Here is a 144,179-nt window from a genome sequence, read left to right on the forward strand (position 1 = left end):
AGGAGCAAGTATTGGAGGATGATATGGGAGCAGAGACAGGGGTTTTGGCAGTGCAAGCTCGAGCACAGAAGCATCGAGCCCCACACACACACACCCCATGACCCGACAATCGACACTTGAAGGTCCTTCGTCAAAACAGACGGAGCAAAAATATTTAACTTTTTTTTCTTCAAAAGTCTTGTGTATGCAAGGGTGCACTCCCAGCGGCTACCTTGACAACATTTCCTGACTCCTCTTCCTCAACTCTTACCAAGCCCTTGAGAACCCCCACTAGACAACACCTCGACTTCTTGACCCCACTTACACCAAGCAGCTTGATCTTGAGAGACAGCTGAGAGAGATAGCAAGAGAGTGATAGAAAGAAAGCGATTGAGAGAGAGAGAGAGAGAGAGAGAGAGAGAGAGAGAGAGACCGATCCAGTGAGAGAGTGAGAGAGAGAGTAGGGTTTTGCCACATCTCTTAGGGCATTCATCTTAGTTTTGGAGGCTTCCATCCGGTGGCAAAAGGAGACATCGACATTGTCACCACTCTCAGGCATTGAGTGAAAGAGAGAGAGAGAGCTCCGGCTCTGGCTTTGGCATCGACATCGACGAGAGCGGCCTCGACATCGGTGACTTGCCACTCCGCACCGACACCGATCTCGGTGACCACGACACCGTTCTTGCACAATATGCAGTAGATTTTTGACATCCGACCTCGACGCCAGCGTTCTCGCGGACGACCATCTTCTCACGGACGGCTATGCTTGCCACAAGCACAAGTGAGGTGCCTCTACCATAGAGGAGTGACACCCGGCATTAGCACGAAGCACATCGATCATGCTCAACGGCATGGTTTTTAGCTACAACACCTTTGGTGGCTATTAGACTAGTGCATTTTTGCCCGACGGTGGAAATCTGCACATACCAACACCGACACACAGGTTACATGTTACAGGTTACAGGGGGCTTTTGAGCACGTTCACACGTAGTTTCTCCAGGTTTTCCGACACTTATAGGCACAACACTTTCACATCTATTTTAGCAGTCATTTTGATAGCAGTTTCTCTGTAGATAGCAGATGCATTGACAAATGCATTTTGTGTGAGCACACCTAGTGCTACTGAGCTCTTTTGAGAGCAGATATCCCCGCAGGGATCAATTTTACTACATGCAATAGTTCTTCACGCCTATTTGAGAGCGGTCACTCATGTACGTTGAGTTGCAGACACTGTCTATTGTACTACGTGTGGAGCCATTTTTAGCTATTTTGGCAGTTTTTTCCAGCCGTTTTTAAGACTCGAACCAAAAGAGCCCTTTCTGAGACTGTGGCTAGTCCTATTGTGCTTGCATTAGCCGTTGGAGGGTTGATAGAGTGAGGTTTTCTTTGAGTTGGGATATTCTCAAATATTGAGATACCTTCAATGATACATGTAGATGGAGTTCCCCTTTACGGTACCCTCGTCATAGGATATGTATCTGGATGATTTTTTGTGCTTTTGATGTCAATTTGGCGGTCACACAACAGTGGTTTTGAGTAGCATATGCCCATTGGTTCTTCTGAGTAGTTTATGCATTTTTTGAGTTGAGTTATGACTCCTCATACAAAGGAGTCTTTGTCGGATTTTTTTCGCGAGTCCATTTTATGCATCCTTGGCACTTCTAGCTGTTCTTACACAGTGATTGTACTACATTTTGGTTTGAGTTTTCGCTCCTGTTCTAGGGAAACTCTGTCAAAATTATCCCAAACAATTCGCCACAAAGTTTTTTGGCTACATTTTTCTAATCATGGATGCAAGAAGTGATTCCAAAAAAGAAGAGTACTACATCAAAAAGTTTGATTTGATGGCTCAAACTTTGTTATTTGACGGGATCGTCGTATGCAAGATGTTTTCATCAGCAAAGGCTAGATAGCACCCTTGCGTGCAAGAAGAGAGAATGCGTACATTGATGATGATTGGGATGACTTGAATGAGCGTGCTATGACGACCATTCACCTACACCTTGGTGAATCCATTAACTTTACCATAATGAATAAGACCAATGCCAAATATTTGTGGGATGCTCTATGTCAGGCTTGGAATCGCAACAATGCCTCAAACAAGGTTTTCTTGATGAAGAAATCGATGCGCATGAACATGAAAGAAGGCAATAATGTTAGTTCTCCCTTGAATGAGTTCAACAACGTGTTTTCACAACTTACTTCAAAAGGTATCAATTTTGATGATGAAATGAAGGCCATTTTCTTGCTATGTTCTCTACCAGCATCATGGGATACTTTCAACATAGCCATAAGCAATTTTGAACCCAATGGCAAGCTAGATCCCGGGGCAGTCACTTATCAAAAGACCCCTATATCACGTGCGTTCAATAGGTACTTAATAATACCCCAATATACATACTATACTTACACTATGAGCCTATTTTTAAAAAACCCACCCCCCTCTGTATGTATACATTTTGGTCTTTTAATAATCCTCTCCGGTTAACTCACGTGATATCATACACATTCTAAAAAGTGACCGCCCTGGGAGCTAGATTTCAATAGTCTTTTTGGTGTGTTGCTCACTGAGGAGATTCGATGTCAATCTCTTGATCGAGTGGGCATGGTGATGCATATATGGCTAGTGGCAATCCTGACAAGCAAAGGCAGCGTGGTTGTAGGCGCGGTCATTCACAAGATTGCAGGCAAGGTCGTAGCAAGAGGCGTGGAAAAGACATGTGAAACATAGAGTGTTACCACTACCATTAAAGGGGTCCCTTTGAAGAAATATTTCCGCACAATGCAGCGTGATAAGGGCAAGGAAAAATCCAAGTCTGACAAACCTAAAAGCAGCATGAAAATTGAAGAGCTTAATATGGTTGAGTATCTAGCCATTGAAAAATCTTTTGAAGTGTCAAATGATGTGTTGATTTTCACATCAGATTTGAGTCGTGATGCATTGTTAGCTCATGATGAGTATTATGCGCAAAATTGGATTGTGCACTTTGGTGCTAGATTTCATGTGACTCCTCACAAGGAGTATTTTTCTACATACACTGCCACACATGTGAATCTAGGAAATTCTTATGAGCTTGATATATGTGGTGCAAAACATCATCAAGTTTTCTATGCATAATGGCACTGAGTTTATGCTACACAATGTCAGACATCTACCCAAACAGACAAAGAGTTTGATGTCAGCTGGATATTTGGGTTACACTACCATATTTGCTCATGGTTTGGATTATCAAGAAGAAAATCTGGTCATGCTTAAAGGCCAAAATTTTGGCTCATTGTACTCACTTTATGTCTCTTCTGTGAAAGAGAATTTATTTGTGTAACCGAGATGCCGTCTAGAGAGTTGTGGCATGGCCAGCTAGGACATATGAGTCAAAAGGGAATGAAAGTCTTGCAGCCTTTTGGTTATATCCCTATGTTAGATTACTCTAACTTCTCTTTATGTGAGCATTGCATCTATGGCAAACAAACTATTGCTAGCACCTGTCTGCTCACTAAAGCTTGCCGAAATCGGTCCTACTTTGGCCTCATTCCAGCCTTTGTTTCCACTACAAGCAGTGATGTGCATGCAATTTTGTCTTTTGTGTAATTTTTTGTCAGTTCCATTATTTGCATAGCATGCCCCTTACTATATAGCACGTGTTGGTCCTGCTTCATTTCTCCTCTTTTTTGGTAGTTTTCACATCACGTGCAGACATTCGCTATGGCTGATAATAACACATATGTGTTTAAGATGTTTGTTGTTGAGGATAGATTGGATGGGGACAATTACCCTATGTGGTTTTACATGATACAACATGTCCTTGTACCAAGCCAAAAGCACATAGAAAACAAGAAGAACACACACCCTACATGTGAAAGCATATAGCTCTGCATATGCGCACATACAAACCAACATAACTACACACACAGAGACATTCAATGGGCAAACCAAGGCTGCAAAACAATACAAGCGGGGAGGGGGAGAATCTCCTATAGGCAAAATTAACACCAAAGGAACCTATTAAACACATACTTTAAAGGACATTAGCAAGGGACTTGTAGCTATTTTGTGTCTTTATGTTTGTGCATGCGCACGTGTGTGTGCATGTGTGTGTGTGTGTGTGTGTGTGTGTGTGTGTGTGTGTGTGTGTGTGTGTGTGTGTGTGTGTGTGTGTGTGTGAGAGAGAGAGAGAGAGAGAGAGAGAGAGAGACCTTACGATGCGCGCTCTTGCAGGCAAAGTTGATGCTACAATAACCGAGAAAAAAGTGCACAAATTGTAAACCATGGAGGAGATTATTAAGGGAGACTTTGATTTGCTTGACATATAGCCCAAAACTCGACTCAAATCAGGCCAAGGTAGGATGTGTTGTTTGCTTGTTTAACATAGTACGGTTATGAGTAACCGTGCACCGTGAGCCTATCCACGTGGCAAGTAGCCCACCTGTTGTGTGCAGCCACATGTCGGCCTAAAATAGCACATCTTTCCATAGTGCGGTACTGAGTAATCATGCACCATGAGCATATCCACATGATAGGCAGTCCACCTATCGTATGCAGCCACGTTGTCGGGCTGTGTGCGGTCTAGCTGGGAAGGTGTGAAACCTTTGGTTGTGAGAGTTCGTGATGAGAATCACAAACACTTTGTGAAAAAGTGTTTATGGAGAATCACCAAATCTCTTCCTAAAGATGGTTTGAAGTCTAAGAGACTTTGTGATAGAAACGTCACAAACCCTCTTCCTATTGTGCTTGTAATCTTCTTGTTTTTGTAGTCGAGTTTGTGATGGAAGGATCACCAATTCACATCCAATTTTACTTAAAAAGAGCAATAAAAACACTAAACTTTCAGCCATGAAACCTCTACTCTCATACAAGCACAAATCTCATTCAAAACCCAAACCTCTTTCATGGAATCATGTAGCCTTGCCCCTAATTACATAGTCGTAACTTCAAACAATTGAAAGGAATACATGAGCTTTCACCTTCACGACGACCATTTTCTGATTTGTCAAAGATTTCAGAGCTTCCCTATTGAATCCCACACCATTTTGATGAAGGGAAACCCTAATTCACTTCCTCACAAGCTCAGATACAATATTGCAATGAGGCAGGACTGCCTTACATAGATTGAGCAACCATGAAGGGAATTGAGCAAAAGAGGAACCATGAAGGAAATTGAACTGAAGAGTAAAATTGCAGGTTTTTTCCACTCAAAAGCATCTCTCTCTCTCTCTCTCTTCCTCACGGCAATATGAGCTGATGTGTCAATTTTTGGGCCATTTTGCCACTTTGGACCAAAAGTAGGTCATTTTCAGCTCATTTTATACCCATAAAAAACCACTATTTATGTGAAAAATCCCAAACATAGTAAAAAAAACTCCTAAATTTTTGGGATCACTTGCATAAGCATAAAAAACATAAATATGAATCATTTTTCATCAATATTCCATTTTGAGTCACTTTTCATGTAATTTTGCGACGACGCCTGTTAGCTACTCTTTTCAGCAGTTTTTGCCCGAATCAATCTTTGTAGGTGAGATGAGTGTGTCACCATGAAACACTTGGAATATGTACATCACAAAAACAAATTAGGTATATTATCAAGTAGGAAAACATGCAATGATGCCACATCTAGGGCCACGACTCTCCAGATGGGTATACACATGATAGCGACCGCAGTAGCCACTTCAGCATATATCACAATATGTACATGATTTCTTTTGGTTTCATGCATAAAAATGTGTCAAAAGTGAAGTGAATGTTTTTATTTCACACTGTGCACGTGCCACAGCGCGACATCCACCCCCTCTAAACCTGCACATCCTTCTCTCCGCAATAGTATTTGTTATGCATTAAAACTCATGATCATACACCACATATTCACTTTCATCCTCAATTTTCATATGCTTAGACCAATCATCCTCTTCACTAGGTTGTGCATCAAATGGATCGGCATCCCCTCTTCTTTTGAACAATTTAACTCTTTTTCCTACAATGGGAATTTTCATTTCTGTCCCATCTAGCTCACACAAGGTGTAAGTTGCATTTCCATGCAGATGCTTGACAACATAAGGTCCAAACCATGTCTTTGCAAGATTCCTTATTGTAGAGTGCTAGTTTTCAAGGCTACTATCATACACCAATACCCAATCATCTTCTTCAATAGATTTTGTTCAAAGCCTATGTCTCTTGTCAAATCTGTCTTTGTTTTTCAACCTTGCATCCTTAAGTCAAGATTATGCAAGCTCAATGTCTTCAGGCCTTCTTTCCAATTGTTGTATACACAAAGCAAGAAGGTCTTTTATACTCATTCCATCTTCCCATGGCAACACATTCTATGTAAGGACTACATCTTCAATTTGCATCACATGTCTTCTCTACTCATTCCATCTTCCCATGGAAATACATTCTATGTAAGGACTATATCTTCAATTGGGATCACAAGTTTTTGACCATATATCAATTCAATAGGCATATAGCTAGTGACTGAACTAGGTATTGTACAGTCAGTCCACAATGCAAAAAGTAATAACCTTGGCCACTCTCCAAGCTTATCTTCACAAGCCTTAGCTAAAGCTTAAATTATTGCAGGATGCCCTCCTTCACTCTTCCCATTGCCCTTTGGGTTATAAGCACAAGTTAAAGCTAGTTTCATACCCATTCTAGAGAAGAATTCCCTTGCTTTTTTAGCATTCAATTTTCCTCTATTTGTAGTTATTTTTCCCACACATCCATAACGACATATCACATCTTCAAGAAGGAATTTAAATACAACTTCCGTATCCTTTGTCCGCAATGCACACCTTTCAACTTGATTAGACAAATCTTCTCTTGTGACTACCAATTACCTCATTTGCCAAAGTCCCAAAGGCATTGTGACCAAGTCCACAACCCATTTGTAATGTATGGCCAATGGATAAGTAGGATGTATCCCATCACGATGTCATACATTTGGCATGTCACACAAGACTCCTCAAACTCAGACACATCCTTATACAAACCTTTCCATAAATACCTTTCTTTTACTTCAGGAAATGTTGCCCATACACCTCGATGTCCTGCCCATAAAATTTCATGGAATTTCTTGATAATCTCTTGTTGAGTAGCCTTATTGCATGCTACCCGCAACGGCGTTCCATCTCTTTGTTTAGGATGCTTCCATAAGTATCCATCCTTCAAGAAGTATCCATACGATTTTCTTCTTATCCTCTTATATTCTTGCTCCATCAAATCATCCTATTTTTGTAAGGTACTTAAGTAATGGCCTATCAAGAGCTATTCATCCTCATATAATTCCTCTAAAAAGGATTCGAGTCAAGGTATAAAACATGAATGATTACTCTTTGCATGAGCAATAATTTAAAACTTTGTGCCTACATCATCTCTCTCAACAATCATGTCCTATTCATCTTCCTACCTTGCCCTAGATAGCATATCTTCCATTGGATTATTTTTCCCTGCAATATGCTTGAACTTGGGATTCAAGGACTTTATGTAGTCTATCCATTACAGCATTTCAATATCAAGATTTGAACAATTTGTAATCATTCCAAGAAGAGGCAAACAATCAGTTTCCACAACCATTCATGTCCCTATCAAGTACTCGTTGTCACATCTGAGAATTGACCACTCCCCAAAATTCACTTTTTACTTGTGCATAATCTTGTTAATGAGAGCTCAAAACCTTGGCCCCAAACCTCACCACATACCTTTTTCCTTCATCATCATTTTGCTCTACTACCCATCCTACTCATATAGGACTCGTGTCCACTATCACAATGGCAGGTCTTTCACATGCATAGTCTATCTTTCTCAAGGTTGGTGATGAAAGAAGTAGCTTCTTTAGCTTCCTTCTTTCTTTTGTGTGCTCTTATTCCCATTGAAACTTTTGATTCTTTCTCAATAGCCTATAAACAAGATCTTCTACATGTGCATAATGTGGTATCCAAATAAGATAGAAGACGCAAGCACCAAGAAATATTCGAACTTCAGTTACAATTGTACATGTTTCTTTCATGTTTTTGATTGCATCCATATTTTTTGGACAAGGTATTCTACCATATTTTTTGGACAAGGTCTTCTACCATAACGATCACACATATGCCACAAAATCAACACTTCATTAACTCCAAATACAGACTTTTGTCATGATAGGGTAAAATTAACTTCTTCCAACCTTGACAAAATCTTCTCACAGTCTGGTTTGTGACAAACTTATGGCACCCCCTTGAATCCATAGCTTCATCTTTGTCTTTGTCTTCACATTCTTTGACAAGCACATCATCAAGAAATGGCATTGTGATTTGAGGTATGAAGTTACCTAGAACCTTGTTCATCCCATTCATCATAAGTGCAACTAAATTCATTGCTCCTTGAGGTAAGGTAAACATCGTTACTATCCCCAAAGGTGTTTTTATAGTTGTCAGATCTCTACTCTCAACATCTAGTTGAAATTGATTGTACCCTAAATAGAGAACTTCCATTGATTAAATTGACCTTCCTGCAAACATCTATGTAAATTCATCCACTATTGGTCCTGTACCCACATTCCTGATGGTAACCTTGTTTAAGGTTTCATATCTTGTATGAACCGCAAATCTCCATTCTTCTTGGGCACAGTGAACCACTTGTTTAAATATGGCACACAAGAAGGATCCAAAATACCCATGCTAATCTCTTCATTGAGTAGTTCTATTAACTTTGGCAAATGTGCTTTTGGAACCGGGATTGGACGTAGGTTCCAAGGTACATGAGGGATAGTCAAGATTACCATAGGTGCAACAACACTAGGATCAACACACCCTATCTCATGTGGCTGGATAGCCATAGCCTTATCATGTCTTAAAAGAATTTATTTAAAACACTTTGTCTCTTATTCTGTTAAAAACTCATCACATTCAGCCTTCATCTCTTTTCGGGATTCCATTGTGAACTTATGTCTAGTTCTTTTTGGATCCCTGATATTTGGCTGCAAAGAATCTTGTTCTAGCTTTTTTTTGCAATCTAATGGTCTCACTTTCTTTGCCACCGTTCTGTACTTGGTCTCCACACGCACTTCTAGTCCTTCATTAGCATTGAAATCTTTCTGATCTTCAAAAGCCTCAATCACATCATACATTTTCATAGAGCATACTTTCACAACGTAAGTTTCATCTTTTCATACTAGAATCCATTATAGCCTCAGGCTCAAGCATAGTATCTACATGAGAAACTTGTTCAAAGAAGCCTAAAATGCATTCACTATCCTCTATGAAACCATTTTCCTTCATGTATTTTTGTACATTATATACATATTGTCGTGCACTTCTTTTCATGTCCTCAAGCTTCATAAAACATAATGACCCATGCTCTCTTAATCCCTAAAAACCTATAAGAAAAGCTTCTTCTTGCTTTGGGTCAGGCGAGAACACCTTTTTCTTCTTGTACCATTACAATCCCGCTTTACAATGGTACATAGCCAAAACCCCTTGTCTCCTTGTAGTTTTTGAACTCTTTTTTTGCTTTTGGTAGATGATACTCATGAAGAATTTCGTGGTTCCTCTCATGATTCACATACACAATCACGAATTGCACAGCTTCTTGCTTTCCATCTCTGGTCTTTATCCTAACATAAGCACAACCATCATCCAAGACCTTTGTTTCCATGCGAACAACTATAGCACCCTAGTTACTCAGGAGACGCTTTTGGTTTACACCATTCATGGGAACATGGGTATAACCAATGCATGAGAAATTAGTTCTTCATCTGAAGAAAAATAACATAAATAAAAAGATAAGGATAAGGTGAGTAAGTAACTTGTTGAATAAGTAGCTTGTTGAGGAAGTTTTGAAAAGGGGGATAAGTTATCAAGATAAGTAAAATAACTTATCTATAGAAAAGATAATCTATAAAGATAAGTGAAGGAACTTATCTAATATGTGCATAAGAAAAGGGTTTCTCTTCTCATTTTACACTTCTCTCCTTCATTTCTCAAGCTGCAAACTTGAGAGTAATCTTGAGAAATCCATAGCTAAGCCTCTTTCACTCACACACCTCCTACACACACACACACACCTCTCCAAGCCATGGCCAAAACCCTAATCAAGTTTGTCAAAACTTGAACTTCTTCTTCACATTATATTCTCCCTCTCTTCTCTCCTAACCCTTAAACTTTCCATAGCTTGAATCTCCTTTGTCACTTTTCATTCTCTCATTCCAAGTATCGTAATTGGTGGTTGTCTTCAAGTGAAGTGAAGAGGAAAAGAGACGACTATGCCACCAAGATTCTCCAATAATCCCCAAAGCGAGGATAAGACTCTACCATACATACACTAAGGTAATGTTTTCTTGTTCAATTTATGCTATTGCACTTTTTTGAAAGTGATTTACCGTTCATGCTTACTTATATTTATACTTAAGCTCTCAAGTTTCCATAAGCAAGCATTTCCCTTGCTTGTTGAACAACTTCTTAATTTTGTTGTTTTTTTCTATACTAATTGTAACTAACCACGTTGCTAACAACTAACCACAATGTTATCTCAAATTTTTTTATTTCAAGTTCCTTTAGATTACTAGACTAATATGACATAGAGAGGGTAAAATTCCCTCTCTTTAACCATAGGTGATTGGAGATCATAATTACCTAAATAGTATGCATGATGAATGGTGATTAATATCCTTAATTATCCCTAAATCTCTTGTATAAACCTTTTTATTGATTTTTAAGTTTCTTTTATTCTCTTACCTAAATTACTCTTATAAAGGTAAATGTCATAAATCAAAGGCCACTAAGTAATGGAATTGTTTTTGGAACTAACCTTACTTTTTGGAAGAGGAATTATAATTTCAAAAGAAATGCTCTCATGAAAGGCTCACAACTTTTTTTTTATTTTGCATGAATTATGTGTGTGAAATTTTTTGTGACCTACTTCAGTTAATATCTAATTCTCTCAAGGAGTTGAGTTATTAAGAAAAAATTTATCATAGCTAAAGAAGTTTTCTTTGAAAGAGGATCCCCCTTCCAAGTAGGATCATCCTCTCGCCCCCTCTTATTAATTGGAAAACTCCAAATCCTTAAACCACTCCTAGCTACGAATTAATCCTCTCCACGGTAGCCAAGTATGTCTAAATCCCATCTTAAAGAAAAACTTGTTAATCATGCATACTTCATTGCATGCACATTTCTTACTACACTATCATTCATACAATCAAGCATCAACTCTTGCATAATCACTCAAAAGAAGTTAGGATTGCAAGTTGGTGCACTCTAAAGTTCTATGTTTTTTATTTATGGCCCACACTAAAGAAAAAATCATCATAGAGAGTATATGCATTGTTCTTTTCAAGTTTGTATTCTTTCAAATTTGTTTTGCAATTGCAATATTGGGGGAGTAACGGGATAGCTTCACGGAAGTGATGACCAAGTTTCTTAAATATAAAACGCCCATTGCTTCCATGTAGATGCCCCATGGATGACATATGATGCCAAGAAAACAAATGGGATTCGTCCAAGACGGGGTTAACTTGAGACTTATATCGAAACAAAACTTTAAACTCCCAAGAGACTTGTTGTAATTCTTAAGGTCTTGTTTGAGTAGAAATTAAAAAGAATTAGGAATTAAGGGATTATAATGCAATAAACCTAATTCAAATTTCAACTAGGATATAAAACTTTACCGAGAAGATTTGGCGTGGTTAGCCCTAGCATAACATAGAAGTTTTAAGTGTGAAACTTGTCTTACATGTTTGGAAAAGCGCCAGCACATGTGTTTACCTGTGGGATGCAACAGGGGATGGTCCTTTCTAGCTAGGATTGATAATCATTGGTCTATATTTTGAGCTTTAATTTATTCAAGGCCCTGGAATTGGGATTGGATGAAAGTGTGTCCCAATCGGGTGGTGAGGCGCGCTGATGCATCTGAAAATCAGCCTAGTCTATGTAGGTTTGATGGAGGAAGGAAATGGATCTAGAAAGGGATTGGATGAGCGAGAAAGATGTGATTTAATTAAGAAACTCTTCTAATTGTTTGGTAATAAGGAACCTTGAAAAGACTAGGAACCTAAATGGGCTATCTCATAATTATCCTCATAAGCTAGATCTTTGCTCCGCTTCTCAAAATATTTATCCAAAAATAACTTAAGGTAGATTAATTGTACCACCTCCGCACGTGACGGAGGAGACAAGATACCCGAGTCCTGAGATGAGGATAGGGATATGCCTGGAGAAGTATATGTGATTGCTTGAAAGATAACCAGATAACTTTGATAATACTAAAGGAAAAAGGAAGTAGAACATTCTAAAATGGAAAAAGGTGAGAACGACCTTATAAATGCACACTTGCAAGCGTATGCAATAGTTTGCATGCTGCTTTCAAATGCTTGAAGTGTATTCTTGATTTGATATGTTTGGAATATTGGTTTTTAGTATCATAATACTACCTTGGAAAGGTGCATTTACCAAACGGTTCAATAGGAGGGTGGATTTTAGAGGGTTAATTTGTTGAACCCAATTTTATGATGTCCATTGAGTAATAACAGGGAAAGTGATTTTGATTTACAGAGGTGGATATTAAACTTGGGAGGAAGGGCTTCGTGTAGTTATTAAATACACTTCTCTTAGGGGAACACACAAATAACTATGCTCGGTCATACCCGAGAATAAAGAGTTAGTGACCTTGAACCAAGGGGGAATTAGAGAACTCCCACTAGTTGACCCTGGAAGGTTGAACTCACATTTAAACTGATGACTTCAACTGGAAAGTTTGAATCAATAAGGAAATATATTTTGGGGTTAAGGGTTCCATATGAGAAAAAGTGAATGTTATCACCTCCTTGATTTGGCATCGAAGAGCAGGAGGACTCATGTCTTGGTGTCAGCCTCAAGCGGGAGGGATGTCAAGAAATGTAGTGTATCCATTTGGAGATGGTGCAGACAATGGTCCCTGGCATGGCCCTCACATGCTTCATGTTGTCTCATTTATTTGGTCATGTATGACATCTCTACTATTTTTTTCTACTACTTCTTTGTGAATGACTATGGTTACTAAGGGATAGTTACTCCTATGCCAGAATTTGATACCAAAATCTTTCCATCATGAGTCCTATTTAATGTATCCTAACATGTGGTCATTAACAATCATCTATTTTTATATTGCATCATTAATCTTTGTGGGTTAGCTTCACACTTTGATTATCGATCTTACAAGTCCTTATCAAGTATAAGGTTATGTACCTACATGTTCGTATTTAGAGATGGATTTTTTTCCATTTGTCTAAATGAAACATCATTACTAGTCTTTCATTTTGAGTTATTATTTGAGATTGGTATCACTTTGACACAGGCATGATATCCATTAACTGTCCCAACATGGCAAACCATTTTTCATATTTATAAAGCTCTTTCATTATCCACTCATGTATACTCAATTTTTTCCGCCCCTTAGGGAATATTCTCTGGTCTCACAAGACTCCCATATGAGGTACTTACTTAATCATCTACTTTCATTGGCTACAACTCCAAGAATCTCTAGATTTTCTAGTTTACAATGATTTTAAGTATGTACATCTAGAAAGATCATTACTGGTTTGATCACTAAGTTCAAACAAGCGGGATAATTTGTCACAAGGTTCAAAAATATCATTGTAAGTCCTCTTTCACTATTGGTTTTCCTTTTCACAAAGTCGCTTTGAAAATTGAGGTGATACTACACTAGCAACATTGTATTAGACTCTAGGATAGCTTCATTTCTTGTTGCCTAATCAAATATCTAAACTAACTTATAATTTATTGTATTTAGTTGGTTGAGCATACTAACTCTCTAGTATTAGGCCGTACCAAACTCCTCAAAGAGTCTATTGATACCATTCAAGGAGAACAACAAAGATGCAGAGATTCACCCTAGATGGCTTGCTTATTAGTTTTCGATGAATCTCATGCTATGTAATTTTTTGATGAATTTGAATCATTTACATCATTTGAATTTTCCTTGATGAATCCATTTTTTATATGTAGCTTTAGACCCAATAGCCATATCTAATGCACCATCCTAGAAATTATTTTATTTCCTTATTCATCTTAGAATTTCATCACATCATGAACCATTTTTCACAACATCTGTGTATATTGTAATCGAACATTTTAATAGCGACTGCTCACATTCTTTACTTTCTTGTGAGTTATTCTCTTCACATCTAGACCTAAATGGACAAGTTCACGTGATTTGAGACAAAGGAGAATGTTGCCATTGGAAAAACTTTGAGAGAAGATATCTTTCCCTTCCTTAAATTGTCTTATGAGTTGTGAAACAAAGTATCTCTTAAGTTGTGGATTGTACGTAAATCAATACTTTTGATGAATTGATTCATCATAAAGCTATACAACTAATTACTAGAGCTAAGGTCACTCGAAATAATCAACAGCAATTTATGCGCACTCCTATGTTTCAATCTACTACAATTTGGTGGAAAACAAGTAGTATATATATATTTCTTTATACCTTGCCTAGTCCAATGGTCACCTCCACACAAATTTGCCAATTTTGGTAATGTACAAATGCTCATCCTAGTGTAGATTTCTCGATTTAGGAAACACCAACTAGCATTGCAGATTTGCCGATTTAGGTAGAACAAACACAAACAATGCAATCACCATTTTAAATAGTATAAGTGCAGATCCATCGACTTAGGCAACACAAGTGCATATTTATCAATTTATGCAGCATGCCATATTGGTGTCAATTCACCAATTTAAGCAACACCAGTTATAAAACCATGTTGTAGTGGCTGGCAACCACTGCCCCTAGTATAATCTTGTTGACCTAGGTATATGAGGGAAAATGACTTGGATTATATGGATTTGGATTTGTTTTATGATGATTTGATGTGGATACTCTTTATGGAATTGGACTTCAAATTAATGGGATCTGACCATTGAATGATAGTTGTGACGAACGATATCTCAATACATTAGGATATGGCATATGCTGCTTATTCTCCTGTTATGAAATGTACTAGAATAGCAATGACGCAAGGCATGACCAAATTAGTCTATTTAAAATTTTGAGGTTTTATTTTGATCTAGGATATTTTTGACGTATAATTTTAACCGATTCTTTTTACAAATATGATTTATAGAGGTTTTATTTTGATTTAGGATATTTTTGACATAGTTTTATTTTGATCTAGGATATTTTGGACATATAATTTTAATCATTATTTGTTACAAGTATGATTTAAAGATTATTAACATAGCAATTGAGGCTAGTTGCATTCCTAACAAGGATATATGTAATTTGGGGTTTGACTAATAATTTTTATTACAGCTGACGGGTGGCAAAGGCAGGCTTGGTTTTTGGATTATGAAAAGGATACCAAGGATTATGCAGTAAGAAGTGTGTGGTCTAGCCAGAAAGGCGTTGAGCCTCTAGCTATGAGAGTTTGAGAGGAGACACATGGTCAAAATCAACTCGAAAATGCCTCTATGTGTGATGATTTGGTGTAGTCTCAACCCCAATTGCATAGATATGGTGCTTGTTTGCCTTGTAGGAAGCCAATCTCTCTCTAATTCTTTTTAGAGACCATTTCATGGAAGCTTGTGCACTTCAAAGCACAAGCCCACACACATACTTGAAGAGATAAAGCCATAATTGGTGGCCTTAGATGCTCAAACACGAGATAGAAGCAGCACGGAATTGCACAAGCACACCCACTTTGATCATCCGTGAAAGATATTAGAGGGGGATAAAATTATAGTTTTGCAAACATGAGCAAGAACCTCCCTTGCTTCCCCATGGCCAAAGTTGTTGATGTGTCAATTTTGAGCTTGTGTGTGTGTGTGTGTGTGTGTGTGTGTGTGTGTGTGTGTGTGTGTGTGTGTGTGTGTGTGTGTGTGTGTGTGTGTGTGTGTGTGTGTGTGTGTGTAACCGCTTTCTCATACCAAGCACAAGAAGACTGTTTCAACCTATATAAAGCTTTCTTGCATTTGCACACTTTCTTTTCTGGTCCTTTCTTGACAAAGCCACGAGCTTGTGTTACATATACTTCCTCAAATATATCATCATTCAAGGAAGATGTCTGATTGATGTACATTCCATCCAAATGAGAGCCAATGTGCATAGAGAATGAGCATTAACTATATGACAAGTGGGAGAAACAGTCTCTGTATAGTCAATGTCTTTCTATTGTGCATAACTTTTTGCAACAAGTCTAGCTTTGTAGCAATCAATCTCACCATTCAGATTATGTTTCAATTTGTAAAGCCAGTTCTTACCAATGGCATTGTTTTCAGGAGGCAAATGACATAGATTCCATGTTTCATTTTCTAGAAGTACATCAAAATATCATATTTTGATTGCATTGTAGCAGCCATCCAATTTTTGAACTATGTGCTTCACCAAAAGAAAGATTCCTCTTCATCACATAAACTAGAAATAGCCAAAGCCTAACAATCTGATACATATGATACATGGAAAAAGCCTAAACAAGTGTACAACTAGTCATGGGTGCAACCAATTTAGTGTTGCACAAAGTATATACCAACCATTTTGGCATATCCCTAGCCTCTTTATTCTCAACCCTTTCCACATCATGTACATCCACATCAGTAATAGGTAGACCTGTAATGTTTTTCAAAACCCCCATAGGTTGTATAACTGCCTCATTGGAACTTAGATTCAAGTTTCCACCATTGAAAAGAGTCAAAAAAGTGTCATAAATGTCCAGAGAGCTTAGATTCTCTCTGGTACATGATAACATAGGCTAAATAGAATCTTTCACCTAAGCTCTCTGGTACATGATAACATAGGCTAAATAGAATCTTTCACAAATTTAACATCTCGTGAAACCAAGGTAATTTTTGTTGGATCGTATAACCTGTATCCTTTGCTTTCAGAAGTATAACAAAAAAAAATGCATTTGACAATCTTATCATCCAATTTTTTGCGGTGCGTTTGTAGCACCAAAGCATAACCTAAACAACTAAAAATGTGTGTGTGATCAATAGATGACTTCTCACCATGCCATGCTTTATAAGAAGTTTTAGATGGAAAAGCTTTAGTAGGACACATGTTAAGTACATAGGTAGTACATATGATAGTCTCAACCCAAAACGAATGTATTTAAATCTTGACTCTTGACCATAGATCCTGCCAATTCTATAAGTGATCCGTTTTTCCTCTCAACAAATCCATTTGCTAAGGTGTGTATGATATTGTACATTAGTGTTTTATCTCACGACTAGACAAAAAAGCATTAAACTCATGAGATATCACTCTTCCCCTTCATCTGCATAGAGGCTGTCCGTAATACATTTCGAGACGTTTTCAGCCATAAGCAGAAATTTCTTGAAGCATGTGAACACTTCAAACTTACCCTTAAGCGGACATACCCATCCATGCATGGAGTTATTATCAATGAAATTCACAAAAAATGGTAATTTTCCAAGGATGGAGTTTACATACGCCCACAAACGTCACTATACACAAGTTGTAACTTGTATGTAACCCTTAGTTAACCATCCTTTGGAAAATTTGAATGCATTATCTTACCCAAAATATGTCCTTCATAAACATGCTTCGAAGGTGCTTCAAGAGGGACAAAGAAGCAACCATATCAGATTTCTGCAAATGTAGCAAATTGCCAAAATTCAAATGCCCAAAACATGCATGTCAAAGTTTTGCATCTAAAACATCCTTTGAATCCACAACTGCATTTGCAAAATTCTACCCACACTTGTCATACAAAGTGGGCTTATATAGCCCATAGTAAAAAATGACAGATGCAACAATTTCATCGCCAGAATTGAGATCATGAATTGTACATCTATCATCCACAAATTTGACAACAAGACCAAGTCTTGCAAGTGCACATATAGACAAAAGGTTCTTTTTATCCCTGGTACATAAAGTGCATCAACAAGTGTTAAAGAACTCTCATTCGCAGCAATTAGCATAATTTTTTCAACTCTGTTGACTTGATAAGAGGCATTGTTAGCACAATTGATTGTATTCCCATGAGAGACAGCCTCAAGAGAGTTAAAAAGTCACGATGTGAAGTAATGTGCTTTGTAGCATGACTACAAAGAACTACCATTTGCAAGAATTAACACAATCTTTCCAAGTCTGTTGACCAAACAAGAGGCATTGTTATCACAGGTGATTGTATCTCCATGAGAGACAGTCTTAAGAGACTAAACAAGTCACAATGTGAAGGCAAAAAGAAGTGGTTGCATTACGATTACCACTTCCTCTTTGAGAAGCAACAACCGTTCAATTGCACAACGAAAGAACTAGACACATATGATTTTCTACTCATAGAAGAATCTCGAGAAGTGGTTGCATTATTGTTACCACTTCCTCTTTGAGAAGCAACAAAAGTTTGTTCAATTGCACATTGTTTAGCCACGTTCTTTCTTGAAAGTGACTCCTGTAACATCAATGTGCACAATGCATCAAACTTGAAATTTTGAGGGTTTCCTTGGATCATAAGACTCCAAGTACTAGAAAAGGTCTTGTAAGAGTCTCGAAACGTATCAAGAACAATCTGTATATGTGAACTGTCAGAAATAACTTCACCTACAAAAATGAGTTTCTCATTGATATCCTTGATGACAGAAAGAAAAGTGTCCCTGCCATCTCCCTCTTGCATAATCTTTGACTCCAACTCTTTACGCAACAATGCAATTTTCACCTCATTGTGACTTGCATAAAGACCATCCAAAGTATCCCAAGCCTATTTTACTGGTTTTGTTGAGCGAATGTGAGGAGTAATAGTTCACTTCACGGATAATTCAATCCTCAATGCATGAGCTTGTGCATCTCTTACATCCTAATGATATTTCACAGCCATAGGAAAAACAATTCTAGCAATGATAGATATGCCAGAACCTACAATATCCTCGATAGACCTTGTATCCACAAAAGGTTGATGTATATCAATGCCATGTAGAACATTCCAAATGCCCTTTAACACAAGAACATGTGTCATCATATAAGCCAACATTCAATAGCTATCCAACTTCATGTTCTCGAGTTGCAGAGAACAATCCGAACTGAGGCAATCTTTATGGATTCGCTCCGCCTTACGGCTATGCTTCCTAATTTTTCCTTAGCAACAAACATCTTGAAAACATATGTCTTGTTATCAACCATGGCAAGTGGATGCACCTAATGAAAGCTGCCCCAAAAGAGGAAAAATGAAGTAGGACTAACATGTGCTATATAGCACAACACAAAGAATGTTGTAAGAAGAGACTTGTTCTTCCAAAAATTGCACTCCTCAGTATGGCTTTTTGTAGCATGCGTTCAAAACACAGGTAGGGACGCCTCTTAACGAGCGAGCGTTTTATAATGCATAAGGAAGCCCTTTCAGTTTTTCTTGCCACAAACGAACAAGTTACCATTTCTATTGTTTTAAAACGACATGCAAAAACGAAAGAAGCTCCTTGCTCTTAAAGCGTCGTCCCTAGCCTTGTCGAAGATAGCATTTCAAACATTAGCCCTCCATGACCGCCTACATGATGGAACGCATCAAGAAAGATTGATCCTCTTCCTCTCCTTACGAGAGCCTTGTCTTCATCGTGTGCCGCTCTCTCGGGATCAACGAGCCTTTTGTTATAATACCATGTCAACGTCCATGATGTGGATGCGTACAATGAGAAGGGAGAGAATACACGAGAGAGAGAGAGAGAGAGAGAGAGAGAGAGAGAGAGAGAGAGAGAGAGAGAGAGAGAGAGAGAGAGAGAGCGAGTTGAACCAACCAACTCTATAGTGAATTAGTGATTATACAATCAAGGCCTGGGTGCACCTTATATACTAGCTTTGGGAGACTTAAATACCCCCCTCAATAAATTTCCTTGCCTAAAACTTTGAAAAATAAGTAAAATAAATACCTAAAACCAGAATAAATATTGGGATCACATTGGGCTATTCACTTGAGATGTTATAACTTTAACAATACATGGTTACAATTACTACCTGAGTAGCCAATGGAGCGTAGTGTATGTTTCCATTCTTCAACATTGGCGATTTCTCCTCTCTTTGATTTTAATACATATGTAAGCTGAGTGATCTCACTCACAATATCATTGAATTGAGCCAGAATATATTTTCCCTCAAAGACCCAAAGGTTTCAACATTCCTATTTCTATTACAGATAATAATATATAGTAATTTGGGTGCACACCAGCATGGCTTGGTTCTATGATCTACACCCTCCCAAAGTCACGTTGTTTGGAAAAAAAAAGGAATCTTTCAAGTCGTTCGTACCCATTTGCAACTTTTTGTGGCCAGAGTGTGGAAGGGCAGTTTTTGAACACGTGTATGGGATCCTTTGAAGTTGTTCTCTAGCGAGAATCTTATTCTTGGTAGGGATGGATCCCCATAACACCTTCCAAGTAAATACCTTCATGGAGTTTGGCCAATTAGTATCCCACATCATATTAACATTCTTCAGCCACCGCTCTTCTGACCAATTGACCTTTCGTATTTTGCCGAGCAGAGCGAACCGGTTGGCTTGAGGATCATCTTGTTATAGGTATGAAGACACTTGGGGAGTGCAAAAACTTTGCATTTGTGCCAATGAAAATCTTTCTTGGCTTGGTTACAGGTGTAGGACTATAGCACACAACTTCTAAGACTCTACTGATCAGAAGTCTTTTGTTGATATTCAAATTATGCCAAATTCTAATTCGTCCACTTCCTTCTAGCAAAGGTTGCTATCATCCCAAATATGTCATAGTTTGGATATCCCTTTGTAAGTCACCTTTCTCGCAACTTCCCTCCAAAGGAGTTCAAGGATCCCCCTCTAAGCATGGAGAGTCAAAGGGACCCCAAGCTTAAGGAAAGTCCTGTTAGGAGCGAGAATATTAGCCTGTACTTTGGCCTCGTTCCATGTGCCTCCTTGTGAGACAAGCTCCGCTTTGCTGATCATGTCCCAATCCATGACCACCAATTCTTGCCTTTGATTGGTAAGCAAGACTACTACTTTCGCACAAATGAGTTTTGCGTGCAGCTAAGAGCCGATAATTCCAATGTTGCTTTGGTTCTTGGGTTTTGCCACCCATTCCCATTTCCCCCATTGCCAAGGAGTCGTATCCTTCATGTTGTTCTTCCAAAAAAAACCATTTGATAGGTTCCAAAAATTATTTCCAATGGAATTTTTTAATTTTCAAGATTGGAGACATGAACGATATGTAAGGGGCCATGTTAATTACATTGACTCTATTGTGGAAAGGGAGGAGTGCATACTCCCACCTTCTTTGATCTTACTCAAGACCCAGGCGAATCTTCGCTTATCCAAAATGTCCAACCCAGGTGGAGCACTGAGGTATTTAAACACAGTGCCCTTTGGGTAACTTTTCTCGACCATTCAATGGGGTCAAATGAGTCAATTTCAGGGAGAAATCAATCTTGATTTCTTGATATTGCACTTGGATCCAAAAGAAGGCACAAATAATTCAACGATATCAAGGGTTCTCCTTAGCATTTGTGATTGGCTTTCAGAAAGAGTAGCGAATCATCAGGAAACAATTGTTTTCCCCGTGGTAAAGAGAAACCTTGAATTTCTCCTTTTGCCACGTTTTTCCAAAGTTACAAGAGAATTTGAGTCAATAGCAAAGAGCAATGGGGTAAGGGACAACCTTGCTTGTTAGATCTATCGACTTCAAACATTCCCACAATCCTATTGTTGACGAGTAGCTCAGAGCAACTACCCTCCCCAAGCGTGTAAATTATTGCACACATTCAGGGTTTGACTTGAAGAGCTCTAAAAAATGAGCTTGATTGGCAATCTCAAGCTTGAGGGCAAGCACTCTAAGCAGCGGGTCTTTCTAATCTCTTTGGCTTGCAAATCCACAAACATCACTTTGGCTTCAAGCCATCTTCTGTGCTCCTCCTTTGAAGCTGTCTTTCAGCTTTTTTTTAAAGATCTTGCACTTCTTCTTTCAGTTCATTTTTTTGCCTCTCGATCTTTCTTCACCTTAGGCCATGCTCTTTTTATCACCGATTGGATGCTATGCACTAAGGAAGCTAGGCACGAGGATCCACCGCTTTCACATCATGCTTCAACATGTGCATCGTTATCTTTGCAAGGGACCTAAAGAATGGGTCCTTAAAGAGATGCTCGCCAAACATAAGTTTCTTCTTCTTCCCTTCTAGAAAGCAATCTTCTTCATTAGCCCTTGCAATGTGAAGCTTAAGGGAAAGGTGGTCTGACATACTATGGGAGGTATCCACACTCATATCCACATTGGGAGGAAGTGAGTCTGCATGGTGCAAGAAGTAGCAGTATTGGCATCGTGGAGGCTTGTGTAAGTTAGGTCAGGTGAGCTATTTCACAAACCAACAGTCCATAAGTCGATCAGCCCCCACTTCGCATACAATGCTTTCATTTCGACTGCTCAAATCTTGCCAACATATTAGCGGAGTCTGTCTTGTCATTTCTAGCTTCTACTATATTGAAACCTCCCATGATGCACCAACCTCCTTCCAGAGGTAGATCTGCTTTTCCCTTGGCATCGCAAGGGGGATACATGTTAATGATGGTGAGATAATGGTCTACCTACTTAACCATTAGGCCTAGGTCTCTTCTTGAGGCATGATTAAGCACCATTTGCGATTCCAAATCCCTATCTACAATGGTGAGAACCCCACTAAAACCAAGAGGTCCTTCTTCGTAGAGTGCCAATTTTTTCCCTCACTTGTTTTTTGCAATTGGCTGCATCTAACTGTTTGTTCTTTAATTATCCAACAATTCTATTATACTTTCTTATCTCCTCCCAAAATAAAGCACTTTTTCACATCAAGCAAGAAGAGAGAGCATGCTTGATGTGATTTAGCTTTGGATTACGAAATGCAACTAGGATCTAATGGTAGATTAATAGAAATGTTGGCTTTAAGCTCTAATATGACATGTTGAGTAGATGATTGATCATGGGGGATGGATTAGGCTTGCATTCATGGCTTAATCATGGAGTTAATGAGTGTAATTAAAGAGACTCAATTTGATTGGAATTAGCAAAGGCCATCATATAGGCTTAGGAGGTGAGCTCCTACGAACATCATTGATGATGTAGCTAGTGTGCAAGTAACAACCAAATGTATCAAAGGACCCCTAGCCCAAGTGCAATGTATCTAGTCAAACATGTGCTAGGAGCATCCAAAGGACCCCTAGCCCAAGTGCAATGTATCTAGTCAAACATGTGCTAGGGGTGACGCTCCATGGTGTGAGCTAAGCACAAATTCTAACAATTCGCAAGTTTTCTCCAAAGAAATGTTATCTATGCCTTACAAACATGTATGCATTTTTTGAAAGCATTCTTTATGCGTATTATTCTTTATGGTGGTAAGCTCAAAATTCCATTGACCGAGCGTAGTGCTCTAGCCTACTCAATTATGCAATAATCAACAATCCAATCACAAGCTTGGAACAAGTGTCACAAATAAATTCATATCATCAACTTCAACCTTTTTCAAACCACAGAGTAAGATCTTTAAATAATGCATTACCTTTCCACAACTTCAGCAAAACTTGGATCCACAAGTCCACACTTGCTACTCCCCCTTTTGTGTATGAATTTCTATACATTATAGCTTCTCTCTCTCTCTCTCTCTCTCTCTCTCTCTCTCTCTCTCTCTCTCTTCACATATAATGAGAGAGTGATGTCATGTACTCTCATGAGAGGAAATTTCAGAAATTTTCTTAAGCCCATTTTCTCAAACTCTCCTTAGGCTATGAATTGACGTTTGAAAACACATGGTTCTTGAGTGTACGCATGAAGGACAGATAGAAGTGATTCTTTTTGGTAAAGATTTTGCTATATGCAACTAATGTACTTTTCACTCATTTACAAGATGCTTCAGAAGCTCATGACCATCCTTAGGAACTTTTACTTAAAAGTGATTTGATGGCGAATGCCTTGAGGCAAAGGTTGTGCTTGTGAAAGCTCTCAGCAAGAGAAATCGTGCTTGTGTATCATCAAGAGCCACTACAACTGGCAAAATGCTATGCCTCGGCCTTCAGGTTCCAACCAATCACATGTGAAGTACGCTAGGTTCTCAAAATGTACCTCACTGAGACCGTCATAACAATTGTGCTTCTCTATAGAACTGAATATGGGTTGGTAGTGACTTTACAAAGAGTTTGAGAATGTCCAAATGCATTATCATGCTAAATCTACTCTAAAGACACAAACACCACACATACTCTTGAACCTAGAGACTCGATCACCTTATTGAGATTATGGAGATGGAGAGTGTCGTGGAGTACATGGCTACGATGCAACCAAACCCTTCACATAGACTTCTAACAATTACATGGGAAGTACAAGAATGTAGTGGGCACACAAAAGCAAAATATCAACTTCAAGTTGGATGCAAGACATCAAGAAGCGATTTGGAGAAAGGGACGCATCATACCCCCCCCCCCCCCCCTCCCCTTTGATCCCATCATACACCAAGATTTTTTTATTATTTTGTACCAATTTGGATTGTTTCGTCATGGAAGACATACACATGTATGCTTGATTTGTCTCAAAGGCCGACTTCACCCTCACATAGAGGTTAAAAATCTCTCTCTCTCTCTCTCTCTCTCTCTCTCTCTCACACACACACACACACACACACACACACACAAAAGAATGTTACTTTCTAGTACTTGAAAGACCCCACCAAACACCCAAATGGTGTCGATTCTAATGGCTAGTACATATATTGAATTAGAAGGCAAACTCGAAGGCAAGCACATATGACAAAGCCTTATATCGTTAGTCATATGTGCAAAAAGTAAAAAACTAGAAAGGCCAGGGGGAAAACTGTGCAATGGCCATCTAAGGAAGAGAGGATGCCAACAACCTCCAAAAGGTAGGCAATCCCCGCAACCAACTACAATCGAAACGGCTCTCTCTCTCTCTCTCTCTCTCTCTCTCTCTCTCTCACACACACACACACACACACACACACACACACACACCACAACACACCCCTTTAGAAGTTTAATATGCTATGCAAACATTCTGTCAAATAAAGAAATTGTGACCAATGTTCAAAGTACTGCGCTTGAGATACAGCTCTGATATGCCAGGCAAAATCACAAAATTGTGGCCAATGTAAAGAGAGAGAGAGAGAGAGAGAGAGAGATCTTTTCCGTCTATTAGAAGCCAAGGCCCGCCTGTGAGAGAGAACAAATGCACGTGTGCCCATCTATCAGGAAAGGTCAAAACTATGAACTAACAAAATGGGGTCCTGTGGTAAACGGAGGATGGGAGGCTAGGATGCAAGAAGTTACATCCTATATGAAAGGGGAAGGGAAGACCAGCACAACCATCCCTAAGTAGCACAAGAAGCCTACTTCGTTAAAAGTCCATGTGAAAAACATTGTGATACTCGGCCTTGTCAGTCATCCAAGCCTTTTAGTCCAAAGTTTCCTGCCAAATCAAACATCATTTTACACAGCCACCTGACTTAAGCGTCCTTTGCGCACTGGTTTGACTTCTGCACATCATCGCAACTGTGACTTTTTGCAATCCGGTTGCTTAATTGTTATCCACAAAAACTGTGAGGTGCATTCTAAAATGGATGGCCATTCATTGCATGCAGCATCAATTTGTAGCTGCCCTGTGATTATCATGACGACGGCAAATAAATTTCAATATTTTCAATGGAGCACTGCATTTTATGGCAGGTAGGAGGGCACTAGGGTGTGCAAATTGATTCTCATTGTTGAGGCTTTGCAATTAGCACTGACATTGTCATTGACAAAATGCGGTTATTCATTAGATGTAGCGTCTTGTCGAGTGAATGTTGTTTATAACTCACAACTCTGCGGATCAAGCTACCAAAACTGAGAGAGAGAGAGAGAGAGAGAGAGAGAGAGAGGAGAGAAAATAAGTTTTTAACCTCATACAAATAATCCTGAGAAACCTCAAAAGATCTATCCGTGAACCTAAGACTTGAAACTCACAGAGAGAGAGAGAGAGAGAGAGAGAGAGAGAGAGAGAGAGAGAGAGAGAAGGTCATGGTCCTTATACAACCAGCTTTGATGATCAACATTATCAGAAAGAATATATTGAACAAACTTGGTTGAATCCATTTAGATAACCCAAAGCTTGCATGGCACATATAAACACAAGAATACCGGCCCACACCCATAATGACAACAGTCCCCTTGATTACCTGGGATGAACAGTCACCTGTGGTTGGAATAAACAAAGGCGAGAAGGGGAGGCGATGCTGCCTGGCGGAGATGGCTCTGGACTCTCATTTACTTCGTATTGAGTAGGTAGCATGTTCAGAAAGCTCCCTTGGACTTGTTGATTACTACCGGTGGTCGTTTCTTCACAAAACAGCAAGAAGACATACAAGTTACTATGCATTGCATGCAAAAATGCATTGTGAAAGGCATGCCATAAGCAGTGGATTTAACTTAAAATAAGCCATAATACTTCTGTACACATGCTTTATTTACATTACAGGTGTCTTTTAAACACACTCACTGCTCTCTTATTTATGTATACATTTTGGGGTACATATATAATCCTCTCTGGTTAACCCATGTGATTTGGTACTTGTTTTGAAAAGTGACCGCCCCAGGACACTTTAGTGCAGGTACAGTGTGCTTAAGTGTTCTTATCTTGCTTTACAATTAGGAAACCAACAAATGACGACTTACCAAAAAGAGAAAATATACATGAGCAACTTACCGAATAAACTTTTAATGGAAGGTCTCTTTTGTTTTCCTTTCTTTCGTAATTCCGCTGTCATGTTTAACAACAATTCAATCAGTGAAACAATTCAAAAAAAGACCAGAAAAAACAGAAGGAAAAAAGATACTTACCGACACCAGGAATTTGGGCATCATGGACAATCTCAAAGTTTTTATAGGTATACCCTACAAAATTGACATCTTTGGATGGGAGCATCTAGAAGAGAAGCCAAAAAAGCAATTAGGTCATGCCAAAGAATCAGGTTAACAGAACTGATTTATCAAAATCCCCAGACTCTAAGAAGTTTTCAGACTCATTCATAACAAGTAACAAAACCAGCAAGCAGAGAGAAAAATGACATGAAATGAAATGATATATTGACGTCTTCAAAAGGCCAAAATGACCTATGAGACCAATCCATTACAAACTGATGAATCTGATACCATGTTTGGGTACAAAAGAAGAAGAGATACTTTAATGAAAAGTTATATTAACGTCTTCTAAAAGCCAAAATGAGGTATGAGACCAAAGAGTTACATCATGGTGATTCTGATACAAGGTCTGGATAAAAAGAAAGAAACTAACTAAATAGAAACACTTCTAGAGCTGTAAAAGGTGGGTATCAAAGAGCCTCAGAGTACCTATACAAAAGGTGGGTGTGTATCTCAAAGAAAAGATACAAAAAGGTGGATAAATGGTATCCAACTACACCACTCCGGAGATGGCTCGCATCGGTCGATGCATGATTGTGTCAATGTCCTCCATGGCGAGAGTCTGCACAAGGCGTCTCCTATGTCTTCCAAGAAAGATCTGATCCTCTGCTACAAGTTGTAACCTCCTCCGGCGATGGGAGCATTCCCTCATCATCCTGAGCCTCCTAGATCTGCCCAGCTCTGCTGCTCGATCATTCAATATAACTCTGCCACTCATATGCCCTGTATCCCTCCTCTCTCCCTGCTCTCGTCTCTGCTCAATCTCTGGATGAAAGAACACCGTGATTTGTCTCTAGGTGTGTCTCCCAGTTGCTAAATGGACTATTTTCTTAGTTTTACTTTCCTATTTTCTCGAGCAATTTCTTTTTATTGAAATTAGGATATTTAGATATGTGCACTTAAACGGAACGGTTAGGAACTATGATCTACTGGAATTATTAAAAAACCATCAGGAAAGAACAACTCTGATGTGTCATATGATGGGTGACATTAAGCATCGCGAAGGGGTTGTACCGTTAGTTCAGTAGGAGAGACCGGGAAACGAATATTCCTAATGCGTCTCGTGATGGGGTGATGGGAGCATCGGAAAGCGAATATTTCGTTGGTCTGACAGGAAACCCGAACTAGAAAAAGGAATACATGTAAAGACACCAGCACAAGAATAAAGATGGGTTCTGAGAAGAACAGACGCTTTGTCGCGAGGAATCTATGTCTGCATTGCATTTGTGCATATGGTTGCATCCAAGGACGCTTGGGAAGTGTTGTAAAAGCATTGTTTTTAACTTATAAGGTTTTATTGAGTTTTTGGACAGATTCATACCATTTTTAAAATACGTCGACCGCCCACTTAATAAGTGGACAGCCAGTTGGAAAATAAAGCAGCAAAAACCAACCAGCAATTTTTGTCTCTCTCCTTCTGGCCCAAAAAAAAAAACAAAAAAAAAAATGCCGCGATCTCTACACGGGCAGCCAGCGCTCAGCTATTCCTGTCATGGCCAGGGAACTATAAAAGCATCACACACCCTCTCTCAGAGGAGGGGTTGCCACGCCAGCAAGAGGAAACTCTGCCGCAAGAAGACGCAAGAGATTGCAAGACTACGAAGCACCGAGGTCGCTTTTCTCGCACAAAGAGCGACAGGTATCTATTGTGCATTCGCCATACGAATTGTTGTCCAGTGTTTGTGTGTATTTGCAAGTACTTCATCGCGAAGGAGAAAGCGAGAAGGCCTTGGCCTATGCTTGGGAATTCCGAGAACGGAATTCGAAAATTGTCTACAGAGCCTCGACTCCGAGTACAGACAAAAAAAGGATTGAGAGCTCGTCTCTCGAATTTCCCCCATGGAAAGGAACGACCATCGAGTCTGAAAATTAGAACGGAGGGGTTTTCTCCGGTTCTTGTGCTTGTAAAAAGATTCTCCCTAATAAAGGAATTCTCTTTTGGGAGGGGGGGGGGGGGGGGGGGGGGGGGGGGAGCCCATCTTCTAGCCCCAAATACTGTGTCGAACTTCTCCCTAACTCTGTTTAGTTGAAAGATTATTTATTTTCAGCTTGTTGATTATTCGTGTGCGCTCCCGTTTGTGAGACTCCCCGTCTGTGAGCTTCTCTCTCAATAACCCTGCTCGATGTAGTTGTAGGTAGAGTACAAGACATCTTTGATCCTACTATCTCATAACTCTAGATAGAGGCCCAAAACCCTCTCTAAAGAGGTAGTGAAAGCCGCAATGTATCTCATAGTATGTTGTACAGTGACATATAGTGGAGCTCTATCTCTGGCTGTCTTCGACACAACTGGCACATCTTGGCCTCAGCTGAAATGCCTCAAAATTGGCCAGTCTCAATCCCTAGCTGGTGTGATGTCTGAATCTGTCCAAAAGCACATTGTAAGCCATGGGACAAGTGAGTGTCCATGTAGGCAAGCCTAGATAAGAAACCATAATCTGTGAGTTGGAGAAAATGCTCTCTGTATGTAGTCATCTTTGTGCCCAGCTCCTGTATAGGCTGTATCCATGTCCTCATGGTATCCAACTGAAACACATCCTGTCATATAAGTCTAGTCACTAGTGACCTCCCTCGGTGTCAGAGAGAGAGAAGGTGCATCTAGAGAATACTGAAAGGGGGGAGGCCTGTCCATAGAGAAACCACGTAGCTTAAACCATGCTGCCATCTGGGCATACCAACATGATGTCTCTCTCTGTCAAGTGCCGTGAGGACTCCATAGCCAACCAAGAATAACTATCTCGTGGGAGCTCTCATAAGGTGTGTGTGAATGCCACTGATATCGTAAGCACCTCCACCACCAGAGGAGGGGCAGCCAGCTCTACTCAAATAATCACATGGGGAACCGAGGCCTTGGCCTTGATCATCCTGGAGATCATGGAGATAATTGGCCTCTCCATGTCTCCCCACCCATCTGTATATCCATGCTGACGACTATGATGATCTACTGAGGGTCCCCATATCTGCACTCCATATAGCATGGTTGAGGCAACCAGAGTATCAAAAAGCAATGGTTAGTGTGAGGCCCCTGGAACTGAACCTGTGAATACATCCTCTCCAAACCTCCGAAGGTTGCGTAAGCTCTAGTCAGTCTAGTCTCTGCTGCTCTCCTCATGGAGAAGATCGGGCCACTAAAACCACCCCAAGGTAAGTGTACATATCTGTATACTCCACTTGGTTCCGTCTATAAGTAAAACTAGGTGTTGATCGCCTGACCCATTGCGCTGTAATTTTATTAACGTCTTCTAGAGGCCCAATTTGGGCTATAAGACAACACTTGGGAGAGGAGTATTACACACATTGTTTCTTTTGCACCACTTGCATGGAAACGAGCTCTTATTACTTTATCAAATGTCACGTGCGCAACTACTTTCTTCCAAACGAGATGTTGTTTTGCCAGTATCAATCCTCATTTTGCTTCAATCTTGAGTAACCTCCTCATCATACATAGAGGCAGAGCATCATATAATGCTTGATTTGTCAAATAGATGGGGCCATGAAACATTTAATTTAACTTGGAGCTTGGAAGGCCTTATTTTTTCTGCAATATGATATCAGAGGTTATTTTTTGAGCGGAATTTTTCTTGGGGTTAGAGCATATGCGTTCATAAACTTCAGGTTCAGCTATAGCCCATTTAGGCAACAAGGTTCCTTGCTAGAATTTGGCTTATGTTTTCAGATGACAGCCTCGACTTCAACATATTTTAGTACAGCACAGAAATCCACTTCCCACAAAGAGAAGAAGATATGAAGATTACAGAAGGCCATAAAAACTGGCTTATGAGACAAATCGAAAGACATAAACCTTGTAATAAGGTCCTTTGCGGGGAAAGAAAAGAAGGGGAGGGGGGGGGTTTTTTTCTTTTTTTCTTTTTTTTTTGGGGTGGGGAGAGAGAGAGAGAGAGAGAGAGAGAGAGAGAGAGAGAGAGAGAGAGAGAGAGAGAGAGAGAGAGAGAGAGAGAGAGAGAGAGAGAGAGAGAGAGAGAGAGAGAGAGAGAGAGAGAGAGAGAGAGAGCACCTTTCTCCATGGTCCAGATTTCGAAGCAGGTTCAGACTGTGTTCCAGCCTGTATTTCACATTTCAAAAGCTTCTAGTTCAAAATTGCAAACGGTAAGTTGAATCATGTAAGGCAATTTTGACCTCTTCCTCTTAATTCATGAGCTCAAAGCAGAAAAACCCAGGCTATGACAGAAGGAATATACTGACTCACAGGGAGAAGGTACAAGCACAGCACAAACATAGGACTCTAGGCTTCGAAGGCACTAGATACCCAACTAAGCTACCACTCAAGGTGGATAAATAGCTAGATTCCTTAAGCCTTCCATGTAATTAAAATAGCCATGTACACATACAATCAAACGTAAACAAGGAGAGAGAATCCCAAAAAGTCACATGATTAACCCAACAATGCACGCACGCCGCACGCACACTTCTTTTTTCGGGAAAAATACTTTTTCATTGAATAGAGAATGTAGAAGATATAGCCACCCACGCATGCCGCGCACGCGCACGCACACACACACAGTAGTGGCTCAGTACGTACGAATCGAGTGCGCAGAACAAGGTGGTCAACCATGAAGACATCCAGATTGCCACCTTATTAGTTCAAAAGTAGCAGCAGTTTGTTGTGGAGGGTTTTAAAACCAGGTTATCCCCAGTAGAAAGTCAATTGGCATGCTGCTGGAATAATCTATTGAAATGAGATAGAGGCAAACAGACAGACAGAGATACAGAGGGGATCACGGTAAATGTACTTCATAAAGAGTAAATCACAATCATACTTCAATCGGACTCAGACAAGGCAGGTAGCATGGTTCCCCAGTCAGACGGGTCCGGAAAAAGCTATGCTCCCAGCACATTACCTAAACTAGGTTTCCACGTTGGGCACAAACCCACATGTTGGGTAAGACAAGAAGTCGAGCTAGCCACCTCTTCAATCTCTCCCATATGAGAAGAGTCTTGCAAATCTCGAAAATCCATACACAATGAAATGCCTTAAAAAATACCTCTTCGAATTTTTCAAAATTCTGAGTATCCAATACGTCATTCACCACCGGCTTGAAAGCAGCCTCTATCTCGTAAAGCCGAGTCCAGGGTAGACCTTTAAACCAGGGATGGACCTGGAAAATGCACAAGCAGGTGAACTTTCGCATATATTTTCACCTACACATATCAACATCTGGATTTCTGGGACAATGAAAAACACCTTTATTTCATCAGCACCTTTTGTACCCAGCCTGTGTTCCACATCACAAAGAAGCTTACTGATCAAACCCTTTGCCTCTGCAGATAGCTTTACCTCATCCGGAAACTTGAGATGACTTCTCCAATTGACAATCTACTAGAACAGAATATTGAGAACACACTTAGATTGACATCATGAGAGACCTCCCAATTTAAACAGAAATAATGGGCTACAGCATTTAAGGTGGCAAAGCACCTTTCTACATGTTGTCATTGGTTCATCAGAATAGAAGGGCGGATAACCTACTAGCATTTCATACATAATTGCTCCAAGGGACCACCTGCAACAGAATCCCTAGTAGTTTGCACAAGACTCTGGAATGTGTACTAGTCAAAAAAAGTAGCTTTTCTTAAACACCAAGACGAGCATAAAAGCTTACCAGTCACATTCCATACCATAACCTTTCTTTAAAAGAACCTCTGGAGCAATGTAGTCTGGTGTGCCAACAGTAGAGAATGCCTACAAGCAAGTTGGGCAGACATCTTGCAAAAGTAAGTATTGTCACCTTGGAAACTAAACCCTTCTACTATTCACCACCCTTTTTGCAAATCTAAATGGAAGATCATACCAGCATCCGTCTGTTTCTTTGCCAGTGCAGCAACTGTTCTTGTTGTGTCCGTCTCGGAGCTGAACTGTTCCTTGCTCTTTCCATATTATTGGCTTCCCTAGTCCTATCCTCCACGCTCAAATCATTTTCTTGGAGCTGTGGCAACTTGCTATAGTCAAGAGGCTTGCAGAGCCCAAAATCTGAGAGTTTCATGTGTCCATTTTTATCAAGAAGCAGGTTATCAGGTTTGATGTCTCTGTCAGGAGCAGCAGCAGATTATTTTGAAAATTAGGGCTAATCCAGGCTGCACCCAAACTCAAATGTTCTCTTTCTCTTTAAACTGGATAAATATTTCTATTAACCACCTCAACCGCTCATGAGAGTACAAGAAAGACAGTGATTATTATGTCAAGGGCATGCGAGAGAATATAAACAGTACCATAAGACAAACGGGATCTTTAAATGGGGCATCTGTGTGGATATCAGATGTGGTCCAGTCAAGTGTAAGCCCGTGGGAAAACACCCTTATGGCATGCGGTTAATACCTCCAGTTTAGTGGAGTTCGCATTGCTAATGTGAGCCTCTATATATATATATATTGTAAAGGATTTGAGTAATATAATACAAGCATGTGTTTTTCCTTTATTGCTGCCGATCTCTGCTTCTCTCTCCCTCTCTCTCGTCGTTCCTTCTTCCTCTGCACGCTCCCAAAGCTGCCATGGCATCCACCCGTTGGCATCCACCATCAACACGCTGCTGCAAAGGCGTGGCCTACTTGGTATCGCTACTGTCAGCGACAAGCTTGCAAAGGGGCGGCTTCTCAAAACGCAGTGCTAACAGGTAGTGCCGCTAGGCAATTTCGGCACTCTCTGCAGACGACATCTCAAAACGCCCTTTAGGCTACACAGTCTTGGTGGCGCAGGCAAAGACATCCATCAGCGTTCTAAAACACTATCCAAGCTAGCCAACAAGAAGCATCTCAAAACGCTGCTGTCTACAGCTAGTTGGTGAGCAGTGAAGGTTAACAGTTTTGGCAGCATATCAAAAGGCCCACAAAAATGGTGCAAGCGGCAGTCATCCAACAAACTAGACGCCCTATCAAAACGCCTATCAAAATGCTATCCTATCTAATCAGACTCAAGAAAAAATCTGCAGTATTCGGCGAACATCAAGGAAGCAAGCATCTCAAAATGCTATCACAAAAGGACTCGCACACGGTGGAAGAGTTGCTAGAAGAGGCGTTTGGGTTTGTGGGACTGAGTTGGATAGACCGTATGCAAATTGATCTGAGGTATTTTCTACCAACTGAATATGATAACTTTAAGGACCAAGATGCTTTAGATTACATGGATATTTTGCATGTAAATTTAAATGCAGCATCTCTCTCTCATGTGTATGCCATATAATATCAGTTTAGTGTCCTTTCTTCTCAATCAAATACGATTGGCGGACCCCCGTTCCTAGGGTTTCCCGAGGTCCGAGTCTCTAACTGTCTAGAGTTCTGCTACTAAATATGTGTACTAGGTCACTTTCAGTGAGTTGACATGTTTATTAGCATCTTACCAAGTTTTTGAGATTGTAGGGTTTTTTTTAAGGCAGGTAGGGCAATTTACCAATTGCACTATAAAGCCCCCCCCCCCCCCCCCCCGCCGCCCGGCAGTACTTTTGGCATGTTGTGATCATTGTAGAGTTCCAACATTTGGGCTCTCTCTCTCTCTCTCTCTCTCTCTCTCTCTCTCTCTCTCTCTCTCTCTCTGAAAAGGGGAGTTGTATTCTGTATACATAAGAGACCTCTAGAGATGCACAATGGCCTATCTCCCAAAGGAAGTACATAAGTGGGCTACATCAAGGTGGTTTGTATGATGAGTGTAAAAGGAACCATTGTGGGGGTGCATAATGCCATATGATGTGGCCATGATCACATGGTCCACAATGTAATGCTACATACTGAGGTAAAAATTGTGTCGCGGTTGTAGAAATCCAATGCATGCCCTGCATGTCATATCATTTGTAGGGTGCCTAGTTGTTATGCCCCACTTACAGGAGAGGGAATCTAGCCTAGACGTCGTCGGGATGGGCGTCCAGTGTCCGAGTGGACGTAGTGTAATCTCGGCTAGTGTGGCCGGTCATTATTATAAAAAGGAGGCCAAGGCCTCATTTGCAGTTATCGACCCCCAATGGCAGAGTGCCAGTGGTTAGCCCGCGAAGCTAGGAGTGTGTGAGGTCACCTCGAGACGCTGAGGCCGGATGGTATGGGACGCTCAATCTTACAAGCGCACGCCTACGTCCTCGAACGCTGGCCCCAGCACAGGGGAGCTGCCAGATGGTAGCTATGGTCGGGTGGTTCATCCGACGCGTAGGCGGTCTGTGTAGCCGGCAGATCCACCTACATGTACATTTCATGGTATCAAAACCGGCTTGGCTGCAGGAAGGACCGTGTGCACACCTACGGATCGATTCGAGTCAAGGAACCTTGATTTAGCGTAATTTTTAGTAATTAATTGCCGAAATTGTGCATTTTTCTTCTCATAAGCTTGTGTGCAGGTGATATGTTGCTGATTTTCTGATGAAAATCAGGTTTTCACTTATATATTTGTCAATTTTGCATTGGCAAAACCATTAATTTTGAATACTCTGCAGGCGTTTTGACTAATTTTTGTATTAAAATCAGATTTTACAAAGGAAAAGGGAGAGAGCGTCGGCTTCTGTAAACTCTGAGAGAGAGAGAGAGAGAGAGAGAGAGAGAGAGAGAGAGAGAGAGAGCATTTGCTTCTCTCCATCTTGGTTGTCTCCAGTGTGGAGCCGAGAGAGAGAGAGAGGTACCTCCCTCTTTGTAGCAGGGATTTCCTACGAAACACTTTCTCTGCAAGCATGGAAAGACAGAGCAGTAGCAAGTTTTTTTCCAACGTGGAGGACCGAGTTGGCTCCAGCGTGGGCAAGTGGTCGCGTGCTTTGCACAAGCCCGCACACGCACATAAGCGGGGACAGATTTGCCACGTGTTGTACTTTCTCTCTCTACGCGCATCCCTGCTCGAATTTTTTTCGCTGCTTCTTTCCAACGCTGGGCGTTTTTTTTTTAATGCTACAAAATGGGTTGCCTTTTATTTTATTAAATGACAAGATCATTTTACATGTGGACACCTTGAATTTTTTTTAAAGGTGGTGTGAAACCTGTTGGTTCATAAAAATCACTTACAGAGTGACTTTTTTACAGAGAATTCACTTTCAAGCTCTCTGTTTCTCCCGAGCCCTCCCTCTCTCACCTGCTCGCACTCCCGCGTCCCCGCCATCACCTGCTCGCCTCCGAACGCTCACGCTGACGCGTAGAGCTCCTCGGAGTTCAATTTTTCCGCAACCGAAAAGTGCAGAAAACATCCAGTTTTGCATGAAATTTTTAGATTTTCACGCATTTGTCATGGATTCTTCCAGCTCGGATGCATAGCGTGACGACGCGCCAAGTACCATTCAAATTCTGCGCATGCTCTGTACACATGGATTACAGATACTTTCCAGAGCTTTGACTAGTGTTACCGCTCTGGAAAACGCGAACATTCAAACCTCTCTCGAAGGGGCCGTGCAGGGGTTTAACGCCTATTTCACCGCTTTGGAAAATACGGCTCAGTCGATGACTGCGCGTATTTCCAAGGGCAAAACCCATCTCCAGCAACTACAGACACGGGTTACTACTTTTGGGCGTTCACAAGGTGATCCAACTGCCACGATTACGTACAAAACCACAAATTTCTCAGGAGAAGATAAGGAATATACGGAACTAGCAATAAATAATTGGCTTCATCAATGGACCACGTATTTTGATCTCCATGGGAGCATGACAAACGGAGGATTCAGACGATTCCTCTTTATTTGCGCAACAAGGCGCTTACCTGGTGGCGTGATATGACAGAGAAGCCTACGACGTAGGCTGACTTTTGTGTGAAATTCAAGAACGATTTCGCCAAAATGGATCCTTTGAAAGCTTACGCCAAATTGCAGAGTCTTTCGATGAAAGCTCTGTCTTTTGAAAAGTATACGATAGATTTCAAAGAAGCGCTCACATTCTGCAAGGTGGATTCCACGCACGCTGTGCACATGTACCTGCTAGGATTACATGAGGATTACCGTTGGGCTTTAATCAAGAACAAAACCCCAACAAACGTCGAGGATGCAATGCCAAAGGCCAGGACGTTCCATTTGATAAATGAAGCGAAGTATGAGAAGAAAAGAACTACAGACCACCAATCCGGTGAGGGCGTTTCGAGGAAGCGACCTCGATTCTAGCAAAAGCCCAAATCACTGTCGAGAGCTTCTCAGGAGAAGAAGAAAGCCCAAAATGCTTCAGTTGTTGATGCAGTGAAGAAAGGGGCTTGCTTTGGATGTGGCCAGAGAGGTCACCAAATCAAGGATTGCCCCAAGAAGAAGACCAAGAAGCCGCAAGGTTGTCTTTCGGTTCAGATTCACAAGATCTCAAGTAACTCTGATGTTATTCAAGTTGAAATCCATCACTTAGCGCACAATTCATGCACTAACTGTACTTTTAGTACCAAAGTGTTTAATAAGCATGATCTTCTCCGTTTCCTTGGGAAGATCAATGGTCACGACGTGACCATACTCCTTGATAATGGAAGCTCACACAATCTTGAGGATGCAAAATGGGTGCAGAAATTGAGCCTACGGACGCGGGACAGTGACCATGAGTATCGCGTGAAGATGGCTCGTGGCGAGGATACAGATACATGGAATCAGATGGTTCCAGATTTGTCACTCAAGCTAGCAGATGGTTCTAGATTTGTCACTCAAGCTAGTTGATTACAAAGAGAACTTGGATTTCCACATCATGCGCTTAGATAGAGCAGATGTTATTTTAAAAATTCCATGGTTTTATTATAAACAAGACTCATTGTATATAGACTATGTACATCACTCTCTTGTTTTTGTTAGACAAGACATGCCTTATATATCTGTGTCGCTTTGTAATCAGATTTCTGTAAATGATGGTTTTGTAATACCAGTTGTTACTGTTCTGAAAATGCATAAAGATACAAAGTCTTCTGATGTTGACTTTTATCAATGTGTACCATCTGCTTGGTTTGATTCATTAGTGCTTGGTACTTCAGTCACTGGATTTCGTAAAAATGTTTCATGTTCTTCTGTTGAACTTGGGGATTCCAACGAATTCAACCTTATCCGAGAAATCATGACTGACTTCAGGGATGTTTTTCCTGATGATCTACCTCCTGGCTTGCCGCCTTCGAGAGGAGTAGATCATGGCATTGAGTTGGTGGTTGGTAGTCAGCCCTTCTCAAAGCAACCCTATCGGTTTAGTAAAACCGAGGAGGACGAGATTCAACGGCAGCTGAAAGATTATCTCGACAGAGGTTTTGTTCGGCCAAGTAAATCCCCTTGGGGAGCGTCTGTGTTGCTTTCTCGAAAGAAGATTAACACTATGCGCTTTTGCGTGGATTACAAGGGCTTGAATAAGCTCTTTGTCAAGAATAAGTATCCGCTCCTGTGTATGGACGATCTCATAGATCGGTTCCATGGAGCGTTATATTTTACGAAGATAGACCTACGATCAAGCTATCATCAAATACGGATCAAACTGGATGATGTTCCCAAGACGGGTTCCCATAAGCATTATGGTCACTATGAGTTTTTGGTCTTGCCTTTTGGTTTGACCAATGCTCCAGCTACGTTTCAGCAGATAATGAATGATCTGCTGAGACCGTTTCTAGGCACCTTCGTTGTTGTATTTCTCGATGACATCTTGATCTACAGCCGAAGTTTGCATGAGCATTTAACGAGCTGGTCTCGAAGTACTGATAACTAAGAAGCTTTATGCTAAGGCTTCTAAGAGTGAATTTTTCAAGAAAGAGCTTCTGTATTTGGGTCACATCATTACTCGCGATGGAATTCGCGTCAACCCTGAAAAGTTAAATAAAGTGCGAAATTGACCCATTTTGAAGAATGTGCGCCAAGTAAAGTCCTTTGCAGGCTTTACAGGATTCTTTCGCAAATTTATCAAGGACTACTCCAAAGTTGTTGCTACGCTTACGCAACTTTTAAAAGGAGGGGTGAAAGGACCAAAGACTTCAATTCCTCACCGTAAAGCTCTGTTGCGAGAAATGTGAGAGGCCTTTGTTGAAACGCCGTTTCAGCGTTTCCCAGCCATGCTCGTGAAACGGCTCCAATTTTAGAGACATTTTTTTAGCGACGTGGCTTTAGTTTGGGTGAAATTAAAGGGTGAATTGCGTGCATGGCCTGGGCAACACCACTTACGTGGGGCTGAATCTGCGCGAGTGGCTTGGGTGATACCACATACGCCTGATCAATACCACATACGATTGAGATAGAGAGGCTGAGCGATACCACATACGGCTGAGAGAGAGAGAGAGAGAGAGAGAGAGAGAGAGAGAGAGAGATGTAAAACGTCTTCAAAAGGCCAATTCAATCAAGAAAGTAGTAAGTTATTTAATAAGTCAATAATTTACATTTCATTGAGAACTATGCATTACTAGAAACTTATTGTCACAAAGTGATGACGTGGCGGACAGCAGAAACCCTAATTTCTGCCAGAAACCCTAAAATTCCTACAAACCCTAATTTTTGCCAAAAACCCTAAATTCCGGAAATCGCGCCAGTCTTTGGGGCCAATATCTCTAGGCACGGAACTCCACCGAGCCAGTGCAAATCTATTGTGATCTGTGAATTGTTTTGAAGTGGTTATTTGGTGCTGTCACGGTTGATTCTTGACTTGGAGTGTCCAAGTTTGTTACAGTGGTATCAGAGCACGGCCGATTTCTCTTTTACGGGAAATCTGTTCCTTGAAAATTTTTTTCCGCGGCACCTATGGCTTCAGGCAATGATCAGTCGACTCCCTCTGCATCTGGAGATGCGGGCTGGGATCACAACGAAGATTCAGACAGAGAGTATGGCCCGCCTCGGCCTACTCAGGCGGAGCAAAGAGAGATGGAGCGTCGTCAATTGATTGGTGATGCAACAAAGATGATGCTCAATTTTGCCAAGGATCCGAAGATGGCAAAATATATAAACCAGACCTCTTTGAAAGAGGTACAGATGGAGTGGCAGAGAACCACAACACCACTCCCGAAACCCGCTCTCAAGAAACCTTCTGCCTCCAAGAAATATACGGAGAAGGAACTGGAGAACGTGGTTGATGCAAGGATTGCTCAGCTTTTTGACACGCAAAAGAAAGCCAAAAAGCACGGCAAAAAGCAAAAGAAAGGCACTGACTTCCCGGGATATTTGGGTCGTCGGTTGACATTTGACAAGGCAAAGAAACGGAAGAAGCGTGTTCAAGTTTGAAGACCTACCCAGTTCTTCTTCTTCTTCTTCTGACAGTTCTTCTAGCTCCTCGGATTAGAGCGAAGAAGACAGAAAAAGCAAAAAGCGAAGCAAGACACAAAGCTTCGGAAAGGGCAAGAAAAAGGCAAAGAAGGCTACATCTCGCCCAGAGACTGACAGTTCTACTGAGGACTCGTCTACAAACAGCTCAGATTCCGATGACGGAAAGTTTTATGCGAACAAGAAGAATTTTTACAAAGCCAACCAGTATGACTTTCTCGAAGATAAAAGCAAGAAAGTCCGAGAGTTTAAGGAAGGTGGCCACTCGATCAAGTTTGATACTTTTCAGGATACTCAGATGCTTCGAAGGCTTTGTCTTTTATTCAGCAGTTTGACATCGCTTTCGCGGGAGGACGCTATTCAGAGCACTCCAAGATTCGGAGAGCTGCCTCTTATTTTAAGGGGAATGCTCGCACTTGGTGGTCCACGCTTCTATTAAGCAAGACTGTGCCGCTTACATGGTTGAAATTCAAGAGGCTTTTTATTTCTTCTTGGTTGACTCAAGAGTTTGAGCGAGATATACGAGCTGCTTGGAACCATCTCCGGACGACCAAGAGCGATACAATGAATTCTTACTGTGAAAGATTCTGGAGCTCTTTTCTACCCGCCTCTTCATTCAAGAAGATCTCGTTCAGAGAACAGATTGAGCGGTTTACCTTGGGTCTACCTACAGAGATCCGAGATCACTGCTTGGAACAGAAGTCAGCTTCTATTCAGGAGTTGATGAGTCATGCGAAGCGGGGCTTTGCCATTCACTCTGGCAGTCTGACCTACCCCACAGATAAGGCCATGACACAACGAGCCGAACAGACTTCTGGGAATGAAAGTAGAAAGAAAAAGAGCAAGCCAGAGAAAAAGGATGCACAACCCAAGCTTACTCCTGAGGAGAGAGCTCGCTTCATCAGAGAGGGGAAGTGCTTTGGATGCGGGGAACATGGACATATCTCCACGAAGTGCCCTTAAAAAGGCACAGAAAGAACAGAATGATAAAGACGACGACAGGCCTGAGAATTCGAGAGCAGCTGAGGAATGTGGGAGAAAAGGCAGATAGAAAAGAAGAACTGGTACCACATGGCGGGGGACCTACACCGAATCTAATGAATGAAAGTACAAACTTTGCCGCTTTCGGGGCAAAGTGAAGGATCAGGAAGCTCTTTTGAAGGAGCCAAGGCCAACTTCTTTTCACTTGGAATTGGCGGCTCGATTTGGAACTACGCCCGACAGACTGACGCCACAGGCGGAGGTAGTTCCACTGGCACCCGGATGGGATGTTGCCATTACACCGAGCATTGGCAAACTTTGTTTGCAATGACAGGGGTGTTCAGGGCACGCGAGTGACGTCTACTCAGGATCCCTTGGTACCACAAGAACTACGCCGTGGTTGACTACCGGGCCGAGAAAGCGACTTTGATAAATGAAGGGCTTAGAGATTGTACTTGATGAACTTCAGTTTTTCTTACTCATTCTTTTGGGAGAACTGAACGATGGATAAAGGTTGAATATGTTTTGACCTGAAGAAAAGAACGCCAAGATTTTTTTTTCTCCACGCTCATGCCGATTGCTTTTGAGAGGGCCTGAAGATCATACCATTGATCTGATATCTGGAAGCACGCCACCGAATCGGCCACCTTATCGTGTGAGCCGAGTACAAAATGAAAAGATTATGAACTCAGTGAAAGACCTCTTGGAAAAGGGTCTTGTCCAGCCTAGTACTTCACCGTATTGCTCTCCAATGTTGTTGGTTTTGAAGAAAGACGGATCTTGGAGAATGTGCATCGATTATAGCACTCTCAACGAAATCACCATCAAGAACAGATTTCCGATTCCTAGGATCGATGATATACTCGACAGGTTACAGGGATCCTCGTGCTTTAGCAGGATTGACTTGAAGAGTGGATATCATCAGATCAAGATAGCACCTGGAGATGTCTACAAGACAGCTTTTCGGACGACTTTTGGGTTATTTGAGTTTTTGGTGATGCCTTTTGGCTTGACCAATGCTCCTGCGACATTTAACCGGATGATGGACAGGATTTTTCGAGAGTACAGACTATTTGTTGGCACTTTCTTTGACGACATCATTGTTTTCTCCAAGAATGAGGCAGAACACAGAGATCATCTGCTTCAAGTCTTTCAGGCATTACGAGATCACACATTAGTGATTAATGCTAAGAAAAGTGAATTTTTCCTACCAGAGATACACTTTTTGGGACACATTGTGTCAGCCGCAGGAGTGCAAATGGATCCGGCCAAGATAGAGACTATCCGTGATTGGCCCGATTTGAGGAATGTCCATGAAGCTAGAAGCTTCTTGGGACTGTGTTCGTACTACAGGCGGTTCATACGAAAGTTTGCAGAGGTTGCTTCCTCTTTGCATACCTTGACACAGAAAGGAGTACCTTTTTCGTGGGGACCCACAGAGGTGACTGCCTTTCAGACATTGAAAGAGAAATTGACTACAGGACCATATTTTGACTTTGCTGGACTTGCAGAAGTCATTTGAAGTATATTGTGATGCTTGTGGTCGTAGTCTGGGTACGGTCTTGATGCAAGAAGGCCATGTCATAGCTTACGAGAGCCGTTTGTTCTCTAGGCCGGAGATGACAGCACAGATCTATGGGAAAGAGCTTTTGGCGGTTATCCACGCTCTTACTCAGTGGCGGCATTACCTACTCGGAGCGGATTTTACTGTCTTTACAGACCATCAGAGTTTGCGCTACTTCTTGTCACAGAAGCAGCTTTCGGAAAAGCAGATGCGGTGGGTGAACATCTTGTCACAATTCCACTTCCAGATTGTCCATGTGCAGGGACAGAAGAATGTGGTGGCAGATGCTTTGTCTCGAAAACCGTTGGTTCTGGCTATTTCCGCGATACATCATAGGAGCTTCGAGGATATGGTCGATCAATGTGCCACAGATACAGATTTTGAGGATATTTTCACACGGATACGGGATGGGGAGACAGTAGCTGGATACTTCCTTTGAGAAGGCTACTTGATGAAAAAGACTATGTTGTGCGTTACACAGCCGTTGAGGAAAAAGGTTATGACTGATTGCCACTGTCCACCTTTTACGGGTCACCGCGGCATTGCTACCACCATGAAAGGGGTAGAGAGAGATTTCTTTTGGCGGAGACTGAAGAAGGATGTGGAAGAGTTTGTGCGCAGTTGCTTGGTATGCCAGAAGGTCAAGTTTGACATGCATAAGGCACAGGGATTGTTACAGCCTTTACCCATACCCACCTGCCCCTGGGAAAATATTGAAATGGATTTCATTTTTTTTTATCTCCCGAGAATACAGAATGTCACGATGATTTTCCGATTACATGGCACGCCTGAGACGATTGTCTCCGGCAGAGACCCCAGATTTATGAGTTTGTTTTGGAAGGCAATTTGGGAGAACATTGGCACGCGGTTGCAATTCTCGTCATCGTTCCACTTGCAGACTGACGGGCAATCTGAGATTGCCAATTCAGTGATTTTAGATTTATTGAAGTCTTGTATCTCGCATTAGAAGACTCAATGGGAAAAGAACTTACCTTTGGTGGAATTTGCCTACAATAACACGATACACTCTTCGACGGGGAAGACGCCATGAGAGATTGTTGAAACTGCTGCGAAGGTTCCATCCTTCCTGAGCACGAAAGATTAGAAATTTGAAGCGGATGAATATTCGCGAGATTTGGATACGGCTTTTGCCAAGGTTCGCGAGACTTTACAGAAGTCTCAAGAACGACAGAAAAAGGCAACGGATCACCATCGTCGCGACTTGAAACTGAAGAAGGATGATTGGGTGCTCTTACTTTTGAGAAGGCACGTCTAAGAAAGAAAAAGGGAAAGGAGAGGCTTTTTCCAAAGCTTAGTATGTGATACTACGGACCTTTCCAGATTACTAACAAGATAAATGATGTCTCCTTCCGATTGAAACTGCCAGATACTTGGAGGATTCACAGCGCATTGCATGTGAGTCTCTTGAAACCTGTTAAGGGTGATGTGCCTGATGATGGGGAGCCTGATGAGCAACCCAAAGTGGAAAAAAACGAGGAGATCCTTGTTCCTGAACAGATTTTGGCACATAATGATACGAAGAAGGGTAAAGTCCGAAGGCGGGTTCTTGGTTAAGTTCAAGAACTTTCCTGCATTTGATGCGAAGTGGATTGAGGAGGAGGACCTAGCAGATACTCCTCGGATTGTGAAACTTTACCTCGATGTTTTGGTTTAGCATAGTCTACTCCAAACGGAACCCAGAAACTCAGCTTGGCCGAAGATCTGGTGCAGTGGGATGCACAAGAGGGGAGTTACTCCGCTCCTTTGTCAACAGATGCCTCGATTTTGATACTAAAGTCACTGATGTCTCTTTGAGCTTCAGGGATACTGAGAGCTGACAGTATTCTGCTGGATGACTTTATGAAATGGAATTCCTAATAATGATACTGATTTGTTCTTGACTTCTTGTGAGTGCAGGATCTGATGCCGAAATGACTGCAGCATTTTGGTATGATTGATCTCGAATAGACATGGTTGCAATAGGGGTTAGTCAATCGGACATCGATGAGGTCCCGATTGGACCTAGATGTGATTGCTAGCTACATTGCCGATAAATCATGGTCTAAGATCCGAATGAATGTTGAATGTCATGTGATGTCCTGTGATGTCTGGTGATGTCCTGTGATGTCGTGTGATGTGACTGTCGATTTTGTACATGTGCTAGATGTGCGTTCCTAGTACGTAGGTACTAACAGTCAGTGTCTGCTAAGACGGTTTATGGCTTTTGTCGATTTTGTAGGCGTAATCGCGGTCGATTACAATGCTTTCAAGAGGGGGGTATGTCACAAAGTGATGACGTGGCGGACAGCAAAAACCCTAATTTCTGCCAGAAACCCTAAAATTCCTGCAAACCCTAATTTTTGCCAAAAACCCTAAATTCCGGAAATCGCGGAGGCGGATTTTTTTTTTTTTTGGAAAATGATGAGCGACGCGAATTTTGCTTTTGCTTTTTTTTATTAAAAAAAAGAGAAAAGACTCTCTGAGAGAGAGAGAGAACTGATCTCTGAGAGAGAGAGAGAACTGATGCTTTTGATTTTAAAAGCTTTTGGGGCTCTGCTTTTGGGCATCCCTTGTAACCTTTAAATTAGTGGTGAGGGCCTCACTTCTCAAAGCATCTGGACGCAGAGTCTGAGAGTGAAACCCTAACCGCTCTCTTGTACTTTGATGATTGATTAATATAAAAAGAAATACCGAAAGGGGCGCCAGTCTTTGGGGCCAATATCTCTAGGCACGGAACTCCATCGGGCCAGTGCAAATCTATTGTGATCTGTGAATTGTTTTGAAGTGGTTATTTGGTGCTGTCACGGTTGATTCTTGACTTGGAGTGTCCAAGTTTGTTACACTTATTCTACCCTCGACGGTTCCTTGGATTCGGTGTAGCCGTTTCCTCACGTTTCTACCTATTGACGTTTCCTTGGAGGGAACGTTTCTTGCAACAATGCCGTAAAGGTAACCCCCCTATGGTCTGGAATGAGCTTCTCGACAAGAGCTTTCGAACATTAAAGCACTTGGTGACTACTGCGCCAATATTGCACATTGTGAATCGTAGCAAACCGTTTGTGGTTGAAACGGATGCTAGTGATTATGCCATTGGTGCGGCGTTATACCAAGATGGACGTCCTATTGCATTTGAAAGTAAGAAACTTTATGACGCTGAGATGCATTATCCAACGTATGAGAAGGAGCTTTAGGTCGTCGTCCACGCCTTGAGGAAATGGCAACATTACTTGTATGGCTCTTCGTTTGTTGCATGGACAGATCATCACTCCTTGCGCTATGTTTGTGATCAGGGTGATCTCAGAGGCCCGAAGGCTAGATAGGTTGAACTTATGCAAGAGTTTGACTTTGAGACCTGTTACAGAAAAGGATCCAACAATCGAGTTGCCGATGCACTCGGCCAGATTCCTACAGTTAATACCTTGTCTATGGTTGAAATCTCGACGGATTTCTATCTCTCTCTCCGAGGGCTATGTCGTTTCGATGGCTATTTTGGCAAGATAAGGAACGAGGTCGAAACGGGCATGACTCGTGTACAGGCTTGGGTGGTCCGAAGACCCAAGTGAGTCGTGCTGAAAAGACGAGACAGCGATTAATATTCCATTAGAGGTGGACTATTGTTCAGGAATGGGAAAGTCTGCGTGCCGGAAATCGATGAGGTTCGATAAAGGATTTTGTTCAAATGCCACCATGTTCCTACCGCTGGACACCCAGGCATCCAAAGAACTTTGGCTTTGGCCAAGCGATATTTCTATTGGCCAAGGATGAGCTCTTACATAGAGAGCTATGTGAAGAGATGCACTCAGTGTCAGGTCAATAAGGCAGAGCGCCTTAAGAAAGCTAGCCAGCTACATCCATTGGAAATCCCAGATGCCAAGTGGCACAGTATTTCCATGGACTTCATCGTTGGTTTGCCAAATACTAGTCATGGCAATGACGCCATTTGGGTTGTGGTCGATACACTTACAAAAATGGTGAAGTTTATACCAACGAAGTCGACAATGCTATGAGTTGCCGGTTTTATTTGTCGATCAGCTTATAAGTTGTATGGTCTGCCAGAGGATATCTGTTAGGTGCAACATAATGATTGTTTGCGCTTTGCTCAAGATGAGTGCTCCGAACTGTGCTCAAGGTTCCTTTTCGTCCTTATGGAAGGAAGAGCCTTCCGTTCTTAATAAGAGAATGCTATGATCACAAACAAAGTGAATGGACACTGTGCGTGCAAGTATATGAGACTGAGAGATAGAGAGAGAAGAGAGATACGACACCAGAGACATTGTAAAACCCTCCTCCGAAGGCCCCACCCGTCGGCGAGAGTGGTCTACTTATGATTGCACAAAGTGGTACAATGCGTATGCAATGGACTGATGCAACTTGGGACTATGCCGATGACGACGACGGTGATGACGACGACGACTTTAGGGCTGAAATCTGTGGTCTTCTAACTGCTCAATTTCTGGACTGTTTCGGTGGCCGAAAATGACTGCTTTGGCTGCGTTTTCGAGCGCTGAAAATGGGGTGTGTCTGCAACCAACTAGGGCTGAATTGTCTGCTGTCCTTCACTGCTGAAAACGCTGACTTTCTACTGCCAAAAGGCTGAAACCAAAAACGCTGGCTGTTCTTCTAGCATTAGTGAAAACGCTAGCAAGCTGGGATCATGGCGATGATGGGGAGGTTGAAAACGCTTGGGAATCTGGTACTACTGATGGTATGCAAAAACGCTATGCAATCTGCTCATGATGGCGATGATGAAAACTGGAAAACGCTGGGTATCTGTGGCGAGAATGGAGACCAAAAACGCCAAGGGTGCGGATGGGGGTTCCTGCTGAGAAGTTGCCTGTTGAGCGAGAAGCTCCTGCTACCTCTTCTGCCATCTAGTGCTAACTTGGGTTTGCTTATATATCAACTTAGCAAAATTGCCCTACCTAAAGTCGCTTAAAAATAATAAGTGAAAAATACCAAAAATAGGAAAAATAGGCTAAATGCACTGGAAAATTCCCCTAACTGATTCTAATGGATTATGATGGGAATACTGATAATCATGTTGTGTGCAACCAGAGGATATGCATCTATGCTACGTGACAGGGCATGCACGATCTACGAATAGACTCACAAAAGTGCCAGATCACTTCTAAATCTAGACTGACTTGACTGACTGAACCCTGATCATGCTGTAGCTTGTCCACGGACACATAGGGTTGGATGTGTCACGTGACATCCCCTCCTTTTCAAAGTGAGGTACTGGTACCGAACTGTATGGCGTCGAGGGAGATCGCCAATAGCATCCGGAATTCTGGAAGGGACTATTCGCTGGCCCAATCTGATGGGTGGGTCGTGCGGTACTTGAACTTCATAAAGGTCTGCAACGCTTGTTTCTTTGGGCCACGCCGAAAGCGATACAAAGTCTCTTGTGGCTCCTTCAATGCTTCAACTTCATCAAGAATCATGCTTCTTTCTTCTTCAAGAATCTCCATGACTGAAAATTCCTGAAACCATTTCCAACACAAAAACATGAACATACCTATACCATGTAAAGTGAGTGGAAAAAATCGTGTCTTCCTCAAAGACTGTGCATGCAATGTAGATGAACATAGAGACGGAGTGACAACCCGTTCATCAAACACGTGCAAACAATGAGTTCGAATCTTTCTCTTTTGATCGAGAGCAATCAACTGTGGCAATTCACAACGGAAATGCCCATGCTTGGTGCTCATACTTTCATGTGCTCATTCGGAAACTGTGTCATGCCAAGGAAGAGACGTGGAATGTGACTTCCTTACATACATACTTTTCAGCTGTTCATGAACAATCCGCATACATTCGTGCTCATCCATGAGTGAAACGTGCTCAACATACGATATGTCATGCTTAGGAAAAGGGATCACATAAAGACGCTGACTAAAATACAAGAAACAATCACGAATGAAACATTCGAACCATGCGTGCGTATCAATCATGCGAACACATAATACTCCCTATAAGGGTTCTTTGGACCTGGGCTCGAGAGCCAAGATCGATCCTTCATGATTGATCAAATCTGCAACGAGGTTAGCATCCACTAACACATCATCCTGGTGAACAATCACATCTTCTTCATGCAACTCATCATGCTTGTGAGAAATCACATCTTGATCATGCAAATCATCATACTTGTCATCATCATGCAAATCTTGTGTCATGCTGTGGAGAAAAAGAGACTGAGAGAGTCTCCTTTTCTTGAATCCTTTCAATCTTGTCTTCCATATTAGCAATGAGAGATGAAGAATGAGCAATGTCCTCTCCATGAATGACAATAGGAGAATCACTGTCGGCATTGAGAGTTATAGTGTTAGCCGCAAATTTCATGAGAGCGTCATTATCACCAAACCATTGAATGCCCAAAATCATATCACATCCTGAGAGAGAAGAAACAACAAATCTTCTAGTGAAGGCAGTCTCAAACAACACATCAAGACACTCCTCCGTGATGAGAGCGTCCATACCGGGACGAAAGCAAGAGACCTCCATAGGAGATCTCAAACTAACTTCGAGGCGGGCTCTCTCAACAAGAGAGGAACTGATCACATCATGCATACTACCTGGGTCAAACAATATAACAAATCAGTGCCCCGACGTACGACCATAACATTTAATGAGAGAATCATCAATGGGAGGGTCCTGAGACACTTGGGACACACTCGTGTTATCATTAATTGTATTGACAGAGGAAGTGGGTTCTGTGGATTCTTTAGATTCATTCGATTCAAGCTTAGGACATGTTCTTTTTATGTGACCCTTAATGTGATAATGAAAACAACAACCTTCCTTAGAATAAGTGCTTTGCTCTTCCGACCTGATGTATCCTCCTACAATTCCTTGTGCTACCTTTTCATCTGGAGTAGGCTTAGGTTTAGCAATTGTGTTAGCCTTACCCTTAGATTCATTGGAAGAATTCTTTTCTGAGAGACTGTTGGAAGATTGGTTAGAAGAGTTACCATTCTTACTGTTCTTACCGTTCTGAGAAGTCTGCGACGTACTTGTGGAAGTCTTGTTCTCCTTAGGCTTTCCCTTGTTCTGCTTCATCTCCTGTGCGAGAGCAATCGCTACCGCCTTGTTGAGATCGATTGGATCGAGTACCTCGACATCGTACTTGATATACTCGTCCAATCCAAAGAGAAAAGCCTCTTTGCGCTCATCATCCGATTTCCATAATTGAGTACCTAGCTGCAAAACACGATTAGAAAAAGACATGACTGGCATACCATTTTGCTTAAGAGAGCGCCAATCGTCCTTCAATCGTGCGAGGTACGGAGGTGGCATAAACCGCGCCTTGAGCTTGTCTTGGAAATCAGCCCAATTGAAGGAAAGGGACATGAATCCGTCGGCTTCCTCTAGGTGCACGGCTAGCTATGCCTCTTGCCATGCGTGGTACCAATTGATGGCATCACCGGCAAGGTACATAGCTGCCGTCAAAACTTTGCTATTTCCTGTCTTCTTAGTTGTCGCAAAATAAGCATTAAATTGATGCAACCAAGAATGAATAACCGTAGCATCCATCTTATCGTCATACTTACTGAAAGTCAACTTCTCTCTGATTGGATGGTTGGAATCCGCGTCGTGGCTTGCACCACTTGAGAAACTCCCACGATCTTTGGGTGGTTCGGTTTTCAAGGCTAGCGCTTGTCAAAGCAATTCTTGAGTGCGTAGCTCTCTTTGAACTTGACGCTCGGTCTCCAAAGCCAATCTTTGAGCCGCCTCGTCCGCCTTTCTTTGTTGTTTTCGTTCTTTGCGTGCATCGCGCTCGCGTTCTAAAGCAAGGCGACCCAAATATCTGCAAGTCTTCCCTCTTCAAAGCCAAGTAAAATTCTCTTGAGCACCCCAGTGACAATCTTCATCTACCCTACTAGGAAGCCAAAAGACTTGTGTCAGTTTATGAGAGCACCACTAGCCATGCAGAAGGTAGCAAGAGCATTCTAAGGTGGGTGTGTCATATCGAACAAAGACCATAGGTTCATCAACATATTCCTGATCCAACAAATCTGGCGAATCAGTCAATGGCATAGCAAGACCTTCTAATTGTGGGGTTCTGTGGCGCAAGAAGAGAGACATGACCTCCGGAAAAAACAGAAAGAAATATGCAACCAGGGGACATCCTTGGCGAACTGAACGAGACAAAGGAAAGCGGCGTCCAATGTGCCCTCTGATCGTGACAGCGTTGGAAGCAGTACGGTACAATGTAGATGCACCTTTTATCCACTGCAAGGGAAACCCATCCTCCGAATAGCGCCCTCCAAGAAACCCCAATCTATTCTATCATACACCTCCTCAAAATCAATAAGCATGAAAGCTATTGGCTGATCTGTCTGACGAGCCCACTCAATTGCTTCGTAGAAAGTGAAGATGTTATCCAAGATACAGCGGTACTCCACAAAACCTGTCTGCGAAGCATGGATGAGATCGGGCATTAAGGGTTTCAAGTGCATACCGATCATGCGAGCGAAGATCTTATACACACAACATGAGGGTGATCGGTCTCCACTATCGAAGGGACGATCCATCTCTGCCTTTTGGTATAAGAGAAATAAGTCCAGAACACATAGAGGCAATCAAGAATCCGTGATCCACGTCTGGCATAGAGGATGTTTCAAAAATCAAGTGCAAAGACACTTGGGCATGATCAAATAGCATTGTGCCAGCCAAATCGTAATTGTACCACCATGGGATGCCGCCTATGCGCCCACATAAAATCTGTCTAGTCTCTCTAACAGCCGACCTGACTGCCGTCTAAAACCCCATGAAAACTGCAGTGACTGTGAAGTGCGAGTCACATATGAAATATGCCAGGCATCTCTGCCAGAAACTGCAAAAAGAAATCTGTCTCAAGCATCTCTCTCACATGGTGCTACATATGGTAAGGATGGGGGTTGAATAGCGCACCAATATGGTATCTACATTGTTGAAATCACCTCCAACTACCCACGAACCCACTCGAGGCAACGCATGTACAATCTGCTGCCAAAACTTAGCTCTCTCTTGTGTTGAAGTGGGGGCATAGATGCACATCACACCAACCAAGGTTTCATCAATCTCTAAAGTAACCCACATCGCTCTGCCATGTACTAAAGTACCATGGTTACGAACACAATGGCGCCAACCGGGTCCCACAGAAATGCATACACCATTGCTAGAGTATGTCGAGCCATTTGCAGTTTCCCAAAATGTATGAGAACCCCCTACAACAACTTGCCACATCTACGATAACTATCCATACATAATTTATGCTCCTGCACAAGAAGGATATCCACATCTTGATCTACATGAGAGCACAAATCCCTATGAAGCAAATTCTCTCTCTCTCTCTCTCTCTCTCTCTCTCTCTCTCTCTCTCTCTGCACTTGCAATGGAGAATGGTACTTTAAGAGTTCTCGTTGTGGAGAATGAGCACCTCAAGAAGGTTCTTGAAATGCAAACAACACGCTTGATGCATCTTGAGAATGAAGTTCAAGAATGTAAACGCTCTCTTGTTGACATGAATGTATTGAAAGCGCGCTTGAGCAAAGTTGAGAGTGATCATGTATTGAAAGAGGAAACAATAGATACAATACGACATGATGTATGTGAGATGAGAAATGCATCCAAATCATGGGCTGATATATGTAAGGATAATGTGGTTTCTACATCTCCTATCACGCAAGCCGTTGTCCAAGCAAGGAATGTAGAGAATGTGGACACTCAAGAATTGCACGAACGACAAAAACGCTCAAAGAACATCGTCATTCGTGGAATCAAGGAGGAAAGCATGGAAACACCCCAATCTCTTGCAGTTGCTATTGAAGAGTTTTTTGCTACACACTTTGGCATGTCAGGAATCATGGCTTATGGTGCACATCGAGTTGGAAAACAAGGAGTCCCTCGCTCGGGAGAAAGACCTATTGTATGTACCATGGCTGATGAGGTAAAGAGAAAGATCATCCTTGACAATGGTTGGATCTACCTCAAAGGAACAGGTTGTAATGTATATGAGGATCGCACTATTATGCAACAAAATGTACGTCGCAAAGCATATGAGGAAAGAAGCAAGAAGGTTAAGGTATCACCTCAAGAAGAAAAGCCACTTAAGGAGGATGCAAGTCCACCCAACAAATAGGGACACATGATCTATGAGACCAACTCACGCTTGCGAATAAGCTTTTGGAATTGTAACGGGTATCCATGGAATGCGGGAATTGGCATTGATGAGCTTACCAATGACTCCGATGTGATACTTCTTGTCGAAACATGGGAGCATGATGCGCAACGAATTCTTGGATTTGACAAATACGATGTGCATTCTTTGATGTGGGCCAAAAATGCAAAGCAACGAAGATGCCAAGGAGGCGTAGCATGTATGACCAAAAAGGGTTTGAAAGATATTTCCATTGTCAAAGAAGATAAGTATAAACGCTACTTATGGCTGAAAATCAGCCCACCAAATGGTAAAGTCATGTTTGTGGCCGGTTGCTACATTCCTCACTATGACTCCAACTTTTATGCTTGCTTGAATATGGATAGAGATCAGCCCTTTGTTGAACTAGAGGAAGACATTGCTCATTACAAGGATCAAGGTGAAGTCATTGTTTTTGGAAACATGAATGCTCGCACAAATATGCTACAACACGACACACAACAAGTAGACATGCCGCATGTCTCAAGAAGAATGGATGACTTATACATGTATAATCGAAGTTCTAATGATGCAAAAGAAGTGGATCACTATGGAAAGTCACTTCTACATATGTGCAATAGTACCGGAATGCTCATTGCAAATGGTGTATCTCTATGGCAAGGCACCAATGACTTTACATGTAGAAAGCACAACGGTGCTAGCGTGATTGACTATATGTTGTTCTCGGAAGCCACTCTAGAATGCATACAAAGCTTTACACTTGGTGAATGGAATCCGGAATCGGATCATAGGATGTTATGTATTGACCTCAAGTGTGGTAAACGACCCGAGCATGTAGCCTCCAATCATGATGTGAATCATTTGTACCTACGTCTGGACTTCAAACGAGCACTTATATATGTTGATATGGTGGACCAAATGTTAAGCATGATAGAGCATCAAGAGAGCCCAACATTAGAATGCAAGTGCAAAGTTTTCAAAGAAGTAATTTTCTCTTGTGCGAAGGAATGCTTTTCGGTGAAACACATGTCTTGCAAAAGGTCTAAGAAGGGTAGCACCAAGAAGAAATGGTTTGACATGGAATGTAGTCAAGCCCGAAAACACTTGCTAAGATTGGATGCAATCAAAGACAAGGAAGTTTACTTGGAATGTTCACACACATACAAAGCACTTGTTCAAAAGAAGAGGAGAAGGTGGGAAGTCGAAAAACAACTTCTTTTAGCACAAGAGAAAGCACATGCATGTGGCAAGTTTTGGCAAAATCTAAAAGACAAGCGCGTTGAGAGCTTTGGTGACTTGACTCTTGAGGATATGTATATGCATTGTAAGAATCTCTATGAGCAACCCAATGTTGATAAGATGGAGTGTTGTAGCTCCCTTCCGTTTATGTCTCCCTTCTTTACCATTGAAGATGTATGCCGCGCGCTTGAGAAACTTGCTACTCGTAAGGCAGGTGACCTTCAAGGTGTCAAGGCTGAAATGATTAAATGGACAAGCAAGAAAACACGATATTGGATATGCGATATGTTTAACCTTGCACTTCAGTATGGCATGCCTCATGATTGGAGTGCAAATTGGATCAAACCTTTGCACAAAGGAGGAGATGTAAACAATGTGAACAACTATCGCACTATAATGGTTGGTTCTTCAATGGCAAAGTTATTTGGATGTATCATGGAGATGAAGATAAGTGAATGGGCTGAAAAGAATGGCAAACGTGCACTTGGCCAAGCAGGTTTTCGAAAGCATCATAGCACTATTGATCACCTTGTCACTCTTCGAGTTCTTATGGAAGCGTCTCGATTGAAAGGAAAAAAGTTGTATTGTTGCTTTGTGGATTTCAAGAAAGCATTTGACATGGTACCGCGAGGAAATCTTTGGAGACGTATGGAAAGCCTTCAAGTGCCGAGAGAATTTATGCATGCAGTCTTTCGCATCTACCAAAAAGTGATATGTCGATTACGTATGGGAGATGGAATTTCAGAAATTTTTTGCAAGCACTATTGGTGTCAAACAAGGATGCCCACTTTCCCCAACCCTCTTTGGGCTACTCATTGATGAATTGGAATGCATGGTTCTTGACTTTATGCAGCAAGAAGACATAGAAGAGGTTAAGATTGGAAATGCGGTGATCATGCTTTTGCTTTATGCCAATGATGTAGTGCTCTTGACACATACCTTAGAAGATGCACAAAAGCTTATGAGTGTCTTGGAACGCTTTTGCCTACATAGCGGGCTGATCGTGAATGGATCCAAAACCAAGGTTATGCTTGTAAAGACCCTCAATGATGAAAATCCATGCATTGTATATAACAATGAGAAACTTGAAGTGGTAGATCACTTCAAGTACCTTGGCCTTGAGGTTCCATCCAATCATAAATGGAAGGATTGTGCAATGCGTCGCTTGGAAGCCGGAAAGAGGGCCTATTATGCATTTGAGAACATGTGCAATGCAGGAGAGATCAAGTGTTGGGCTCTCAAAAAGTACCTCTTTGACACATTGGTGACACCGGTGCTTCTTTATGGAGTGGAGGTGTGGGGTGGAAGCATCGGGAAGTCTACTTGGAAAGAGTTTGAGAATGTCTAAAAGCGTTTTCTCACCAACTTTCTCCAAGTCAAGACACAAACACCCTACATGCTCTTACTTCTTGAGTCCGGATTGCTTCCCATTGAGGTCTTGGGCATGCAAAGGGTTGTGGAGTACATGCGTAAGACACAACGTAGCCCTTTGCATCGACTTCCTAGAATCGCATATGAAGCAAGTCAAATGGTTCAAAAGACATGCAAGAGCAAAATACTAAGTTCGGGGTGGATGCTTGATATCAAGAAATGGTTTGGAAGATGGGATGCATGTCACTTGGTCAAGGATGCGTCGATCGACTCCCAAGTTAATGAGGCCTTCTTACAACGTCAATGTATCACGGCTTGGGAGAAATCCGGAGGTTCTCGCTTCAGCCATTACACCACACACGTTGCCCCAAACTACAAATCTCTCTTCTTCTCGGAACGAGGTAACCGAACCCATTCCTACATCCTTGAGCCCATCCCGTTGAGTGCGATCCGCACCATTGCCTCCATTCGTCTTAGCTCCCATTCTCTACGCTGCGAGACAGGACGTTGGGACACTAGCGAGGAGTGTCATCGACTTTGCACCTTATGCCCTCGTCAAGTGCGAGAGAGTGAGTTCCACACACTACTTGAGTGCTCAGCTTTTGACCACATTAGGTCCTCTTTTCCCCATATATTCAGCCATGATCTCTCCCTACATACCTTCCTCTCCCAACCACGATGTGGACTCTCTATTGCGACGCTCATTTCAGCTATCTTTGAGCATCGAGAGTCACTTATGAACTCCACTCACACCACGTGACATGTTCATTTGGTCCCATAGGTCATATTTGACCTCCCAGGACGATAATAGAACTATCTATCTATCTATCTATCTCTCTCTCTCTCTCGTTTTTCATCACCTGCAATCTCTCTCCCTCTCTCTAGCGCTTCCTTTCCTCTCCGTGTTAACCCCTACACGCGTGTTTGTACGCATGCTTGGCTTCTCGTGGCCGTTCAATGGGCGACACACACTAGGAGCTTGTGTACAAGGAGATCTGTCACGATAGACCCGAGATCCATTGGTTGGACGGTCCCGAGAGGAGGTTTGCTCACGGTTGCAGACAAGTTCATCACATGATTCACCCTTTCCACTGCACATTTGACACTACCCTTGTTACTATTGAAGGAATGTTGCCATGATTTATTGGACACGGGCTTGTCCAAAGGGTACATTAGTGTGCTCGCATGCATATCAAACCCTCTTTGGCATGACCCGTAAGTCTTTGAATGGAGTCGGACTTCATTTGCAGGCGAAATCATTGTATCTCTTTGGATAGACCACAACAAAACTGCTCAACTTGTTCCTTGAATGTGATTTTCTTCAAGGAAGAGACTGGTAGAAAAGTATCCCAAAACTTTTCGCAATAGGTGTCCAAGGTGTCTTCATCCTTCGATGATTCCAAGCTGTAATGACATCCTCTTCATATTGTTTAGTAAGCCATGCGGAATTGAACACCGCGTTGTAGGTGCTTCCCTGCGCAATTGTAGGGTAGACCACCATGTCTAGGCATTCCCTTTTAGATAAGACGACACTCTTTGTACTTTGAAAAACGACCTCCCAAAAAGATGATGTCAAATCACTGTATAAATGCAAGGGCTCGATGGATGTCCTTGTAGCCTGACCACATATTAAACTTGAGTGCTTGCCCACCTCCTTGAAATCCTTAGTATTCTTGCCCTTTTTCTCGAGACAATCATATTAGTTCAAACACTACCAGTGTCTTCTCTTCTTCCCATACATTGCCTCATCTGAGTCTGAACAGTCAAATTACGAAATATCCTTGTTCAAAGTGTCAGAATGCTTCCGAAATTTCTTATAGAATCTGCTCTTCTTAGTTTCCTTGTTATTCTTGTCCTTCTTGCTCTTCTTATTCTTTCTCCGCTTCCAATGCTTCCTGTCCTCCTCGTTGGAGTCAAAGGAAGAGGAGCTCTCTGAACTGTTAGATAATGAAGATGGTAAATTGGGATCATCTTCAAAGTGAACACGCAACTTAGATTTCCTTGCTTTCCCTAAAGTAGACTTCCAACCCAAATAGTTGGGATAGTCTACTGATCGGCTCTTCTTCCGAGAAGTCTTCTTAGTCTTCATCAGTTTATTGACCTTATCCTCAAGAGCATCGTCAAATTCTTCTTGCAAGTACAATTTTCGCTTATCTCCACCCGAGGGTCGGCTTCGCTTTCTACTTCAAAGCCGACTTGAGAGGTGAGTTTATGGCAGATGCCATTGTAAAAAAAACTCGTCAAGTGGGTGATTCTTGTCACGTGCATGTGGCTCTGAGTGCCACGTGGACATTATGCATCCACTTCCATAGCCAATTTTGTACTTATCCCTAGATAGAGTGTCTAGAATCCTAGGAGGATTAAAACCGGTAATTTTGGGAGCCTGTTTGCAAGACCTGCATGTTTGCACGAGTCCATTAGATAGGTTTTCCAGTTTCGGAACCCTCTAAATGGATTGTACAAGCGTTTTGACAGATGTTGTTTCACTATGGTGGGCATCAGGCATGACGTGCATGTAGTTTTATGTTACAGGAATCAAACGAGCCATTCCCTACGTCAATCGGATTCCCAGGTGGACACATGTGCGACGGTTCCACCCGAAGCTTGGCAAGTTGGCCTGGACAAGTTTATTAAAAAATCGTTTCAAATGATCTATTTTTTAACTTTGTCTTCCAAATTTTCCCTACCTAAGTCTTAAAAAAGTTCATAAGCAGTTTTTTCCCCTATAAAAGGAGCAACTCAGTTAGCATTTTCCAGTAGATTAGCAAGCGCTAGAAGAAGCCCGGCATTTTTGCAGACATCCGCCTGGCGCTTTGGGCCTTGGCAACCCCATCGCTAGACATTCAGCCTAGTGTTTTTGCAAGAAAATGCGTCGGATCAGCCCTAGCAGCCAGCGTTTCCGGTTTCCAGCCCATTTCCTCGCCGGAAGTGCAGTGAATCCGCCAACACTAATCCCTTGCTGCAGCCGGGACCTCCACAGCCCATTGAGCCTCTTCTCAACCGTTCGCTCGCCGCATCAAGTGCTCCTATTGATGTCCATCATCGGCTCCATCATCATCTATGTTTTCAGCCATTCATTCCTCTCCCATCAGGAGAGTAAATCAGCCCCAGATCTACCCCTCGGTGGCCATCAGCAACCCCTCGTCAAAACGAATCCAAAGGTGCATCAAATCAGCCCTAGAGATGCTTCATTTTGAAGAGTTACCGCGGTGACATTCCCATTCGAGTTAGTAGAATCTGCATTTGAGGTATTGCATGTGTGCACATTCCATTTACGCAATCAAAAGCAAATACCGCATCGGTGTGGGTGGTCCTTGAGAGGGTTGGTTGGGACCCCATCGGGTGTCGTTCTCCTCGTCTCTCTCTCTCCCCCTCTATACATCTCTACCCCTCTCTCTCACACATTCTCTCTACAAGGAAATAAAAGAAGCCATCATTTGTGCTAAGTAGTACACATTCAAGCAAGGAAAGAAGTAAAGATTTGTGGGAGAGTAAAATCTAGATCTACATCATTTCAACTAGATCTACACCATTTCAATTTCATTGCACCTGACAATTCTTCAAGTACTTTGCATAATTTGGATCCTTCAAGTACTTGATCAGCAACTAGTTACCCGGAACCGGAATGGGAACGGGGGCCTCCAAAACGTTTCCAGAACGGCCCCCCTTCCCCAAAAAGCGGAACGGGAACAGGGGCCGGAACGGTAAGCTTAAAATATGCTTAAATTAGGTTGGATTTAACCTATATGTTGGTAGAGGGCCATACACACCCATTAGTCCAAGTAGAATCCTATTTAAGCATGATTTGCAATGATTCTTCAATCTTAAGGCTTACACGCGATAGTTCACTATACACAATACATGAATTGGGATCATCCTTTACAAAAGCATCTTGATTCTTTATAGAAAGAACATTGGCTCAAAGTTGAATAGAGTCTAAAATCCACACAAAAGCTTGGAGCAAAAAGATCATAGATCATAGATTATAAAGATGGCTTACAAGGCTAGCCAAGGCGCTACAAAAAGACATGTAGAGGCTAGAGTGCTAAATAACAACTGTAAGAGTCACTAGGTGACATGTCAAGACTCAATCACTCATGTGGTAGTGCAATTATCAATACAAAAAGGGGGCAAAGCCGGTGGCAACAAAGGAAACAAATATCAAAAACCAATGAGCAATGAGTTATGACTCATGCCTGATATTCACCTCTGGGTAGGGACAGAAGAGTATCCCACCTCCCAATCTGTAGTAGAGTCTTGGACGTCGTGAATATCATCCCAATCCTCCTGCATAGGCTCATCTTCATGCGTAGATCCTCCTGTCTCTCCAAGCACCTCTGCCTCTATCTCCCACTGTAGAAAATGATAAGTCACTTTGGATGCTGACTTGCAAAGCATTCTTAAGTTTGCGCTGACAAAAACAAAGTCATTTCCTTTCTCCACTCCAAGTCGGTTTCTCTTTTTAGATGCAATGTGGCTATATACACTCCACAATTGCTCCAAGCAAGAGGAGCTAACCGCTTGGCTGAGAATGCAGACGGCAAGTAGCTGAAGATCGAGACCATCTGAACCATTTTCTTGCCACCATAAGACGGAGGAAATCTTGTGTGATCAATTTGGGCATGGACCGTCCCAAATGATCCTCACATATCCCTGTAAAATGCAAGTTGATCCTTGATTTTGCGTTGCATGTCACAATCAAGGTGAAGCTTCTTCAAGATGGTGTTCAAATGTGTATTTACCTTCGAATAATGCTCCTGCCCTGCACCCTGGAACTCTGGGTCCAACACAAAAGCTACACCATGAAGAGGTGAACTATAGGCATTCCACCTGCTACTGCAAGGTCTTTGATTTCTTTGAACCTATATGGGTCCTTCTCATGATCTTCAAGCGCCTCGACCATGCGATCCATTGCTTCATGGACCTTACCAATGCAAGGTTGCATACCATCCATCACTCTAAGCAAGTGGATAACTAGTTTCACCATTTTGTCAATAGTCTTTAGAGACTCCCAAAACTCAAGATCCTCTACCTTTCCTGTACAAACGATCCCTACGATTGTACTTGCATAGGAAATCTCAACAAACTCGGCACTTATGAAGGGCTGCCGCACTACACTTTAACACTCTACAAAGCGGCTTACCATTAGATAGTTGTAGGCGAAGCGAGTCTCACGATACTTTAGAAGCACTTTGTCCCCCTACCGCTTCAAGAACTCGGCTCGAAGTATGTTGTGATTGTTGATGAAAGCAACCACCTTGGACATGGATGCAATCAGAGGCTCTATCCAAGGTAGTTTGCCGAAATCCTTCAAGAGGTTGTTAAGGCAATGTGCCATGCAAAAGGACACCGTGATGTGAGGATAAGCGCCTTCCAAAATAGCTCCGCCTGGCCTCCCCATCAGTGACTAGACCTATCACAAGGTTCGACCCAATGGTCTCTACGGCGAAGGCCCACTCACCCACAAGGACATCTGCTGATTTTCCTGTCTCCGTGGCGTCATGGGAGTGGGCAAAATACATCTCCTCTTTGGAATAGGCAACAATGCCATGGATGAACCACCTCCTAGTCTCGTTCCATCCATCCACAATGAGGGTCATGCCATACTGCGTTCATTGCCTCTTCATGTTGAGGGTTGCCATCTCCACAACGGGCTTCTCTCTATCGAGTAGAGTAGTACGGAGGGCCTCGCAAGAGGGTGGCACATAGCGTGCCCCATACTCTCCAATCCTCGTGCACATGGTCTTGAAGTACTCCGACCTAGACATTGCACACATGAGATATTAGTATTTACTATTTAGATGAGAATGAGAATCGAGATGATTGATTGTATGAAAATGTTAGTAAGTCTTACCGAGCCTTTATGAAGGGGATGTGATCATGATAGAAAAAGCGAGCAACACTTGCATCCACATCCTCCTTCCTTTTTTGGATCCCAAGTGGTATAAAGGGTGCGTTGGTGAGATTTGGGAGTGGAGACCGGAGTAGTATAAGGCATTGAAAATGCTTATCGAAATGATGTCGTCGCCGTCTCCGTCGTTGCCGCATTACTCACACCACCGACCGATGAAGAAAGTGTAGAAGAGGAAAAAACCAAGTTGTTGGAGTCGATTGCGGGACGCTTAGGCCTTGCCGCTTCTTTCTCTTCTTTGTTGGCTTTGATAGCGGCATCCTTGGCTTCAAATACCTTCAACAATTGCTCGTTGGACGGCCTTGCATATTGCTACTTGTTGTCCCTCTAGCTTAAGGAGGTGAGCACGGACTTTGGTTGTGCAGGATTGCCATTCGAAGCCGCATAGTTTGCACTTCCATGCGCGTGCACCACCGGACTTTCCGAACACTCGGAAATGCGCTTCATCCCACCATGATGCGTCGTCCTTCTTCTTCTTGGCACCCAAGGGGTCACGTTCACTTGATGCAGAAGCTTGCGCCATAAGTGACGAGACTCAACAGAGAAAGGAAGTTTGAGAGAAAGAGAGAGAGAGAGAGAGAGAGAAGGGGGGAGGATGGAGCGATGGAGAGTGAGGGAGAGATGGAGTCTTGACTCTCAAGTTTGAGCCTTGAGCCCCAAGGGAGAGGAAGAGGGAGAGAGGTGATGAATGATTGAATCATGACTTGAGACTCGAGAGAGATGGAGAGATGGAGAAGTGAAGCTTGAGGGAGAAGTGGAGCGGCAAGCCTCAAGCTTGAGCCTTGAGGCTTAAAGCCTTGAGGCCCAAGGGAGGGAGAGAGAGTGCCTTGGCTTGATGGAGAGGTGGAGACTCGAGAGTGAGCTTGAGGAAAGTTGAAACTTCAAGCTCTTGCCTTGGCCCTCGAGGCTTAAGAAAGATTGAACTTTGAAGATATGCCTTGAGATGTTAGGTGCAGCGGAATGAATGTTTGCGCTTTGCTCAAGATGAGTGCTCCGAACTGTGCTCAAGGTTCCTTTTGTTCTTATGGAAGGTAGAGCCTTCCGTTCTTAATGAGAGAATGCTATGATCATGAACAAAGTGAATGGAAACTGTGCGAGCAAGTGTATGAAACTGAGAGATAGAGAGAGAAGAGAGATACGACACTAGAGACGTTGTAAAACCCTCCTCCGAAGGCCCTACTCTCGTCGACGAGAGTGGTCTACTTATGATTGCACAATCTGGTACAATGGTGATGCATGAAACTGATGCAAGTCTAGGCTATATCAATGATGACGACGGTGATGACAAAGCCGACCTAAGGGCTGAAATCAGCAATCTTTCTACTGCTGTCCAAAAATGCTATGGGTTGAAATCTGCGACTAGTCCAAAAACACTGATTTTGGGGGCTGTTTTTGTGGGTCTTTGACGCTGAAAATCTGCAGGTTTAGGGCTGAAAACAGAGGTTCTAAAGGCTGAAAACTGATGGTCTTTCCGGGCTGACTCTGCTACTTCTTTATGGGCTGAATCTACTACTCTTCTATTGCTGGAAACCGCTGAAATTCTGTATGTGCTGAGATCCAAAAACGCTAGCTTGTCTGCTTTCCGGCGATGGATGATGATGCTGATGCAAGCGCTAGTGGTTGGGAGGTATGGTGGCGACTGCTAATGCAAAAACGCAAGGCTGAGGCTTGCTTTCCAAAAACACTAGCTTGTCTGCTTTCCGGCAATGGATGATGATGCTGATGCAAGCGCTAGTGGCTGGGAGGTATGGCGACAACTGCTGATGCAAAAACACAAGGCTGAGGCTTGCTTTCCAAAAACGCTGGGATGAGGGGGAATCCGCTGCTTGGAGGAAATCCACCAAGGCTTGGTCTTGCTGAGAAGTTGCCTGCTGAGCTTGGCTCTTGTTGCTTCTTCTGCCAAATAGTGCTAGCTCTAGTTTGCTTATATACAAACTTAGCAAAATTGCCTTACCTACTTTTGTTGGAAGTCACTTAAAAATAATAAGTGAAAAATGTCAAAAATAGGAAAAATAGGCTAAATGCACTAGAAAATTCCCCTGATGGAATCTGATGGATTCTGATGGGAATGCTTATGATCATGCTGTGTGCAACCAGAGGATATGCATCTATACTAAGTGACTGGGCATGCACGGTCTACGAATAGACTCACAAAAGTGCCAGAACACTTCCTATTCTAGACTGACTTGACTGAGTGAACCCTTGTCATGCTATAGCTTGCCCACGGACACATAGGGTTGGATGTGTCACGTGCATAGTAACAGGGGACGCCCTTTTTCGGGCTTCCCGTCCCCACTTGCCGTCCCGCTCTCTTTTTTACACTAAAAATCCATTTCAGCCCCGTCCCCCGTTCCCCCGTCCCGGAATGCGTCCCTTGTGACTATGGTCACGTGACATCCCCTCCTTTTCAAAGTGAGGTACTGGTACCGAACTGTATGGCGTCGAGGGAGATCGCCAATAGCATCCGGAATCCTGGAAGGGACTCTTCGTCGGCCCACTCTGATGTGTGGGTCGTACGGTAGTTGAACTTCATAAAGGTCTGCAACGCTTGCTTCTTTGGGCCGCGCCGAAAGCGACACAAAGTCTTCTGTGGCTCCTTCGATGCTTCAACTTCCTCTAGAGTCATGCTTCCTTCTTCAAGAATCTCCATGGCTGAAAATTCTTGAAACCGTTTCCAACACAAAACCATGAACATACCTATTCCATGTAAAGTGACTGGAAAAAATCTTGTCTACCTCAAAGACTGTGCATGCAATGTAGATGAACAAAGAGACAGAATGCCAAACCGTTCACCACACACACACAAACAATGAGATCTAATCTTTCTCTTCTGGTCTAAAGCAATCAACTGTGGCAATTCACAACGGAAATGCCCATGTTTGGTGCTCATACTTTCATGTGCTCTTTCTACAAATGTGTCATGCCAAGGAAGAGACATGGAATGTGACTCCCTTGAATGCATACTTTTCAACTTTTCATGAAAAATCACATACATTCGTGCTCATTCATGAGTGAAACGTGCTCAACATACAATATGTAATGCCTAGGAAAAGGGATCACATAAAGACACTGACTAAAATACAGGAAACGATCACGAATGAAACACTCGATCAATGCATGCGTATCAATCATGCGAACACGTAATACTTCCTGTGAGGGTTCTTTGGACCTAGGCTTGAGAGCCAAGATCGATTCTTCTTGAGTAATCGAATCGTCCTGTGGGGGTTCTTTGGACCTTGACTAGAAAGCCAAGATCGGATCTTCGTGATTGATCGAATCTACAACGAGGTTAGCTTTGCTAGAAAAAGCATCAACTAACTCATCATCCTTGCGAACAATCACATCATCTTCATGCAACTCATCATGCTTGTGAGAAATCACATCTTGATCATGCAAATCATCATGCTCATCATTAACATTCAATTCATCATGCTTCTCATAATCATGCAAATCCTGTGTGTCATGCTTGAGAGAAGAAGAGACTGAGAGTCTCCTTCTCATGAATCCGTTCAATCTTGTCCTTCATATTAGCAATGAGAGATGGAGAATGAACAATGTCCTCTTCATGAATGACAATGGGAGAATCACTTTTGGCAGAGTTTAAGTGTTAGCCTCCCAATCAATAAGAGGGTTAGCATCACGAAACCATCGAATGCCCAAAATCATATCACATCCTGAGAGAGGAGAGACAACAAATCTTCTAGTGAAGGCAGCTTGTTGAATTGCAAACAACACATCAAGGCACTCCTCCGTGATGTCACATGACACATCCCAACCCTATGTGTCCGTGGACAAGCTACACCATAACAGGGTTTCCGTCAAGTCCAGTCAAGTTAGATTAGAAGTGATCTCGCAGTTTTGTGAGTCTATTCGTAGACCATGCATGCCCAGTCACTTAGAGTAGATGCATATCCTCTGCTTGCATAAGCATAAGCATAAGCATTTCCATCAGATTCCATCAGAGTCAGTTTGGGGATTTTTCAAGTGACTTTAGCCTATTTTTTCCTATATTTAACATTTTTCACTTATTTATTAAGTGACTTTTGTTGGGTACTCAGTAGGGCAAATTGGGTAAGTTAATATATAAGCAAACCCAAGTTAACACAAATTGGCCGATGAGCCAAGGAGCACAACAAGCTACCAAGCAACAGGTGTTCCCTCCCTCTCTCAGCAAGACCCTCTCCAAGCAACGTGGTGAGGCCATTCCCCCGCATCATCATCATCATCTTGGGATCGCCCCTCTTCTGGCATCCCCTAGCGTTTTCCCTCTCATGCAGACATCGCCAGCAAAGCTTGAAGGCTAGCGTTTTTATCCTGACCACTTCAACGTTTTTCAGCCACTACTAATGCCAGGAAAACCTCAGCAAGTTCAGCAATTTCATCAGCAATTTTCAGCAAGAAGTCATTTGCTGCCACAGCGTTTTTCAGCCAAGAGTCTCTCTCCAAAAACGCAACATAAAGAGCAGAAAGACCAGCATTTTTCATCATCATTTCAGCCCCGACAAGGACATACTCGTCCAATCCATAAAGGAATGCCTCCTTGCGTTCATCATCCGACTTGCGTAATTGGGTACCTAGCTGCAAAACGACATAACCGGCATACCATTTTGCTTGAGAGCACACCAATCGTCCTTCAATCGTGCGAGGTATTGAGGTGGCATAAACTGCGCCTTGAGCTTGTCTTAAAAATCAGCCTAATTGAAGGAAAGGGACGTGAGTTCGTCGGCTTCGTCTAGGTGCGCGGCTAACTGTGCCTCTTGCCATGCGTGGTACCAATTAATGGCATCACCGGCAAGGTGCATGACTGCCGTCAAAACTTTGTTATTTCCTGTCTTCTTAGTTGTCGCAAATAAGCATTAAATTGATGCAACCAAGAATGAATAACCGCAGCATCCATCTTACCATCACACTTACTGAAAGTCAACTTCTCTATGACTGGATGGTTGGAATCCACATCATGGCTTGCGCCACTTGAGGAACTCCCACGATCTTTGGCTGGTTCGGATTTCGAGGCAAGTACATGTCGAATCAATTCTTGAGTGCGTAGTTCTCTTTGAACCTCACGCTCGATCTTCAAAGCCACTCTTTGAGCTTCACGCTCGGCCTCCAAGGCCGCACGTCGTGCTGCCTCTGTTTCCTTTCTTTGTTCTTTTCTTTCTTTTCGTTCGTCGCGTTCGCATTCCAAAGCAATGCGAGTCTCTTCTTGTTTGGCCATCATGTTCATGCGAGTCTCTTCTTGTTTGGCCATCATGTCCATCATCTACTTGACCATTGCCTCCATAGGGTTTGGTCCACTTGGTGGTGTAGATAGCGAAGAGGAAGAGTCGGAAAAATATCTTGGTAGCATCACCTATATGCAAAGTATCCATTCCGCTTCGGGTGACGACCATGCACTATGATCTTTGGTTCTTAAGTTCACGAGAAACTTGGGTTCTTGAGGGTCTTGGGTTCGTGGGTTCTGGAGGGTCTTGAGGTTCTTGAGGTGCTTGAGGGTCTTGAGGTTTTCTTTCGCTTGCAAACCGTGTTTGAGAAGGATCTTTTCTTCACCCGAGTTCTACTCTTTTCCTCGGGCGCACCCCTTGCCGGCCTTGCGCTCACATCAAGGTTGCTTTTTTCCACCTCACGTCGATTGGCCGGCCGCTAAGTGCACGGTCCGCTCTCAATGAGTGAAAAGAGACACAAGGGGAGGCTGGACAAGCCCTTCTTTCTTGGAATTCCTATCACTCTTCAAAAACACGATTAGGAATCGACACGCCCAAGCGAACTTGGGTTCGTGCGACCGCAATAAGCAAAAAAAAATCTTGTGATTCTTGTGGTTCTTTCCTTGAGTGATACAGAACACTGCCAAAGCTCTGATACCAATGTTAGGTGCAGCGGAATGAATGTTTGCGCTTTGCTCAAGATGAGTGCTCCGAACTGTGCTCAAGGTTCCTTTTGTTCTTATGGAAGGTAGAGCCTTCCGTTCTTAATGAGAGAATGCTATGATCACGAACAAAGTGAATGGACACTGTATGTGCAAGTGTATGAGACTGAGAGATAGAGAGAGAGAGAGAGAAGAGAGTTACGACACCAGAGACGTTGTAAAACCCTCCTCCGAAGGCCCCACTCTCGTCGGTGAGAGTGGTCTACTTATGATTGCACAATCTAGTACAATGGTGATGCATGAAACTGATGAAAGTCTAGGCTATGTCGATGATGACGACGGTGATGACAAAGTCGACCTAAGGGCTGAAATCTGCAATCTTTCTACCGCTGTCCAAAAACGCTATGGGCCAAAATCTGCAACTAGTCCAAAAACGCTGATTTTGGGGGCTGTTTCTGTGGGTCTTTGACGCTGAAAATCTGCACGTTTAGGGCTGAAAACAGAGGTTCTAAAGGCTGAAAATTGTTGGTCTTTCCGGGCTGAATCTGCTACTTCTTTATGGGCTGAATCTGCTACTCTTCTATTGCTGGAAACTGCTGAAATTCTGTATGTGCTGAGATCCAAAAACGCTAGGGAAGCTGGTCCAAAAACGCTAGGGAAGCTTGTTGGGTTAAAGGCCTAAATAACCCCTTTTTGTACATTTTTATACTTTGTCCAGGTTCTTATTGAACCTGGACACATTTTAATATGAACCTGGACACATTTTTTAAAGGTCACTTATAATAAAAGTGGGAAAACCCAAAACTCACTTATTGAGTTTTCCCCAAAAACATGAGCCCTCTCTCTCTCCCTCATCGTTTTGCTAGCGCTTCCTCTCCTGCTGGCTTTCGCCACCCCTCTCTGCACACACACTGCACTTCCTCACATGCTCTTTCACTTGCACACACCACCGCGCGCTCAACAACTGGTATCAAAGCCAAATTAGGGTTTCAGAAGCTTTGCGCAGGTGGTTGGACAGCAAGCAAAAGGCTTCTTTCACGTCAAATTCCGCTTTCATCGCGAAGCCCCTTGCTTCCGGTGTCACCTAGGGTTATTAGGGTTCCCAAAACAGCCTAAAACGGGCTGAAATTAGGTCAAAACAAGTAAAAACCAGAAAATTACAGGTCAAAACAGCAAAACGCAGGTGTTCTAAATCGATTCCCGTGAATGCCCCTTGCTTTTCCCACTCAAAACAGGTCCATTTGATGCAAATTGATGCGCCAAAACAGTAAATTTGCAGAAAATTCAGCATTGGACTATTTTTACGTACACAAATTGAGGTTTATGTACGCCTTTTGTGGGTTTATGCAAGTACGCATTGGGGATATTTGTTAATTGTTGAAATTTTCAGCACATTGTATGCAACGTGCGGTACATTGTGATCACTGAAAATTTTCAGATTTTGTGTAGACACTTTCTACTGCATTTTTATCCGTGCAAATGGCCTCTACTTCCTCGTCGTCTGATGCCAAGAGCTTGATGGAAATCAAGCGATTTGACGGTGCAGGTTTCGACCTATGGCAGGACAGGATGCAGGGGATTTTGTTCCTCAAGGATTGTGAGGATGCCCTTTTGGCTATAAAGCCTGAGGATATGCAGGAAGAGGATTGGGCCAAGCTCAACAAGAGGGCAAAGGCCTATATCAAAATGGTTGTGACCGATGACATTCTGGTGGACATAAAGGGCTTGGACACTGCACATGCAATTTGGCATAAGTTGAAGGCCACTTATGAGAATGCCACCCCTGTGAATCGGGTGCATTTGATGCGCAAACTGGTGAACATGATGCTTGACGAAGCCAAGTCGGCTTCTGAGCACTTAAGTGCTTTCACCAGTGTTATGAGTCAGCTACAAGATACTGAGCTTCAACCTTTTGATGACAAGTTGAAAGCCATATTTTTGTTGATGACTTTGCCAGACTCTTGGGAAACGCTTGTGGTTTCTTTGAGTAATAGCCCCAACCTCACATATGATGGAGTGCGAGGCTCTATCTTAAATGAGAAAATTAGACGCAAGTCTAGTGGTGGGGAAGGTGGCAGTTCTGCTTACAATGCGAGAGGCAGAAGTCAGAAGCAAAATACAGGTACCAAGACTCAAAACAGGAGCAAAAGCAAGTCTAGGGATAAGGATGTGACTTGTTACCAGTGTGGCAGAAAAGGCCATAAGAAGCAAGATTACAAGTATTTCAAGAAAGAGCAGGAAAGAAAGAAGGAATCACAGGAGAAGAAGAAGACAGAGGATAAGAAAGGGGAAAAATCAGCAGGTACCTCCTCCAAGGATTCGAAGACTGTCAATGTATCCTCTAGTGTGGTTATCACATAGTTATCCGACACTGAGGAGATCTTGGTTGCAGCTTCATGCCCCTCAGATTTTGTTGTAGCAAATGCATAAGACATGCTTATCTCACGTAGAGATGTCATTGATGCATTGCTAAGTGCAAATGATGGCCTTACACAGTCTTGGATAGTAGACTCGGGTGCCTCATTTCATGTGACTCCATCTATGGAGTGTTTTGCTTCTTATCATGCAGGCAGGTATGGCAAGGTTTACCTTGGGGATAACCATGCTTGTGACATTGAAGGAATGGGCACTGTGCGCTTGGCATTAAACAATGGCCAAGAGTTTATGCTTAAAGATGTAAGGTATGTACCAAGCATCAAGAAGAGTCTATTGTCTATTGGCCAGATGGATGCATAGGGTTATACAATCATTTTTGCTGGGAGTTCATGGAAGTTTCTTAAGGGATCAATGCTCATTGTCAAGGGATGCAAGAGTGGTACATTGTACTATTTACATGGCAAAGCTTTGCCTGGCAAGTTTCTTGCAGTGGCCGAAGTTTGAGAGTGTTTGGCTGCGAGGCTTTTGTCCATGTTCGTAATGACTTGAGGACAAAGCTAGATGCCAAGTCCATCCAAGGACTCTTCTTAGGTTATGGGGAAGAGGGTGAAATGGGCTACAGGATATGGTTGCCTCAGTTTAAGAGGGTTGTACGCAGCCGAGATGTATTGTTCAATGAGGCTAAATTGCTGAAAAATGCTACGTCTTATGAAATTGACAAGAAATCGGTCAAATTTCAGCCTCTCTTGCCACCTATTGATGTTGAAAAAGAGCCTCAGGATGCATTACCGCAAGCTAAGATTGATAATCAGCCGGTTAACCTTGAGCCAGAAGAGGTAGGACATGATTTAGATGCTCCAAATGAGGATGGACAGCCACCTGTCATAGCTGAAAATGATTTTCAGCAGCATGAGTATGCTGAAAATGAGTTGCCTCCTGATATAGAACCTGTGCCTGAGAATGTAGATCATTGGGTACGCAGGTCTACTCGTGTCAGAAGGTTGATACAGCGCTTTGACCCCTCTTTGCATCATGTTATGTTGACAGATGAGGGTGAGCCTCTTACATATAAAGAGGCAAAATCATGTGAGTTAAGCAGTAAGTGGGAGCTTGCGATGCAAGAGGAAATCAAATCTTTGCATGCAAACAATACTTGGGATCTTGTGCCATTGCCTAAAGGAAGAAAGGCTCTTCCTAACAAATGGGTTTACAAGGTCAAATGTGTTGATGGAAAGCCCAAGTTTAAAGCAAGGTTAGTTGCCAAAGGGTATGCACAGAAAGAGGGGATTGACTTTCAAGAGATCTTTTCTCCTGTTGTAAAGCTTACGACATTGCGTGTCCTTTTTGCTCTCGCTGCAGTGCTTGACTTAGAATTGAATCAAATGGATGTAAAAACAGCTTTTCTTCATGGTGACATTGATGAAGATATCTACATAAAGCAACCTGAGGGTTTTGTAGTTCCTGATAGAAAGGAACTTGTATGCAAACTAAGAAGGGCACTGTATGGTTTGAGGCAGTCATCGCGTCAGTGGTACAAAAAGTTTGATACTTTTATGCTGTCTCAAGGCTTTAAACGCAGCCATTCAGACCATTGTTTGTATACAAAGAAGGATAATGATGGACGTCCTATAATCCTTGTGCTATATGTAGATGATATGTTGATTGCTGGGAAGCATAAGTCTACCATTGATGCTCTTACACGTCAGTTGAATTCAGCTTTTGCAATGAAGGATTTAGGTGATGCTGAGCACATCTTGGGCATGAGAATCAAGAGAGATAGACAGCTGAAATTGCTCTTCTTATTTCAAGAAAAGTACATTGCTAAAGTAGTGCTAAAGTACTTGACAGGTTTAACATGGCTGAAGCTAAGTCACTTGGAGTACCTTTACCTCCACACACAAAACTTAGCAAAGCCGATTGCCCAAAGGATGACGTGGCAGTGAATGCTATGAAGGGAATCCCTTATGCATCAGCTTGTGGTTCTCTTATGTATGCTATGGTTGCCACTCGTCCTGACATTGCCCATGCGGTGGGATACATGTCCAATCCCGGCAAAGCACATTGGGAAGCTGTGAAATGCATTCTGAGATACTTGTCAGGTACACAATCTAGGTGTATATGCTATGGCAAAAGTGACCTGAAGTTGCAGGGCTATTGTGATGCAGATATGGCAGGTGACTTGGAAACCAGGAAGTCCACTAGTGGCTGTGTGTTTGCTATTGTTGGTGGTGCTGTCTCTTGGTGTTCACGACTGCAGAAAATTGTGGCATTGAGTACTACTGAGGCTGGATATATTTCAACCACTGAGGCTTCTAACGAGGCCATATGGTTGGGCAGACTTGTCAAAGAGCTTGGTATGCCTGCTAGTACTCCTGTCTTGGGATGTGATAGCCAAAGTGCTGTCTATTTGGCCAAGAATGCCATGTTTCATGCACGGGCAAAGCACATTGATGTGCGATACCACTTCATACGACAGGTATTGGAGGATGGTCTAGTCACCTTGACTAAGATTCACACACAGGATAACCCTGCAGATGTTCTCACCAATAGTCTTGCTAAGGCTCAACATGAGCATTGCATACAGCTGGTGGGAGTTGGTTAACTTAAAGGCGTCATTTATGCCTTTAAGTGGGAGGTTGTTGGGTTAAAGGCCTAAATAACCCCTTTTTGTACATTTTTATACTTTGTCCAGGTTCATATTGAATGTCACCAGCGTGTGACTACTATCTATCCTTTTTGTTGATTTCTTTCTTATTATCTATTTACTTTCACTTTTTGGAAACACCCCTCGGGAAATCTAACTGCCCCGCATTGCATGGCTAGTGTGGAACTGTCCAGAGGGAGTCCAGGCCTGAGGGCAAGAGAGCACTAAGGTTGGACAAGGACTATGGTTAGCCAAGTGGGGCCATTGACTAGCCAAAGTGGAATCCTTTGCTACAGAGGCTACATTTCAGTTCTGGATGTGGCCGCAGTGTACAAAGAGGGTCGGATGACCTAGAAAGATACAATGGCAGCATCTCCTAAAATTTAGGGAACTGCTATTTTGGGACCTGAAAATGTGTTGGCGTCATTACCTCCGGAATGACAAAGGGAACATTTTCTTACTCTGTCGTGAAGTCAACTGGGCAACCGGTTGGGAGATTTTTAGGCAGCAACCCCGAAACGGGAAAATGCTTGTAAATGTGCCAAGTGGCACATTCTGGTGCAGTTTCTAATGCAAGAGAGAGTTGGCGCTGAATTTTAAGCTGGGAGAGGCTCATTTTCAGATTTGTCACAGGTTAAGAGCTATGGAGTGCTTGCTTTCCCTCTTATGCACAGTGCGGTGCCAGGAGTGATGCCCTGCACGCTACGCACTACCCTCTCTCTCCCCTTTGGCAGTATGTTATGCCCCTCTAGTGGGCTCTTCATTTGACCAATGTACAGTTGTGTGGGTTCATGCGCGATTGCCGAAGCAAGAGCCTCTTGCACAGGTACTGGATTAGCTAGCGGCTAATCCCCCCGCAGGTACAGGTGAATTCGGAGAGGTTTCACGCCAGAAATCTCGTCCGATTCAAAGGGCAAGTAGCCCTACAGGTGCGGGAGCTCGAGGACTTGCTACGGATGCGACCGGCACGCGAAACGGAGCCCGAAACAGCAAATTACAGCCTGCTGTGTATTTTTGCAGGTTTAGGGTTTTGGCCCTAAACGGACCCTAATACCCCCAGGAGGTTCGGGGACGCACGGGGACCGCTGTACCGGTGATCTGGCGCATTTTCAGGGCTGAAAACAGAGAATTCAGCGTGCTGCAGATTCTCGCCAGGTTTTGCAAAGTGCCCGTATGCGTCGGGAAAGTCAGTCGATGCGTGGGAATACTGACTGTGAAGGGTCCTAGTACAGTTATGCTGCCGAAATCACGCCGGAACAGTTGAAATTCAGCCAAGTTTGTGCGGGGCAGCTTGTAGGGATCCACAGCATTTATTCCCTCTTTTAAACAATAAAGAAATACCGAAAGGGGCGCCTAAGTTAGGGGCCAATCTGGTGTCGGTCTTCTCATACAGGTGCATTCTAGCATCTGTATCCCATTCCTCTCTCTTGTGTCACTATAGCGCAGGTATAATAGACGACTAATAATGGGTGAAAGCTAAATCAAGGTTTGAAGTGAAGTCTACCGCCCGTTTTGGATTGTACAGGCCGGTTACATGGTTCCATTGCCGGGAGTAAATCACTTTTTCCCATAGAAGTGAGCCTTGGTCAGTTTTGGGCTTGAAGACACAGGGGATCATAGACCAAACACAGGGAATTGCAATTATGGCTGACAGACCAGATGATGTGACTGAAGAGGTTTCCTCTTCACAGGGTCAACAAACACATGAAGTGGGTGAGTCCTTAAGACCACCACAAACAAATGACGATATATTCAAGACCCAGTTGGCTACTGCTGTGGCTATGTTCACACAAGTAATGCAGAACCCGAGGTTTTTAGCCTTTCTGCAACCTCCTGTTCCGTCTCAGCAAGTTGGGTCACTGGATCATATTCAAAAGCCTGTTAAGGCTCGAGCACAGGTGATTCATACCGCACAGTCAATGGAAACACCTGTACACTTGACAGAACATGCAGTCTCCACAACCTATGCCTAAGGTGCAAGAACAGGTGGCTGAGATGCCAGTCTTTCAAGCTGTACCAGTTCAGCCCGCCACCTTTCAGCAGCCTATAGCTGGTTCTAATGGGCAGGGAAGCAACTTACAGGCTATGCAACAAGTCTTCCCACCACCTTCAGTACACCCTGGCTATTTTGGAGGTGGATCCGTATTCCAGAGCATGGCTGGTCATGCACCTGGAAATCAGTTTTACACGCTAGGAACAGTGTTTGGGGGTGCTCAAACGATGATGCCTAACCCCATGTACAGTGTCATGGGTATGCAACCAGGGTTTCAGAGCACTCAGGGCCAATTTGGGATGCCACAGGCAAATTTTGGTATGGCTGGAATTACAAATCAGCAGCCAAATATGGCATTTCCAAGTCAAGTTAATAGCGGCCAAGGAACACAGATGAACCCTAATAGTGTTCCCATGTTTCAGTCACTTCCATATGACAATTTGACGCCGCTGGAGAGGCCAACTCCGTACAAAGAAGGTGGCAAAGGTGTGACATTCACGACCTTTACAGGGTTTGATGACAGGAAGAAGGCTCTCTCATTCCTCCAGCAGTTTGACAAGGCCTATGCAGGGGGAAACTTTATAGAGGCTTCAAAGGTCCGCAAGGCAGCCACTTTCTTGACAGGGAATGCGGGACAATGGTGGACAACTTTATTGCTTCAAGGGCAAGCTCCGTCCACATGGATTTACTTTAAGCAGATTTTTGCAGCAGCATGGTTATCTGATGATTTCGAAGCAGATGTCATGACAGAATGGCACCAGCTAAATGCTGCCACTTGCAGAAATCTGGATGATTACAATCGGAAGTTTTGGAAAGCTCTACTTCCAGTAACTTCCTATAGGTTTGTGCCATTGACATAACAGATTGAAAAATACTGTTGTGGCCTACCCAAAGGATTGAGAAAATACTGCACGAAGACAAAAGTCACTACTTTGACGCAGTTCATCGAGGTAGCAAACACTGGCAATGGTTTGCTCAAGGGAGAAGATTGTGAATTTAACACTGGCGTCAAGGTAGGATCAGGCAAGAAAAATTCAGCCAAGAAGCACGTTCCCAATGAGGCTCCTAAAGGGACTCAGGAGTCAGCCAACGCAAGGAAAGATAAAGCTACGGCTGAATCAGAAAAAGGACCAGCAAAGAAATGGAAAAGACGTTTTCCTCGCAAGTCAGAAGAGCAAAAGAAGGTCCTGAGGACAGAGAACAAATGCTTTATATGTGAGCAGCCTGGCCACATTGCTTACAACTGTCCTACAAAGAAAAGGCCAGCTGATTCTGATGACAAGGAAGACAAGAAAGGAAAGAAGCCCATGGCTGGTCTAGTGCCAGATATGGTGGGCGACAAGCCAAATTCAGATGCAAGTGAGCTTTGCAGAGCATGGGGAAAGGTCAGGGATCAAACAGTGCTTATCTTCTTTGATCCAGGTGCCAAAGCCAACTTCATTTCCCCAGAATTGGCTTCAAAGTTGGGAATCAGACCTGAAGAGATGGGGTATACAGCAGAGGCAGGTTTAGCATGTCCTAGCCATACAGAGGCTGTGACGCCCATCATTGGAAAGTTGCGTCTACATATCCAGTCCTATGTAGATGCTGAAGAATTTTACATCATGCCATTGGACGGATGTGATGTGTTGTTAGGTATTCCTTGGTTATTTCGTGTACAGGGAATCATGGATGCCTACAACAAAAAGATCACTGTACAGAGCAGGGGAAAGACTCACATTCTGGATGTAAAGCTTAAAGGGGAGTCTATTCCTACTGTATCAGCTTCTGCTATTACTTCTGTAATGAAAAAGCATCTTTCTGCGTACTTGGTTTTTGCACGTGAAGTGTCAGATTGTGATGAATCAAATTTATCATGCTAGATAAAGAAAGGTCAATGTTTTTACAACAGTATAGTGACTGTTTTTCCGATTCATTACCATCTCAATTACCGCCAGAGAGACCCGAGGACCATGCGATAGATTTGGTGCCAGGCAGTAGCCCACCAAATAAGCCTCCGTACAGGGTTAGTGCGGCTCAGCAGAAAGAGATAATGGGCCAAGTACAGGAGCTGTTAGAAAAGGGGTTGATTCAGCCCAGTTCATCTCCATTCTGTTCTCCAATGTTGTTGGTGCAGAAAAAGGATGGCTCATGGCGTATGTGCATCGACTACCGTGCACTGAACAAGAATACCATCAAGAATAGGTTCCCTATACCTAGAATTGATGATATTATGGACAAATTAGAAGGAGCAGCTATGTTTAGCAGGATAGATCTAAAGAGTGGGTACCATCAGATCCGCATTAGATCAGAGGATGTGCACAAGACTGCATTTAGAACGACGTTTGGCCTTTACGAATTTTTAGTGATGCCCTTTGGTCTCACAAATGCTCCTGCTACGTTCAATAGGATGATGGACAGAATTTTCCGTCCACACCAGCAGTTTGTTGGTACATTCTTTGATGACATGATAGTCTACTCAAAGAATGAAGAGGAGCATAGGCATCACTTGGCCATTGTGTTCAAAGAGCTACGCAGTCATAGGTTGCTCATCAATGCAAAGAAAAGTGAGTTTTTTCTGGAAGAGATTCACTTTCTCGGACACATTGTCTCAAAGGATGGTGTCAGAATGGATCCTGCAAAAGTTGAAGCGATCAAGTCATGGCCAAATTTAAAGACGGTGCATGATGTCCGAAGCTTTTTGGGACTATGCTCCTATTACAGAAGGTTTATCCGAAATTTCGCTGAGATTGCTTCACCTTTACATGCTCTTCAAAAGAAAGCAGTCACCTTTAGATGGACACAAAAAGAGATTTCAGCTTTTAATCTCTTAAAGGAAAAGATGACTTCAGATCCAGTCATTGTGTTGCCAGATCTTAGGAAGTCATTTGTGGTCTAGTGTGATGCCTGCGGTAGTAGCATTGGTGCAGTGCTAATGCAAGATGGCAGGGTAGTAGCCTATGAGAGCAGAATTTTGCAAGGGCCAGAGATGACCATGCAGGTCTATGAGAAAGAGTTACTGGCTGTGATTCATGCGCTCTTAAGTTGGAAACACTACCTGCTAGGTGCAGACTTTGTTGTCCAAACGGACCATCAGACCTTGCGATACTTCTTGACACAGACAAAGTTATCTGAGAAGCATATGCGATGGGCAAATATCTTGTCCATGTTCCATTTTCAGATTGTGCATGTGGAAGGCAAGAAGAACGTTGTGGCTGATGCCTTGTCAAGGAAGCCACATATTTCAGCTGTGTCGATTCCTTATCATCATGAACTTGATGATATGAGAGAACAGTATGCAAATGATGAAGATTTTGCAAGGGTCTTCGAGCAGCTAATGGATGGACAACGTCATGAACACTATCTTCTCAAAGATGGATTCATGATGATGCATGGCAGATTGTGTGTCACAAAGCCATTGCGACGCAAAGTTATGGAAGAGAGTCATGTCCCACCGTATGCAGGGCATCGTGGTATCGATGCTACAGTTAAAGCGGTTGAGACATTCTTCTATTGGCCTACATTGAGAAGAGATGTGGATGCCTTTGTGCGAGAATGCCTAATATGCCAAAAGGTCAAGTTTGACAGGCAAAAGGCACCAGGGTTATTGCAACCACTACCTATTCCAGATAAACCATGGGAAAGTATTGATATGGATTTTATCTTTGATCTTCCGAGAACGCAGACAGGAAACGATGGTATTTGGACCATTACTTGCAGATTCAGCAAACAGGCTCATTTTATTCCTGTCAGGAAAAAGATAAGGCCAGATCAGATGGCACGCTTGTTTATGAGCAATATTTTCAAGTATCATGGCATGCCACAGTCGATTGTTAGCGACCGTGATCCACGCATGACAAGTTTGTTCTGGAGAGGTTTGTTTGAGAATATGGGCACTACGCTCAAATTCTCTTCGTCATTTCATCCTCAAACAGATGGACAGTCAGAAGAGGCAAATTCTACTGTCCTAGATCTGCTGAAGTGCTATGTGTCAGAGCATAAAGGAAAGTGGGAGCAATATTTGCCATTGGTGGAGTATGCATACAATAATACAGTTCATTCATCAACTGGCAAGGCACCCTTTGAGATAGTTGAAGGTGGCAAGAAAGTTCCTCCCATACTGCATACGAAGGACAAGATATTTGAAGCAGATAAGTATGTTCAGGACATGGATGAAATGTACAAGAAGGTCAAAGTGGCCTTAGAAAGGACTCACGCAAAGCAAAAGAAAGCAGCTGATCGTCACCGTCGTGAAGTGGTATATTCACTTGGTGATTGGGTGCTTTTACGCTTTGAAAAGGCAAGGTTAAAGAAGATGAAGGGCAAGGAAAGACTGTTTCCAAAGCTCAGCATGCGTTACTATGGGCCTTTTCAAGTGTGCGACATAATCAGTGATGTTGCATATAGGATGAAATTGCCTGACAGTTGGAAGATTCACAATGCGTTTCATGTGAGTCTTCTCAGACCCTATGTGGGTGATGTGCCAGAAGATATGCCAGCTGAAGATCAACCGGAAGTCGAGGAACTTGACAAGATCTTGGTCCCTGAACAGATTTTGGCACACAAAGAAAGGAAAGTGAAAAGGCAAGGTTGCTAGGCGTTACTTGGTAAAGTTCAGAAACTATCCACCAATGGATGCTAAGTGGATGGAAGAAGGTGAACTTGCAGAGTCACCAACTGTGTTATCACTTTACCTGGAAGCCTTCGATTTGCAATCTACCTTGACCCCTTGAGTTTCAAAGCTAAATGGATTGTCAGTGTGACAATGGCTTCTGAAACAAATGATGTACATGGTATTTAAAGTGAGCTCAAATCAAATACCTGTTACATGAATGATTAGAGCTGTACAGATTGTCAGTTTGGCAATTGCTCTTATGGAATGTCCAAAAGTTTCGTTAGTTCTATAGAAGTGAGTATTTCTTGTCACTTTGTCAAGGATACAGTGATTGCTTCTATTGAAGAGTACATGTGTAACTGCATTCTTAAACTGTCGGTTTGGGTATGCTCGAAAGTGTTACGGGATCCAACGTGTACTATAAGACAGTGGCAAAATGTGCAGCTACCATTTTGTCATTGGAAAGTTAGTGACTCAAAGCAATGGCAGAGTACGCAGCTACCACTATGTCATTGGGACAGGGTTCACACGCAGGCAATACATGAGTCGATGAGGTGTTGAATACACCAGGGTTGACAATGAGCATGTATGTGTCGTATATGTGTCGACAGGTGTTGAACACATCAGTGTTGACAGTGAGCATGTACGACATAGATGCAAACGAGGACGTTTGAGATTTCAAGAGGGGGGTATGTCACCAGCGTGTCACTACTATCTATCCTTTTTGTTGATTTCTTTCTTATTATCTATTTACTTTCACTTTTTGGAAACACCCCTCGGGAAATCTAACTGCCCCGCATTGCATAGCTAGTGTGGAACTGTCCAGAGGGAGTCCAGACCTGAGGGCAAGAGAGCACTAAGGTTGGACAAGGACTATGGTTAGCCAAGTGGGGCCATTGACTAGCCAAAGTGGAATCCTTTGCTACAGAGGCTACATTTCAGTTCTGGATGTGGCCGCAGTGTACAAAGAGGGTCGGATGACCTAGAAAGATACAATGGCAGCATCTCCTAAAATTTAGGGAACTGCTATTTTGGGACCTAAAAATGTGTTGGCGTCATTACCTCCGGAATGACAAAGGGAACATTTTCTTACTCTGTCGTGAAGTCAACTGGGCAACCGGTTGGGAGATTTTTAGGCAGCAACCCCGAAACGAGAAAATGCTTGTAAATGTGCCAAGTGGCACATTCTGGTGCAGTTTCTAATGCAAGAGAGAGTTGGCGCTGAATTTTAAGCTGGGAGAGGCTCATTTTCAGATTTGTCACAGGTTAAGAGCTATGGAGTGCTTGCTTTCCCTCTTATGCACAGTGCGGTGCCAGGAGTGATGCCCTGCACGCTACGCACTGCCCTCTCTCTCCCCTTTGGCAGTATGTTATGCCCCTCTAGTGGGCTCTTCATTTGACCAATGTACAGTTGTGTGGGTTCATGCGCGATTGCCGAGGCAAGAGCCTCTTGCACAGGTACTGGATTAGCTAGCGGCTAATCCCCCCGCAGGTACAGGTGAATTCGGAGAGGTTTCACGCCAGAAATCTCGTCCGATTCAAAGGGCAAGTAGCCCTACAGGTGCGGGAGCTCGAGGACTTGCTACGGATGCGACCGGCACGCGAAACGGAGCCCGAAACAGCAAATTACAGCCTGCTGTGTATTTTTGCAGGTTTAGGGTTTTGGCCCTAAACGGACCCTAATACCCCCAGGAGGTTCGGGGACGCACGGGGACCGCTGTACCGGTGATCTGGCGCATTTTCAGGGCTGAAAACAGAGAATTCAGCGTGCTGCAGATTCTCGCCAGGTTTTGCAAAGTGCCCGTATGCGTCGGGAAAGTCAGTCGATGCGTGGGAATACTGACTGTGAAGGGTCCTAGTACAGTTATGCTGCCGAAATCACGCCGGAACAGTTGAAATTCAGCCAAGTTTGTGCGGGGCAGCTTGTAGGGATCCACAGCATTTATTCCCTCTTTTAAACAATAAAGAAATACCGAAAGGGGCGCCTAAGTTAGGGGCCAACCTGGTGTCGGTCTTCTCATACAGGTGCATTCTAGCTTCTGTATCCCATTCCCCTCTCTTGTGTCACTATAGCGCAGGTATAATAGACGACTAATAATGGGTGAAAGCTAAATCAAGGTTTGAAGTAAAGTCTACCGCCCTTTTTGGATTGTACAGGCCGGTTTCATTGAACCTGGACACATTTTTTAAAGGTCACTTATAATAAAAGTGGGAAACCCCAAAACTCACTTATTGAGTTTTCCCCAAAAACGTGAGCCCTCTCTCTCTCCCTCATCGTTCCGCTAGCGCTTCCTCTCCTGCTGGCTTTCGCCACCCCTCTCTGCACACACACTGCACTTCCTCGCGTGCTCTTTCACTTGCACACACCGCCGCGCACTCAACAAAGCTGATGTCAGAAACGCTAGCTTGTCTGCTTTCTGGCGATGGATGATGATGATGATGCTGATGCAAGCGCTAGTGGCTGGGAGGTATGGCGACGACTGCTGATGCAAAAACGCCAAGGCTGAGGCTTGCTTTCAAAAAACGCTGGGATGAGGGGGAATCCGCTGCTTGGAGGGAATCCACCAAGGCTTGGTCTTGCTGAGAAGTTGCCTGCTGGGCTTGGCTCCTGTTGCTTCTTCTGCCAAATAGTGCTCGCTCTAGTTTGCTTATATACAAACTTAGCAAAATTGCCCTACCTACTTTTGTTGGAAAGTCGCTTAAAAATAATAAATGAAAAATGTCAAAAATAGGAAAAATAGGCTAAATGCACTAGAAAATTCCCCTGATGGAATCTGCTAGATTCTGATGGGAATGCTTATGATCATGTTGTGTGCAACCAGAGGATATGCATCTATACTAAGTGACTAGGCATGCACGATCTACGAATAGACTCACAGAAGTGCCAGAACACTTCCTATTCTAGACTGACTTGACTGATTGAACCCTTGTCGTGATGTAGCTTGTCCACGGACACATAGGGTTGGATGTGTCACGTGACATGAGACCCTTGGCTTATCTAGGAGAGGAGAAGACCCCCTCTCTTTCCCCCCCCCTCTAAACCATTCAAAAGCGCCCAAAAAACCCCAACAGTCGGATTTTTCAAAATTGTCCACCAACGGCAAGTTTTTTTGAAAAGCGTCGTTCTGGCCAACCATTCCTTTCCTATTCCTCCCGTTCCGCAAGCCGTTCCGATTACAAAAATTCTGGGAACACCGTTCCGCCCATGTTTCCGTTCCGGTCCCCCAACCTCTTTGGGAATGCATTCCAAGAACGAGAGGGGCCGTTTCCGTCCGTTCCCTGTTACTCTGGATCATCATCTGCTTAACATATGAGTCAACCTGTAGTTGACGCTAAAACTCCATCCTATCGAAGTCGCTTGGTGGGAGCAGGCCATGCTCTTCCCCTGATTCCTCGGAAAGAGGCTAGGTCCCGTTAATACCTCCGTCGGTTTCTTCACTCGCACGAGTAAATGGAACCGTTTTCTCCTTGCCAAATTCACTGCCTCAATCCATATGTGCTACAAGAAAAGGGAACGGATCCTTCGTAGAAGTCTGTGAGGCTCCTACTAGAAGAAGAATCGTCTGAGCTCTGATACCACTGTAATAGTCTATAGACTTAACACTCCAAGCCAAAGACTTACGACAACACACGTGAGAAAAAATGCAAACTAAACCAAACTTGAATGGAGAGAGAGAGAGAGAGAGAGAGAGAGAGAGAGAGAGAGAGAGAGAGTCGACACGATACGACGGAGTTCCGTGCCTAGATACACTGGCTCCAAAGAGTGCTGCCCCTTTCGGTATTTCTTTATCATTGCTTCACAAAGGTGCAATGTTCGAGGGTCCTCTCTCTAGCGATGCTCCCAAACTGATCTGCCAAGAGGAGAGGCCCTGGCACACTTATAAAGGCCCCCGGCTTGTCCGAAAGCATTACACATGAAAAGCACTGCTTCTAAAAGCATAAGGTCCAAAATCTCGCGCCCCCTCGGCCTGTAGCGCAAATCGCAGAAACTCAGCCAATATCTGTAAGTTGGGCCATGCCACATCATAAGTTTGTGACGGTAACATGACAAGATGGGTCATACTCATGCACGGGTTCATTCTCAAAAGAGCACAATCCCATGGATTGCAAATGCTCTTAGGGAATTGTTGAGGTCATACTTGCTTGTTCAAGAAAATCTTGATTGACTTCTATTTTTCACTCTAGGAGCACCTTCCACATATGTCACATTCGTGGAATTTTGCAAGAAGTTCAAAAGAGATACGTAGCCAAGGCGACTATGGGTTTATGGTGATACTAGAATCCAACAATTGGCTACACAAAGAAAGATCCTCGAAAGAGATACGTAGCCAAGGCGACTATGGGTTTATGGTGATACTAGAATCCAACAATTGGCTACACAAAGAAAGATCCTCGAAAAGTAATCCATTCCCAATGATCTACTTTTCAAGCAATGCAAAGTGTGTGTTCCCCATAAATTAGGATATCCGTCATGCAATTTTGTTTTGAGTGTCATGGTGCACCTAGTGCACAACTCCCTCGCATACACAGAACTTTGGCTTTGGTAAGCCGGTACTTCTAATGATCGTGATGTGCGCGCTTTATACAATTGAGCACCAGAATTGCGCGAGATTCTTACATCGCAAATTCCAAATCAAACGTGAGATAGACTTTCATGAACTTTCTAAATGGACTTTCTCGTACTACCACAAGGCATGATTCATACCTACTAGGACCACAACGCATAAGCTCAATTCTTTGTGGGACACTTGTTTTCAATCTATGGTTTACTTGAATGTTCGACGCTAAAGCATCTCAAGACCGATGGACAAATGGAATGCACGCATGCGATGCTAGAAGACATGTCACATGTGATGTCTCTCGTTAAAACTATCTCCCGCAAATTCAATAAGCTTACAATAATCTAAGCATGAGGCCACTAATGTATGGTTATAAGCAAAAACCATCTATTGCTATGGACTCACAAGGGGTTAAGTTGTGTGATCCGTAATGGATTTTCCGTATGCTATGCAAGAATGCTTACGATTGTGAAGGAAAGTATAAAGACACCATAGGATCGCGCAACCTATGCTAACAAGCATAGGCAGCCCCAAGACCGTTAAATACCCACGGACTTTGAAACTCTCAACACCAGCAAGTGCTGTACATTTTCTTTTGGTATTGTGGACCGCTTGAACTCCTAGTGAAGATAAGTATCGGGTCCTATAAGTTGAATCTAGCCTCGCACCTTAACATTCATATAATATTCTCAAATAGCCATTTGAAGGAACGTTTGAGGCAAGATGAACAAGCTAATTCACTTGAGGAAGTTCCTAGCTAAGAAGATACTACTCGATATGTTCCACTTGAACCTAAACTGGTCCTTGACCAAAAAGTAAAGTGGTCTTGTTGGACCTCTTATTCAAATTATTTAATCAACTGGAAACATAGACCTGAGTTAGCTGCAACTTGGGGTTCGGAAAGATCATTGAAGAGTTGTCTCCTCAGTTCATTACCGAAGAAATCGCCAAGGACAGCAATTCAATGTAAGAACTAGTACATACCTAAACATCAGGATGGGTGCCTAAACAGTGTCTTAACCAACGTGAACCAGCCCTGCACGTGAAGACACCCTTGGTTGAAGGGCAGTTAAGGAATCACATAAATAGGACCCTAGGCTGCTTTGTGAGCTATCTTGCGTGATCACCATACTTGGACTATAAATCCTTGGCAATGCTTGCCCAGGCTTTGCACTCTCTCTGAGAAGCTTGTAAGAGTCATTCTAAGAACGTAACCCTCCACCCTAGACACTAAGCATCTCCCCTCGACCCACAAAAACGAAGGCAAGCCGCACGCATCTGAGGGGGAGAATGTGTAGGAGGATGAGTGTGCATGTTGAGTGGGTGGGAGCGATGTAAGAGCAGTATGATGAGGCACAGCGGGCGGGTGATGGTGTGCAGCAAGGCAGAAGTGGGTGGGGCAAAGGCAAAGTTGGTATGATGCCGATCCTGAGAGGCAAAGTACAAAGCTGGAAGTGCACACCCCAAAGCAAGCCAATAGGCTGACCACTGTAAATGCTGATTCAAGCTGAGCCACAAGGGGAAATCTGAAAACTGAAAAAGCTGAAAACGGCCAGGGGAAAAATTCTCTCTTAAAGGTAGTTAAAAATGCCGTAGCAACCTACAAGGAGGGAGGTCTTAAATGAAAAATTATGTCAGCTCAAGCACATCAGAACATAAACTTTGGGCAACAAATGGATCATAAAATAAAACCTGTGAATATAATTGTGCTTGTGTATTGACTCTATTGCCAACACAGTTTGCCCAACATAAAAGCGTGCTTCATCTTCTGTGAGTGTATCTTTCCGCATCAATAAGGTCATCATGTCTCCTCCAGGCAAGTATTCCATAATAAGGTACAGATACTCATCATCTTGAAATGAGTAGTATAGTTTTACAATGCAGTTGCTATCCACTTCTGCAAGGAGGTTCCTTTCTGCCTTGACATGCTCGACCTGTGTCCGAGGTAGATTACGAAAAGTTACTTAAACCAGTTATACAAAAAATCTCAAATTCCCAGAGAATAAAAAGTGCGAGCATGACCATCTGACCTGCCCTCTTCTAAGCATTTCAGACTTTTTCAGCTTCTTCATTGCGTAAACACTCGCTGTTGCTTTTTCTCTACATAGTCTCACCTACACACAAAAAGTGTAATAAAGCCAAATAAGCAATGTGCATGCACATCCAAACAAAACAGTTCTCAATGACTACTTACACAAATGCACGTCTATGTACATATCTGTGTTAGGTATACATACAATGATTACCAATTTGAACAAGTCTCATTAATGTGTGCATGTGTGCATAGTGGGGTCTCGTACGGTCCCCTACATTTTGTACACGTACGACGATGTGCGGTACTAAACGAACAAAAAACAAAATAAGTTGTACGACAACGTTACGTACGTTCAAAATAAAAAAACAAATAATTCTTAAGTCAGCCTCGGCCCTTGGGTTTAAACTTTACACTTAAAGAAACTTGACATTATGAGAGCTTCAATGGGAGCTTGAGAGGGAGAGACCCAAGGGAGAGAAGATGGAGAGGCAAGACTCTAGTCTCTAGAGCTTGTCACTTGAGAGCTAAAACATGGGAGCATTGAGAGCTTGTAAATGTTGTAACAAGATGGAGAGGCATTGCTTAAATAGGAAGAGGCTAGAGCATGAGAGAGGGAGAGCATGGATGATGACTCTTGATTGGAGAGGGAGAGCATAAGAGAAGTGGAGCCCTAGCGCATAGAATCCAATGTGGCTTAAGTGCTTGAATTGGCGCTCCAAAACGGCCCCAAAAGTTGTCCTCAATGGCCCTTGGTCAAGGGTCAAGAACTACCAACGGCTATAAACAGCCACTTAAAATCTGACCATATGGAACGTACTAAACGAACGGGACGGGACGTGATCTGCCGTACGGAACGAGACATTCCGCACGTCATACGAAAACTACCCTGCATGTGTGTGAGGAGAGGAGTGAAGTGGGGTGTGTGTGTGTGTGGTGGTGGTTCTCTTTTTTGTGTGTGTGTGTGAACCAACTAATATCTCGTAGATGTGACCATCTGGTGGGGAGCAGCCCTCCCATTCGTCCTTTAGTTGGTTCATGTCACAGATGGGCCCAATCCAAGGGGAGGGCGGAGGATTTGTTTCATGCATGGCTTGTCTAACGACTCACACAGTATGCTTGCTCAATCCTATTTGCATTTCCTTACTCCTCTCAATATGCATTATAGAAACCTTCAATTCAGCCCTACTAAAGCTTGCACATGTCCATTCAACTTGGAATATTTTTCATCCCTCAGCATTTCATACATTGCATTCTTCTGGGCATAGAGTCTCTTAGTTTATTCCTTTCAAGCTCTAGGTCGTGTGATACAAATCTGTGTCCTTAAAATTGTCTGTATGTCTTTGTTAAGGGCTTCCATCTCATCTAGCTATCTTTCCAGCCACTAAGAGCCCAGAGACATGGTCCTCCCTTATTGGGAAGAGTGTGGAAGGTAGTCAAATCATATTGTCTTCCCTTCACATTGATACGGTGTTCACAGAAGCCTTGATTCAAAAATGGAGAATCCACGCTTCACCAAAACCTGTGCTTAAGAGCCTGGACATTCACCCTTAGCGGACAAGAAACACCCAGAACCTCAGAATCTTCCATGCATAACCATCAAAAAAACTTCCGCACAAGTGAACAATGAAAGAGAGCCATAAATGTCTTAAGCACACAGAATATTTAGTAATGTAACAAGGCCCTAAACATATGGACTACAAGAAGAGGCTAGAACGCTTGCAGTTGGCGCACGATCAAAAGTTACACATGCAAATATGAAGGAGAGAAACTTCAAAATAGAATATAGCATAACAAAAATTAACAGTTTCTGGAATTCAGACAAAAATAAACACCAGCAATAACTTAAAATTCAATCAAACACAAGAGACACACAATATAACTAAACAACCTTACTTGCATGATTGCAAGTATGTTTGTAACAACTTCACCGACATTTGCACCAAGGACAAAGAGACAAAGGGGAAGGACTCGACTCTTAATCTTCAGAAGCTAGCAAAACAGGAGACATACGAAAAAAGTGTGATTTCTTAATTCCATAGAATAAGCTATAAACTAAAAAGAGAATCCAAAGTGCAAAGAAGCCTTACACACAAAAAATGTGAGAAATTCTTAAGAGGGAGAGCAAAGAAAGGAAAGACAAAGTGGTCAGAGTGAACCTAGATACCAGAAGCAAAGCCTCAAAACATGTAAAATGTTTATCAGGAGTTAATAGTAGGACTTCATATATCTTTCAAAGTTAATCTTATATATTTGACTTAGTATTTGAGACATTTACTTGTGGCCTTACAAAGAAAAATCAATTAAGATGACACAATTCAAGCAATCCAACAGATAACAACATGCCTACTGATTTCTAGATATCAAACCCATATCTAAATTGACTCTGCTCCAGATGCAATCTAGGTCAGAATTTAACCTAGTTCCCCCTCTAAAACTACAACGACTCTCACCCCAGTCATGTGATTATATGTCAGCCCGTACTAAACTGTAGAAAATGTATAACAGTTCACATACATTTTGTGTCCAAATTGTCCTAGCATGCATGAATCAACGACAAAAGATATTCTTTCAATATATGAGTTTGTGGGTAGCATGCATGCACCTTAAACCTCATCAAGGAACAGGATCTTAACTTTGGATTACACAAAATCGGTACTAAAATTGGCAAGGCTGAATGGAAGCAGAGCTCTAGAAAAAGCAATCACTTTTTGAGTAGGAAGTTTTCAAGATCTGATCTCACTCCGATGCAGCCATCCCATCATGATTGTCAATCAATCAAAGTTTAAAACAGGCTATTGAAATCTGCAGAACTCAAATAAGAAAAGAAGGTCCCAAAAGATCATGATAGGAATACCAGGTGGAAAACATAGGGATCCACCATAAGAGCAAAAAAAAGCTTAATTAATAATCACTGCTTGATGAGATTTATGAAGGTACAGAAAGACACCTCCCCAAATGCTCCTCGCCCAATTATTGTCAAAAGATCAAAATCATCCACACCCATCTTTCGCCTCTGCAAGCGCATGTATTCTGTCTCTTTCCTGTCAAGGTCTTTCAATAAATTGTTTTGCTCTTCCTCTGTGACATTGGCATGAGCAAGTTTTTGTTCCAAGATGTTGCGTCTACAAAAAGACAATCAATCCACAACACTCCAAGCATTACTACCTTGAAAAGCACTATAAAGGTTACAAAAAAGAGAGCATCAAGACAACTTGCTATGCCCCTGGAGCAAGGGTAAATATATACAGAAAGTTTTGAAGTGCACATTTGATTAATATGTGGGTTGTGGGATCACAGCTTGCTTAAAATTTAAACTAGTTGTTTAGGCATAAGAGGAAAGAAGCATAGGAGCCAAAAAAATGGGCTTATGAAATTTCTGTTGCAAAAAGGGAAGCAGGAAAAATTGTCCACCAAAAACACAATGCAATCAACACACAGACTCCGTGCTGTTGCCCAGTAATAGTTCCAAAAATTTCCAACATGCTCAAAAAACATTCTTATGTTTAGGACATGTGAAACTTTTACACTCTCTCTCTTTATATAAACTCGCAAACAGAAGAGATGCAAACAGATGCACTTCTTGTCAGGGTCCACCTAAGCACTGCCATCCACAAACATGCAGCATACCGGGTTGTCATTTACGAAAACAGGACAACTGAAGTAGCTTAACCTTTCACAGCAGCCTACGATTGTCTCAATTAACCTGTTTCCAGGGAGATCTACAACCTGAGAAACACAGGAAAGCACTGCCTACACTATAATGGACGTCGCTCAACTAAAAGAAGGTACAAAACATAGATTGGCATCAGAGTGAGACCAAGAAGATAAATCTAGAAAATATGATTGGCAAAGTAAACATTTAACCATCCACGTGTGAATGACCAGAGTTGAAAGAAGTAGGCCACTTCATCTCTAGACTTACAGAGCTATGCAGGCTGAAAGACTATAATTAATAAAATCCGAGTCACTAAGGCTGAGAGCAGCAGGTAACTATGCTTGACTATGGTCGCCTTCATTATCAAATCCGGCCTTTCAGGCTCTTTCAACTTTCAACACAGAACCTATTAGAATCTCTCAACTTTAGACCTCCCAAAAAGAAGAGTAGACCATTGTGTTTCCCTCTCCCTGCCCATCCTTAAAGATGAGCTGCAACAAGTCACTCAAAACTCCCTGGCCTCTACTAGTAGCTGCATGCCGGTGGCAATCAATCTTTTGAAGGATGAGCCTTGCTTCCTTTCATTTACCTTTCAGTTGGTACACACTAGAAAGTCAATCGTCAGCTTAAATTCGGCACGTTAACCTTCGTTCAAGAATGTCACTTGTTACCTTACACTTAGCACATTAACCTTAGTGATTCAAGAAGTTCCCAGTGAAGCCACATACTAAACTCCAAACAAAAAACACACTTTGTAGACCCATTATAAGAACTGCAGAATTTTACTGGATGTCAGAGTGCACATGTAACCGGCCAACACCGCATGCCAGGGATGAAATCACTAATGAGACTTGCACAAGACCGATAAGCGACTGTTCACACGCTTGAAAACTGAATTCTGTAGAAGATCATGCTGCACACAAGAGGCGGAGTTTCCCTCAGAGATTATTGGCCCCCAAATATGCGCTCCTGGCAGTATTCCTTATTTTAATATGCTCAAGGCAAGTGTACAACTTTGCGCAAGGAGCCCCCTCTAAGAACCTGAGTTACAACTAGCACTAAGGCCTCATCTTTAACTACCAGTGCAAGAAACAATTTTAAAAGCGAAAGAAACATGGAGCAGCTGCTACACCATCAACCAGCGTCTGTGTGAGCACAATTCTGCGAACACCTGCGCCATGTGAGAGTGGACGAGCACGGAGAGAGAAATGAAATGAAATGAAATGAAATGTTATATTAACGTCTTCAAAAGGCCAAAATGACCTATGAGACCAATCTGTTACAAAATGGTGAATCTAATACCATGTCTGGGTACAAAAGAACTAGATACTACTACTAGAATCCATTCTCATCTGCACTCTGGATATCGAGAGAGTATGGCTCGAATCCTCTGCTGTAGTCTCTGTCGATGCTGTGTAGCCCCTCTCCTCAATCGTGGCCGTCTGGATCTCCGTAGCTCCAGTGCTCGGTCGATGAGAGTGCCGGTAGTGGCCAAATGAGTGTGGGCCGAGCTGGAGAAGCACTCAGCCCGATGTGATCAATAGGGAGGGTGAACCCCCTCTGGGAGCGCCCTGCAACAGATATAATAGATAGAAAGGCAGGGGAGGGGCCACCTATATAGGTGCACAGACCCAGGTAGACCAACCTTCAAAATGCCCCCACGACCCAACATTGGAGACGACGGAAAAAACCCTAAAACAAGGCACATGGACCAAGATTGTCCGACCAGCCAATGTGCCCAAGCTCCGACGCATCTAGATGTCATGCACATGGGTGGCAAACACTAGCCATACAAGCACGTCCTAATCCTAAATGAAGCAACAGAGTGGTGTAACTCTTAACACCCCCTCTCAGCACTTGATGCTAAACAAACTACCAAATGTCAAAGATGTAATGCCTCGAATGAAGACGTCTGCTATGATGTCACAAGAGGACAATACTCCACGAGATAGGAGCACAATGGAGAACTCTAGCTGTAAAGTAAATGACATCCCGAGCAATGTAGGGAACACAAGAGATGTCCCGAATTGTGTTTAGAAACAACTCCTGTCATAGACTCAACATACAGATTCTGACGTAAAGGAGTGCCAATAGGCCTGCAAATGTCCAACCCAGCGGCCAGCCGATGAAGATTTGTGGACACTCATCCAATGAAGATTTGTGGACAATCATCCAATGAAGATTTGTGGAAGCAACTGCAACCGAACATGGGCAAGCAGCCAATCCACCAAAACTCTAGGAGGGTCAGACTAAGAAGTCTACAGCTACCGTGTGCTAGAGCAATCACTGCTAAACTGCACAACCAACAACCAGATGGTGTCCTAGAGTGACCTCCAAGTGAGACTTAGCAATCTCCCTTATGGTCGCTCTCTAAAAAGAGGGATGGCCAGACCAAGATGTCTGCGTCCATTCCCGAAGTCGTCATCTAAGAAAAAGGGTAGCCACACCAAATATGTCTACACTATAATGACTGCATCTCCTGCCTCATGCCCTCCAGTGTCAACCAAAGCACAATCCACGTCGACAATGTCACAAGACCGCAAGTCAAAGTGACTATCCTCCTGTCGAGCTGAGAGATTCATATCGAGTTTGTGTTTTAACTTGCAAAACTTGGACTTGTAGGCAAGTTTGTGGATGGCAGGAAAGAGAACCACTGCACTGCCAACTACGTAGTCGAAAACTGTATGATCTGTTGCATCTTGTGGGTAAACTCCCTAAGGAAGTCCAAGGCACTGAAGCAACACTCCAAACGTTGGTAAAGGTCAAGAGAGTGCTCCTTCATAGGCAGTGTATCTGTCCTACCAACGTCCAATGGTACGTCTATCCGCTAGCGGATGGTGGTGTCTTCTTTGGAAAGTTGAGGTTCCCATATGCCGTTAGCACGGCCCTCTCACATGGTATGTACCCATCAAATCACAAAGCGTTACCCCTCTAGATTCACAACTGCCGATGTCGAACTCAAAGGAAAGGTTCCCCATGGATCTCATGCCCAAAAGAAATGATCAAGCGATGTCGAGGATACCGCAAGCTGAAGTAGTCACAAATAGACCGCACAAACCACCACCGAATGATGTCTTGTTAGTGGGTAACTGTAGCAGAGACAAGGGGGCAAGCTTTCAGCCTGCTGTCCACCCAAATACACACCTGTGAGGGGCTGAAAATGCTGCTGTGCAGCGAAAATCAGCATGCTCATCCGCTCCCGAAACGTACCAGAGCATTGCACAGGTCCAAAATGCATTAATCTCTATGTGCACAACCGTCGAAAGGCTTAAAACAGAGAAAACCTGGCGTAAAGCTCAAAAACAACCACCATATTTCCGTGGTCGTCGTCAAATTGTTCATAGAACCTGTATAGACGGATGTCCAAAGGCTATATCCGATACGCTGCCGCTGCCCACCCGAGCGTATTCTTGATCCGCAAAGGGCTTACCCAAAACCTCGGAAGAGATGCCCTCTCTCGCCCCAAGATGCAATAGAAAGGAAGGGAATTATCTGACCCCATGTGGACAAGAAACTAAAAGACGAGCCCGCAGTCGAAGTGGCAAAGTTGCCATAGGAAAGGAGCCACCGAGTGGCGGGTTGCCTCGTCCATGACCAAGGAAACACTGATGGCCAAAAATCAGCCCATGTAATGTGCAACTTGGTAGCAACCGAAGCAGTAGAACAAGGCCAAAATGAGATGCGGAGGCTTGCCGAAAAGTCTCGTCGTAGGGTAGCCCCGAGATTCACTAAAACACCAGCCTCCAAGAAGTGCTGCCCCAAGCCTAGACACTCAAAACTCAGATGAACTATTGAGTTGATTGGATAACGAAATGAAATTGTGTTACAATAGGCTCCTTATATATACAGGAGACGAACAAACACATATGAATCATTGAATAGTCATGTCACGTGCACATCTAACCCTATGTGCATGTGGACAAGCTATTCCTACATCTAGGGTTTAGGTAGCATAGGAAGTGTTCTGGCACCCGTGTGAGCCTGTACGCAGGCCATGAATGTCCAGGCACTTAGAGTAGCTGATACCCTCTGATTGCACAACCCAGGATCATTAGCATCAGTACCCAGTACCAAGCATGAGAACTTTCCACCGCATGAACCCAGTTTTCTGATCGCGCGTGGGACCAAAGTAACAGGGAACGGGCGGAACAGGGCCCTCCCGTTCCCGGAATGCGTTCCCAAGCCCAGTGCCTCCTCGAAACGGAAACGGAAATGGGAACGGGAAGGGAACGTCGAACAGGAACGGGAACGGGAACGAAACGACGTTCCCTTCCTAGGCATAACCGGAACGGGGCCCTCAATGGCCAAAACAACAAGTGGAACGCGAAACAGCAAATCCGGAACGCCAAAGTTTGGAAATATGGTTGTTTGGGACAGGTCCTTTGAACTTTTTGGGGGATGTTATTTACATCCTCTCCTATATCAAGCTCTCTACCTCACCCTCTCCCTCGGGCCTCAAGGCTGCAAGCCTTAATTGAAGTCAAGCCGCGAGGCTCAAGCTCCATCCCTCCCTAAAGGAGTGTTAAGCTCCATCTGGCATCCCTCCCTCGTGTAAGCCTTAACCATTATTGAAAAGCATGTCTACATAAGATTTTACTTCGACTAATGGGTGTGTGTGGCTCTCTACTAACAATAGGTTGAATTTAACTTAATTTAAGCATATTGTAAGTTTACCATTTTGGCCCCCGTTCCCGTTCCGTCATCCCGAGGACCCCTCGTTTCAAAAACGTCCCAGAGCCCCCCCATTCCCATTCCCCGTTTCCGTTCCGTGTAACTTTGGTGGGAACCACATCTTATAAGTCAATTAATTAATAACAAATTATCGTTTTTCCAGAATCATGGAGCCTCATCTGCTACTTCTTGACCCAAATTTTGCACCTATATATGTCAACCAAGGGGCGCTAGCAAGAAGCAAAAGAAGCAAAGACACGAGGAGGGCAAGCACCTAGCAGATCAACAGCACCCTCAGGTTCTCCAACGTTTTCTCTAGAAGCAAAAGCCTGGCATTTTTGCCAACAAACATCAGCGTTTGGAGGGGGGTTTGGGACCCCATTTGGTGTCCTCTCTCTCTCTCTCTCTCTCTCTCTCCACACATACATGCCTCTATGTACACCGGATGTTTTGTTATTACCCGGTCACCCCCACATCTACACACCGGATTCTTTGTTATTACCTGGTCACTTACCACACTACACTTTGTGCACCGGATGCCGTTATTACCCGGTCATTTTGCACATACCAGATATCCAGAGGATATCCACATTTTTGTACATGGATTTGTCTCATAAGCCAGTTTTCTTTGGCCTTTTGAAGACGTAAATAAAATCTCTCTCTCTCTCTCTCTCTCTCTCTCTCTCTCTCTCTCTCTCTCACAGTTTTGGTCATTGCAAGATGAGTGACTAGTGAGTGCTCAAGGTTCCTTTTACTTTGGAGGGAGGGAGAGCCTTTACCTGGGACACATATTCAGTATCAGAACTGCAAAACACTTGAGAATCTGACCCCAGGAAATCTGACCCCGGGAATCCTAGGAACGCGGTCCCGCCTCATGCCAACCTATTGGGTGGGCAACACCGTGGAGTGCATCGCCGAGAAAAGGTACGTCTCCCTCAAATAGTCTACCTCAAATACGGCCGGGCACAACCACAAAACAGACCTCACTGCTCCTAAGAGTACTAGAGCCACCACCAGACTGAAATGTAAGAGGGTAGACTCAAACCACAATGAAGCCTAGCACCATTACACCTTGCAATGTTAGAGAGTATGCTGAATTGTCAAAGCTCCTGCTAGCCAAGGTCCAACCACCCCAAAATGGCCACCTAAAAATTATAAAACAGGTGCATATAGCATCAATCGATACACAAGCATATTGGGCATGGTGAGTCTAACAAGGCTATACCGTATCAATACAAGCACACCCACAGCAAGTATCATCTAAGGGTCAGTGTGGGAAACCTTCTTCCATGATATGAAGCAAGAATTAAACACAAGTCACCTCTTATATCACTATGATTAAAACTTTAGTTGCCTTTCGTGAGCATCCAAACCCTCAAGAGTAACTCTCAAGATAGCAATCACGGAGAGACTGCCAGGCACGATTCGTAGCAAATTTACTGCTACATGAAGAGCTCCATCAAAAGCAGATATGTGACAAAATGGAAAACTATGCACCTTTCCTTCCGTTCCTGCAAAATCTTCATTTGAGACTTATAGTGGTTCTCAATGTGCTGTTTTGCTGCAGCAACCTTCTGTTTGGTGACGTTGGAGAGCACCTCCTCAGCAACCTCAGCCTTCCCATTTGCACTAAAGCCATCACGTAAATGGTCTGATCCCTGGGCATCCTTTTTCTTACCGGATACTCCCTTCGATCTTTGCTGAAACCTTTGAAACCAGCTCCTCGGCTCTTCCATCAAAGCAAAAATTTACGGCCCAGCAAGACATAAAATGGGGTTCGCAATGCGTGGTATGTAGCGTACGCACAGCAGATTCAAGGCCATTTTGGCTGGCTAACGTGAGCCCATAGAATTCGCCAGTTTCGTATTCAAGGATTCAGAGCAAGGAAAATTGGGGTTATGCAAAAACGCAGCTCGACCTGATCAAAACCTATGCCTTGTACAAGTTCACCATAATGTCAAGTCTGATCACGAAGAATTAGGGATTTCACGGAGATGACTGAAACTCCCCTGTGTGTGCGAGAGTGAATGAGTGTTGAAAGTGTCTGTGTGAGCATGTGCTTGAGAGACAAGGTGGGTGTGTGTGTGTGTGTGTGTGTGTGTGTGTGTGTGAGAGAGAGAGAGAGAGAGAGAGAGAGAGAAGCGCTAAAGCAAGCTAGCAATGATAACCGATTCAATCAGAAAAGAGAGGAAAGGAAGAAGGCTAGTCTCTGTTCGATCACCGCAAAACCTTGAGGGTCGAGGCGCAGCGTGCGCACGTGTGTAGGGAATGTGTGTGTGTGTGTGTGTGTGAGAGAGAGAGAGAGAGAGTATTGCGCTAGGTGTTGAAATTGAAAATTGTTTAATAAAGCGGCCCGACGAGGGAGAGAGATCTAGGGTTGAAAATTCCGCAGCAGCAGGGAGGGAGGAAGACGAAGGAACTGGAGCCGGATCCGAGGTGGCAGTAGTATGCGAGGCCAAGCATGGTAGGAGTGAAGCCATTTTCCCCACAGCATTGCCGGCAGCCTCGTCCAATTAACCTTCACACTCTGCTTTTGTACCTTACCTACATACACTCACAAGAGGACAAAGTCCACTTCCCTTCATATTTATGCTATTCATGTGCCATTTCCACAAGACCTAAATGAGAGTTAATATGCAAAACGATATGATCTAGGATTCTAGGGTACTTGTATATAATCCCTCACCTACATTACAAACTAGGAGGGATGTGTCCCCTCCCCCCCCCCCCCCCCCCCCCCCCCCCCCCCCCCCTCTCTCTCTCTCTCTCTCTATCTACACGTGTATGTGTGTGTGTGTGTCATTGTCTAGTTGGACTGCCAGTGCGCATCGGTTGAAGGTGTCCAAATGCAAGAAATGAGGACACGTGGGGGAGGGACTGTCAGATTCTCTTTCCCCTTTATACATTGTATAGATAAGGACGTAGGGATCAGCGTTTCGAGTGTACTAAGAGGGACACAAGAAGCATGCAATTAGAAGGCGGTGTGGTTGCATTTTGGGATGTGCTAATAGAATGCCTTCACCTAAAATCACCACTATTCACACACGAGGGTCCACGTACCAGACTATCAAAGAGTCTACAAGACTGTCACGGAGCAACGGTATCGCTACACACCTTGCCTCCCCTAACAACTGTTGTCAAACGGGCTAGCCACATTGAATTAGAAGGCCTTGCAAGTTTTTTCACTAAGTTTACTGGATCTATGGACCTCGTTGTAAACCTGAAACAACCGAAAACTCCCATCAAGATTGGTTGTTCATTTCTTCAAGAATTAGCATGAGGAGCAATCCTAGGGACCGATAATTGACAAAAAAGAGGAAAGAAATGATGAGAAAGAGGGCAAAAAGAGATAAAAGGCAAACCTTTCCCTAGAAAGAGTATTGTTTTTGGCATTTTTGTAGGATTTGAAGCTCTCTCTCTCTCTCTCTCTCTCTCTCTCTCTCTCTCTCTCTCTCTCTCTCTCTCTGTGTGTCTTGTGTGTCTGCGCGTGTTAAAAGCACAAGCTTCATGGTAGCCATATACTCATGCTTAGGCTCATCACAAAGAGCTCTTATCAAGCTTTTCCTCCCTAGTACTCTTTGGGGGTTTTTATGAGGCAAGAAATTCTTGCAAAGCGCTTTTTCATCTCAATGAGCTTTTCTCACCGAAGAATGCGTATGTGCGGATGCGTGCGTGCGCGGTGCGGATGGGGCATGTGCGTGCAAGAAGAGGAGAGGGAGAGAGTAGATGTTATGTGGGTGGAGTAGGGCTAACAATGAGCTACTCCTTATTGTTGTATATGTGTACACACAATAAGGTTGTCAGTGGTATGGGCGGCGCCCATAGCTTTGGCGGTCGCGCAAGGCACAGACACGTTTATCCCAAGAATCTCCCACTTAAAGGCGAATGTGTCGATAAGTGGGTCCTACTAGCAAAGCTACTATTATGTACAAGAAAACAGGTGAGAGACTCTCTCAACCTATGCCCACTATCTCGCTAAGTAGATCTACATGCAGCCGTATCGGCTCTAGTGATAGGCGAGCGTGCGTATCCACGCTAGAGCCTACATGCAGCCGTATTGGCTCTAGTGATAGGCGAGCGTGCGTATCCACGCTAGAGCCTACATGTAAATCTCGCAAACAACTCTGTATGGTCTACAAAACTCCACTATGCATCGTGCTAGTGTAAGTCATCATATGACTGACAATCCCTACTTAAAATGCTCCCACGGCAACTACTAGATCGGACCTCAACACTAGTAGGTTGTACATGAAAAACCCGAACGCTGACGAAATATGAGCAAACCTGGTTGTCCTAGCCTTCCCTACGCTATATGCATGTATTGCATCATTAGGACTACACATCGCGTATGGATGTGTCAACGCTGACAGTGGGAGGCTATGTCCCTCTCACCCATAGGCGAAACTATGCGTCCTAGAACCAACTAGCTAGAGAGAGAGAGAGAGAGAAGCGCTAAAGCAAGCTAGCAATGATAACCGATTCAATAAAAAAAGAGACGAAAGGAAGAAGACTAGTCTCTGTTCGATCATCGCAAAACCTTGAGGGTCGAGGCGCAACATGCGACCGCATGCGCACGTGTGTAGTGATAGAGCACCCCGAAGAGAGAGAGAGAGAGAGAGAGAGAGAGAGAGAGAGAGAGAGAGAGAGAGAGAGATCTAGGGTTGAAAATCTCGCAGCACAGCAGGCAGGGAGGAAGACGAAGGTGGAAAGTATTGGAGCCGGATCCGAGGTGGCAGTAGTATGTGAGGCCAAGCATGGTAGGAGTGAACCCATTTTCCCCACAGCATTGCCGGCAGCCTCGTCCAATTAACCTTCACACTCTGCTTTGGACATGAAGCCTCAACTTCCCAATCAAGGGAGTAACGGAGGCTTGATGTCCCTTGAAAGCTGTGTCAACTGTTACAATATCTCCCATCTCAAAAGCTTGAATGCCCAACTTGGTGGCCAACTCCGTTGATATGAAGTTGTGAGTAGAGCCAGGGTCAAACAAGATGAAGGCATCATGCTCCCTTACCTTTCCCCAAGCATAGAAAAGAGATGATCCTTTGCAATGAGCATCCTCTTTTGGAGCTTCGATGGTGGAAGCCCTAGGAGTCTCATTGCGAGCATTTTTATTGGGGCAAGAACGATAGCCATGTCCTTGCTCCCCACACTTAAAACACTTATGGTCCTTGCGAAAATCTTCAAGCTCTTCATGAGAGAGTTTGTTTTTACCTTTGTAAACTCCTTTCTCCTTGGACCTATTGTTGTTGTTGTAGGAAATGCCTTGGGAAGAATTTTGGGCATTGGTTTTTCCCTTTGCATCATTTTTGTCTTTGTTTTCCATGGGTTTGACATTCCGTCTAGCCCCTTGTTGGAAATTGAAATTGATGTGGGAAGCAACCATGGTATGGTGGATTACTTCGCTGATAGAACTAGGCCATTGAGAGTTGACATACTCGGCCATCTCTTCAAGTAATCCCGCACAGAATTGTTGCTTTTGTTCGGCGAAGTCTATCTTTTGAAAGACAGTAGCCTTGAGATATAAATCCCAAAACTTGTCCACATATTTGTGAATAGACTCATGAGAGTGTTGGAATTAGGGTTGCAGAGAAACACACACAGCTTGGAGAAGACGAAGGAAGCTCAAGGCACACAATAGAGAGTGTGTTACTTAGTGTGCAATGGAAAGATGGATAGCCCTAAAGTGATGGGCGTATATACAATGCACGGGGGAAAAAACCTCCTAAAGAGGGAAAAAAATGCCCCGGCGGTCCTAGTGTGTTCACACACATCACTACCACATGTATATGGTAACAAATCCCCCCTGGAGTGATGCGGTGAACGAGAGCTGGCACATGAGTAAAGGGAAGTGCCATGCCCTGAGGACAGGATCAGTCCACAAAGGGGAGTAAGCCCAAAGATTCGCGGAAATCTTCAAGCTTCTCACGAGACAATGCCTTTGTGAAAAGATCTGCAAGGTTGTCCTGTGTTGGCACATAAGCCAAGCTGATCTCTCCTGCTGAGAGCCTCTCCCTGACATAGTGGTAATGCACCTCAATGTGCTTTGTGCGAGCATGAAAAACTGGGTTCCTCGCAACTGCCAATGCGCTCTGACTGTTAGTGTAGATAGTGTTGGCAGTGTCCTGTCCAACACCCAAATCAACCATAAGGCGTCTGAGCCATACACACTCAACCGTAGCTGTGAAGACTGCCCTGTACTCAGCCTCACAACTCGAAGTGGCCACAGTAGGTTGCTTCTTGCTCAACCATGATATACATGAACTGCCAAGCATGAAACAAAAACCACTTGTGGACACTCGCGTGTCAAAACAACCAGCCCAATCTGAGTCCGAAAAAGCATGTAAGTCTGGCGGCAATGATCCCCCCTTGGGATAAAACAAGCCAAGATGTAAAGTGCCACTAAGGTAGCGGAAAATCCTCTTGACAGCCTGCCAATGCTTAGACCCTGGGCTATGCATAAATCTGCTGACCTGTGAGACTGCAAACTGAATATCCGGCCTCGTGTTGCATACATAAATGAGGCAGCCAACAGTAGTTTGGTAAAGAGTGACATCAGCAGGATCACCAGCATCATGTAGACTCAACTTCAAACCTGTTTCCATGGGAGTGGCAATAGGTTTGCAATCCTCAAGTCCAAACTTACATAGCAATGTCTCTATGTAACTTTTCTAACACAAGGCAATACCACCATCACACCGCTTAAATTGTATACCCAAATAATGATGCAACAGCCCCAAATCTTTCATCTTGAAAGTAGCATTCAAATCAACCTTAAATTCAGCAATATGTCTCTCATTTGGTCCAATGATCAGCAAATCATCAACATAAAGAACCACAATGAGAAGTACATCACCCTCACGCTTTACATACAATGTGCTTTCTGTTGGACTATTACGAAAGCCTTGTTTGACCAAATGAGTGTCAGCTTTCTCATACCAAGCACGAGGAGTTTGCTTCAACCCATACAAAGCCTTGTTACATTTGCACACTTTGTCCTCTTGTCCTTTTATGACAAAACCGCGAGGCTGCGTTACATAAACTTCCTCAAATATGTCACCATTCAAGAAAGCAGTAACAATGTCTGATTGATGTACATCCCAACCAAAATGAGCTGCCAATGCACATAGAAAACGCACAGTAGTCATACGACAAGTGGGAGCAAAAGTCTCTTCATAATCTATGCCTTTTTGTTGTGCATAACCCTTTGCAACAAGTCGAGCCTTATGGCGATCGATCTCACCATCCGGCTTGCGTTTCAACTTGGAAACCCACTTCGTACCAATGGCCTTTTTGCCAGGAGGCAAATCACATAAAGTCCATGTGTCATTTTCTATAAGTGCATCATAATCTGATTGCATGGCAGTCATCCAATTTTCTGAATTTTGTGCTTCATCAAAAGTCAGAGGCTCCTCAACATCATGTAAGCTAGACACAGCCAAAGTATAACAATCTGATGCATAAGATGCATGGCGAGAGCCTGAACAAGTACGACTAGACAAAGGTGCATCCAATTTACTGTCACGCAAGGTGTGCACCAGCCATTTTGGCATACCTCTAGCCTGCTCATTTTCAGCCCTTTCCTCATCAAGTACATCATGTACATCTACATCAGTAATAGGCTGATCTAGAACATTTTCAGAAACCCCCATAGGCTGTACATTTGCCTCATTGGAACTTACATTCGTATTTCCACCACTGAAAAGAGGCAACAAAGTGTCATAAATGTCCTGTGAGCTTACATTACTGTCTCTATTACATGACAGCAAGGGCTGAACAGAATCTTCCACAAACACTACATCCCGAGAAACCAGAATACGTTTTGTTTGCGGATGATACAACCTGTAACCTTTGCTTTTAGCACTATAACCAACAAAAATACATTTGACAGCCTTATCATCCAATTTTTTGCTCTGCACTTGTGGCACCAAAGCATATGCCAAACAGCCAAAAACACGCATGTGCTCCATAGAAGGTTTCTATCATGCCATGCTTCATATGGAGTAATAGACTGCAAAGCTTTCGTAGGACACCTGTTAAGTACATAAGTGGCACACATAATGGCCTCAAGCCAAAAAGAATGCGGCAAAGCTTTGACTTTTGACCATACATCGTGCCATTTTCGTCAGTGACCTGTTTTTCCTCTCAGCAACACCATTTTGCTGAGGTGTATAAGGCACTGTACATTGGTGTTTTATCCCACGACTAGCCAGAAATGCATTAAATTCATGAGACATATACTCCCCCCCTCGATCGGAACGGAGGGTGCCCATAGTACATTTCGAGACATTTTCAGCCATAGCCAGAAATTGTTTGAAGCACATAAAAACTTCAGACTTTGCTTTAAGCGGAAATACCCATGCATGCCTGGAGTAATCATCTATGAAAGTCACGAAGTACAGGTAATTGCCCAAGGACGGAGTTTGCATGGGCCCACAAACATCACTATGCACAAACTGCAACCTGCATGTGGCCCGAACTGAACCATCCTTTGGAAATTTAGAACGCTGCATCTTACCCAAAATACAGCCTTCACAAACATGTTTGACAGGTGCTTCAAGAGGCGGCAAAGAAGCAACCATATCAGATTTTTGCAACAAACGCAGCAAACTGGCAAAATTCAGATGACCAAAACGTGCATGCCAAAGTTTTGCATCTGAAATAGCCCTTGAATCTGCAACAGCATTTGCAAAATTTTGTCCACACTTGTCATACAAAGTGAGCTTATACAGCCCACAACACAAAAGGCCAGATGCAACAATTTCATCACCAAAACTGAGATCATGAAATGTACATCTATCATCCACAAATTTGACTACAAGTCCAAGTCTAGCAAGTGCGGATACAGACAAGAGATTCTTCTTGATCCCAGGTACATAAAGTGTATCAACAAGTGTGAAGGAACTGCCATTAGCAGCAGTGAGCATAATCTTTCCAACTCCTTGAACTAGATAAGAGGCGTTGTTGGCACAAGTGACTGAATTCCCATGAGGGACAGACTCAAGAGAGGTAAACAATTCACGATGTGAGGTAATGTGCTTTGTAGCACCACTGTCAAAATACCACACATGTGAATCTGCAGCAACTGACAAGCATGTATCATGGACAGCAGGATTGTAAGTGCACTGTGCGCTAAAATCCCATTCTGCATCAACATCAGCATTACAGTCTCCTTTCACAGAAGACTCAACAATGGCTACATTTGTAGTGGAACCAGCATTTGCAGTGGAACCACGCTCTTTCTTCTTAGCCTCTTTGGCCTTCAACTTAGGACACGACTTGATCAAGTGATCATTGGCTTTACAATAATGGCAACACATCTTCTTTTTGCCCTTATCACTAGAATTGCCAGACGAAGTGCTACCAGCAGAAGCATTAGGAACAGAATTTTTGCCACTCGCAGTAGAACCATAAGAAGTGGCTGCATTACTGTTACCACCCTTTCTTTGAGAAGCAATAAAAGCCTGTTCAACTGCACGCTGCCTAGTCCTGTTTTTTCTGGAAAGTGACTCTTGCAACAGCAATGTACATAATGCATCAAACTTGACAACTTCAGGATTTCCTTGGGTCATAAGTCTCCAAGTACTAGCAAAAGTCGGGTAGGAATCTGGTAAGGCATCAAAAACAGTCTGCACAAGGGAACTGTCTGAAATGACTTCACCTGTAGAAATAAGCTACTCATTGATATCCTTGACACTAGCAAGGAAAGTGTCCATATCATCTTCCTCATGCATAATCTTCGAATCCAGCTCTTTACGCAGCAAAGCAATTTTAGCCTCATTGCGGCTTGCATAAAGACCTGCTAAAATATCCCAAGCCTGTTCTGCAGATTTTGCTGAACGGATGTGAGGAACAATGGTGCGCTTCACAGAAAACGCAATCAATGCATAAGCCTACGCATCCTTAACATCCCAACGAGCTTGTTCTGCCGTAGGCAAAACAACTCTAACAGCTGCAATACTTGCAGCAAGACCTGCAATATCCTCAACATCGCCTACATCATCAGAACCAGGACCTACATCAATGCCCTGCACAATGTTCTAGACACCCTTTGACACATGAACATGTTGCATCATATAAGCCCACATAGGGTAGTTGTCCCCATCCAACCTGTCCTTAGCAGCAAACATCTTGAACACATCTGTGTTCTTGTTGTCAGCCATGGTAAATGCTGCACCTGATGTGAAAACTACCCGAAAATAGGAGAAACGGAGCGGGAACAACCTGTGCTATATAGCACAAACCATAGAAGACTATAAGGCACCTGTAATGCAGAAAATGGCACTGACAGAAATTCTGCACAAAATGACGAAATAGCCTGTGCAGTACTGTCTGTAGTGGAAACGGAGGCCGAAATGAGCCCAAATCAAAAATCTGAGCAGACCAAGCTCTTCGAGCTTACCCAAAAATTATGTCGACCTGCGAACGCTCGCCAAAGCTCACTGAAATCGGAGAAAGTGAGTAGGCGTGTGCTGGAGCAGCTGGTGACGAAGCTCGGGAGGACGTGACCTGCTCTTATACCAATTGTTGGAATTAGGGTTGCAGAGAAACACACACAGCTTGGAGAAGACGAAGGAAGCTCAAGGCACACAATAGAGAGTGTGTTACTTAGTGTGCAATGGAAAGATGGATAGCCCTAGAGTGATGGGCGTATATACAATGCACGGGGGAAAAAACCTCTTAAAGAGGGAAAAAAAAAGCCCCGGAGGTCCTAGTGTGTTCACACACATCACTACCACATGTATATGGTAACAGAGAGAGAAGCCTCAAACTCCGCCATTCGGTGAGCACTCTGTCCTTTGCATCGCTTGCAAGGAATTGCTTCATGATGGAAACTATAAAAGTTTTCCATGTCTTTGGGGCTTCATCGTTGCCACGAAGGCTAGCCCACCATTGACGAGCCGATTTTTGGAAGTGCATAGCTACACGGTGGAGCTTCGAGGACTCCGTGAAGCCCTTGTCTCCAAAGGACGCATCAAATTGTTGGATGAAGGCCAATACTTTGTCTGTAGCATCAAAGGTGCCATCATAGGTGAGAAAAGAGATACTCTTTCCGCCCTCTTTGAACTTCTTTAGCTTTTGTGACCTTTGCTATGCAGGGTAAGATCTGCGATGTCCTCCCCTCTTCTATTCTCTAGGAGAATAGCCATAGCTTTCATCGGTAGAGGAGGAAGGTGAAGAAGAAGGAGACCTCTTTCTTGGCCTTTTCCCCCTTTGTTTCCTCTCTTCCTTTTTGGAGCGACGAGGAGAACGACTATGGGTTAACCGTTTCCTCTTGGGAGGAGTTGGCGATCGTTTAGTCCGCCTTCTTCGTGGAGCCACATCTTTGAAGGAACTTAGGGATTCATTACTTTCTTGATCTTTGGATTCCTCCTCTCGTATGAGAGAGAGTCTTCTTTTGGGGGTCTCATCAAGAGGCCTCCTAAGCTCTCTCTCCTCTTGGAGAGGAAAGGAAATCCCATAAGCATAAAGTTGTTGAGTAACTTCGGCTTGCAAAGCAGGTTGCCCATAGCTTGTTGCAACCTAGTAACAAGATAATTAACAAACATGGGGGCATCATCATTAGCACCTTCATGTGCAAAATCAAAGTTGTCAATGTTCATTCTACTCTCTTGGTTATTGTCAGCCATGTTAACTAAACTTATGTGTTTACTTAGTGTATGCTTTGGCAATTCAAAACCTTAGTTGCTACTCCTCTTAGCCTTTGAAAATAGGCACTTAAGTATCTACACCCACGGCTCGAATTGGTTAATTATAGAGAGTATCAGAGTGGGTCTAACATAGTGAAGTTTCCGAGGGATAGCTCCTTTCAGACTTCTTATGGCTCAATAATGGTAAAGCCATAGGCAAGTCTAAGAAGACTCCATTATTAAGACCAAAGCTCCCGAGGTGTGCACCATATCTCACATAGTGGGCTCAACAAAGCTGATAATAGATCCCAGTCCCACTTACCCTAATATAATTAACAAAATCAACCATTAATAGGCTACTTAATGACCTCTCTTCTTAAGCAGAAAAAGAGAAACCAAATGCTCTGATACCAATGTAATGCAAATGACCTATGAACTTTGAGAATAGCGGAATTAAGAGAATTAGAGTGAGCATTTTTGTGAGATTACTTTGAGAACTAGGAGGGTGAACTTAATTGATGGTAGCAACATAAACATTGTCACGTGCACATTTAACCCTATGTGTACGTGGACAAGCTACTTCATGGCAAGGGTTCAGTTCAGTCAGTTAGCTTAGATTAGGAAGTAATATGGAACCTTTGTGAATCTGTTCGTAGACCGTGCATGTCCAGGCACTTAGAGTAGATCCATATCCTTTGGTTGTACACAACATGATCATCAGATTTCCATCAGAACCCATCAGGAGCATTTTTATAGTGCATTAAACCTATTTTCCCTATTTTTGACATTTTTCACTTATTATTTTTAAGTGACTTTTGTTGGGAACTAGGCAGGGCAATTTTGCTAAGTTTGTATATATAGAAACCTACCGCTAGCACTTTCTGGCAGAAGTGGCAGCAGGAGCTTCGGTTCAACAGGCACCTTCTCAGCAGGACTCCCCGAGACCAACCTAGCATTTTTACCCAGCAATAGAGCCTAGCCTTTTCAATCCTAAATCAACCTTGGCATTTTTGCATGGCAGAGCAGCCCGACGATCACAAGACATAGCAGATCAGCCCCAACGTTAGCAGATTTCCCAACGACAGCAGATCAGCCCTAACATTAGCAGTTTCCTCAGCAAAGACAGATTTCAACCCCTAGCGTTTTTGGTTTGCAGATCCACCTCAGCGTTTTTGCAGATCTTCGAGATGGAATCAGTCCTAGACTCAACGTTTTCAATTTTCACCAGTCAGTTTCCGCAGTAGAACTCCCGAACCTCATAGATCTCACCTTCCCACAATAGATCCTCGTCGCACGGTCAAATCCACCGAAGTTTGCAGATTCAGCCCAGAAAACGCAGATTTTAGTTTTTCAGCGTGTCGTTGTCGCAACGTTGCCATCAACATCGTCACCGACATAGAGTCAGAATTCAGCAGATAAACATTTGTAGATTTCAGCATTTGCATTTTCAACGCATTGTCGTCGCATTGTCGTCATTCACATCGTCATCGACATAGAGTTAGAATTCAACAGATAAAGATTTGCAGATTTCAGTCATTAGTATTTTCATATTTCAGCCTGTCTCATCGTCGTCCTTATCATCGTAGACATCGTCGGCTAGTCCAAGCATTGTAGAGATTTGTGCAATCATAAGTAGACCGCTCTCGCCATAGAGAGTGGGGCCTTCGGAGGAGGGTTTGACAACTTCCTGGTGTCGTATTCTTTTCTCTCTCTATTTCTCAGTCTCAACACCTTCATTCACAGTGTTTATCCATTTTGTTTGTGTCCATTGCACTCTCTCACTAAAGGAACGGAAGGCTCTCCCTTTCGTAAGTAAAAGGAACCCTTGAGCACAGTTCGGAGCACTCATCTTGAGCAAAGTTCAACATTCAGTACTTAATTAACTTGGCATGAACAATACTTTTGCAAGAGAGAGAGTATTAGAGAACATGACAATAGATGAGGACCGGATTTACTTGTAGCCGGTCCCCCCTCCAAAAGACGTTTGTATTATAAATTCTTCCATCAAGAGAGACTTTGTTACAATACAATCTTTGTGTTCCTTGTGACCTTGGTGATGCTATGAAGATGGAAAGCTTCATGTATCACGAGCTTAACATAAACTTTGCAAAAAGCATTAACTATCCCAAGCCTCAGTCCCAAGGCCGATGAGAGAGCTAGCGGAGAATGAGGGTAGGGAAAAGGAACAAGAAACATTCCATAGGAGAAAGAAATAGTTCCTCACTTATCATCACTCTTCTTGCTTAGCATAGCATAATAGCATAGTAATGAAGATGAAGAAGATGGAAAGCTTAAGCATTGAAGCATGGCTCTTGGTTGGATTTGCATTCCATAGCCAAGAGTGTTGGTGTAGGCTCTCCACTTCTCAACAAACTTGAAGAAGGAGATGGTACTCTTGCATCTTGTAGTCCACACAATGAGAGAATGTGTTGTGTGTGTGGCAGAGTATACCCCTCCTTTCATGCTTGGTCCACACCTTCTATCTCTCTCTCTCTCTCTCTCTCGTATTATTTTATTATTTCCTTTGAACATGTGTTCTCTTTTTCCTCTTTTGAGAGAAATAATTTAATTATTTAATTTTATGTATCTAAATTCTCATTGGACCTCTTTAAAACCTAACCAATATCATTCAAGAACATCACGAGGGCCACATGCGGATGATCATTTGAACACTTGTCTTTTATACTTATTAAACCATTTGGTTGAATGGAATACTTCAAGGACTTATTCGACCAAGCAAGCATGTGTCTTTTATGCGTCTTAAGTCATTTGTTTTGAATTGTATACTTCAAGCCTGATGGTGGCTTTTTGCATGCACCCCCACTCGGTATTTTTCATGTGTATCCTCTCCAAAAAAGCCAAATGCTTTTTGTGTATGAACCACCTCTAGCATTTCTATCTTTAGTATTTTTTTCCTACTAGTAGATTTGGCTTGTTTTTCCTATTTTATCTTTCAAAAATAAATAAAACCCATCATATTTATCTTAATAAAAGTGAGGAACACTTTCCACATCATTATTTATTTTTCTAATATTTTTACTATTTATTATCTCATCACTAATTATTTTCCCTTCATTTTGCTATACGTTATTTCCTATTTTCTATTTTCATTATATTTGCATATCTCTATCATTATCTTCTCTTGGATGGTTGCAAGGTGAGTCATGGGTATACATCATGCTCACACAAGGCATCAATGAGTCATCTTTGGAAGCATAAGGAAAGGTAAGGTCATATGGTCCACCAAAAAGACTTTTGGGATATGGAAAATACATGTTTATTGGCTCGAATTTTAGCACATAGCTCCACACCGAATTTGTGAAAGTGGCGTGAATGAAATTTGTAGCTCGTGAGCTCATCTCTCTGCCAATATTTTTATTTTATTTTTTGGAGCTTTGAGCAAGGAGCTATGTCCAAAATGGTGGGACCCTATTGGCAGCTCACAATGATAGGTTTGCCTACCCTGTTTTCCCTGCTTCCACACACACGCACAACCACTTTACCCTCAACTCTCTCTCACCCAACCTTGTAAAAACCCCTCTTTCTCTCACCTTTGTGCATCATTATACCTCACTTACCACATCATTCGGCCTCTAGCTAGAGTGGCCACTCACATGGCTAGAGGCATCTTCTAGGACTAGTCACCACTTGGCCATTATGCAAAAAACCAAAGTGGTGGGGAGGAGCTTCATCATCACTGCCCCATCCGCTTTGAAAAAGTTAATTGCAATTAGCAATTAACTCCATCTTAATCAAGCTTCCCCTCTCCTATATAAAGAGGCCTCTTCTACACACAAAAGACACAACACAATAGGGTACTAAGTTGCTAGAGGATTACGCTACACACACCACCTCTTAAGCCTTGGTGCTTGAGCCTCATGCCTACGCTTGGAGTATCCATGGCTTCCCATTAAGTCTCTCTATTGTACGTATGGTCTTGTGTTGATAGTTACATGGTTTCCTTATGCCATATTTCCACAAATCTCTCTCGTGGTTCTTACTCTTACTTATTGTGCATGATGTATTGTTTATCACTTGGTGGTATGTGAACTCCTAGCCCTAAAACTCCCTCTCCATCACTCTCTCGTGATGGAATAAGTATACAATACCTAAAACGCAGCCCATAACTCTCTCTCTGTCACTCTCTCTCTCTCTCTCTCTCTCTCTCTCTATTTGTTTATGTGTATGTTCAAGGTCATGCAAATGGTCAAGATGGTTTCACTCTCTTCTTCTCCCATGGTCTTGGGGATTAGTGAGTGATATTTTTATTTAGGGTTTTGGTAGAGTGATCTCTCTCTCTCTCTCTCTCTCTCTCTCTCTCTCTCTCTCTCTCTCTCTCTCTCTCTCTCTCATGACAAGAAGCATTCCATATGGTCCATTGCATAGTGTGTTACCTACTCACTCTCTTGCGTCCTAGCCGCACACAAGCTAGGTGGTGCCCCCTATCATTTTGGCGGATTTGTCTACCCCATTGCCATTGAGGAGGATCGGCAAGGAGGTGTAGAGGCCACCCCTTGACGGCTCCACATTCCGGCCCTCATTTGGTGCCCCCACGGAGGAGGGCTACATAGACCTTCAATTCATAAACAATGAAGGTGTGCAATTTTCAACATGGACGAGTGGCGTAAGAGTTTGCAAATTGGAGGACAGAGGAGGAGGAGGCTCTAGAGGCCCGGAAGCTTTCATCGAGATCTTGTTGCCTAGCTGTAGCATCATCGACATTCAAGAAGTAAGTTCCTCTCCTGGCCTTGTTTGTGATCGTCGCCAACGAAGAAGAATGAGGAGAAGAGCTTGATTTACCTCTCCTCTTAACCTATGAATGCTCCAATAACCCCCGATGCACACACATTTGAAATTCTCTACATCAATACACACGAAAGTACCGTAACACACATTAAAGGAAGAGAGAGTACTACTAGACCTCTCTTTCCTAAAAAGGTAATTAAGAAAAGGAAGATCACATCCACACCTAAGTGGCCTAAAGTTGCAGCACGTGCTCAAGCATGAAGGTGACATTTGGTCCCATCTCATTTAGTGGGGGTTACATGACCACTTTTGGTAAGAAAAAGGCCAGTGAGCAACCAGATTCAACATCAAACCTACAACCACGAATTTCACCCCTAAACCCTCAAGAAGCAAAGAGGCGGAGGCTTGCCTATAAGATTGCCGCTCGTATGCGTGTGCTCCCAGTGCACTTTGTGAATCCAGACGCCACCAGTCCTAAGCCAACCTCCTGTCCGCGCGAAGATTTCTTTGGATATTGTCCAAAGTGCTTTGGTGATCGGGTGAAGAGCCTTCCCGCTTTACCTTTGTTGCTAATTTTCAAGAAGTTATCTCAATCTAAAGAGACTGTCCTTGTTGGTGATGTTTTGCACATTAATGGTGTAACTTTTGTTCATCATGTGATTATGGCAATAGCATCCAACTACTTGCAAAAAGGCTCGGCATAGTAAGAAGTGTTGCCATCACCCCCTACATCTTCACAGACGCGTCAGGAAGAGTAGAAGTGATCCGTGGTGCCAACCTTCTGTGGCTGATCAGGCTCATTGGTCCAAAGATGGTGCAACTAAGCTAGTCTATTTGTGTGGGTAGGTATGGATGCCAATAATGACAATAATGATCCACGGATGTTTCCTTTCCATTTTGTGCATCATATGCGTGTCAATATATGTATTGATAGGAAATTATTCTATCAGCAAAGAATAGCCTTGTTGTTTGGAGCTGAAAGACTTGGAGAGATCTTGCGCTCTCCTCACCCGGTCATTCTACCCTTACTAGATTATCACCACTCCTTTGATGTGTCAATATTCATCCTATTTTGAGCTAGCTATGCTAAAGCTCCAAATTGTACTTATCATACTCTACTTTCAATAAATTGGACCTGTTTGTGTAATTGTGTACTCTCTCAGTTACATTATGGCCTTCCCTAATTTTTATGGTAAGCTTGGGGAGGTTGCTGCAGACTTTTTGGATAATTTGGAAATGGTATTTTTAGTGTCAAGAAGGGATGATGAGGCCACAAAGCTAAGGGCCTTTCCACTAGTTTTAAGAGAAGGTGCTAAAGTATGGTATCAAACTTTGGCACCCAAAGAAAGAAGAGACTGGGAAGCCTTAAAAACGGCCTTCATTGAAGAATTTCGCCATCATGAGCCTCCAGAGGAGATATGGAGACAACTCTTAGAGCTAAGCCACACATCACCCAATGACTATAGAAGTTATGAAGGGAAGTTTTCCAACCTGTGGGAGAAGTGGTGTGCATCACTAGGCGAAGGGGAAAGGGCGCTAGAGTGCCTAAAGAAGGATTGTTTCCTAGCAGGGCTTTACCCCATCCTTCGAGAAAAGGTAAAAGGTAAATTCCCGGACACCTTTGAGAAAGCTATGAATTATGCAAGGGAGAAGGATAGAAAGTTAAAGTTCCAAGCTCAGCTACAAGGAGGAATGGAGCCTCCACCGCTAGCTCAACCTACGGCAAGGGTAGTAGCTGGGACAGGAGCAACAGACCAAGAGTCCTCTCAACAAGAGTTGCTTCAACAAATCACCAATCAGCTAGAGAGCCTGTCCATCAATTTGGTTCAAGGTGTAAGGGCTCCCCAGCCAGGAAATGAACGAAATAGACAAGAAGGACAAAGGCAAACCCGTGAGTACGTTTGCTACAATTGTGGAGAGGTAGGTCACGGCATGTATTATTGCCCTCACCCACGACACTATCAAGGAAATGGTAATCAAAGACGACCTCCCCGCCAACAAGTCACCCCTCCTCGAGCAAGGCCACCAAATGGACAAAATGCATGTGTGGCTCCACCAATTCAAATATTGAGACCCCCTCCTTCACCACCACAAGCACCAACAGAGATCCCTCCACTACCATCAGGTGGGGAGGATAGGGCTATCTCTGTCATAAGTCTTGACAATGGTAAGGATAAAGGGAAAGTTAAAATGGAGGAAGCTGTTGCCATGCCAATAAAGAGAGTTAGGAGACAAAGAACTGATGAAATGGAAGCTTCAGAGCCGGATAAAGGGAATGAGTGATAGGAGACAAAAAAAGGAAGAGTAGGTCAAGGAGGCACATAGGAGTAGAAGACTTTCCACTTGGGGTGGGATCCATACCCTATGATCTCATAGCAGATGTGAGTAAGCAAGGACCAAAGATCTCATGGCAGCAACTCCTCCACCTTTCCCCAAAGATGTGTAGAACCTGGTCTAAGATGGTTAGTACTAGGAGGGCTAAGGCAAAGTCAGTTGGGTCCATTAGTGCAAGAGGCATGAAGGATATTGTGCCAGTCATTGATGCAGAGATTAAGAGTCAGCGAGTTTCCAATGTGTATGTGGATGGTGGAGCCGAGATTTGTGTTATGACAGAGAAATTGATGCACATGTTGGGTTTGGAAGTAAATGAACAGACTTTCTTACAAGCTAAGATGGCAAATAATGTAAGGGTGGCTTGTGTGGGAAAGGTTAATGGAGTGAAGGTTTCAGCTTTTGGTGTGGCAGTCTCAATTGATGCTTATGTGATCCCAACTAAGGGGGAGGGCTACCCATTAATTCTTGGAAGACCTTGGCTTATGGCTATGAAGGTCAGGCAGGATTGGGAGACAGGTTCCCTTGAGTTGCGCCCAAGTCATAAGGCTGGTGGCAAGCAACAAAAAATTGTGTATGACATGAAGTAGGGTAGACAACAAGACTTGGATATGGAGACTTTGGTGGACGAATGGAGCACAAGCAACTAGTCTTTGTCTGAGGGTGAGTCATCTGAGGAGGATACTAGTTCTTTGGAGGTAATGGGTATAGTACTATGAGATCTTGAAGGAGAGGATAGTCAAGACTCTCTAAACAAGGAGGAGGTCACAAGCCTAGAAGAGATGTTAGCTAAAGACCTACCAGAAGAAGAAAAAGGACCCTATTTACAGCAAAAGGGTTTCACATAGAACAGGTTCATTCTAACAATGAGGCAAAGTACCATGCCCTTGTTTTAGGGTTACAATGTTGTCTTTCTCAAGGCATCACAAAGCTAAACATTTTTGGTGACTCCATGTTGATTGTTAATCAAATGATTGGTGTATGAGCCTGTAAAAATGACAAATTGTCTATTAAGATGAGGGAAGCAAAGGCCTTGTTGAAGGGTTTTAAAGAAGTTCGAGTTCACTTTGTACCTCGAGATCAAAATCGAGAAGCAGATGCCTTAGCAGCTGAAGAACTACAAACTCTCATGGTAGGTGCTATCCTTGTGAAAAGTCCTTTATACCAAGGAAAGGAGGAGCTGCATGATTTACTTTACTTTCTTGAGCATTGTGAAGCACCCTCTAGTATGAGTAAAAGTGAACACAGGTGGCTGGCAAAAAAGGCTACTAGATATAGTTTGGTAAGTGAGGACTTGTATTGTAAGGGGAAAGATGCTGTCATGAGGAGAGTTCCCTCATCCCAAGAGATCAAGGATATTTTGTTTAGCTGCCATGAAGGTGTGTGTGGTGGACACTTTGCACAAGAGATCACTAGCAGGAAGATCTTACAAGCAGGGTTTATATGGCCTAGCCTCCATCGAGATGTACAACACCGGTGCCGCACATGCGAGGTTTTCCAAAAAGCCGGACCAAGGCGTCTTGCTCATGAAAATCAGCACCCAATTAAAACCTACGGGCCTTTTGAAAAATGGGGGATAGATGCAATAGGGCCACTACCTTGCACTCAATCAGGAAAGGAGTACATCATTATGGGGGTGGAGTATATGAACAGATGGGCAGAAGCTCGATCCACAAAGCGCATCACAGCCAAGGACGTTTGTGATTTCATCTTTGAGTGCATTTGTTGCCGTTTTGGCACACCTTTGGAGATTCTCTCCAATAGGGGACCGGGATTTCGAGCTGATTTAGTAGGGAAATTCATGAGCAAGTTGAAAATCAAGCGTAGGCACTCAACGCCATACTATCCTCAATGCAATGGTCTTGTGGAGAAGGTAAATGGTCTTATATGTAAAATCATCACTAAGCAAGTGCATTTACATCCTAAGGCATGGGACAAGCACTTAGATGCAACACTTTGGGCTTATAGAACATCCTTTAAAACATCCTTGGGATATACGCCCTTTCACTTGGTTTACGGGCAAGAGGCACTACTACCTATAGAAGTGGAGCTAGCAAGCCTCCGAGTTCTAAAGGCACACCAAGAAGATAGTCAAGAGAAGCAGATGGAGAGAAGAATCCTTGATTTGGGGAGGGTAGGGCTAGATCGAGAGTCAGCAGTGAAATACTATGCGGCTCAGGCAGAGAAGAAGCGAAGGAAGTTCAATCGCAACCTTGTCAAGAAAGACATCAAGGAAGGATCTTTAGTGCTCAGATACGACAATCGCTTTGATCGCAGAAAGGATGGTAAGTTCTTGCTTAAGTGGGAGGGCCCTTTTGTAGTGATACAGAGGTTCTCAAATGGTAGTTACCAGCTAGGTGACTTAGATGGTAAAGTACATCAGACCCCAGTAAATGGTTGGCGATTGAAGGCCCACCACTGTCATCTTTCACAGCCATATGTTGGTGGGATCAATGATAAGGTTGGTTCAGAGAAGAGCTCATCATATTTGAGCTCTGACTAAGATAACAACCATGTACAAGGTTTTTTTTTTTAAAAAAGATTTAAAAAAAATAAAAAAAAAGAAAAAGAAAAAAAGAAGGTTACCAGTGAGAGCAGATATTGACAACGGATGGGGTATGGCTTTCAAAGGTCTAGGAGACCAATTGTTTGTCATGGGTGGATACAATCATTCATCGAAAAGGGCTAAAAACAAACAGGACGCAGCAGTCAAAGGGCAGCTACATGACAAAGGAAAGGGTCATGATGGGAGTCGAAGATATAACGTTCGCATATCAAAGGCTTTCATCTATTGTTCAATTGCTTCAAGATTGCTGGTGTGTAATGCACTCCATGAAACACCATATTACAACACCTTCTAGGGCTAGAGGCATAAAATACCTCTAGCTTTTGGGGGAGGGCTAATGATGGTGGCTTTTTGCATGCACCCCCACTCGGTATTTTTCATGTGTATCCTCTCCAAAAAAGCCAAATGCTTTTAGTGTATGAACCACCTCTAGCATTTCTATCTTTAGTATTTTTTTCCTACTAGTAGATTTGGCTTGTTTTTCCTATTTTATCTTTCAAAAATAAATAAAACCCATCATATTTATCTTAATAAAAGTGAGGAACACTTTCCACATCATTACCTATTTTTCTAATATTTTTACTATTTATTATCTCATCACTAATTATTTTCCCTTCATTTTGCTATACGTTATTTCCTATTTTCTATTTTCATTATATTTGCATATCTCTATCATTATCTTCTCTTGGATGGTTGCAAGGTGAGTCATGGGTATACATCATGCTCACACAAGGCATCAATGAGTCATCTTTGGAAGCATAAGGAAAGGTAAGGTCATATGATCCACCAAATAGACTTTTGGGATATGGAAAATACATGTTTATTGGCTCGAATTTTAGCACGTAGCTCCACACCGAATTTGTGAAAGTGGTGTGAATGAAAGTTGTAGATCGTGAGCTCATCTCTTTGCCAATATTTTTATTTTATTTTTTGGAGCTCTGAGCAAGGATCTATGTCCAAAATGGTGGGACCTTGTTGGCAGCTCACAGTGATAGGTTTGCCTACCTGTTTTCCTTGCTTCCACACACACACACAACCACTTTACCCTCAACTCTCTCTCACCCAACCTTGTAAAAAACCCTCTTTCTCTTACCTTTGTGCATCATTATAACTCACTTACCACATCATTCGGCCTCTAGCTAGAGTGGCCACTCACATGGCTAGAGGCATCTTCTAGGCCTAGTCACTACTTGGCCATTATGCAAAAAACCAGAGTGGTGGGGAGGAGCTTCATCATCACTGCCCCATCCGCTTTGAAAAATTTAATTGCAATTAGCAATTAACTCCATCTTAATCAAGCTTCCCCTCTCCTATATAAGGAGGCCTCTTCTACACACAAAAGACAACACAATAGGGTAATAAGTTGCTAGAGGGTTACGCTACACACACCACCTCTTAAGCCTTGGTGCTTGAGCTTCATGCCTACACTTGGAGTATACATGGTTGCCCATTAAGTCTCTCTATAGTACGTATGATCTTGTGTTGATAGTTACATGGTTTCCTTATGCCATATTTCCACAAATCTCTCTCGTGGTTCTTACTCTTACTTATTGTGCATGATGTATTGCTTATCACTTGGTGGTATGTGAACTCCTAGCCCTAAAACTCCCTCTCCATCACTCTCTCGTGATGGAATAAGTATACAATACCTAAAACTCAGCCCCATAACTCTCTCTCTCTCTCTCTCTCTCTCTCTCTCTCTCGCTCTCGCTATTTGTTTATGTGTATGTTCAAGGTCATGCAAATGGTCAAGATGGTTTCACTCTCTTCTTCTCCCATGGTCTTGGGGATTAGTGAGTGATGTTTTTATTTAGGGTTTTGGTAAAGTGCTCTCCCTCTCTCTCTCTCTCTCTCTCTCTCTCTCTCTCTCTCTTTCTCTCTCTCTCTCTCTCTCTCTCTCTCTCTCTCTCTCTCTCTCTCTCTCTCTTTCTCTCTCTCTCTCTCTCTCATGACAAGAAGCATTCCATATGGTCCATTGCATAGTGTGTTACCTACTCACTCTCTTGCGTCCTAGCCGCACACAAACTAGGTGGTGTCCCCTATCGTTTTGGCGGATTTGTCTACCCCATTGCCATTGAGGAGGATCGGCAAGGAGGTGTAGAGGACACCCCTTGACGGCTCTGCATTCTGATCGTCAAAGCCTTAGTCAATCAAGCATGGACGTTCATGCCTCTTGAGAACTTATCTTTGAATTTAACATTTCAAAAACCTTAGTCATTTAAGCATAAAAATCACCTCAAGCTTTGGGCAAGGTTCCCACAACCACTTTAAGCGTCTTAGCACCTCATGCTTGGGTACGATTCCCGCCTCGAGGTTAGCCCTAGCTTGCATAAGGTTAAAGGACTTATTAACACTAACTTTTGGAGGTCTTTAATGAAGCTAACCCTAAGGTATTTTAAGCTCCATTAGGTAATATTGCTCTTTGACAGACCATCTCTCATTTGGACCCCTTTACCATTGGCCCCGTGTTGAGATAGATCCGTAAGCACATGTCTATATTCTAACCCTTGTTTCCGTTTATTATCCCACATTTAATGATCAGTTTAATAAGAGACAATCATTTGGGTTGGTTAGGTATTAGGTTTTATGACATTACCTCTCTCTTGAAATCATAGTCATCCTTGACTATGAGGTAAAAGAGATAAAGCTATAGTCGTAGGTCAATTTGTCTTAGCGGGTAGAGAATCCCTTTTTACCCTACGACATCATTCCAAGATGGATGACTAATCCATTTGGTGCTTGGGAGACATAGCTGCCGCAAGCATGTCTTCTCTTTACTCCATTTCAACCTCCCAAGTACAGTGACAAATTCTACATGGTGTTTGAGAGACGTCGTCATCACAAACATGATTCTTAGTATGCATACTACTTATATTTGTGCACAATAAAGAGAGAATTAGTCTTATAAGACAAAAACATTGATCATTTAAAAGAAACATATACATTTGCTTACTCTAATGTAGCATTGTAAGAGTTGACAAGGTTCATACTATCCTTAAGCTGGATTCCTTTGCATCCATCTAGCATCTTCAAAAGGATAATTTTTGAACTTAATAAGATATCGTCGGATAATCTTACCATGTCGTAATACCTTGTCTTTATGCCGAAGGATAGCTTCGGGTTGTAGCACCTCTTCTTGGTTTTTGATTTTGGGAGGGTCTTCAATAATTGGTTCATTTGGAAGCTCTCCTTTGTAGAGCTTAAGTAGGCTCACATGAAAAGCATTGTGTATGAGCCAATGGTTAGGCAACTTGAGTTGATAAGCCACCTCATTGATTGGCTTCAAAATTTGAAAAGGACCATAGTATCTTTTTGCTAGTTTAACATAATACTTTTGATGGCCCGTAGGATTTTTGCCCGTCGTTTCCCTCAATTGAGCCTTAGGAAATTTAAGTAAGACCCAATCATTTTCTTTGAACGTTAAGGCCCCTTTGTGCTTGTTAGCAACATCTTTTTGCCTTAGTTGAGAGATGGATATAGCCTCCTTAATCTTTTGAAAAGATGCTTGCAGGTCATGGCTATACTCATCGGCAACAAAGATCTTCCTATGTACTTTAAGTAGCAAGGGACTTTTAGGTCTTCCCTCTATGATTTCAAAAGGTGCTTTTCCCGTAGAAGTATGGATAGTATTATTATATGTATACTCTACAAGAGGTAAGTACTTTTCCCATTGTGAGCGTTGATCTACTTTTGTAACATAGGTCTTTAGTAGATCAAGAATTGTAAGATTGGCTATCTCACTTTGGCCATCTGTTTGTGGGTGATAGACCGAAGAGAAATTCAATCTTGTACCTAGATTTTTGAAGAGACCTTTCCAGAAATTAATGGTCATTCTAGGATCTCTATCTGACACGATGGATGTTGGCAATCCATGGTGTTTGAAAATCTGAGATATGAAGAGAGTTGCCATTTGGTGTGCCTTAATAGTCTTCTTGATAGGGATAAAGTGTGCTTGCTTGCTAAACCTGTCGACTATTGTCCATATTCCTGTATTCCCATGGATAGACGTGGCTAATCCAAAGATAAAGTCCATGGATATACTCTCCCACGGTGAATTAGGGATTGGCAATGGCTGGAGTAATCCAGGTTGCTTCCCTCTATCATACTTGGTCTTTTGGCATACCACACATTTTGAAACATACTCTTGTATCTCCACTTTCATGGTAGGCCAATAAAAGTACGTCTCTACTCCTCAAAGAGTAGGTTGAATGCCTCTATGCTCCGCATAGGGAGGAGCATGGGATTCATACACGACTTTCTCATGAAGGGAGTGGGTAACACATAGCCTATTGCCATAGAGAAGATAACCATCCTGCAAGGTGAATGGTTCCTCTTTCTTCCCCAAAGCAAGGGCTGACATTATGTCTTTAAAGTCAGAGCCAGTACCATTCTCATCTATCATAGAAGATAGATCATTGTGAGTTGCTATAGACACAACATTTTTGGTCGTCATGAAAGTGTATCAGCCACTTGATTGTGCTTACCATCAATGTGAGCAATGTGGAAATTAAACTGCAAAAGAAAATTTGTCCACCTCATTTGTTTGTCGGAAAGCTTTGTTTGCGTCATGAAGTACTTGAGACTTTGATGGTATGTTCGTAAAATGAATGGAGTCCCCAATAGATAGTGCTTCCATGTGTCTAGGGCATGTAGAACAACTAAAAGCTCTTTCTCATAAATGCCCAAGACCTGTTCATCCGTATTGAGCCTTCGGCTCTCATATGCTATGGCATGCTCTTCTTGAAGCAAGACTGCTCCAAGGCAATCACCACAAGCATCACATTGGACCTCAAATGGTTTTGAGAGATCCGGAAGCATGAGGACTGGTTGAGAGGTAAGCTTCTCTTTGAGCTTGTCAAAAGATTTTTGCTCCTTAGCAGTCCATGAATACTAAACGTTCTTCTTTGTTAAGTCATGTAATGGTCCTGCTATTTGAGAAAATTTTGGTATGAAGCGTCTATAGTATTCACACATACCAATAAAGCTTCTTAGCTCATGTGATTCCTTGGATTAGGCCATGCTTTTATTACCTCTAACTTCAATGGATCCATACGGATACCATCTTGAGAGATAATATCACCTAAGTATTGAATCTCTTGAAGGAAAAATTCACTTTTCTTTTGGTTGAGAAAAAGCTCGTTCTCTCTCAATGCTTGAAAAATCACTTGGAGATGTTGCTTGTGTTCCTCCAAGGACTTGGAGTAGATGATGATATCATCAAACAACACTCCAGTGAACTTGCGATGGGGTCTAAATATTTTCTCCATCAAATGATTGAATGTGGCAAGTGCATTGGTCAAGCCAAAAGGCATGGTTAGATATTCATAAAGACCAAATGTTGTACGAAACGCGGTGTTTAGGATATCTTCCTCCACTATCCTTAATTGATGATAGCCACTTTTAAGGTCAATCCTAATGAAGTAGGTAGAGCCTTGTAGTTTATCAAACAGATCTTCTACCAGAGGTAGGAGAAATCTGTTTTTGATAGTGATATGGTTTAGTGCGCGATAGTCCACACACATGCGGTATGTTCCATCTTTCTTTTGCACTAAAAGGATTGGAGAACAAAAGGGAGAGGAGCTAGGCCTCACCATCCCTTTTTCTACCAATTCTTGTACTTGCCTCATGATCTCCTCTTGTTGAGCTTGGGAAACTCGATAAGGAGGTTTGTTAGGCGCTGAGCTTCCTGATAGGAGCTCAATTCGATGGTCATCATCCCCTTGTTTTGGAGGTAAGTCCATAGGGATATCATCGATGAACACATCTTGGAATCCTTTTAGAAAGTTAGACAAGTCTAACTCTTCTTGATTCCTACCATTTTAACTTGATAAAACGTTAGCATCATTAGTGGATTCTTTGACAAAAATCATGTACGCAAAAATCGAGCTTTTCATTGACTTATCATAAGCTGGTGGATTTACAAGTGGTATAGTACAACCAGACTCATTAGCATCTATATACATGTTCTTTCCCCTATAGGTGAAGTAGATTCTTCTCTCATGGAACTTCATGTTGGCAGCTGTGCGATCAAACCATGGCGTCCCTAGGATAGCATCCTCATGTTGGAGAGGAGAGATGAAAAAGTATTCTTTGTCGACATAGCTTTGGACATGAAGCCTCAACTTCCCAATCAAGGGAGTAACGGAGGCTTGCTGTCCCTTGAAAGTTGTGTCAACTGTTACAATATCTCCCATCTCAAAAGCTTGAATGCCCAACTTGGTGGCCAACTCCGTTGATATGAAGTTGTGAGTAGAGCCAGGGTCAAACAAGACGAAGGCATCATGCTCCCTTACCTTTCCCTAAGCATAGGAAAGAGATGATCCTTTGCAATGAGCATCCTCTTTTGGAGCTTCGATGGTGGAATCCCTAGGAGTCTCATTGCGAGCATTTTTGTTGGGGCAAGAACGATAGCCATGTCCTTGCTCCCCACACTTAAAACACTTATGGTCCTTGTGAAAAGCTTCAAGCTCTTCATGACAGAGTTTGTTTTTACCTTTGTAAACTCCCTTCTCCTTGGACCTATTGTTGTTGTTGTAGGAAGTGCCTGGGAAGAATTTTGGGCATTGGCTTTTCCCTTTGCATCATTTTTGTCTTTGTTTTCCATGGGTTTGACATTCCGTCTATCCCCTTGTTGGGAATTGAAATTGATGCCAAAAGAAACCATGGTATGGTGGATTACTTCGCTGATAGAACTAGGCCATTGAGAGTTGACATACTCGGCCATCTCTTCAAGTAATCGCGCACAGAATTGTTGCTTTTGCTCGACGAAGTCTATCTTTTGAAAGACAGTAGCCTTGAGATATAAATCCCAAAACTTGTCCACATATTTGTGAATAGACTCATTAGAGAGAAGGCTCAAACTCCGCCATTCGGTGAACACTCTGTCCTTTGCATCGCTTGCAAGGAATTGCTTCATGATGGAAACTCGTAAAGTTATCCATGTCTTTGGGGCTTCGTCGTTGTCATGAAGGCTAGCCCACCATTGACGAGCCGATTTTTGGAAGTGCATAGCTATTTGATGTAGCTTGGAGGACTCCAGGAAGCCCTCGTCTCCAAAGGCCACATCAAATTTTTGGATGAAGGCAAATACTTTGTCGGTAGCACCAAAGGTGCCATCATAGGTGAGAAAAGAGATACTCTTTCCTTCCTATTTGAACTTCTTTAGCTTTTGTGACCTTCGCTATGTAGGGTAAGATTTGCAATGTCCTCCCCTCTTCTATTCTCTAGGAGAATAGCCATAGCTTTCATTGATAGAGGAGGAAGGTGAAGAAGAAGGAGAAGAGGGTGAAATCTTTCTTGCCCTTTTTTTCCTTTGTTTCCTCTCTTCCCTTTTGGAGTGACGAGGAGAAGGACTATGGGTTAACCGTTATGCCTTGGGAGGAGTTGACGATCGTTTAGTCCGCCTTCTTCATGGAGCCACATCTTCAGAGGAACTTAGGGATTCATTACTTTCTTGATCTTTATGATTCCTCCTCTCGTCTGGGAGAGAGTCTTCTTTTGGGGGTCTCATCAAGAGGCCTCCTATGCTCTCTCTCCTCTTGGAGAGGAAAGGAAATCCCATAAGCACGAAGTTGTTGAGTAACTTCGGCTTGCAAAGCGGGGTTGCCCATAGCTTGTTGCAACCTAGTAACAAGATAATTAACAAACATGGGGGCATCATCATTAGCACCTTCATGTGCAAAATCAAAGTTGTCAATGTTCATTCTACTCTCTTGGTTATTGTCAGCTATGTTAATTAAACTTGTGTGTTTACCTAGTGTATGCTTTGGCAATTCAAAACCTTAGTTTCTACTTCTCTTAGCCTTTGAAAATAGGCACTTAAGTATCTACACCCACAGCTCGAATTGGTTAATTATAGAGTATTAGAGTGGGTCTAACATAGCAAAGTTGCCGAGGGATAGCTCCTTTCGTACTTCTTATGGCTCAATACTGGTAAAGCCGTAGGCAAGTCTAAGAAGACTCCATTATTAAGACCAAAGCTCCCAAGGTGTGCACCATATCTCACATAGTGGGCTCAACAAAACTGATAATAGATCCCAATCCCACTTACCCTAATATAATTAACAAAATCAACAATTAATAGGCTACTTAAGGACCTCTCTTCTTAAGCAAGAAAAGAGAAACCAAATGCTCTTATACTAATGTAATGCAAATGGCCTATGAACTTTGAGAATAGCGGAATTAAGAGAATTAGAGTGAGCATTTTTGTGAGATTACTTTGAGAACTTGGAGGGTGAACTTAATTGATGGTAGCAACATAAACATACTACTTAATTAACTTGGCATGAATAATACTTTTGCAAGAGAGAGAGAGTATTAGAGAACATGACAATAGATGAGGATCGGATTTACTTGGAGCCCCCCCCCCCTCCCCCTTCCCCCTTCTAAAAGGCGTTTGTATTATACATCAAGAGAGACTTTGTTACAATACAAATTTTGTGTTCCTTGTGACCTTGGTGATGCTATGAAGATGGAAAGCTTCATGCATCACGAGCTTAACATAAACTTTGCAAAAAGCATTAACTATCCCAAGGCCTCAAACACCTTCAAAGGTGGAGAGAGCTAGCGGAGAATGATGGTAGGGAAGAGGAAGAAGAAACATTCCATAGGAGAAAAAAATAGTTCCTCACTTATCATCACTCTTCTTGCTTAGCATTGCATAATAGCATAGTAATGAGGATGAAGAAGATGGAAAGCTTAAGCATTGAAGCATGGCTCTTGGTTGGATTTGCATTCCATAGCCAAGAGTGTTGGTGTAGGATCTCCACTTCTCAACAAACTTGGAGAAGGAGATGGTACTCTTGCATCTTGCAATCCACACAATGAGAGAATGTGTGTGTGTGTTTGGGAGAGTATACGCCCTCTCTCATGCTTGGTTTACACCTTCTCTCTCTCTCTCTCTCTCTCTCTCTCTCTCTCTCGTATTATTGTATTATTTCGTTTGGACATGTGTCCTCTTTTTCCTCTTTTGAGAGAAAGAACTTAATTATTTATTTTTATGTATCTAAATTCTCATTGGACCTCTTTAAAACCTAACCAATAGCATTCAAGCACATCATGATGGCCACATGTGAAGGATCATCTGAACATGTGTCTTTTCTGCTTATTAAGTTATTTGGTTGAATGGAATACTTCAAGGACTTACTCATCAAGCAAGCATGTGTCTTTTATGCTTCTTAAGTCATTTGTTTTGAATGGAATACTTCAAGCATTAGTCAATCAAGCATGGAATTTCATGCCTCTTGAGAACAAACTGCAGATATGCATAGAACATGGTGAAAATATGGGGAAAAATCCGACAAAGTTTCCCCAGAAAACTGAGTAAAACTCCAAAAATTTCACCAATACCACATAAAGCATAGACAGACACTCAGTGTCTCAATAAATAGATCCAGAGATGGTATACAGGCACTTGCAAAAACCCAGGCAAACTGGCTCACTCCTGAACGAGCAGACATGTATCTGTTCGAAAAAGTTGTAAACCTATGAACCTGCTATCTACGAGTTGGACCTAGCTCAAACTGTATCCACACATGCATACATAGCATGAAATTGCAAAAAATTGTGCTAAAAACTGTTGTCTGGAATGCCCCACACAATCATACATCGTCTACACTGCAAGAAAGCGCAAGTTGTGAGCAAAACGTTGGGAATTGGCACACTACCTCATCGATCGGAACAAAACACAATACACAATCAATCAGCTACGTGTGGTCAAAATCGTCACTAAGAGCCCCGCTCACGAAAAAAACTGCTCCTAAATGGGTCGTTAAAGCCGCTGTACGTCGGTATGTGCCACACCGAAGCTGAAAATTGAGAGTACCATCGAAGTCGAAATGCTTTGGAGACTATGGGGGATAGAGGAGAGCTGATGCCGCTCTACCTCTGTCTGTCTCCTACCAAGTTGAAGCCGAGATGCGGAGGATGTTCGTTGAAGCTAAATCTGCTTCGTATGAGCATGTGGGAGGCTAGTCATTGGTGAAGCTATACCAAGGAGAGACCAACTGCTCTCTCTCGCTCTCGCTATGTCAAAGTCGAGAAAAGAAGGCCGATGTCGCCTTCCGTCGCGTTGGACAGAAGCGATCGTCGATGCCGTAGCCGCCGCAAGTCGCCAAGAAGAATGCCGAATCGCCTAATCGTTGTCAAGTCATAGAGAACACCGAAAGATGAGGAGAATATCGAAAAAAAATTTGATGCCAAAAAGAAGGCCGAAATCGTGAGGATATGAAGTCGATGCTGCAATCCAAAACTGAAAGTAAAATCGTGTGTGTGTATGGGCACACACACATGCTCCACCTTCTCGTCCAATTCCAGTGGAGAAAACACGACAAATTCTCTTCTCTCTCTCTCTCTCTCTCTCTCTCTCTCTCTCTCTCTATATAGTGAATCCTGTTGCTTCTTTTGTAAATGTGAAGTACTCTTACACACACCCTTCCAGAGAAATTAAAATCAATTTATGGTCTCTCTCGATCTCTCTGCTCCGAGGCATGTCTCGCTACATAGCACCGTTGAAGAGTGCGTAGCACTGTTGCCCTGCAAGAGCTCTGCGCTCGCTCAGGTGGCCAAATTCCCCCCCAATTATGGAGTTGCAGCCGTCTGCACCTTGTGTGCGTGTATACACCACCACACACACAATTTGCTGCCGAATTCCGCGCACTGCAGAGTACTCGTGAGTACAATGTTCGACTCCCCAATTTTGCTGAGACCTGCTTTGCAAAGCTTCCTATGCTTCGCTCCTGCGCTCGAGTCAAGCTTTCCTTGCTCACAAGCTTCAATTGCTCGATTTCATGGGCTTGACCTACTCGACCTTCTCAAGCTCTATCACCAAGCTATGGTTTCCCTGCAGATCATATTCCTAGTGAGATTCCATGAGAATTCTCACGATTCTCAAAGCCCAAGAGGGACTGCGCACGTCGGGGCTCCGATCTTGCCGGTTCACTCCGATCTGCCTCAATGCAGTTCCACCTCCGGTCCGGATCTGCTCAAGGAAGCTCCATCAAGCTTCCATAGCCACCAAGCTCAAGCCGAGCTCCGTCACTTTCGCTTCTTGTCGGGAAGCCATCGCATGCACCGATCGCTACCAAGGCTCTGATACCAATTGAAGAGTGCGTGTGCGCAGATGTGTGCGTGTGTGATGCGGATGCGGTGCGGTGTGTGCGTGCGGAGATGGAGAGAGTAGATGTTGTGTGGGTGGAGTAGTGCTCACAATGAGCTACTCCTTATTGTTGTATATATGTACACACAATAAGGTGGTCAATGGGCCGGCGTCCATAGCCTGGACGGCCGGGCAAGGCACATATGCCTTTACCCCAACACTCACTACACATAATCAATTTTTTCTTTCACAAAGTCTCTCTCTTCACCAACACACATTATGACCTCTTGAAAACATTCTCTTTTTGGAATGAGCTGGACACTTTCAGACATCTATTCCAAGTTGGTAGTTAGAGCTAGTTCAAATCAGTATGAGACTTCAGATCAAACAAGATTGGAATTTGAAATGATATTGAACACTGGAACTAGAATTGATAACAGACACTGGAATCGGAGATTGGAACTGGAAAGTATATTTAAATCAACAATTACAAGTACAACAATGAGGCAAGTAGCATATGAGCTTAATCAGGATCACAAGAGCATAAAAAGCTCCAAATTGAGATAGAAGGCTCTAGGGATATTCGGGTCTAGATATCTAGGATTGTAGAGATCCCAAAAATGAAGTAGTCAGCCCTATTTAAACCTTCTCGACGGGACTTTTGATCGTCTGTACCTTATGCTAGTTACCGTGGTAGCTGTCCATAGTTACTATCTCTAAAAGTTACCAATGTAACCGCCTATTATGCAATTGTTCCTGCCATTTGCATTCCTTCCCCCTTTTCTTGAATTTCGGTGTAGACCAAAATTTCCAAAAAGCATGGATCAATTAAACATTGTTAGTACAACCAACCCGCTTTGTTTTATCCAAGGCTTTCTTCTTGGGTGGTCGGTAGAGCACTTTGGGTGGCTCTGGGAACACTTGGACTAACATGTTCTTGCTAAATGAGCCGATTACATGGCTTCTTGTTCCAAATGATCCTTTTGAGCTATCTTCATTTTGAATTCATAAGGAGTAAGTGCGTTCAAGGTCTTGGTGTCTGGGTCGTACAAAGTCATCTTACCTCTAGTTAGTCGAGATCTAGCCAGCTTATGGCAGTAAGAGGCATTGTGTATCCATCCCTGAGGTAAAGGCTAATTGCACTTGATGCGAGCTTTGAAGAGAATCTCAACCATTTCTCTGAATTGCAATTCAAAAAATGCCTTATTAGCTAGTTCCTTCCAATTATCTTAGAGGCCTCAACAATGAGCTGCAACACTTGAGTAGTGATTTTGATCAACATGCAAATTTGAACTCGCCTCTCGCCCATCTTCATTTGAAAGTTATGAAGAGCTCAAACCAAGTCAGGAACCTGGTCTTTCTTCAGAGCCTCTGCCACAACTTGATTCCAAGCTGTCCACTTAGTGGTGGCTCCCTCATACCAGTCTCTAACCTCATCGACTATTTTGATGTAGCTTTACTGGTCTGTCGATTCCAGATGCGTTGGATGGAGAGAATAAAAAAACCTTGGCAGCCCGGCCTCCTTAGCTGGAATGGCATATAAGAGAGCTGGTGAGTGTGGGACAAAATTTAAAACAATTCAAAATTGTCTACTAGTTTTCATGATGCATCATCTTTTTGATATTTTGGACCAGATGAAACAAACTCTTGAGGTTCATCTCATGTTCCCTTAGTGTCATCTGAGTATTTGGCCCTTTACTACTACTGGCATTGTCTTCAAGCAAGGCCTAAATCCTTTGATCTAGAATTCCCATGGCACTGTGCATTTGAACCAACATTTCTTTGATATGAACCCGTATATCCTTCATACATTGGTAAGTGGGTTTAGTGCCTAGCAGCATTTCTAATTGCAATCCCAGAACCTTCAGATTATCAACGGCAAGATCTTTTATAAAGGGGCTGACTGGTAAATCATTAGTGATAATGCACCACTCTGGGACTCTTTCTAAAACATGTACACAGCTTGGATGTGGAGGCAATCGACAAACCTATTAATTACAATAACTCATTGCGTTCTAATCCAGCACCATCTTGTATATCCTTCGTACACTGGTAAGTGGGTTTAGTGCCTAGCAACATTTCTAATTGTAATCCCAGAACCTTATGATTATCAGTGGCCAGATTTTTTATAAAGGGGTTGACTGCTAAATCATTAGTGATAATGCACCACTATGGGACTCTTTCTAGAACCTGAACACAACTTAGATGTGGAGGCAATTGACAAACGTGTTGATTATGATAACTCATTGCCTTCCAATCCAGCACCATCCCCCTGGCCCCCACACAGAGCATTTGAAATCTTTCCAGATTTGAGTAGACAGTCTCATCATGCAAAAATTCATGTATCTAGAGTGATTTTTTCTTTCTCAGTATTTATTGATCATTAGTAGCTCAATGGAACGTGCATGATCAGATTCAGAATCCGAGTCAGAGTCAGGGGATAATATGCTTACCCTTGCCGAGAACTCATAGCAGCGTGCTGTCCGGACTATTGCAGGTTAGGTGGTGAGGTCTGCTGCTCGGAGTCATCCGCTCTAGGTTGCCGGTGGTCTCCAACATTTCTATCCTTCTCTCCCTCCAAACTCTAGTCTTCAACGGGCTCTAATCCCCTTGTAGCAGATCCTAGTGATGGAGGAGATGGTGGGGTATCAACATCATCATAATCATTGCCCTCGTGGTGTTGCCCCACCCCTTCGTCCTCAGGCTCATCCTCATCCTTATCATAGTCCTCATCTTGGTTCTTTTGATTGTTGAGGAACTCAATGATGGCCTCATTCACTAGTGCAATACTATCCTCCTTTGCTTATGTTGTACATCTGATTGAATGGACTGTATTACCGTATGTAGATCATTCAAATTGAAGATTAAGTTCCCATCTGCATCCACAATCTTGACCAAAGACTCATAAATATGCTTTTCCAAGATAGCCTTTTCATTCGGTAGTCATCCAACTTCGCGTTCAAGATAGTCATGAAGTGCTCGACTGACTTTTAGGCAATGTTCTTTTCTTCTTCCGTCACAACATTTTCAACAGTTAAAAAATCTATCTTCTTCTCAAGAGTGGAGATTGTCCGAACAGACAGGTGTTTGTACGCTTTGCCGTACATGTCGAAGCTGGGAACTTGTCTGTGCACTCTGTACGAGCCTCGAAAGACTACAAACACACAATTAGAAGAGCCTAGCAAGCTCAAAGGGGCAAGGGTGTGTCACTCACCGCTCAATGCTTTGGTCGTGAAGGATCGTGTGCTACAAAGAAGAAAGAGCTGCCATCGATGCCGCGCTCAACCACCTCGCCGTCGTCAATGCTGCCGCAATGCTCGATCACACACTCTCTCTCTCTCTCTCTCTCAAGCGCGCGCACACACACACACACACACACGCACACACACACACACACACACACACACACACACACACACACACACACACACACACCTGTGAGCACACGAAGGAGAAGGAGACATAGATGGAACAAGAGCACTTCTTAGCTTACACCTTAGAGAATAAGGATTTTAGGTCAAATTAGACCTTTTATAAGAGTTTGACCCATTCACACATGGACGTCCACACTGGGCGATCAAGTAAAAATAGTGTCAAATGAAATATATGGTGTGCCTCTCATCGGCGATCACCTACACACTTATTGGACCAACAAGCCCGGAACCTGACTCAAAACAATGTGATATCCATGGACATTAACAGGGCTGACATCCATTTGCCAAGGTCAACACCAAGCGATGGGGAGCGTTGGGCAGTCACCAAGCTTCCTATTTGCCCAATGTTGACTCCACTGTATGACTTGTAATCACATCACCACAAGGGTCTCCGTTGTCGGTTATCATGTCCCAAGGTCTTTATTGTTGCTTGTAATGGCTTTAACACCAAGGTCAACAACAAGTAATAGGGAGCGTTGTGCATTCACCAAGCCTCCTATTCACTCACTCCACTGTCTGACTTGTCAGTTAACATGCCCCCCTTCCTGATGTAGATTCCATCCTTGGAAGCTATTGAGATGAAGCTCGTTCGTCGAGGTGGAAGAGCATTCGAGATTGAATGTCCTTAGCCTTCTTCATCACTGTAAAATCAACCAAAATGGGCACAGTAATTGCATTCTCATATATAATAAAAAAGCATATACAGTTGTAGACACACAAATTGATTGGTAACAAAATATTAAACAATTTGTTAGCAGTAAAACATTAAATTATAATATAATCAAATGCATAAGCAGTTGTAAAGGTCAAAAAATAAACAAGTCTGAATTTGCTAATTTAACGATTGAGAGGCACTAGAGGTCAACTATTAATACCATGGGTAAGCTTCTTAATTTTGTCTATTCAATTAAGTTGTTTAATCGCGAGAGTAAAGTATTTGATGTTCAAGGGCTGACTAGAGGCTATACCTAGAAGACCTTGTAGTTAAGCTACGATAAAAGAAATTGATCATGAAATCATCACCTGAATTATTCCGTTTGTTTGACCCCCCAAAGTTTTTTCACATTGATTTGATTTTGATGTATGTGCTTATTTTGTATGCCTTGGGTTTTTTGCTTTTCAATGAAAAGCACCCACACTGGAACCTCTAGGGCTCTAGTACCATAGGCAATACATGTGTGTGAAGTACCAAATCAAGCTGGGATTTCTCTTCCAGCTTAAGTTTTTACATTGTGGCACTTTTGATTATTATTTTTTGTTCTTTTTAGGATTTAATTTTGTAACTTTGGGGGTCAATGACATTGTTACCCTCCCCAGGCTCATCACACTAGTAAACTCCCTTTATAACACTTAAGCTAAAGGTCAATAGGGACTAAGCCCATTAGAAATCCCTGGTACATTGCACACAATGATGCCTAAATCGGATTAAGAACCTAAAGTCACCGTTGATTATTAGGAAGGCATTCCTTGTGGTATTAAGAGAAGATCTCTAACTCCTAACTTGGTCAAACTAGCTTAGTCAAATTGCTTGATTCTGAAACCTAGACAAGGGATTATGACAAAAAAGTATATAGAATCTAATGTTTAATCTAAGCAAATGTGCCGAATATTGTGCTACCAGTCACATTTAAAGTAGACAAATGGATAAGAAACACCTGTTCGTGTTGATGATGGCGCTCGATTGAAGAGTGAAAGAGAGAAAGAATGCATGAAGTCCAAAATCCTAACAACGGCAACCGTTCATGTATACACTAGAAAACACAAGGAATACCTCTAGGAGGCACATCAATGGGAAGAGGCACCAACCTTTATTGAACTTAATCAAACAACATAAGAAACCCTAACCTAGTTATTTGCACCCCCCCTTTTAGGGAGTTAAGGGAACCGGATATTGTAGAGACGGGGAGGTAACCCTAAGGCTAACCTTATCCTCCTCATCGTCAAGAAAAAAAAAATCATCATCCGCAAGACCATACGTGCCATCCGCGTAATCTAACTCTTCCTCATCATTAGAGGCACAAATGTTCACTAAGAACGTCACTAGGAGTCTATAGTCATTTTGGTCAAGGGGGTAAGCTTGTGCAATTGGAGAGACATCCTCTACTAAGTATGGATCAGTCTCATGGTCAAGAGACATATCATCCATTATAACTCCTCAAAATTCCTATCACACGTTAGCGTATCTACCAAATCCCATTCACAGGCAAGCACCAGGTAGACGAGGAGATCCATATCCCGAGCAAACAAAACCGAGCGAGACATTTTTTCGAGCGAATCTAGTCAAAAACTTGATACACTATGCGTACTTACCTAGTTTATCTAAGCTAATAAAATGCAATGTCCATGTCATAAGTCACCCCCTTTTGAACTAAACCAATTGTGCTGCCATTAAAAAAGTGCAACCCATTTGGCACCAATATTACTTCCCTTTACTAGATTTGCTCCCAGTAAAACACACATGATTTCTTCTTCTTGGGGATCTTTTCTTGGCAATAGTATATTACCTCTAGAGAAGTCCAAATGCACTCTAGCATTTGACAAAAATCAATACATACATCTTTCCCATTGTCTGCATTCAACATACCCTTACTTGGGGTATGCACTAGTTTGGCTCTCTAGTGAGACTCATTCAATGTCTTTCTTCTTCGAAAATAAGGAAAATCTACGTTAGAGAATCTCAAATGTCTATCATAATGACTACAGCAAACCATTCCCTAAAACAAATCCTACCACAAGCTACATACTTTATTCAAGCATGTCCATCAAAACTCTACTACATTCAATACATAGTTGACTAGTTTTCTTTTTGAGGAAGAAGCACCTAAGCAATGTAGCCATCTTATATAGTTGGCTTTTCCAAAATGTCTACAACCTTTTAAACAAAGAAAAGGGCAACATATAGATTCATCTACAATGGAAGAGCATCAATGATTTTAGGAACACTTTTGGTGGTCGCAAGGTCTGGTTGTATACTTCCATCTTGAAAAATGATCGGTGATATCTTGGAACCAACCAAAGATGTAGCTTGATTCTCGGTGGCCTCAACCTTGTAGTACTATGACACCTCATGATCTAACAAATAAAACAACTTGTTTGCTTCATTGCAAGCATGTTCAAGCTTTAGCTGCTCCTTAAGCAATGCTAGTGGCTACAATGCAAAATTTAAATCTTCCATTTTAGAATAATTATCTTTGAGAGGTTACACCTGATTGTCTTATATTGACCGTCAAACATAAACAACAACCTTTTCCCATGCGCAAGGCCGATGATGGTAATATGCCAAGCCATTCATTCACATGACCTTCTTGCAAAGAAAATAATATAGCAGTAAAGTTTGTGGACGACCTTCTTGCAAAGAAACAAATATAAGTATACAAGGTTAATCTTTTTGCTAGAAGATTAGAATCTTTCTTGTGAAATTCAAAATAACAGTAAAGTTTGTGCCTAGTAACCTATTGCACACCAATTTGAGGTAACCCTGGCACAGACCTTTTTTGGGGACAACATTTTAAGCTAATGTGAAACTTTAGGGACAATTTTGTTGACGCTTTGCCTCTAGACTCCTTGAGTGGCTACAGAAGGTCTGAGTCTAACTTAGCCAGTCCTTGTGAGTTGCATTTGATGTCGCCCTCAGCGCTAGCCTCTTGACTCTTGAGTGGTGCGTGGCTATAGTTTTGGCCTTCTTTGTGGCCCGTGTTTATTTTGTTTTCTATTGCACCTACAATGCAATGTTCGGGAGAAATCATTTTCCCAAACATACAAAATTTCGTTCCTTGAATTTGCCAAGAGAATATTTTAAAACAATGGGTTATTTTTATGCTCTTTTACACTATTTTTCTCTATTTCTAGGTGATTTTTTTAATTTTCTCCTTGCCATTTTTGAAATTGAAAACCGCATGAGTGGTTTGGTTCAACGGTTTTTTTGGGGCTTCATTAAGAGGAATCACTTTTCATTCCACTTCAATTCTAAAGAAAAACTAGTCTTCAAGAGTTAAAAGCAGACCGATGGCGGCAGTGTCTGTTTCCAGCTCAACAGGGGAGACATATTTGTGTGTGTGAACTATCTTTTTCTCTCCCTTCCCATGCAGCCAGAGAAAGGAGTCATGCGTCCGAGGTTGTGTGTGCAATATGAGGGGGGCAGGAGTATCACAAAAGTTTAGTCGCACACCACTCAATTAGGGGCCAACACCGAGGGCATCTAGCCAGGAGAAAGCTGCAGCTGATGAGGTCAATGGCGTCATGATCCCAACAATATGGCTAGCCGTGTACCGCTCATTAAACGAGGCAAGTACCGAGGGCATGATCAAGAGAGAGGTGCAATTGATGCAGCCAATGGAGTCATGATCTGATCAAGCTCCAACTACCAGGGCCATGCTGCATAATGCAGGCAAGGAGCTTCTCATCGTCGTTAGGTGACCAAAGGCCTCTCTTGAGATTTTGCTTTGGGAAGCACTCATGTGAATGAGCCATTAATGAAACAGCGTTCGAGAAAAATGTGTTGCAGCTTAACATCGTCTCTCTCTCTCTCTCTCTCTCTCTCTCTCTCTCTCTCTCTCCACCCCGATGCACAGAGGCATCTCCTGAAGCAAAATCATAACATGCTCTTTCTCCCTTTTACCACACACACAGAGAGCGCCATTCTGCCCTCTTTTTTATTTTATGTGTATTTGTAGTAAACCACGCTCGCGTGCGTTGATCCTTGGACCAAATCCTTGCACCTCACCACATCCTCTCGCCCATGCCTTGCTACAGCTGGGTTTGGTAGATCACAAGTTGCTGGGAGTGAAGGCGTGTCCTATATCCTCACTGTCTATTGCGCACGTGTGTGTGGATGGCTCTGCTAAATATTTGGATCAGCACGATGAGCATAGAAGACGCAGAGCTCGGTCGCCCACAGCTCGACAAACCTGTAGCCTTCTCTACCAAAGTTGGGACACTCCATGAAACTATCCCGCGCCGGCACGGGATAGTTTCATGGAGTGTCCCAACTTTGGTAGAGAAGGAAGAGGGGATAAAAATGAGCTACTGATTTGAGTTTGACCCTTGGATATTGTGTGTTTCCGCCATCGTCATGCACTGGCTAACAACTCCAGTGACCTCGTCAGCTTTGTATCTATCCTGGTATGCCCATGTGTTGGTCCCTTAAGTGGTGCACGACTACAGTTTTGTGGCCCGGATCATGATGCCATTGACTGCCACAACTGCACCTCTCTCCCGGTTATACTCGGTCGCGCTTAAACATCCCTTCTTCCTCCTCTACCAAGGTTGGGACACTCCATGAAACTATCCGGCGCCGGTGGCCAGGATCATGACGCCATTGACAGCCACAACCGCGCCTCTCTCCCGGTTACGCTTGATCGCGCTTAATCATCCCTTCTTCCTCCTCTACCAAGCTTGGGACACTCTATGAAACTGTCCCGTGTCGGCGCGGGACAGTTTCATAGAGTGTCCCAACCTTGGTAGAGGAGGAAGAGGGGATAAAAGATGTGTTGCGTATAATTTAAGTTTGACCATGGACATTATGTGTTGCTGTCTTTGTCGTGCATGAGATCTCAATGCACCCCTCACATGAGAATCATTCATAGCTACGCATGTCCTCTTGACCTTAGACCCGCATTTTGTCCTTGGGCTTTAATTAGAGTAACTGCTTGCTCTTGCTTCATTTTCCCTTCCTCCTAGTGTTCGGGAAAAATGTGTCTCAACTTAATATAGTGCCGTTTCCAATTTCAAAAATGCCACTTGAGGCCAAGGGGAAAGAGTAGAGAAAAATAGTGTAAAAACCAAAAAATACCCTTAATTTTCTAAAATTTCCTCTTGGCAAACTCAAGGGAAGGAAATTTGTATGTTTGAAAAAATGATTTGTCCCGTACACTGCTTCCTCCTCTACCAAGCATGGGACAATCCATGAAACTGTCCCACGCCGGTGCTGGATAGTTTTCATAGATTGTCCCATGCTTGGTAGAGGAGGAGGTGTGTACAAAATATTGAATTGTTAATTTGAGCTTTGCCATGGACATTGTGCCACTACTGCCATCATTGTACTGTAGTATACATTAGATCTCAAGACATCCATTATAGTTATCATTCACAGCAGGGCACCATGCCCTCTTCACCTAGATCCGTTATTTTTTTCCGTGGATTCAATCGGATTTAAAATGGTGTCATTTTGGAGCTCTAGTTTGGAAGCACACCAATGAAAAGATTGTTGGTATCCAATTGTGTCAGCATTGTTGCCATTTTGACGGCCAAGGTCACATTCCCAAAAGCATACTGCACCAATGCAGTGTCCTTTGGAGCGACAAACAAGGTCTTGTTGTTCCCTTGTCCTGCCCTTGTCTACATTGGGGCATCATTGTAGGTTCCCTATCCCGTACAATGTTTGTAGGTTATACATTAGCTTGTATGTATGAAGTCCCTCCTCTATTGGTGGTTCTAGAAGATGTAGTCAGAGTGCATAAACTCCATTGTCATTGTGTAGTGATCAGGTGAGCTCGATCATTGAGATAGAGTTTCATGACAAGAGTGATATTCAAGATATAGGTTTAGGGTCTCTGTAAAAATTAGACCAGAAGGCAACTACATTTGAAGCCTGAATGGAGATAAAATGAGTCCCAAGATCCAACTAGGAGGTGGTGTTGATGAGGATGGAAGCATATTGCATATGGACAAAGAGAAGGACATCTTGTCTAGAACTAGATCGTCTAGTTACTTTGGGTGTCCTCTTGTGACACTATGCAAGCTCATTCGGCCACATGCGAGAGCTCAAAGCTTAAGGTTTGATATGATAATCTTAAGCTCTAATATAATCTTATAATATTAAAATTATATTTTCTCAATAAGATAGTATCTTCTATTTGTTTTTTTCCTGCAAAGTCCATTTATGAAGAAATGGAATCTTGTATGGAAACAAATCAACCAATAGTATGAAGTAGAGCTTGCTGCACATCCTCAATTTGAGGGCCTTTCTTAGAAGGTGTTCTTTGTTTAGGTAAGGAGCCATAGAACTATGTCTTGGGAGGCATTCATCAAAGAGATGTACACTACAAATGAAGATAAAATTCAAGAGTTTGTGTATTGTGATTGATGCCACAAAGGCGTTAGAGATTTCTCGGTTGACATGTCTTCAATGAATGAAGTTGTGAGTTCAGAGTAGCTTAAAGTTAAGTTTCTTTATGTCGCAGGACTTCAAAAATTTTTATGGTTTTTTTTTTAATAGCACAAATACGTGTCCTTTGGTTATCTCTCACTTGAGAATGGGTTTGTTAGTTGTACAAATATTTGTGTGACCGACCATGAAGATTATCTGCATGCTTTACTAGAGGTAGATTAAAAACTTATTACAAACTTTGAAAAAGAGGGACAAAATCATGAGAGCCATGACATCTTCTTACTAGGAGATATCTCTCTTGCCTATTATTTTATGTAAGTGGTCCTTGCCAACAATGAGGACGTATTTTGGTCAAGAATTTTATGTCTGTTTTGGCTAGATGTAGATTGATGGCAGTTTTATGATTTGTTCAATTCTTTATGCTAAAGGTCCAAGAAAAGACTAATCTCATAGATTTTTACGATGCAAAGATAGAGAATATAATTCTATGGTTATCTTTGTTGAAGGCTTTTGATTTTTGTGTTATTGATCTACTTACGAATTTCTATCAGCAAATGTTGGGTAAAGGAGGGATGGCATATGTGTTCCATGGGCGGTAGTTGGTTTTCTTATATCCGTGTTTTGGAGATGTCTTGCATTCTACTCCGTCACACCTGGTATGGAATGTATTCATTAAGATCACCCCCCCCCCCTTGTGGTTCTTGCTCGGTTTTTCCATTAGCTCGGTAAATTTTGCTCGTTGTATGGTAAAACTCTTATGTAGGTAGACTATGTGAAACACTTGTGAAAAGTAAAGAGGGTATCTCTCACCCAAGGTAGGAGTGGATGACTCTAGCATACTAGCCATATCTATACACACAGATAGATGATGGTTAGAGTGCAAATATTACAAGGTTCGTGTCAAAAGGTGGTGTCCTTGTGCATAATGTGTTTTTATGATTTTGTGTCATATATAGACCTTGTAAGTTTCCAGATTATTGTTTGGTGGCTCTTGCTCTTTTACTTTTTTATTTTGGTTTTTGTAAGTATAAGGCTTTATATATACATTCCCTAAGATTGGAGATTGAGAGGTCAGGGAGGAAGGTTAAGAGGAGAGTGAGTGAATGATGAATGTCAGCAACCACTCCCCCTTCCTTAGGTAGATCATACCTTTTGGAATGATGTCATCACCTTTTGAAACCAATTGTTCCAAGTTGTCATGGGTGAAGACTTTTACCAATAGTTTTCGCATGCCCTAGGCATTTTATCTAGTTGCAAGGGTGGTAAGGTACTCTCCCATGATTTTATTTGCAACGTTGTTCTAAGTGGTGAACTTACAATAGGAGGTGAAAACTCTTTCTTGTTTGTATGGATATGTACAATGGTAGGTGGAGGTTGTCGAACCTTCTATTTTTGTATATGAGCTATATGAAGTGTAACATTTAATGGCCTAATAACTTATGTGTAGCGGAAATTAACATGAACATAGTGGGCATTTCATTAGAATAGATTCCTAATGAGAATTACAAGAGTGCTTGGGTGGAGAGAGCAACAAAAAGCATAACACCTAGTTAGATAGCATCGACAATACTTTCAAAAGAGAGAGAAATTAAGCTATTGACAACAATTGAGGACCGGATTTTCATGGAGCCGGTCCCCCCTCCAAAAGGCTTTGTATTATGGTTTCTCCCATCAAGAGAGACATTGTACAATACAATTCTTTGTGTTCCTTCAAGACTAGCTAGTGCAATGAAGATGGAAACTTCATGCACTAAGAAAAACACTTAACAAACACAACTTGAATTATCCCCGTTCTCAGACCCAAGACCTCACACACCTTCGAAGATGGTGAGAGCTAGCAGGGTATGAGAGTAGATTGAGAGGAAGAAGGAGTATCTTACGAGAAAGATGTACATCTCCTCACATAATCACTCATATGTAGCATAGCTTAGCTTAGTAATTAGCTTGGTAGAGGAGATGAGCATCCATTGAAGCTTGGCTCTTGGTTGGATTTGCATCCACATGCCAAGAGAGTGTTGATGTAGGCTTCTATCTCACAAGCTTGGAGTAGGTGATGAGTTCTCCATTAAAGCTTGGGAAGAGATAGTCTTCTCTTTCTTCACACATGAGCTTGTGTGAGTGTGCGTGTGATAATGCCTTGCAAAAACCAGCCCCCTCTCTCTCTTGGGCGAGCCCTCTTGCTAATTGCTCTTGCTGAAGCCTCATTGGCCCTCCCCAAGTCAAGCCAATTACAATTAAGCAGCATAAGTGATAGCCTTCTGACATGTGTCCCCCTTTCCCCTTTTGTGAGAGCTTTAGGTAATTAAATAATTAAACTAAACTCTCATTGGACCCCTTTGCCTCCTGGCCAATAGGAATCAGGCTAGCCATGGGGCTCCTGAATGCTCATTGGACCCTTTGGGAGACTGCCCAATAGTCTTCTAGGAGACTTAATTCTCATTGGTTTCTTTTATTAAATGTTTTTAAATTAATTAAACTAGATTTACTCTAGCTTAATTCTCATTGGTCCACTTCAAGGGTCATCCAATAGAAATTGGGCACACCTTGTGGGCATCTGGCCTAGGGAGCTGACATGTGTCCCTCATTCCCTTTGTGTAAAGGGAGCCTGTGTGTGTGTGTGTGGCTTTCTCTCTCATCCCCTACCTTTAGGGCTCGCTCCCTCCCATGTAGGGATGTGCAAAGACTTTTAGGGCACACACAAAGCATCCAATTTTCCTTAGGGTTGACCTTTGGACACAACCTTTGAATTTTGGAACCTTAGCATTTTGGAAGTCTTAATGGGCTGAACCTTAGGGTCTTTTTAGCCCATTGTTGCTCATGGCTCTTTTGCAGATGGCCCCCCCTTTGGATCCCTATTTTCCCTCCTTTGGATCCCTACTGTGGCCGGTCTGCTAACTTAACCAATATTCTAGCTTTTTCTCCCCTGGCCTTCCCCACATGAAATGATCAGTTTAATATGAGAAAATCATTTAGGAGAATTAGATATTGATTATTATGACATTACCTCTCTCTTGAAATCATAGTCATCCTCGACTATGGTGTAGAGAAGATAAAGCATGTTCATGAGTCCTTTTCTTAGCGGGTAGAGGATCCCTATGTTACCCTACGACATCATTCCACAATGGACGACTAGTCCATTTGGCGCTTGAGAGCCTGAGGCTACCGCAAGCATGTCTGCACATTAGTCCTATCAGTCTTCCATAGTAGAGTGACAAGCTCTACTTGGTGTTTGGGAGACGTCGTCTCCGCAAACTTGATCTAAGCATGCATACTACTTCATTTTTGTGCACAAATAAAAAAAAAGAGAGTCTTATAAGACAAAAAATTTGTTCATTTTTAACATTTTGTACATTTTCTTACTCTTGGGAAGCATTGTAAGCATTTACAAGGTTTATGTTATCCTTTAATTGTATGCCTTGCATCCATCTAGCATCTTCAAAAGGATAATTCTTAAACTTAATAAGATATCGTCGGATAGTCTTACCGCCTCTTAGTACCTTGTCTTCATGTCGGAGAATGGACTGGGGCTGCAACACCTCTTCTTGGTCCTCGATCTCCGGTGGGTCTTCAATAGTTGGTTCTTGAGGTGGCTCTCCTTTGTAAGGCTTTAATAGGCTCACATGAAAAGCATTGTGTATGAGCCAATGATTGGGCAACTTGAGTTGATAGGCCATCTCATTGATTGGCCTAAGAATCTGAAAGGGACCATAGTACCTTTTTGCTAGTTTAGCATAGTACTTTTGGTGACCCGTAGGATTCTTGCCCGTTGTGTGCCTTAATCGAGCCTTGGGAAACTTTAACAAGACCCAATCGTTTTCTTTAAAGGCTTGGGCTCTTCTGTGCTTGTCAGCAGCAGCCTTTTGCCTTTGCTGTGAGATAGAGATAGCATCCTTAATCTTTTGGAAAGATTCTTGTAGGTCTCGGCTATACTCATCTGCAACGAAGATCTTCCCATGTACCTTAAGTAGCAAGGGACTTTTTGATCTTCCCTCAATTACCTCGAAAGGTGCTTTTCCCGTGGAAGTATGTACAGTGTTATTGTAAGCATACTCCACTAAGGGTAAGTACTTCTCCCATTGGGATCTTTGATCTACTTCCGTTACATAGGCTTTTAGTAGATCGAGAATGGTTAGGTTAGCTATTTCACTTTGGCCATCAGTTTGTGGATGATAGGCCGAAGAGAAGTTTAGCCTTGTTCCTAAATTCTCAAAGAGACCCTTCCAGAAATTACTGGTCATTCTAGGATCTCTATCCGACACTATGGACATGGGCAAGCCATGGTACTTGAAAATTTGTGAAATAAAGAGGGTTGCCATTTGATGGGCTTTGATAGTCTTTTTGACAGGTATAAAATGAGCTTGTTTACTAAACCTATCTACTATCGTCCATATTCCCGTATTCCCATGGATAGACTTAGGCAATCCAAAGATAAAATCCATGCATATGCTCTCCCATGGTGAATTAGGGATTGGCAAGGGTTGAAGCAATCCAAGTTGCTTCCCTCTATCAAATTTTGTCTTTTGGCATACCACACATTTGGAAACATACTCTTGTATGTTCACTTTCATGGTAGGCCAATAGAAATATGTTTCAATTCCCTTTAAGGTAGACTGAATCCCTCTATGCCCCGCATAAGGTGGAGCATGAGATTCATACATTACTTTCTCACGTAGTGAGTTAGTAACGCATAGTCTATTGCCATAGAGAAGATAACCATCTTGTAAAGTAAATGGTTCTTCTTTCTTCCCTAATGCAAGGGCTGAAATCACATCTATAAAATCGGGATCAATAGCATACTCATCTATCATTGAAGATAGATCATTGTGAGTTGCTATGGAAACCGCATTCACTCTCGGTCGTCTTGAGAGTGCATCAGCTACTTGATTATGCTTGCCAGCAATGTGAGCAATATGAAAATGAAATTGCGAAAGGAAATTTGCCCACCTCATTTGTTTTTCGGAGAGCTTGGTCTGCGTCATGAAGTACTTAAGACTTTGGTGATCCGTTCGCAGAATGAAAGGAGTCCCCAATAAATAGTGCTTCCATGAGTCTAAGGCATGTAGAACTGCTAGGAGTTCCTTTTCGTATATGCCTAGAGCTTGCTCAACAGGGTCGAGCCTTCGACTCTCATAGCCTATGGCGTGCCCTTCTTGGAGCAAAATAGCTCCAAGGCAATCACCACAAGCATCGCATTGGACCTCAAATGGTTTTGAGAGATCCGGTAGTGTAAGCACAGGTTGAGAGATAAGCTTTTCTTTAAGCTTTTCGAAAGCATTGTTCTCCTTAGCAGACCATGTATACCTAACGCTTTTCTTTGTTAGGTCATGTAATGGTCCCGTAATTTGTGAGAACTTTTCTATGAAGCGTCTATAGTATGCACACATACCTATGAAGCTTCTTAGTTCATGAAGATTCCTTGGTTTAGGCCATCCTTTTATTACCTCTAACTTGGATGGATCCATTTGGATGCCATCTTGAGAGATAATGTGACCTAAATACCGAATCTCTTGCAAGAAAAATTCACTTTTCTTTCGATTAACATAAAGTTTATTCTCTCTTAAAACTTGAAATATTACCTGGAGGTGTTGCTTGTGTTCCTCCAATGAATTAGAGTAGATAATAATATCATCAAAGAACACTCCAGTGAAGGTTCGATGAGGCTTGAACAACTTCTCCATCAAGCGGTTGAATGTGGCTGGTGCATTGGTCAAGCCAAAAGGCATGAAAATGTATTCGTAAAGACCAAATGTAGTACGAAATGCGGTCTTTACAATGTCTTGATCAACTATCCTTATTTGATGATAGCCACTTTTTAGGTCAACCCTACTGAAGTAGGTCGATCCTTGTAGCTTATCAAATAGGTCTTCTACCCGTGGAACGGGAAACCTATTCTTGATAGTGATCCTATTTAGTGCTCTATAGTCGACACACATACGATATGTGCCGTCTTTCTTTTGCACTAATAGCACAGGTGAGCAAAATGGAGATGAGCTTGGCCTAACCATACCCTTGTCAACTAACTCATGCACTTGCCGCATAATCTCCTCTTGTTGAGCTTGAGAAACTCTATAAGGAGGTTTATTAGGCGGTGAACTTCTTGGAAGAAGTTCAATTGCATGGTCATCATTACCTCGTTTAGGAGGTAGCTCACAAGGGATGTCGTCAATAAAAACATCTTGAAACCCCTTGAGAAAATTGGATAACTCTAATTCCTTTTGGTTGCTTTTATTTTCTTTTGCTAAAGCATTAGGTTCATTTTGAGAGTCTTTAACAAAAATCATGTACACAGAAATAGAGCTCTTTATTGACTTGTTGAAAGCTGGTGTATGTACAATGGGGATGGTGTTACCCATTTCCTTAGTATCTATATACATGTCTTTTTCCCTGAACTTAAAGGAGATTCTCCTTTCAGGAAATTTAACGTTGGCAGCCAGGCGGTCAAACCATGGTGCCCCTAGGATTACATCCTCATGCTTGAGAGGAGAGATAAAGAAGTCCTCTTTGTCCACATAGCCTTGGACATGAAGCCTCAATTTCCCGATTAAGGGAGTGACTGAAGCTTCTTGCCCCTTGAAGGCACTGTCTGTGGGTAGGACATCTCCCATCTCGTAGGATTGTATTCCTAGCTTGGTGGCCAACTCTATAGATATAAAATTGTGAGTAGAACCAGGGTCAAAGAGAATAAAAGCATCATGTTCTCTTACCTTTCCCCAAGCATGGCATAAAGGAGATCCTTTGTGGTGAGTTTGGTGAGTCTCCTCCTCTTGGATTTCAACCAAGGAAGCTCTAGGAGGATCTTGACGGTTGTTCTTTTGGGGACAAGCGCGGTACGCATGCCCTTGTTCGCCGCACTTGAAACACCGGTTATCCTTACGATAACGCTCAAGCTCTTCAGGAGAGAGTTTATTCTTACCTTTGTAAACTCCCTTCTCTTTAGCTTTGTTGGAGTTGCCCTTAGGAGACTTTTGGACATTGTCCTTCCCCTTAGGCTCATTGGAACCCTTGTTTTCCGGGGGCTTATTATTTCTTTTTTGCCCCCGTTTGGAAATTGATTCGAGAGGCGACCATAGTGTGGTGTATTATCGCCGATATGGTACGTGGTCTTTGGGAGTTGACATACTCCGCCATTTCTTCGGTTAAGCCCGCACAAAATTGTTGCTTTTGCTCTCCAAAATCCAACTTTTTGAAGACAGTGGCTTTGAGTTGTAGGTCCCAAAACTTGTCTACATATTTGTGGATAGATTCATTGGGAGAGAGCTTTAAGCTTCGCCATTCGGTGAGTACTTTGTCTTTGGCATCGGTGGCCAAAAACTGCTTCATAATGGAAGCTCTTAAAGCTTTCCATGTTCGTGGAGCTTCACCATTGGCTCGTAGGCTAGACCACCATTGTCTGGCGGACTTTTGAAAGTGCATAGCTACATGGCGTAGCTTAGAGGACTCCGTGAAGCCCTCATCTCCAAACGCCGCATCGAATTGTTGGATAAAGGCCAAGAATTTGTCCGTAGCACCAAAGGTACCATCATAGGTAAGGAAAGAGATGCTCTTCCCTCCCTCTTTGAATTTCTTCAACTTGGACGACCTCTTCCATGCGGCATAGGATTTCCTATGGCCTCTTCTTTTTGATGGTTCAAAGGTTGCACCATCACTTTCTTCGAAGGTGGAGAAGAGGGTGACC

At 42.8% G+C, this 144,179-nt stretch overlaps 1 protein-coding gene across 2 annotated transcripts; it reads right to left on the minus strand.

The window, feature by feature from the left end:
* Positions 1 to 25,806: 25,806 nt before the first annotated feature.
* LOC147452809 (uncharacterized) lies at positions 25,807 to 96,114 on the minus strand. Of its 2 annotated transcripts, none has more exons than XM_086518380.1 (13): positions 95,092 to 96,114; positions 88,216 to 88,390; positions 85,264 to 85,347; positions 84,926 to 85,167; positions 32,657 to 32,891; positions 32,468 to 32,547; positions 32,284 to 32,368; positions 32,050 to 32,181; positions 31,850 to 31,963; positions 30,862 to 30,930; positions 26,766 to 26,850; positions 26,632 to 26,685; positions 25,807 to 26,264 (listed from the first exon to the last, which is right to left on the minus strand). In XM_086518380.1, the coding sequence occupies exons 1-13, from the start codon at positions 95,328 to 95,330 to the stop codon at positions 26,101 to 26,103; spliced, it is 1,758 nt and encodes a 585-aa protein (XP_086374506.1). In that variant the 5' UTR covers positions 95,331 to 96,114; the 3' UTR covers positions 25,807 to 26,100. The 2 variants fall into 2 exon arrangements, with proteins under 2 accessions (XP_086374506.1, XP_086374507.1); XM_086518381.1 differs by having other exon boundaries at positions 30,862 to 30,909; positions 95,092 to 96,111.
* Positions 96,115 to 144,179: the final 48,065 nt, after the last annotated feature.

Source organism: Adiantum capillus-veneris, chromosome 8, assembly GCF_014529385.1.
Source record: "Adiantum capillus-veneris isolate H3 chromosome 8, ASM1452938v2, whole genome shotgun sequence".
NCBI classification, from domain to species: domain Eukaryota; kingdom Viridiplantae; phylum Streptophyta; class Polypodiopsida; order Polypodiales; family Pteridaceae; genus Adiantum; species Adiantum capillus-veneris.

Bases quoted from the DNA above. Each gene is read 5' to 3' on its own strand.
- LOC147452809 (XM_086518380.1), bottom strand. From the start codon at position 95,330: ATGGAAGAGCCGAGGAGCTGGTTTCAAAGGTTTCAGCAAAGATCGAAG. The intron at 32,369-32,467 runs GTAAGCTTTTAT...ATTCTGTTGCAG, and splicing joins TATGGTATGGAATGTGACTG to GTGGTCCCTTGGAGCAATTA. The intron at 31,964-32,049 runs GTGTTTTTCATT...TGCATTTTCCAG, and splicing joins AAGGTGCTGATGAAATAAAG to GTCCATCCCTGGTTTAAAGG.